Source organism: Pygocentrus nattereri, chromosome 5 (genome assembly GCF_015220715.1).
Source record: "Pygocentrus nattereri isolate fPygNat1 chromosome 5, fPygNat1.pri, whole genome shotgun sequence".
NCBI lineage: Eukaryota > Metazoa > Chordata > Actinopteri > Characiformes > Serrasalmidae > Pygocentrus > Pygocentrus nattereri.
This window is the reverse complement of record NC_051215.1, coordinates 22,934,727-23,065,354: the sequence shown is the minus strand read 5'-3', so window position 1 is coordinate 23,065,354 and position 130,628 is coordinate 22,934,727. Positions and strand designations below refer to the sequence as shown.

The 130,628-nt window shown below is 40.4% G+C and overlaps 3 protein-coding genes across 5 annotated transcripts; 1 reads left to right on the top strand and 2 right to left on the bottom strand.

The window, feature by feature from the left end:
• Positions 1–10,434: 10,434 nt before the first annotated feature.
• fbxo9 (F-box protein 9) lies at positions 10,435–25,065 on the bottom strand. The gene is made up of 13 exons (XM_017694151.2): positions 24,861–25,065; positions 23,373–23,450; positions 22,442–22,564; positions 18,778–18,835; positions 18,600–18,699; positions 18,197–18,321; positions 16,993–17,107; positions 15,659–15,777; positions 15,446–15,536; positions 15,122–15,217; positions 12,474–12,567; positions 12,030–12,184; positions 10,435–10,951 (listed from the first exon to the last, which is right to left on the bottom strand). The coding sequence occupies exons 1-13, from the start codon at positions 24,861–24,863 to the stop codon at positions 10,843–10,845; spliced, it is 1,266 nt and encodes a 421-aa protein (XP_017549640.1). The 5' UTR covers positions 24,864–25,065; the 3' UTR covers positions 10,435–10,842.
• Positions 25,066–30,622: 5,557 nt separating this feature from the next.
• On the top strand, positions 30,623–113,605 carry arfgef3 (ARFGEF family member 3). 3 transcript variants are annotated; one of them, XM_017694153.2, is made up of 36 exons: positions 30,623–31,027; positions 38,158–38,209; positions 40,038–40,119; positions 40,616–40,747; positions 42,933–43,001; positions 54,451–54,570; positions 56,032–56,077; positions 56,666–56,750; positions 57,007–57,111; positions 58,715–59,042; positions 62,234–62,346; positions 62,978–63,927; positions 67,862–68,028; positions 69,912–70,077; positions 71,323–71,430; positions 73,470–73,685; positions 77,182–77,292; positions 80,052–80,202; positions 81,554–81,859; positions 84,338–84,471; positions 84,684–84,829; positions 85,465–85,644; positions 87,341–87,482; positions 90,033–90,155; positions 90,292–90,392; positions 92,375–92,519; positions 94,260–94,388; positions 95,980–96,156; positions 96,282–96,396; positions 97,281–97,383; positions 98,404–98,535; positions 101,476–101,606; positions 103,891–103,899; positions 104,368–104,707; positions 105,804–106,697; positions 110,235–113,605. In XM_017694153.2, the coding sequence occupies exons 1-36, from the start codon at positions 30,943–30,945 to the stop codon at positions 110,424–110,426; spliced, it is 6,585 nt and encodes a 2,194-aa protein (XP_017549642.1). In that variant the 5' UTR covers positions 30,623–30,942; the 3' UTR covers positions 110,427–113,605. The 3 variants fall into 3 exon arrangements, with proteins under 3 accessions (XP_017549642.1, XP_017549641.1, XP_017549643.1); XM_017694152.2 differs by having other exon boundaries at positions 90,289–90,392; XM_017694154.2 differs by lacking the exon at positions 103,891–103,899 and having other exon boundaries at positions 90,289–90,392.
• Positions 113,606–122,427: 8,822 nt separating this feature from the next.
• LOC108425479 (cytochrome c oxidase assembly protein COX20, mitochondrial) lies at positions 122,428–127,424 on the bottom strand. The gene is made up of 4 exons (XM_017694157.2): positions 127,173–127,424; positions 124,481–124,595; positions 123,491–123,554; positions 122,428–122,728 (listed from the first exon to the last, which is right to left on the bottom strand). Exons 1-4 carry the CDS (start codon positions 127,203–127,205, stop codon positions 122,602–122,604), a joined length of 339 nt encoding a protein of 112 aa, XP_017549646.1. The 5' UTR covers positions 127,206–127,424; the 3' UTR covers positions 122,428–122,601.
• Positions 127,425–130,628: the final 3,204 nt, after the last annotated feature.

Genomic DNA, 130,628 nt, shown 5'->3' with positions numbered 1-130,628 from the left:
AACCTGCCTTGCAAACGGAAGGTCGCTGGTTCGATCCCCAGAACTGACTGTATGTGACTGATGTGCCCTTGAGGAAGACATCCAACCCCTATCTGCTCCCTGGGGCGTTATGGGGTTCATAAAGTTTTAAATATTTTTTCGTTTAATTTTTTTTTTCCAATTAATTTGAGTTTGTGGGTTTTTAGCATTTCCATTTCTGGATTCTGTATTTACCTTATTGGTTATTGACTATGATCATCATTTTCTCCCCCTGCAGATGCACTAAAAAAAGGTTTTTCAACAGTTCTTCACTAAAGGGCTCTACATAACACCAAATGTTCTTCTGTTGTTACAAGCTTGACATAGTAACAATAGAAGAACCATTTATAGTTCTATATAGAACTCTTTTCAAAAAGGTTCTATGTACAGCACATCCTCCTTCAATCTGAAGAACTATTTTGCCATGGAAAGAATGAGTGTTCGTAGTGTTCGTCGTTCTATATAGAACCATATAATAAAAAAACTTGAAGAACCATCTTTGGTGTATTGTTGCACAACAGTTGTGTATTGTTGAAGCTTGACAATATAACATTAGAAGAACCCTTTTTGGTGCTATAGCCCATTTCAAAAAGGTTCTATATATAAAGGTTAGGACCATCTATAGCACATTTTCCATCAATGTGAAAAATGCTTTCCTGATGCAAAGAAGCCTTTAATCATGCAAAGGGTTCGAGTGCCTGTACATAGAACCAGAACCACTGTCTTTTATAAAGAACCCTTTATATATATATATATATATATATATATATATAGACATACAAAGGTAGATAAATCATATATATATATATTCTGTGTCCATCTTTGTATGTTTAGATACACAGATCCTGTTAATTATTAGTTTGACGTTGTCATTCTATGCAATCACATGATACGTTATGATTCATGATGAATCATATGACTATGATTCGTTTCTCAAAGTTGAGACACTTGTAACTGTTGCGGCTGAGTTTCAGATTAGTTGCAGGTGCTTTTACATCATGCAACTCGAGTGAAATTTAATTTCATGTAAGTTTCAAGCAACCAAAATTCCATGTAAGTTTCACAGTGTAATGCCAGCCTAAGTTTTGGCTTAAGGCTAATGTGATAGAGATCTGAGGTGGCTTTGTTGTACATTACTCATGAGCTATGTGAGCTTCATAACTTCAAAACTAAAGATGCAACCTTTGCACACCTGATCTTGGCTGACGGACCACATTTGGGTTAATTTAAGGATTAAATCAAACTTAATATTAAACTGCACTGTGACAATTTGCAACGAATCTTTTCTAGTGTTTGAATCAGAACGTCCTGTGTCCAGACTGTATCGTCCATCTCTATCAATAGATGCGTCCCACTCACTATGGACTTCATTTTCTGCATGACTCGGACAGTTTATTCCACAACTGCAGCCCCAATGTCCTCTTAAGGAGCTTAGCCGACTGACAGTTTAGGAACCAGAAGGGGGAGCTTAGCAGAGCGAATACAAATTACATTCTAATCCAAAACATGTGCTGCCTGCAGACTTCTTAACAAAGACTGTTACAACGGCCAAAGAGCTGCAAACTCGAGGGCTCTCATGTCTCATAGGACATCAGCAGAGGTTTTAAGTGTGTATCATAGGGGTCACTTACATGCAATAGATTAACTACACATTAAGTTCACATAAACTGCCTTAGGGCACAAGTACAGTTGGCTATTATAGAGATTAATTCTTTCATCCCGTCCCTAAATCTGGAAAAGTGTCCCTGAACACACCACAGCACAAAGTACACAAGGTTAGCAAGTGAAGCAGCGTTATCACCGCAGATTCAAAGTAGATGTGGACGTGGATGTGGAATAAAGTCTAAAACCATGGGACATGATTTCACATCTTTCAGAGAGAGAGAGGCTTTAGATTGTATGTTGACCACTGGACTTTCACAATACGATATAAACAGAGTGAAGCCTGCCAGTGTCCAGTCCCTCTCTTCTGTAATCCTTATCAAATGTCATGTCATAGTCATGCCCTGGTCTCAATCCTTTAAACCCTGAAGTTAGTGAACACGTTATGGGTGGATTATTGTTGTCTGTGATGAAAGTAGTTGGCTATGAATAAAGGACCCTGATTTCTGAGGACAATTGTTCTGCTGTGCATTATTCACAATCAATCTAGTTGTTCTACCTGAGAGTAGCCCAACAATCAAGCTGTCCTGAAGTTAGTTCCACCCTATAGCAAACTAGTTGTTCTAAAGAAAGGGTGTCAAATTCAATTCAAAAGGGCCATGTTAAAAAATCTGGGCCAGGGAACATTTTAACATGTTGAGCTGTAACCCGAACTGACCGTGGTTTATTCCAAATACACAAAACATTCAGCAGTAAAATACAGGCACTTGTAGTAGACCTTGAAATATTACATGAATACTTAAAATTTTCAAAATGTAAATATCCCAGGAGCTCAGGAGTTATTTAAACCTGCCTATCTGCTTGATATTACCTATCTGGTATCCTTTCCTTTCTACAAGTTCATGAAGACTTGGGCTCAGTTATATTGGCTGAACAGCAGCTGTTTGGTGACATGACTGGTGTTTGAGTAGTGTAGTGGGTAACACCTCTGCCTTCTATGCTATAGAACAGGATTTAATCCCCTGCCTGGACAAGCACCAAGCACCCTACTCTATACCAATAAGAGTCCTTGGGCAAGACTCCTAACACTGCCTTCACCTACCTGTGTAAGATGATCAAACTGCAAGTTGCTCTGGACAAAAGCATCTGCCAGATGGTGTGGAATTTGCAGGATTGAGGTCTAACCGCTGTCCCATAGACTGTTGTTGGGACAGGAGAGTTGGAGCGCACATTACATTGCAGTGCATGCTGGGGATTGTAGTGAAAGTGGCTAATGTTAATAGAAAATTCAAATATTTTTGTGGGCCGGATAGGATTGTGTTTGACGCATGAGTTGTATAGTGTAGTGCTAGACATCCACATAGCTGTTCTGTATGTGATATTATTAGCAACCTAAGTTGCTTAGTTAACTAGGTCGTTTGGTTGCTAATTCCAAAGACAGCAGGCATATATCGATCCTCTGGCTGGTTAAGGTCAGCATACTGCTGTCTGTACATACTGCTGGTTCAACCTCAGACCCAGATCGTTGTCCTGCATACAGGGTCTAACTAGTTTTTAATCTTCTCAAATAGATTTTCAGCCTTCCATTTTGGAAAATGAATGAAGACAAATAAAACAAACAATTGAGAAAAAAGTTAGTGACTATGCCAACTATAAAATGATTTTGTCGAAAATGTTGTTGCTGACACTCAGCTGGATTGATTACTGTATAAAACTGTATAACCAGCTTTATTTATGAAATTGCTGGTGTAATTGTTTACTACACTAGTTTACAAAGCATACTGGAGGAAGGAAATTAAGGTGAAATGAGTAAAGTGGACAGTGAGTGAAATAATGAGCACTGAAAAGTGACATTTTGTCTAATACTCTGCTTAACTAGCTGTGGGCTGCCTGGAAACCACTGAGCAAAATGTCGGTGGGCTGCCAGCTTTGCCGTCAGCAGGCTAACAGTGGCATGCTACCATCTTACTATCTGGGCTACACTATAGAAAGGGGCCATATTAAAAAATCTCAACAAATCTGCAGACCAGAGAAAAAAAATTTATTTAATTTTTAATTCATAATTTTAATTGTGCTGTAACCCGAACTGCCCTGTGATGGACTGGCGACCTGTCCAGGGTGTATCCTGCCTTCCGCCCAATCAAATCAAAATCAAATCAAATGTATCTGTAGTGCTTTTTACAACTGATATTGTCCAAAGCTTCACAGAATTCCAGTAAAGACAAAGTTTTAATATGAAATGTAAAACCCCAAGGTGAGGAAACCAGAGGCAACAGTGGCAAGGAAAAACTCCCTCAGAGCTGAGGAAGAAACCTTGTGAGGAACCAAGGCTCACAAGGGGGGACCCATCCTCCTCTGGTCAAACTACCTACAAATTTTTGACCAAAAAGACGACCCTATGCATCACATAGGTCTGCTGTTATGCTCATGTGTACTGATATAGTCATAGTATATATACAGTGGTGCTTGAAAGTTTGTGAACCCTTTAGAATGTTCTATATTTCAGCATAAATATGACCTAAAACATCATCAGATTTTGCTCACACCTTGCTCTTGGAGTGATCTTTGTTGGTCGACCACTCCTGGGGAGAGAAACAATGGTCTTGAATTTCCTCCATTTGTACACAATCTGTCTGACTGTGGATTGGTGGAGTCCAAACTCTTTAGAGATGGTTTTGTAACCTTTTCCAGCCTGATGAGCATCAACACCTCTTTTTCTGAGGTCCTCAGAAATCTCCTTTGTTCGGGCCATGATACACAATCATAAACATGTGTTGTGAAGAGCAGACTTTGACAGATCCCTGTTGTTTAAATAAATCAGGGTGCCCACTCACACCTGAGTGTCATCCCATTGATTGAAAACACCTCACTCTAATTTTAAATTAACTGCTAATCCTACAGGTTCACATACTTTTGTCATTCACAAATATGTAATACTGGATCATTTTCCTCAATAAACAAATGACCAAGTATATTTTTTGTCATTTGTTTAACCGGGTTTTCTTTATCTACTTTTAGGACTTGTGTGAAAATCTAATGATGTTTTATGTCACATTTATACAGATATATAGAAAATTCTAAAGGGTTCACAAACTTCCAAGCACCACTGTAATGTAAGCAATGATGATATTATTATTATTATAATTATTATTTTTAATAGTAGTAGTAATAGTAGTAGTAGTATTCGTAGTAGCTAGGGCGTGGGCAGCTGGTCTGAAGCGGGTAGCAGGAGAGCTCGACAGTCAGTCATCCACCAATGTCCGGCCAGACAGGTGAAAGCCATTGAAAGCTGGGATAGACTCCAGCAACCCACCGTGACCCAGAAGGATAAGCAGTTTAGATGATGTGTGTGTGTGTAACTCGAACTGGCCACTGTTTATTCAAAATCTGCAAAAAAAAAAATACACGCACTTGTAGTAAACCTTAAATTTGCATTGAATATTGGTGTATTCTTAATGATTATATCATTTTAATAATATTTTTATAATATAATATTTGTTGGGGTAGGAGAGTTGGAGCACTCCGTCACTACTGAAACAATTGGTTTCATTAGTGTAAAGATTGTTTTGGTAGTGACAAAATGGAATGTTCAATCATTTATTCTAATAAAATAAACATAATGAAGGTAAAGGGTCACTCAATGCTAAACACTTTAGTCCCAAGTGTGTTTACACAGCAGTTTCTCTGCACATTTTAGTGCACGATTTCTATTTAATCGCTGAGGTTGACATATTGGAAAAAATGAAACATAGAATATAAAACGTGCCCTAACTACAACATGTTTTTCCCTCCTTTGTACTCAAGAAGGTTGAATTCAAGATAAGGCGGATAAGAGGCTGAATGTAACCTGGGATTGCTGATAGCACTGTGTGAATAACACCTTTGGAAAGAAGCCATTCTTGAAGCTATTGTTCGAAACCATTTGCACTGTTGTATATATTCCCTTATAAGGGTTGCCCACTTGACTGAGGTGACTGAGGTGGAGTGAGATGTTAAATTCTGCATGCACACACTAATGCAGGGGCTGCTCAATCCTGGTCCTGGAGGTCCACCACCCTGGAGAGTTCAGATCTCATGTACTCATTCAAATTCCCCTCAAAGCCTTCATCAGCTGGATCAGCTGTGTTATGAGGACCCGAAGCTAAACTCTGCAGAGCTAAAGAATTCCAGGGGCCGGATTCACAAAAGGGTTGAGATAGAAAATCGTCTGAAAAGTGTTTTTTAAGATTAAGAGACCCTTATTAGCCCCACAACGGGGAAATTTCACCTCCGCATTTAACCCATCTGTGAAGTGAACCACCACATACACACTAGTGAGCACACACGCACTAGGGGGCAGTGAGCACACTTGCCTGAAACGGTGGGCAGTCCAACCCGCAGCACCCGGGGAGCAGTTGTCTTGCTCAAGGACACCTCAGTCATGTGCTGTCGCCTCTGGGGATCAAACCGGCGACCTTCCGGTCACGAGGCTGGATCCCTAACCTCCAGCCCATGACTGCCCCCATAGTTTTTCTTCATTTCATTCTAAAGAAAAAAGTTCAAACATCTGAAGGGTTCTTTTATCTTCTTTTCTTAACTATTTTCTTCAGAATAATTCTAAGAATAAGTGCTATTCTCAAAAATGTTATGTTCTTAAAGGTTTTCTTAAGCTTACGACCGACTCACACATCTCAGACAGTAAGAGTCGACAAGGTGATTATCTTAAGAATAAACCTCGTTTTTTTTTCAAGAATTCAAACTTTTAAATACATTCTTAGGAACGTCTTAGTGTTTGTCTTAAGAACCTTTGCAAGTTTTTTCTTCAGAAGGCTTTCATGAACTCATCGATTTGGCAGGGCTGCTCTAAGCTGAACCCCAGCTCATAGTCCAGGGTTCAGCTGGTTAATATGGCAAAATGTAATATCACAATACTTCAAGACGTTTTTATGATACACGGTGTCACAATTTATGCTTCCTGATAAGTTGGAATAGACTAAGTAGTGCCAACAAAGTTACTATAGTATTGGCAGTATCTTTCTATAGGTGGCAGTATCTTGAAGCAAAAGCTTCCACAAGCTCCTCACAGTGCCTTGCTGTAATTTCTGTCCATCCCTCCTGACAGAAATGGTCTAACTTGGTCAGCTCTTCTTCCTCGAACTCGAACAAATTTTCAGTAGGATTCATGTCAGGGTTTTGTGATGGCCAATTCAGTCCTTACACTTTGTTGTCTTGAAGCCATTTTCTCACAATTTTGGAGGATCATTGTGATGCTGGAAGTCAAACTTTAACTTTCTGGTTGACGTCTTGAAGGCCTTGAGCTGTTGCTTCAGGATTTCTAGATATTCCTCCTTCCTAATGACACCCTTTGCTGCCACCAACATCCGTCACAGTTGGGATGATGTTCTTTGGATTAAAAATCCTAGCAAGACTGAGCTGCTATTCATCACTGCAACTACAGGTCCTCATCATGATCTTGCCATCTCAGTTGAGAACTCTCTGACTGTTTCGTCTGTAGGCAAGAAGTCATGGCTTGATTCTGGATGGCCAGTTATCGTTCTTAACTCACATTGCGAACCTAATTTGGTCATGCAGGTTCCTCCTGTACAACATCCGGAGGATCTGATCCTTTCTCCCTCTAGAGGCCGCCCAGGTGCTAGTGCAGTCTCTGGTCATCTCAAGGCTTGACTACTGCAACTCGCTCTTGGCTGGTCTTCTCATGCAGGCCATCAGGCCTCTGCAACTCATCCAGAATGCGGCAGCACGGCTCATCTTCAACCTCCCCAAGTTCAGCCAAGCCACCCCACTGCTGCGCTCCCTTCACTGGCTTCCTGTAGCTGCATCAGATTTAAAACCCTAATGCTTGCCTACAAAGCCAAAAATAGACCAGCCCCTCCCTACTTGATAGCAATGGTGAAATCTCAAACTGTAGCACGAGCCCATCGAGCTTCAAGTACAGTTCCTTTTTCTCTGGATATCAACAAGGACCTTTTGTTTCTAGCAGTATCTGAGCTCAGGACCGGCTTTCTCTCTAACCTATTGGTAACTAGCAAAGATTCTTTCTCTAGATAAAAGTCCTTTTTGTAAGTCGCTCTGGATAAGAGCATCTGCTACATGCAGTAAATGTAAATGTAAAATCCTTGCCCATTTTCTTGCTTACATGGTGCTGATCATTCTGGCCAAATTGTTCCATTTTTGTTTTATCTGACCAGAGAACACTCCTCCAGAAGGCCAGGTCTTTGTCCTTTGTTATTGTCTTGGGGTTCAGTTGAACCTCTCAGGCCAACATTAGTTCACTCCTGGGGGTTAAATTTGTGCCCCGTTCCTGAATGACATTGTGTCTGTGTGGCCACAAGGTTTTTGTTTGCACACATTTGACTGTATAGATACTTTACTGCAGACTCAACTGACTCGGAGTAAAACACAATCACTAAAACTAGCAGGCCAGTTACTGTTGTGCTGCAGCTACAGTAGATTCAGAAGCACCTGACTGGTTCTTTAATGTGACACAGGTGGACTTCAAGGGCAGTCAACTCCCTACTAGAATCCAAAAATGCAAATACAGCTGCATGTTACTTTAAATCTACTTTGCTTTAAGAACAATGTTGATTTGCATGGCTTTGCCTGAAATGATCAGTGAACTCTCTTGGCCCAACTGTGTGCCTTAACACAGAGAACAGAAATGCATGTAACCTTTAAAGTTCTAATAAACAAATAAAATATACACTCACTGGCCACTTTATTCAGTTGCTTGTTAACACAATTAGCTAATCAGCCAATCACACGGCCGCAACAAAATGCATTTAGGCACTTGCTGAAGTGCAGACCGAGCATCAGAATGGGGAAGAAAGGTGATTTAAGCGACTTTGAACATGGCTTGGTTGTTCGTGCCAGACGGGCTTGTCTGAGTATTTCAGAAACTGCTGATCTACTGGGATTTTCACGCACAACCATCTCTAGAGTCTGAAAAAGAGAAAACAGCCAGTGAGCGGTGAGAGTTGTGTGAACGAAAATAAGGTCAGAGATTGGGCAGACTGGTTTGAGATGATAGAAAGGCAACAGTAACTCAAATAACCAAACAAAATCTCTGAAGAATGTTTCCAACACCTTGTTGAAAGTATGCCACGAAGAATTAAGGCAGTTCTGAAGGCAAAAAGGGGTCCAACCTTTTACTAACAAAGTGTACCTAATAAAGTGGCCAGTGAGTATATGTATGAATAAAAAATAAAGACCTGTTGTGTAATATGTAAGACTGGATTTAAAAAAGCAGCGTATTCTCACCTCAAATATACACTACATAGCCAAAAGTTTGTGCACACCCAAACATATCTGTATGTGCTTGGTGAACTAATTTGAAAATCATTGATATAAAATTTAACGCCCCTTTTTTCCTACAAGGAGATTCACTCAAAAGAGTCCCCGAATATTCTGGAATAACTCTCTCTGGGATGAAGCAATCTGAACGAAACACAATGAGCTTCTCAGTATATGGAGTATCGAACAGCCCGGCATGCCAATGCGTCGGAGCGACAAGTTGGGTACCGGACAGCCGTCTCAACAGTTATCCTCCATTTTCAACTTGTGGGTGTAACCCCACCGTACCCCTTCATGTGTCTGGCAGAAAACAGAGATCACTTCCAGCAGTGCATGTAATCGATTACACACATGTGAAGATATGCAGCAGATTTTTCCAGTTCAGATCCTTCATCTTAACAGGAGTTACAACAGAATATTCAGGGCCTCTTTTGAATGAATCTCCCTGTAGAACTTCCATTCAGCCACCAGAGCATTTGTGAGGTAAGGCCCTGATATTGTGGAATAAGGCCTGGCTCACACTTTGTGTTCCAATTCATTCCAAAGGTGTTAGATGGAGTCGAGGTCAGTGATCTGTGCAGGACAACCAAGTTTTATCACAGCCAAACTCAACAAACCATGTCTTTATGGAGCTCACTTTGTGCACAGGGATTCAGTCATGCTGGAACAGGAGCTGCAACAAAGCTGGAAGCATATAACTGTGTAAAATGTCTGCGCTGTAGCACTAATATCACACTTCACTGGAACTAAGGGGCCCACCCCCTGAAAAACAGCCCAGCCCATCATCCCTCTTCCACCAAACTTTATTGCCGGTACTATGGATTCCAGTAGGTGGTGTTCTCCTGGCACCCACCCAGATTCATCCATCAGACAAATAGATTGTTAAGTTTCTAGAGAATGTTTCCACTGCTGCAGAGTCCAGTGGCGGTGCTTTACACCCCTCCAACCAACACTTGGTATTGCACATAGCGATCTTAGGCTCGTGTGCAGCTGCTTGGCCACAGAAACCCATTTCCGTGTGTGCACACGTTCCACTGCAAGTTCTGCTGGCGTAATATCTGCCGCTTTACATTGTTGCTGCTCAGAGGCTTTTTGGACTGTCTGACTGAGTGACACTACATCTCAGCTATGATACAGCCTGGACCGTCCACTTGAGTGATGCTGCATCGCGGCTGTGGGGCTCTCTGAACCGGGGACCTGATTGACATGACATCACAGCCTGGGCTGGCTGCTTGGTTAATGCTGCACTGCACCTGTGGGGCTGCCTGGACTGGTAGTGTTTGGCTGCATAAGCAGCACTATGCCTCAGCTATGACCTGAAAGAAGGTGTTCTGCGACACTGCTGCATCTGAGTCACTGAGCTTTTCTGTACGATCCACTCTCCTGCCAGGTCTCGTATACGGAGACTGAATGGCTTCACCTGTTTATGCACCTGTTAGCAGTGGGTGACTGAAATAACAGAACCCACTAATCAATAGGGGCATCCACACAATTTTAACCATGTGGTTTATATACAAGCCAACATTTAATAAATCTTTAACATGTTTATTTGGTTGTTCCAGTCATCAGTAGACAGTAGAGTTTCCTCACACTGAAATTCACACAGAAAAACAAATGTGAAAACATTCATTATTGATGTAAAGTGAGCAAAAAACAGCTGCTTTCTTTATGCTTTAGCTTAGACAAATTAACACACTATATCTCTGGGTTTATGATGGCAAATCCGTTACTACATCAGTTAAAACAGACACAAAAACTTGTAATGTTGCTATTAAGAATTCTAAAAACCTCAAACAAACATTATCTTTACATTCATCAGAAGCAGCCTCATGCTCAAAGCAAAGGTTGGGTGAGGGATACTGCGCATGGTGGAAAGAATTATTCATAAAACTTTGGATGGGCTGACGTTCCACATGCATTCATCAGCTCACCCTACAGGGGGCGATCTGAAAAGGCAGTATAGCTCTTCACGCGTGCAAAAAACAAGGGGGTGTACATTTTATCCAAGTCAAACGCAGTGATGACAGTTTCTCCAGTTGATCTGGAAGAGTGAAAAAGAAAAACAAGGGAACAGGAATTCAAACAGACCTTCATGACTTCATGTCTGCACATCTTCATTCTAATATTTTGTTGAGTGCATAATTTGTCATTCATTCAAATTAAATTATTCAAATTATTGTTTTGAGCCCAAGATTCTAGTCAGTTATTCAAATTCAATTATTCACATCTGTGAGCTGTAACTACTTGGTCTTTGCCATCTTTAGCCTATATATTATCTTATATTCTCAAAACAGCATAAAGAACTAAAAATCACATATTAAATCACACATAACCACCTCACCTTTAGGCAATAAACAAGTTAGCTTGTCAATTAGATATTTATTACTCCAATTATACATGTATTACTGTTGGTGTAGGTTTCTCTGTGCTCAAATACAAACATCATCCCCTTGTGAGGAATCTAAATTATTAGAAAACTTTCTGTACATTTCACAAAAAGACCATTACAATATACAAACCTTTCACATGCTGCTTTTTTACCCAGTTAAAATGACCATTTTTATATGTTTTTAAGCATTTTAAGTAACTTCTCAATGCTAAAATTTTTTTTTTGTGCTACAACACTTGCCACTTTAATAGCATCAGCAAGACATGCTCAGATTTTTTAATATACGGCCCTGAAACAGTATAAAGGCAGACATAAAGGTTGAGATGCAAGAAAATGTTGATTGCATTTTAGGTGCATAAACTCTACGATGAAGACTTTAACACCAGTTTTAATGTGAAGACAATTAGAACAATGATAATGGGGATAATCTAGGGAAATCGCCTATTTAACTATTTTAAATGCACATAAATACATCAGACAAAGTGCATTCAGTGGTATTAAAGTGTAACACAGGACTTTCGAGACATAAATATTAAAATTAAAGATTTTAAGACTTAATAAAAAAAATATCAGATTTCAAGACTTTAAGGATCTCTGGATAAAGACTACTACTCACAGAGATAAGCCTAATGTGCTTCAAACTGAGTAAACAACCGTTAAGTTGCTGCCCTCTTCTGCTGGTGATGAATCAAAAGGTTAATCCTTTTCAGGTTGTAGCTAAAGAATCTACCTGTAGGTGATGTGGCAGGAGTGGTGGATCCACACCAGCTTGTTGAAGCGCTGGCGACCCCCAGAGGACAGCTGCAGCCCCACATGGAAGGTGCGGTCAGAGTCGGGGGCTGGGTTCCGCCTGCAGAACCGGCTTCTCTGGTATTCGGACACCTTCTACACAGACAGGACAAATACATGCTGTTTATCACCATGTTAGCTTGAAATGCTAGAGAAAACTGTGATAAACAGGACAGTGATTGGCACTTTAGGTTCTGCTGCTTAAACTTTATTGAGATTTACTGACCGGCCCAGTTTTGTGATACCAGCTCTCAAAGATGTTTTGACAAATTAAATAACTTACAACTGCTACATCTTCAAAGCCTGTTGTCAGAACCTCAAAATTCTGTACTTTGTTGTATCTGAGAATAACAGTCAACCATTATATGAGGAGAACATGACCCACCTCTTCTTTTCTCTTGGAGACGACAACATAAACTTTGGTTTGATTGTCCGTGTCCTGGGACAGCCGGTAGTGGCCAAACAGGATGGACTCCATCCTGTGCAAAACAGACAATATGATTCAACCAAATCACATATCAAGGGTCCCCCCATTAGTAGACAGCTGAAATGAGAACCAGAATTACGGACATATCTTTTAGTTAAGGAGCTAAGCTCTATAGATCTTTAAGACCAAAGACGAACAGACATGCTGAGCTGCATGACATGGACGGAAGATTATCATTGAGATTACACCAATCTGGCATAACAATATAACCACCTCCTTGTTTCTACACTCATTGTCCATTTTATCAGCTCCACTTACTCTATAGCTGCACTTTGTAGTTCTACAGTTACAGACTGTAGTCCATCTGTTTCTCTGATACTTTGTTACCCTGTTCTTCAGTAGTCAGGACCCCCATGGACCCTCACAGAGCAGGTACTATTTGAGCAGTGGATCATTCTCAGCACTGCATTAACACTGATGTGGTGGTGGGTGTGTTAGTATGTGTTGCGCTGGTCTGAGTGGATCAGACACAGCAGTGCTGCTGGAGTTTTTAAACACTGTGTCCACTCACTGTCCACTCTAATAGACACTCCAACCTTGTCGGTCCACCTTGTAGATGTAAAGTCATAGACGATAGCTCATCTGCTGCTGCACAGCTTGTGTTGGTCATTCTCTAGTCCTTCATCAGTGGTCACAGGACGCCGCTCACAGGACGCCGCTCACAGGACGCCATTGGCTGGATCATTTTGGTTTGTGGACGATTCTCAGTCCAGCAGCGACACGGAGGTGTTTAAAAACTCCAGCAGCACTGCTGTGTCTGATCCACTCAGACCAGCACAACACACACTAACACACCACCATGTCAGTGTTACTGCAGTGCTGAGAATGACCCACCACCCAAATAGTACCCACTCTGTAAGGGTCCATGAGGGTCCTGACCACTGAAGAACAAGGTTAAAGGTGGCTAACAAAGTATCAGAGAAACAGATGGACTACAGTCTGTAACTGTAGAACTACAAAGTGCAGCTATAGAGTAAGTGGAACTGATAAAATGGACAATGAGTGTAGAAACAAGGAGGTGGTCAGAATGTCATGCTGACTGGTGTATTAAAAGACTTCAGTGAATGGTGAATCAATAATTTAACATGATCAACAATTAGTCTGCTTTATTTTGACCAAACTTATCTACTTGTGCTGCATTGCATGAAAACCTTGTTTCATCAAAGAACTTGGACTGGTCAAGATACCCAAAGCACACAATTAAGCAAAAAATATTAAAGTTACACTACACAGACCTAGTTACTGCTAGTAGTGGGTGTCATTGTCAAAAATGTATATCACAGCCTAATTAAAATGTGTGATTAGTATATAACAGTGTCTTATATAAATACACAAATAAAAATGAAAAGAAAAAAAAACATTTCTAAGCAAACCTATTTTTGGCTACTGACAGTGGCTTATTATTCTAGAATGTCCTTCAATTTTTAATAAAAATCATTTTCACCATTCAAAGTAAATTTGATATTTCTGTTGTGCAAAATACAACTGTAAACAATGTATATTGATAAACCTATGGCAATACTGAACTTTAACACTAGTCCCGTGAACCTGGCAAAACACTGCTAAATGTTTTCTATCTTCATTTTTATTAGGCTGAAGTTGGCTTCTTATTCAGCAGCTGTTTTTTCTCATTTTCTCTTTCACCTTAAATAGAGAAGCATTTACATTCTGGCACCTGTACAGGCAAAAAAATGTAATTATTGCATCACTTAAGATGGAACGCAAAATTCGAATAAGAAGCTAACTTAAGCATCATCAAATTTCTCAGGCATTTTGTCTCGAGTCTTATACACTCTACAGTCGTAATATTTAGAGAAAAAAGTAATATTTCGAGAATAAAGTCTTGTTCCACCTTAAATGTGCAGCAGTTGCATTCTGGCGCCTTAGGCACCATTTAAGTTGGAACAGGAAAATGCAAGAAGCTGGCAAATGAGAAGTGACTTCAACCTCGTAAATAGTTGAACGTTGAGACATTTTACAAGAAACTGTTCCATTTTTGTGGAAGAGTTTCCTGCTGGAGATGCGAGAAAAGTAATATTTAGAGAATCAACTCGTAATATAATACACTCTCAGATCATCAGACACAGCTACAATTTGGAAAATATCAGTCATTTACGCTTCAGTACCAGCTGGAACTTGCCATGTACCGCTAACCAAGTCAGACGGTATGAAAGGAAGTACTGCAATTGGTCTGGTGGCATGTTATTCTAAGGCTAACCCCAAAAGACCAGCCATGCCTTTACATCCACTGCCTCGAAAACAAAGTGAACTAGTTCAAATGGAACGGACAAAACAGTGAGAGGTGATCAAGGAGATGTGTTTTCATTGGCTGGATTGGTGTTTTCAAATGTGACTGAAGCCTCCTTTAGCTACTCAGCTAAGGCCAACAGTAGCATGTTTATCATCGGTGCTAAATGTAGGCATACCAATATAACGGTTATGGAAAAAACTCACACCTGCAAACAATTTTTTAACCTGATGAACTGGTTTAACACCCACTACTGCTCAGAACAAGTTTGCTAACAAGAGGATCCAAAGACAAACACCTTGTGTTCCTGCTACGCAAACGTGGAACAGTAGCCAGAGGCTCCTCAGGGGTGGTCAACATCATCACTTGACCATCAGGGAAGAAGCGGAGGTACCTGGACAACATACATAAAGTTCAGACAAGAAAATAGTGAGAGCCTCATATGTATCGGTTATTTGTCATGTGTTTTTCCACATCCAGGTCCTCGAGGGCCTACTGTGTTGGCCTACTGCAAACAAACTCATTAGCTACTTCAACTCTCTGAGTTGAAAATAGGCGCATTAGATCAGGGAAAGTATTAAAAATATAAGTGCAGGAAAATGGCTTAGAGCAGCAAGCTTACCTGTAGTACTCCACCTGGTGCCACTTTCTATAGAAGCCATCCAGAGACTCCTCGCCCTGTCGGATGTATGAAGTTTTACTGATGTAAACACCTGCAAGGATCGGAGTTGAAAATTAGTCCAAGTTAAGAAAGGGTAAAAAAAAAATGTAATACAAACATTTGTTCTACTGCCTTCAGGCAAGACAACAAGAAAACAAAGCACATGCAGTTTACCATCATAGCGCACACGTGGCCTCTCTAAAAACATCTCCCTCCAGGAGGTGAAGGGCAGAATTTTGGTGCAGTTCCGGCCCCAAACCCTCAAACAGGCAGCATGCCAAATCTCAGGGTCTCTGTGAGGACACAACAGAGTTCATACACATCAAACTTTACAGAGAACTGATCATGTTCATTAGTGCATAACAGGAGGAAAATAGTCTTGATATAAGTTTGTGAAACTAAAGAGCCACTTTGTCCTACAACAATCAAACCACCTTGGGAGCCACAACATTATGTCCATTCTATCATCACATTTTACCATCTTGTCTCCAAATATGTCTCTGTATGTGCTAATGTACTATAGGCTAACAAATATATATATTTATAAATAAATAAATAAAAAAACAGGCTCCCTTTGCTCTGCTTTAAGCTTTAGCTCAGCTATAGCTGCTTTTCTCACATCTCCAGCAGGAAACCTTTCCACAAAAGTGAAACAGTTTCTTGTAAAATGCAACATTCAACTTTTTACAAGGCTAAAGCAGCTTCTCATTTGAATTTCCCGTAATTCGGCATGAACATTGCAATAACATTACATTAATGTTAATGCTGCAAAAGCATCTGAATGAGTTCTTCAATTTTTCTCCCTCTAAAAATGCACATATGAGGGCTGTTCAGGGAAAGTTATCTGTTACTCAGCCTTACGCTGCTCATTAGTTTGTCGAATCATGTGGTTCACTATTGCGTAGTCACTAAGCGCAGGTTTATTCACTCTAAAGTCAGATACTAGTCTCATGCCCTCATGGACGTGAAACGAGAAGTCAGAAAGATCAAATCTGAGCAAAAAACATCTGAGCAGAGCAATACAGCTAAATCTTAATAAAATAATTATGCAGAAATTTGAAAAATTTGTGGTGTCTCTTTAATGAAAATTTTATCAGTACCATAAAGGTGTACACTTCACTGGTATACAATTACTGACTGAAGCCCAAACAAAATCTGGTCATTGGTGGTCCTAAGGTGTCCCTTTCTTTAGATGGGGGGTAAAAAAAACAAAAAAAAACAAACAAAAAAAACAACAAAACAGTGCAGCATATTGAGACCTACAGTCTGCACCTATATAACTTGCATCTGATAAAACTGTGTACAAGATAAACTGAATTAAGTGTATATAAACATCCACTTGTTTTCATTTCCTTTCATACCACCAAGTTCCCTACTCAAAAATCCAGGCCTATATGCTTATACTACTTCCTGTACAAACATCACCCTTTAATATAATGAACGTGTAAGTTCAACACTACACTGAGATGGTGCAGATTTCCAAACATGTAGTATACCCAAGAGCCCACCTTGCACAGATGTAGAAACCCCTGCAGACAAGGGAGAGCTGCTCTAGAGCGCGCATGTCCAAGTCACAGGACACCACCCAGCGGAAGATATACATCAGCACCTCCATTGGCAAAGCTGTGGAGACATAAAGCACAAGGACCATATTTCATGAAACCTCCAAAAAAAAAAGAAAACTTTTTTTTTTTTTTTAATGCACTGAATATTCGGCAACCGAAATTATTCAGCCGAAAATAGTTACAAGTCTGTGTTTGGCCGAATAAGTGAAAACACTGAATAATTTGTACCAAACAATGAGGTTTCCCATCCTAGGTACTTGTCTCCTTCTTGCACAAACACAGACAGCAAGAAACTGTTTAGCGCTGCATTTAATGGCATCGCTGAAAAGAGGAATAGACTTATTTGAGAAAGTAGAGAAGCTTCTTTTCATAAAGAAGAATCTGCCATTTTTCTTGAAGAAGTAGGCTAAGCAGGCTTATTTCTAGAATGACTGTTCATTTGTTGTGGGTTCACCCAATTTTTTCAATGCACTTTTTAATGCACCTTTTTGTCATATGGTATACAGAGAAGACGTATGTTATATTCTTTCAGCAGTCAGTTATAGGCCTAACAGGCTATACAAGGGGCAAATAATAAAACTTGGTTTTACTTATTATTTATGTTACATAATATGGTCACACTGTACTTTGGGGGGGCGACAAATAAAAATATTGTTTTACTAGTTTATGTAGAGTCACGTTGACATTTTATTTTTACTTTTAACGGGGGGGCAATTTTTTTTGTTGGTATGTGTGCTGGGTCAAAAATGTTCAAAGTTCAAAAAATATTTTTAAATTGCAGTTTAGTAACTTTTTCTTTGAAAACCAAGACAAAAACACATTTAGCCTTTTTAATTCATGAAAATGGTAAAAGTGAATGAAACACTTAGAAAAACTTTGGCCAAATGCTTAATTTTGTTCGGTTTCAACCAAAAATTCAAATTTTAGTGCATCCCTACGTTTAGGAATAGTATAACTCCTCACATGCACCCTGGATGAATAGGTGTAAGTCTGCGTCGCTTTTAATTTTGCAAATCAACAAGCCAGGATAAATTATAGGCCTCAGGGAACAGATTAAACGCTGGAGATGCACAAATCACAATTTTTTTTTCCACAATCCACATGGTCTGAAAACAAAGTGTGAAATGTGAAAGATGCATCCTGTTACCTGAAATATGCACCTGAGATGTTTCCACCTCAGGCTCACAGATCTTCTGAGAAGAGTGCTCTACAGCCAGCTGCTGTTGGAAGTACGCAAGGAGATCATCTATCTCGTTTTCATTCTCCTCCAGGCTGGAGAGACAAAGAAAAACACAAAAAAAAGGTTTCACAAGAGCGCAAGAGAGAGAGACAAAGAGAATTAAATATTCACAAATTGTGAGGAAATTCTTTTATTTGCCGTTCAAAAGGCACGCAGTCAAAGCTGCGGCCAATAAAACTCAATTTCTTTGTAATATTTCATACACGCGTCTACTCCACTGTCATTATGTGAAGCAACAATCGTCACCAAGTACGAACAATGTACTTGTTTATATGTACAAATGAGACAATGTTCTGTCCAGTGGACTTACTAGCTCCCGCCAACTCTATCTGGATCAGGAGATCTGTTGTAGTTGATCTTAAACTCAATGTCAGGCACAAGCTGCATTGCACTCTTATAGTACTTGATGGCTGTAACATCAAAAGATGCAGTTACATATTCAGGTCACATCCATTTTGTTTGTTGTTCACTCTAAAGGCACCATGTACCTTCATAAACAGCTCCATTTTGTTCCTCCTCTACAGCTTTCAGAAACAGCTCTCGAGCCTGAAGTAGAGAGAATTCACAGTAAGACCACCTTTTTATTCGCAATCATTTGTCTGAGTACTTTTCACAGTAAACAACATACCCAGAGAATAAACTTAGAATTACCTTCATTCATTATAACAGCATTATTTAACCCTCTACTGCATGCACTAGAAGAGATTTTTTAACTTTTTATTCTCTGGGGTATATTTTGCTTTGTCAATCTGAATTTTCATGACAGTAATCAGTAATCAAATAAATTATTTATTTATTTATTTTGTAAAAGCTCCTCTCAAATTACCAGGAAATGTGTTTTATGATCTACACATATTGCCATATGCTTACAATTTACTGATGAAAGCCAAAAATCTCGTTCTTTCTGTTATTTTATAAAAGTAATTTTTACAGAGCAGATCACTGAAGAGACGCCATCTGTTTATAGACTATAGACTAGATTTGGGGAAAAATTTGTCGACTTTCAGTAGAAAAACAGAGTTCAGCTTCTTTTATTATAAGGGTTTAAAATGGCATCACCATCTATTTGACTGGAAAGAAGAGTTACAGCCTCATACGACACCCAGCTTCTGAATTCTGAATGTAGCTTATGAAATATGAAAGTTATGAAGAATATGATGAAGTGCGTTTTGGTGGTCTCAAGGAGTTGAAAAGGTTAAATGTTCAACTTTCTTGCATAAATTGAATTGATTATTAAATTAAAACTTTAAGTCTAAATGAAAAAAATTTAAATAAATAAATAAATAAAGTGTGCAAGGGTTCTTCTGGGGTATGTTGCCTTGAGGCAACATTGGGCGAGAATTAGAAGAAATGATATGCCGTGTGCTTGTAACTGGCTAAATCCATTCCACTGTCACACAATGTTGCTTCTAGGCAACAAACATTTCTGCAAATCATCACAACAAAGGGGGAAAAAAAGACTGTTAAAAAGAAGTTTAAAAGTGCGCAAAGAGACAGTTTGACCAAATACATGCTTTTTATTCATTTAAAAATGAATAAATAAATTATTCCCTCTATTGTTAACCTTGTTGTCCTTCAATACATGTATTGAATGTATATGTTATTATACTGTGAGGAAAATGGGTTTGTTGCCCTGAGGCAACACTGTGCAGTAGAGAGCAGATCAGGTTATACATACAACACATATTATATGTAACACACATAAAACTGCATCATAATAAGCTTTTCTGACTCTGTATAGTCAGTATAGGCAGTACTTAAAAGAACAGACAAGAAAGTTTCATTAAAAAGAGATTCAGAAAAAATGTCCATAGGGTGAAGCATTTTCACTACTGTAAAAAGAGTTCAAATCACAATAATGCCAGGGGTCCATGATGTAGTGATGTACGCTACATGGCCATTTAGCTCAAGTGTTTCAGCCACACTGATTGCACAGGTCAGGACAGTTTGTACAGGTACAGGACAGGGCAGTCGTGGGCTGGAAGGTAGGGAACCAGGCTTGTCACTGGACGGTCACCAGTTCGATCCCCTGAGCCGACAGTGTACGACTGAAGCATCCTTGAGCAAGGCACCTAACCCCCAACTTCTCCCCGGGTGCCATGGATAGGGCTGCCCACCACTCCAGGCAACTGTCCCCTAGTGTGTGTGTGTGTGTGTTCAATAGTGTGCATGTATGTGGGTGTGTCATTGCATGGTTGGGTTAAATGCGGAGGTCTAATTCCTCTGTGTGAAAAACACAGCAGGCTAATGGTTCTGAATCAATGATTGCGGTGTATAAAATCACGCACACAACCATGCAATCCACATAGACAAATACAGGCAGCAGTACTAAAGAGCTCAGTGATACTACTGCCCTGGTCAAATATATAGTCTGTTATTGTGAAATGAAGGCATCTAGAAGCAACAACAGCTCAGCCACAAAGCAGCAGACAAACTCTTAAGGCCCAATCCCATTTCACCCCTCACCCCTACCACTGTGCAAAACAGAGGGCCAAGGGCTCATTCACATCTACGGGTAGGGTGTCCCAATTGTTGAGATAGAGGGGTGGGACTACAAGACCCTTCAAACAGAGGTTTTTCAGAGACTCCAAACAGAGAGCTATGAGGAAAAAAAAAAGAAAAACTGGCAAGATGGAGCAGAAGAGACCAAAGAAATCCACAAATGTGAGAATTTTCTGTTTAAAAAAAAAAATAAAAAATCACGATAATCACTGCATTATCTAAGTTTAATGTTGTTTGTGTATTATGCTCGTTTTCTTCATAAGAAGCATGAAAAAAAATCACTTATAGCATGCTAATGTCTCTGCAGTGTGGAGTTTTAAAATTACTAAAATAATTTATAGTTATATAAATGAAGTTGATGGATCCTCTCACCAAGGCCAGGCCCCTGGGGTTGTTTGTGTAAATGACGTCGATGAATCCTCTTACCCAGGAACAGGCCATGATTCTTTGTGTGAGGGAGTTTTGGACACAGGAATGCACCTGGACCTCGGAGAGGCCAGCAAAATTGCTTACATAGTAAAAGACAAAGGCAAGCTGACCCCTGAAGAGCAAAGTAAGATGATGAGAACCGGCAAAAAAAAAAAAAAGTGTCAAAATGATGGCCTTGAGAGGACGGAATGGCCTGGTACTGCCAGACTGGAAAGTCTAGAAAGAATAGATCCCAGGGATTCTTGGAAATAAACATTTCCAAGGAAAGCGCCAAATTAAGAAATAACAGGAACCAGAAGTGATTCAAAGTCATATAATAAGGGAGGGATGGGGTGATGAGCTCACCCCAACATAGGATATAAAGAAGGATGCTTTGTGATGATCTGTGCATGTGTGCCTAGCTAGCTAACTTTCCCGTTCTACCTTAAATAGTCCAGCAGTTCTGACACCTGAAGTGCCAGAATGTAACTGCTGCACCGTTTAAGGTGGAACGGGAAAATTCAAACAAGAAGCTGGTGAATATCTCCCTTCAGCTTCATATCAGTGAAGAATTAGTGGTGGGCAATAACAAATAATTGCCCCCCTCTCTGAAGGTGTATAATGCCCTAAATGTAACTAAAGCCCATCAGTGAGGAGCTGAATTTTACCCTCCTCTGCTGTCACTGCAGATGGGCAGGGTTGCCTACAGAGCAGTGCTAGTAGCTGCTAATGAAGTGATGCTCTTTTTATTTTGAGGGTTGTTGCATTTCATAGGGCAAGATTTCAACCACTATCCCTTGTAACTCAGTTCCAAGAGGTTAGGGCAACACTTGAAAACAAGGGGTAGGGGTAAACAGAAGAAATTGCATTGGGCCAAAGTGTGGGGCCGGCGTGGGTGTCTATGTGCAATGCTAAGTGGCAGCTGGAGGGGTGTAAAGTGCCGCCACTGGACTCTGGAGCAGTGGAAACATGTCTGGAGTGATGAATGCTTCACTACCTATAAGTCTAATGGACAAGTCTGGGTTTGGAGGATACCAGGAAAACCTGACTTATCAGAATGCATAACACCAACAATACAGTTTGGTAGAGGAGGGATAATGGGCTGGCCCTGTTTATCAGGGTTTGGGGTGCTTAATTCCAGTGAAGGGTGATGTTAATGTTGGCTGTATGGTCTCTTTAGTTATGGAAAGCGTTTTTTTTTAATGAGTCGCAATTGTTATGCGGTTTGTCAGTAATGCCCACCTTTTCCTCCCTGGCCAGCTCCTGTTTCTTTTTCAGATCAGAAGCCCTGGAGATGCGTTTCTTTGCACCAGAGCTGGGCAGTAGTTCAGACATCCACTGAGCTCTAAAAGCACTGAGCTCAAGCTGCAATAGAATTGGATGGATTATTATTGATGATGGGAATCCCAAAACATTCAGTCTCTAAATTAGGAAGAAGATTTCTGCATAATAAAATGCAGAGATTGTAAACAGTCATTCAGACACGTTCACGGTGCTGGTGAAGGGAACCAGGCATCTGAAAAATTTAGTCTCTAAAACCTCTTTCAAAGAAAATTAACATATTGTCTGATGCGTGGCAGTTTTTACATAATTGCAGAATAATGATTGGGCAGATTTAACCTGTATTTTACTTTCCTTAACACTACATGTAAAAGAAGGTGTGTAGGCTGGTTATTTTGGATGGTAAATAAGATGGCTATATTTGTGTGTTGTGATCAGAACCAGACGTCCACCTCTAAAAGCTCACAGAAAGTTATTACATGAAATGGTTAGATATACTAGGCCTGATGCCAGACACGTTGATTTATAACAGCTTTGAGATTTTTGAGGTTTTGGCTTTTTGTGTTTGGTGCTGTGGGGCAAAATAGTCCCCAAAGATTTTCCCCCCCCCCCCCAGATTTTCCACTATGTTCCATCATGAACATTCCATATAAAACTCAGAAGACTTGTGTAGGTTCACTGCTGGTTTAGATAGTAAATAAAACATATATATGTGTTGTAGTCATGGCGACCCCTGGTTCCTATTACCACCACTGTAAAGACTTCTGAACCATTTCACACCAAACTGCTCTGAATCACTGTTTACATTTCACACATTGAATTATGCAGAAATTTTAGAAAAACTGTGGAATTCCCCTTTAAGACAGAGCATGACTGATGTATAGTCACTGACCTGCAGACTAGAGTCTTCAGAATTTTCATCCTCTTCCTCCTCAACAGAACCATTACCAGCATTCTGGCTGCCTTCAGCCTGTTTGAGGAAGAAAAGGTCACTACTGCTGATAAGACCAAATGCACGGTTTAACAGCACACAATCTGCATAGTGTTGTAGGTCCCTTTAGAAGCAGGTGTACAAATATTGACACCACCTACTGTAAATATATAGTTTTAGTAGTTAAACATTCACCAAACACTGGGCGGGTGACTTTGCAAGCCTGACAACGGAGGGGGGGCGGGAGCACCTTCCTAAAGTAGAACCCCACCAATTTTTTCAAAAAAATTCTACATCATTAAATTTTTCAGATGTAAACAAAGTCATTTCATGGAAAAGCTGTGTTCTAGAAAAACTTATTTCTCCAATTTCCCTTTGGGGGTTAATAAAGTGTTATGGAGAACTATTCACGCCGTTGGTGATCGGAACCAGACGTCCACCTCACACGCCGAAACATGTTACATACACACGGCCCAGTGTCCGTCACAATGTCTTATGACCGTTTTGTGACAAAGTTTTGCTTTAAAACATACTTTAATACATTCAGTTTAATCAATTCCTGGCAGAGAGGTGCATAAAAGGTGTTGTAAGGTAAATAGTCCCCCAAGACAACCTTCTTTTTCTCATATTTTCCACTATTTTACAATGAACTTTACATTAAAAACTCAGAAAGCTTGTGCAGCTTCACCGCTGGTTTTGACAGTAAATAAAACCACCACCACTGTAAAGACATCTGAACCATTTCACACCAAACCCCTCTGAACCTCTCTGTTTACATCTCAATGACTGGGTAATTCAGAAATTTTGGAAATACTGGGTTTGGAACTCCCTTTTAACATTACAAACTGAATTGTCTAGTAATGTCACTACTTGCAGTTTGTTGTGCGACGTGAACAGAAATGTTTTGGATGCCTGGTCTGGTGACTGCTCTATTTTTGCTCTCAGCGATTCACTGCCAAACCTAAAATTAGCCAGTTAGCTATGCACGTCTATGGAGTTGTTAGCCAACTAGCTGCCTCTTCAACAAGTTACCAGTATAATTATATCTTCAGGTCAAAGCTGGAGGTTAAAGCTGGAGTGTCTGTGCCATGCCTGACTGACTGACTGCAGGCTGGATTTGTTTACACGCCAGTTCAGCACTTAAGCTAGCGTTAGCCACAGCAGGCTAACGGTACACGTCATGCTAAACAGCGGCGCGAATTTTTCAGTTCCACCTTAAATGGCGCAGTAGCTACATTCTGGCGCCTCAGGCAGCCATTCGCCAGTCCTGTTCGAATTTACCGTCCCACCCTAAATGGGGCAGGCGCCAGAGTGCAACAGCCGTAACGTCCATTTAAGGTGGACCGGGGAAATGTCAATAGGAAGCAGCTTCAGCCTCGTAATAACGACGACGGTTAGTTAGCTAAGCTATCTGGCTAACGCAGCTTACAGGCACTAATGCGTGTTTACCATGGTCGGCTTATATGCGAGCTCTCCTTCTGACGCCCGAAACGTTTATTCTCGACGTCGTTTACAGATCACGGTCGGAGAAACGGACCACACAGCGGGCGAATTTACGCGCTCGCCACACGGCAGCCATCCCGGAGAGAGCGGAGCGGGGTCGGAGTCTGAAGCAGGTCGTCCGCTTTAGATCCGAGCGGAGCGAAACCTTACACCTCTCCACCGCTCGCGTTTTAACTTCAAAATAAAAGTTCAGCGTCGAGGCCTTTTCTCGCCAGACTGTCTGGAAAATGGCCTACGATTTTCTCTCCTTCTCTGTTTCGGACAGGATTGCTTAAAAGAAATTGGCTTAGCTAGTAGCTCGATATGAATATTAATCCAATGATAGATAATCGATATAAATACTAATGCTAATGGATATAAATAGGGAATCTTGTTGCAGATGTTTGTATATATCTATCTACTGTACTGACATGGTATTTCAAAAATAATTACTTATTTTCCCGCAAGTTTGTGACTTTTTCCCCAAAGCGATAACATTTTCTAGAAGTACTGACTTAGATTTTTGAAACAGTTACTCATTTGAACAAAAAATTACTTAATATCTTGAAATAATTAACCTGTTTTCTCTACATACTGACTTAATATTTCAAAATAATGTTTTATTCTCTCAATATTTTACAATACTATGTTGAAATAATTGTTGCACTTCAAGAAAATAATTATTTTGAAATAATAATTATTGCTAGATACTAAGTCTTTTTTTTTGCCATTGTTATTGTTCTGATAATCTATGTTTTTACATAGTCAGTCTGTATGTTGATTAAAAATAAGTTATTATTTTGACATAAGTCATTTTAACCAGATGCCAACGCAAAATTTTGAGATACTCCTGCCAGAAACAGAAAACGAGAAAAAAAAAGATGACTGTTTTTTTTCTCTTCGTCCTGGAAAGAATGGGCTTCCGTAGTATTGAGTGTAGCCCATACACACACATCCTTCCAGCCAAAAAAGAAAAACAAAAACAAGACATAGGAACTATTCAAAGTCTCTGTTGGTTCCTAATGGTGTTCAGTAGTCTGTAATGGTATTGTGTGTTTTCCTGACAGGTTGACATCACAGTGTAAAGGACTCTAATCTTATCTAGTGTTCTGGGACTGATCCCAGATGCATATCATGGTTTTCTGAAGGGATAAAACATTGTCCTATAGGAAACTAGTGGTCTCAAATGGTAACCCTTAAGACAATTCCCACTAAAAAGCAAAACCTTCAGGTCTTAATCCTAATAGTTCTAATGGTCTTTTTTTCAGCAGGACTGCTGGAGTAAGTGAATAAAATGCAACAATAATCACAAAATAATACACAGAATTAACTGGTTGTTTTTTGCCTGCCTGTATTGTTTAATCCAGCCAAAGTAAATATGGTTTCTTCACAGTTTACAGCCAAATTGTCGTGCATGAATGGAAGAGCCAGGTCAGACTCTGTCGTTCTGAAAAAGGTTCAGAATCACTGCGTTATTATGAAGAAGAAATTCAAATGAATTTGTTCATGTATTTAGCTGTCTGGCATTATACATAACCGTATAGAAATCTAGGACATGGACATACATCAACCAGGCACAACATCATGACCACCTCCTTGTTTCTGCACTCATTGTCCATTTTATCAGCTCCACTTACTCTATAGCTGCACTTTGTAGTTCTACAGTTACAGACTGTAGTCCATCTGTTTCTCTGATACTTTGTTACCCCCTTTTACCCTGTTCTTCAGTGGTCAGGACCCCCATGGAGCCTCACAGAGCAGGTACTGTTTGGGTGGTGGGTCATTCTCAACACTGTAGTAACACTGACATGGTGGTAGTGTGTTAGTGTGTGTTGTGCTGGTCTGAGTGGATCAGACACAGCAGTGCTGCTGGAGTTTTTAAACATCTCAGTGTCACTGCTGGACTGAGAACAGTCCACCAACCAAAAATATCCAGCCAACAGCCTCCTGTGACCACTGATGAAGGACTAGAGGATGACCTACACAAACTGTGCAGCAGCAGATGAGCTATCATCTCTGACTTTACATCTACAAGGTGGACAGAGAAAGTAGGAGTGTCTAACAGGGTGGACAGTTGCCTTAAATGCAATGGCACAGCCAAGGGGTGGCCAGTGCCACCCATGTCTGACGCATGGCCACCATTTTGCAAAATGAGACAGTCACCTTTCATCAATAAAGCAGTCACCAGAGAAATGCTGTCCTACCTGCTCCCTGCAAAAATCTGCAGTGATGGATGAAGTACACAAACTATGTTCTAAAAGTTAAAGTAGAGACACCCAAGGTAAAATATTACTCCAGTAAAAGTAGAAGTTCCTCCCTTTAGACCTCCACTTGAATAAAAGTACTAAAATATTTGCCTTCAAAAGTACTTAAGTATCAAAAGTAAAAGTACTGAAAGATTAATTATGGCTCTGATGTCCTGTTATCATTTTTATAACAAGACTCGCTTCATGAACTCATTTTAGGTGAAAATCCTCCAGTGTCTCTCTTGGTAAACCAGTCTTTTAATAGAAGGTCATTAGTGATGCTGACGTCTATTAAAATGATCATAAGCACAAAACACTGAAGGTAAACAGTTTCCATCAGGGAGAACGAAGTGGCTCTGAAATCACTTTTTACAAACAAGCAAAGTTTCAGTTTAAGATTTATTTACAACTTAGTTCCAAGTTTAAGTTTAATAAAAACTGGCTTTAAACTCAGGATCACAAATGAGCTCCTTTACTATATTGATCTGTAGGTCTCTGTTCATAAACATAAACCAGCCCAAACTAATTTACTATAAAATGAAATGGTGTTTGTATAAATTCAGAAAAAAGCCGCGTCAGTCACGACTGCATATGTGGACATATTTCTATATTGTGCTCTATTTACACAAAGTTAGGTTAGTTCATCATTTATGTTGAATAGACTCCCAACATTGTACACTGCTGCGCTGACGTTGAACCGTGTGCTGCACTGGGTCGGTATGACCAACAGGACAAAACAAGCTCAAAACAAAGTGACCGCTGTGCCCTGATTGGTGTTCTTGCTTTGCACTTCTTTCGTTTTGACATGTTACGTTTTTATACACACAGAAACCAAAAAGAATGACAGATTTCATAAAATGTAGTGGAGGAAAAAGTAAGAGATTAGACTTTGAAATGTAGTGGAGTGAAAGTTAAAAGTCGCCAAAAATGGAAAAACTTCAGTACAGATACATGAAATAACTACTTAAGTACAGAAACTAATTACAGTTACTCAGTTACTGTCCAACGCTGAAAATCTGCCATCAGAACAACTGATAAGGTAATAAGTTATAAGGACAATGTCCGGTGATAATGCTCACAATAAGCGGCTGGTCGTTGTCCTCTTTGTTCCCACATTAATACCGTATTTTTATTTTGTTATATGTTGTAATGTGGATTACAGGCTTTTAACTGAGGACACAGTATTCAGCAGAAAAAATAAGGGAACCAAATAAACACTGTTTTTAACCTTGTCAAAACCAGGACTAAAATCAATTTCAGTTGATTTAGTAAAGCCAGTTTAATACAAGCGCAGAAGAACGTTATTAACTGCCTCTTCATTAAGTTTTATTTTACAAGTAGTTTGCCACCCAACTAAAAACACTGGGTCTAACCTTGGCCCCTCCCCTTTCTACAGAGCACGTAATGTGACAGGCTGATTATTTTAGGGTGTAGCTTCAAATTAATTTATTAAGGCCACAAGTTATGACAAACTTGATTTTGGGCTTACATATAATAATTTGTGGCCTCAGTATAATAGTTTGTGGCCTCAGTGTAGTAATTTGTGGCCTCAATATGCTAATGTGTGGCCTCAGTTTAGTAATTTGCAACATAGTAAATTTTGGCATCATAATAGTAATTTCTGGCCTCAATAATGTAATTTTTGTCTTCAATATAGTCATTTGTGGCCTCAATTTAGTAATATGTGTCCACAATGTAATACATTTTGGCATCATTATAGTAATTTATGGCCTCAATATAGTAAGTTGTGGCCTTAATGTAGTAAATTATGGCATCATTATAGTAATTTGTGTTCTCAATATAATAGCTAGTAGCCTCAATATAGTAATGTGTGGCCTCAGTATAGTAAGAATGTAGCTTCAATGTAGTAAATTTTGGCATCATTATAGTAATTTGTGGCCTCAATATAATAGTTTGTGGCCTCAATATAGTAATTTGTGGTCTCAAAATAATAGTTTGTGGCCTCAATATAGTACGTTGTGGCCTCAATGTAGTAAACTGTGGCTTAATTATAGTAATTTGTGGCCTCAATATAGTAAGTTGTGGCCTCAGTATAGTAATTTGTGGCCTCAAGGTAGTAAAGTGAGGCTTAAATATAGTAATTTGTGGCTTCAACATAGTAAATTTTGGCCTCATTAGAGTACTTTGTGGCCTCAATATAGTAAGTTGTGGCCTCAGTATAGTAATTTGTGGCCTCAATATAGTAAGATGTGGCCTCAAGGTAGTAAAGTGAAGCTTAAATATAGTAATTTGTGGCCTCAACATAGTAAATTTTGGCCTCATTAGAGTAATTTGTGGCCTCAATATAATAGTTTGTGGCCCCAATATAGTAATTTGTGGCCTCAATATAGTAAGATGTGGTCTCAATGTAGTAAAGTGAGGCTTAAATATAGTAATTTGTGGCCTCAACATAGTAAATTTTGGCCTCATTATAGTAATTTGTGGCCTCAATATAATAGTTTGTGGCCCCAATATAGTAATTTGTGACCTAGAGAGCAGGTGGAAAAGAATCTGGAGAGGTGGAGGTTTGCACTGGAGAGGAATGAAGGTCAGTAGAGACAAGACGGAATACATGTGTGTGAATGAGAGGGAGGCAGATGGAAAGGTGAAGATGCAAGGAGTAGAGGTCGTAAAGGTGGATGACTTCAAATATCTTGGGTCAACCATCCAGAGCAATGGACAGTGTAGAAAAGAGGTGAAGAAGAGGGTGCAGGCAGGATGGAGTGGGTGGAGACGGGTGTCAGGGCTGATGTGTGACAGAAGGATAGCAGCAAGAGTGAAAGGGAAGGTTTACAAGACAGTAGTGTGTCCTGCTATGATGTATGGTTTGGAGACTGTGGCTCTGTCTAAAAGACAGGAGGCTGAGCTGGAGCTGGGGGAGATGAAGATGCTGAGATTTTCGTTGGGAGTGACAAAGATGGACAAGATTAGAAATGAGCAGATCAGAGGGACAGTGAAGGTGGAGCAGTTTGGAGATAAAGCCAGAGAGGCCAGGTTGAGATGGTTTGGACATGTGTTGAGGAGGAATAGTGGATATATTGGTCAAAGAATGTTGGAGATGGAGCTGCCGGGTAGAAGGAGAAGAGGTAGACCTCAGAGAAGGTTTATGGATGTAGTGAAGGTGGACATGGAGGTGGTTGGTGTGAAAGTAGAGGAGGCAATGGATAGGGCAAGATGGAGGCAGATGATCCGCTGTGGCGACCCCTAAAGGGAGCAGCCGAAAGAAGAAGAAGAAGTATAGTAATTTGTGGCCTCAATATAGTAAGATGTGGTCTCAATGTAGTAAACTGAGGCTTAAATATAGTCATTTGTGGCCTCAACATAGTAAATGTTGGCCTCATTATAGTAATTTGTGGCCTCAATATAATAGTTTGTGGCGTAAATGTTCTGGCTACGCCCCTGTTTAAATATTCCCGTTCAAAACTCCCGCGCCACCGAATCTCAGGATCCAGAGCCGCAGTTTCCTCGCTCCGTGGAGTCCGGTTGGGAGGAGGCGACCGGAGCGGAGCGGAGCCCCTCGGATCTGAGGGCGGTAATTTATTTGCCCCAGCCTTTGCTCCAGATTACTTGCGATGTTAGGCTGAAATTACAACGTGGACGCCGGCTTCGTTCGTGGTGAACGCGAATAAACCGTTTCGTACTGATCTGCGGGACTGACGTCTGTCAGCGGCTGAGAGTGAATCATCTGTAGCCTGGCTAACGTTAACGCTACAGCGGGGATGCGTCGCCACTGAACCGGAGGCCTAAAACTACATTTTCTTATTAACCGTTTGAATCTCAACACATCAACTTTCTCTCGCACGATGGAGGAAATCCTACGGAAGCTCCAGAAAGAAGCCTCCGGGAACAAATACAAAGCTATTCGGGATGCCTGCACCTCTGCTTGTGGTAAGTCTCGGGCTGAGTCTCAAATTGCTCCCTACACCCTTATGTCCTTTGTAGTGCACGATGTATGCCATGGGAAAAACACAGCTTCTGCATCGAAATGTTTGTTAATAGGAAGCCATTTGCAATTCGACAAAGCTGCATGAATCCCTCGTTAACACTTGGTGTGATATTTCGGTGTAGAAGCTGTAATCCCTTAAGTGCGCTACGTAGGGTGTAGGGAGTAGGGAGCCTTTTGAGCTTGAGACTCGGGCTTATTTTCATTCCTACACCTGTCAACAGCTCCGTCTTCTTCAGGCTCCACAGGGCGCAGCTGTACAGCTTTATTTACGTGTTTTTTAAGTCGTTTATGTCGATTGTTTCACCGACGTTCACTCAGTGCGACTCTAAACTACATTTTAGGATGAAAACTTTTTTTGTTCAGTATTGGACACCAGTCGGTCGCGAATGTGCAAAACAAAACATGCACGAATCGGGTTTGTTCCCAAAATGAATCAAACCTCATCATTACACTCTTAAAAAGAGCCTTACTCAAGGGTTCAGTAGTAAAGGGAATGGTTCTAATTAGAACCATGATGGTTCTAATTAGAACCATGATGGTTCTTTGCATGGTGAAGTGTTTCTTCACTTAGCTGGAGAATGTATTGTATGTGGTTCTAGATAGAGCCTATATGGAACTATATACAAGTCATTTGCCATCAGTCTAAAGAACCTTTTCACCATTTCAAGAACCATTTAAGCATAAAATGTTCTAATTAGAACGATTCCCTTTACTAAAGAATTCTTGAAGAGAGAGAGAGAGAGAGAGAGAGAGAGAGTAGTGCAGTGGTACCGTACTTTAAAAATGGTTCTTTAAGGGTTCTTTGGTAAAGAAGATGGTTCTATAGAGAACCTTTGCATGCTTAAATTGTTCTTTGCATGGTGAAGAGGTTCTTCAGACTGATGGAGAATGTATGGTATATGGTTCAATGAAGATCATACGTAGAGCCATAGACAGCATATTTGCCATCACTCTGAAGAACCATGTCATCATGCAAGGAACCTTTTAAGCACGAGTGGTTCTAATTAGAACAATTACCTTTACCAAAGAATTCTTGAAGAACCATGTTTATTAAGAGAGTAGTGCAGTAGTACCGATCCATATACACTTTAAAAAGAAAATGGTTCTGTAGAGAATCATGAACACTCAAAGAACCCTTTGCATGTTTAAACAGTTCTTTGCACGGTGAAGAGGTTCTTCAGATGGATGGAGAATGTATTGTATATGGTTTTATATAGAGCCTGTATAGAACCATATACAACACTTTTGGTTCAAATGAGAACCATTCTCTTTACTTTTGAACCCTTGAAGAACCATCTTTGTAAGAGAGCAGTGCAGTAGTACACTGATCAACCATGCACACTTAAAGCAGATGATTCTTCAAAGGTTCTTTAGTAAAGAAAATGGTTCTGTACCCTGAACACTCCAAGAATCCTTTGCATGATTGAATGGTTCTTTGCATCATGAAAGGGTTCTTCAGGTTGATGGAAAATGTTACTTATGGTTCTGTATAGAACCTTTTTGAAAAGGATTCTGTGTAGCACCAAAAATAGGGTTCTTCTATTGTAACAATATCAAGCTTGTAACAATAGAAGATTGTATATAGAACCATCTGCAGCTGCAGCACAAACTCCATCAATGTGAAGAACCATTTAATCATGCAAAGAGTTCTTTTGTATCTCCATGGTTCTATATAGAACCATTTTCTTTGCTGAAGAACCCTTGAAGAACCATCTCAACACCTCCTTGTTTCTATGCAAACACTTTGTTAGCCTCCTTTTACCCTGTTCTTCAGTGGTTAGGACCCCCATGGACCCTCACAGAGCAGGTACTCTTTGGGTGGTGGATCATTCTCAGCACTGCAGTGACACTGACGTGGTGGTGGTGTTTTAGTGTGTGTTGTGCTGGCACGAGTGGATCAGACACAGCAGTGCTGCTGGAGTTTTTAAACACCTCAGTGTCGCTGCTGGACTGAGAACAGTGCACTAACTAAAATATCCAGCCAACAGCGTCCTGTGGGCAGCATCCTGTGACCACTGACGAAGGACTAGAGGATGACCAACACAAACTGCAGCAGCAGATGAGCTATCGTCTCTGACTTTACATCTACAAGGTGAACCAACAGGGTAGGAGTGTCTAATAGAGTGGACAGTGAGTGGACACAGTGTTTATAAACTCAAGCAGCATGATCTGAGAATGACCCACCACCCTAATAGTACCTGCTCTGTGAGGGTCCATGGGGGTCCTGACCACTGAAGAACAGGGTAAAAGGGGGCTAACAAAGTATCAGAGAAACAGATGGACTACAGTCTGTAACTGTAGAACTACAAAGTGCAGCTATAGAGTAAGTGGAGCTGATAAAATGGACAATAAGCGTAGAAACAAGGAGGTGGTTTTAGTGAAGTGGCCGGTTGGTGTATTGCCTGTTGTTGAACATGTCTAAATATGAAGATGTTCCTCAGATAAATGAGTTGCCATTTATATTTTTAATATAACATTTATATCTAAGAATTAAAGAAGAAATAACACATGGAAAAAACCCCACTGACTGATGATCCCCCTGTCAGTATGTGCACCCTAGTTCAGATTCCGCTGTTTATGACTGAATTATCAATGTTAGGCTGTGTGGAGATTCAGTAAAGAGGCTACGTGGCTGGACAGCCGTACAGATGCGGTAACCGAACATGCAGCACAACCAGAAGCTCTTCCTTTGCGCTGTTAAGTGTGTACAGTTATAAAATGTGTTTAGGAGATGTATGTATATTCACCCTGTTGAAGGGGACTCCCACCAGAATTTCATAATTCAGTGTTTGAGCTGTAAACTGAGAGATTCAGAGCAGTTTGGTGTAAAATGGTTCAGATCTCTCTACAGTGGTGGTGACAGGACCCAGGGGTCACCATGGCTACAACACAAATATAGCTGTTTTGTTTACTGTCCATATTTACGGAAGTCTGTAACCTTTGTCAAAATTACATACAATTGAAAAAAATATCATATAATTTCTAAAAAAGACAATTTTTTGGTCTTTTTCATACATTACAAAATATATATTTCATAAATACATTTGGAATATATATATTCTTTTCCATTTGGGTTGCCAGTCTTTGCATTTTTCCTAAAAGTGTGTTGTTAGTCAATGTAAAGCACAAGAAATATTGTATTTTAAATGATATTGCTGCCTAAATGTGGGTTTATGTCTGAATAATTCCACTTTATTTTGATACATTATAATAAACAACGTGCAACAATAAAATATGAACATTGAAAATGTCAATTTTATTTACTAATTAAATAGTTACTGTGACTGTGATGAATCTGAAAAAATACGTTTTCTTTGCGGATTGTTTTGCAAAATTAATTATGCAGAAATTAGTTTTTAAAAAGTGGTGAAATTCCCCTTCAGCTCCACAGGTTGTGTTTTCTCTGGCCACACAACTGTTGAGTGCAACTGGATTTGGAAATGGCTACAGAAGCTTCACCAGCCTACACGGGTTATATAAGAGCTTCTGTTCACAAGGAGATGAATTGGGAATAGATACACACACTGTAAACAGCAGGTGTTTATAGTGTTATAACCATAAAGGCGAATCTTGCTTCAATTATCATGTTTTACAGAATGTGTAATTTGTCAAATCTTTCCCATATAGGAAAAAATAAAAAAAGTGTGTATATATATATATATATATATATATATATATATATATATATATATATATATATATATATATATATATATATATATATATATATATTATTTTTATCTACAACCCAATTTCCAAAAAAGGATGCTGTGCAGAATGTAAATAAAAATAGGATGCAATGATGTGCAAAACATTTAAACCATAATTTTAGATAAAAGTGCTACAATGACAACATTTTAAATGTTGAAACTGGGAATTTTTTTTTAATATTTGCCCATTTTGAATTTGATGCCAACAGCACATTCCAAAACAATTGGGATCCTGTTTACCACTGTGTTTCACCACCTCTTCCTTTAACACTCTGTAAGTGTTTGGGAACTGAGGAGACACTGCTGTAGTTTTGAAAGTAAAGTATTTTCCTGTTTTTGTTTGATACAGGATTTTAGCTGCTCATCAGTTCAGGGTCTCATTTGTCATATTTTTAATTTCATAATGCACAAAATGTTATCAGTGGTGACCGGTCTGGATTGCAGGCAGGTCAGTTTAGCACCCGCACTCTTTTAATACGGAGCAATGCTGAAATAATCAAAGTCTTCCCTGAAAAAGACGTCGTCTGGATGGCAGCATTTTGCTGTTGTTGGAAGAAAACCTCATAACTCCAAAATGGTAACTTTACAGGAGAAGGAAAACACATACATTACTTTTAATATGAGTCAATGGAACCAGAATTTTTTCTAAGTGATGTTGGGTCATGAAATTTTGACACAATATAAAGGACAACAGCCGTTTTCAAATTATGTCAAAAACTGAAAAAAGACAAAAATGGATATGGATATACATGGGTTTGTTCAGATGGCAGCGATATGTTGACATGTAAACAGAGATTTCTCCAGATTCTCTGAATCTTTTAATCATATTAAATACTGTAGATGATGAAAAGCAAAAGTTCTTTGTATTTTACGTTGAGAAAAAAAACTTTTTTTTGGAACGGTTTTGTTGGCATGAAACTCAAAAAGGCATATATTTTTAAAAACATTGCACATCATTGCATGATGTTTTTATTTAGTTTTTACACGGCATCCTATTTTTTTTGGCTGTATTTGAAAAACATGTCAAATGTACATTGCAGTCCATGCTGAAATACATTCCAAGACTAAAATATATTTCAAAATATATATTGTCATATTAACCAAATAAATTTTAAAATACAGTTATTTGTTTATGAATGGGGAAGCAGTTCACCTTGAACTGTACCACACAAAAAAAGAAAGTCCTTTTGAAAATGTATGATAACAGTTGAAATTTTGTCTAATGCAATTTTATTTGATACCCTTTGAAATGAATTTGTTTTCCAGTATCTTCATTTTAAATATGACCAAATGAACCTTCAACATGATAAAAGCGAGTATTGTAGGTACTGCTACTCAGTACATCATCACAGCCGTGATGTTATTGGCGATAACACACTCCTCGAGTGTTCTACTGCTTTAATACAACAGTTAAATAAATACAGTAAGAACTTAATAAACTGGGCCCTGAACGCGGCGTTTAATATGTTTTAATGTTCAGTTCCTTCCTCCAAATTATAGTTCCTTAACAAGCAGTTTGTTGATACATCAGAGTAACAAGCTCCGCCCACTCGCTGCACAGCCAGCAGTTCATTCTCCAGGTCCTTACGCTAAATTCCCAAACTGTCATCACCACTGAGCAGCTTTTCAGTCGGCAGCTGTGACAGAACAACTAAACAACCTGGAATCAGCCAGAAATGAACCCAATGCCATTCACAAAATGTGTCGTCTGATCTTCACAGTCTGACCAAATCAGACTGAGCCATAAAACTGCCGCAATATCAGGTTCAGCTCAGTTTGGTCAGTTTTATTCCAGATCAGTATTAATGCTGTTTTGTTCCAGCCAGTCTGTAAAGCATCTTACAGCCCATTTAATTTGGCGAATGGTATTTGGTTCATTTCTGGCTGATTCCAGGTTGTTTAGCTGTTCTTCCTTCACAGCTGCCGTCTGAAAAGCTGCTCAGTGGTGACGACAGTTTGGGAATTTAGTGTCTTCTCATCTTCAGAGTTGGACCAAATCGGCTGTCGGTCAAATGTGATCTTAAAAGGGTCTGCTTTCTGTTTGTGGCAAAGTAAGAAGTAAAAACGTTCAAATGGCCTGAGCGTCTCCTACTGCTGTCAGAGTCGTTGCTTAGCAACAGCATCTCAGTGGAGTGACACAGTGTTTGAGAATTAAACGTGATGTTACGGTGAAATAACAGCACAGTTAGAATGCCTCTCAACCAATCAGCTCGCATGGCCGGAACCAACTGTTGTATAATACTAGTCAAGACACGACTTACAGATTTAGTATAAGTAAAATGAGAGTTGGAAACTAACTGGTATAACTAAGGACTCAGTAAAGACTTTATGCCCAAATTTAAATATAAACTTACACAAACCTGATGCAACCCAGTCCAGGGGCCATATTACAGAAAATTCTTAAGTCTGAGATCTAATTTGTTGTCATGGAAACTTCAGTTAAAACTGAATCTAGGACAGATGTCATTACAGAATAACAGCTCTTAAGCTTAAGTCTATAATGTTACTATTATTTCCAGATAAGAAAATGGTGTTGCAGAAACATCCCAAGTTGCCAAAATATCCCAAATATTTTTTTAACTTTAAGATAAACCACAGAGCATCTTAACTTCTGTTTAACCATCTGTTTCTATTGTTTTATGCTTCGAAAGGCAGCACAGTTCACTATAACCAGCATAATGACTCTACATTTATCTACACTGAAAACGGTGCTTTGACTTGTGAGTTTTTTTTTTTTTTGGTTTTTGCAGCATTTAAAACCCTAGAAGTTGCAAACACGGCCTCCACTGTCCCTCTTATTATCTTCATGTGTTAATGTTGCTAAAAACTGAGGTACAATATTATCCTGATGGTGGTGAACAACAAGGAGATGGAGCTGACTGTGTGTCTGTTTATTAGGAGGAATAACGTTAGTGCACTCGGCTAAAGCGTTTGGGAAATGGAGACTGAAACTGAAAGCGACACTCTGATAAACAGCACGAAACACTTTCATAACAATCTTTACTCTCAGTTTATTGCGCTTTAGTTTTATTTAACCTTTTATACATGAGTAACAGCAGCTAAGATTAGCTGTCTAACTAACTAGCTTGATTACGTGTTTACGTTTCAGCTGTGCTTGTATGCTCAGTTGCAACGTAACAGACACGACAGGTGATTGTTGTCTTTAATCGAGTGAGTTAAGATTTCCTAACGTGAGATAAGAAAAGATGAAGTAAAAATAAAATAGCACAGCTGGCCCACAGGTTTGTGTAGATTTTTTAACATGGCCCTTTCAGTGGTCTTCACCAACATCAATGATTCCCTCTTAATGCATTCAATCTTAGTTTTTTGGTTTATTTTTTTCTTCCTTTTTCTCCTCACAGAAACCCTAGAGGCTCAAAATGGACCGGTGAAGACCTCAGCGGCAAAGCTCAGGTGAGTAATGTGTTGTGCTTCCTCTGTGTTGCCTCACTGACTCTGCTTTTCAGCCTGAATAGCTGCTGCAGTGCTAAATGGATGTAGATGAGTGTGAGAGCTGCGTATATTTGCTCTAAACGTGTCCCGCCACACCTGACATGACTAATGAGGTTTCCATGCTTGAACCATTAACAACATCAGGTGGGGCTGTGCTGTGAGGTTGGAACAAATGGCTGTAAACACTGTGGCCTTTGGAAGGGGTCGAATTGAGTGCTGTTGTTTTGGTTTCCCCTGCCATTCAGCAGCTGCTGCAGCTGTTTGAAATGAAGAGGAGGCTTTCGGTCATCTGATTTGCTGTAAGAAGCATCAAGGGACATGATCTCAGACAAGAGCCAGCAACTGAAAAAATACAGGAGATGTTTCTGAGGAGATGATTGGAGGCCGCAGAGAAAACGGGTCTCCTAACAACCACCTGAAAGACCTGGTTGACCACCAAAATTGTCCACCTTCAGATAAACAGCACTTCATTACATACTCTAAGTGTCACTATTATAAATGTTATGCTCAGTTCCGCCCTCTAAAGTCATCATTACCAAACATCAAATAAACAAATGTCATTCCCCACGCCCTCTAAAGGCCTCATGAGCAAAGATCGAATAAACAAACATCGCTCACCGCTGCCCTCTAAAGGCATCATGAACAAACATCAACTAAACAAAGTCGCTCGCCCCCACCCTCTGAAGGCGTCATTAACAACCATACTATGAACAAATGTCGCTCACCGCCGCCCTCTAAAAGTGTCATTAACAAACACCGAGTAAACAAATGTCGCTCAGCGCTGCCCTCTACAGGCATCATTAACAAACATCGAGTAAACAAATGTCGCTCAGCGCTGCCCTCTACAGGCATCATTAACAAACATTGAGTAAACAAATGTCGCTCAGCGTGCCCTCTGAAGGCGTCATTAACAAACATTGAGTAAACAAATGTCGCTCAGCGCCGCCCTCTGAAGGTGTCATTAACAAACATTTAGTAAACAAACGTCGCTCAGCGCCGCCCTCTGAAGGTGTCATTAACAAACATTGAGTAAACTAATGTCGCTCAGTGCCGCCCTCTAAAGGTGTCATGAACAAACATCACATGGTTTACATAATAATCTTTCTCTCTTGCTGGTTTCCACCATGTGAAGGTCTCCGTGCTCATTTAAGGACGTTCTCTCTGAGGAAGTTCCTGACCCATGTTCACTGACTCAGTGGTAATTTGCTGGAGGATGTGAGATTCAAGGCTTGTCTCGTGAAATCATGTCTCAGAGTTTTTTGTTGTTCTCCTCCTCTGGGTTATCAGTGCTGTTTCAGTACACAGGGGGTGGGGGTGGCTGATTCTCAGCTATATTGTTAGAATAAACATACAAAAGTCAGATCTCCATTTCATTTGTTTTATTTACAGTCAAAACAGCCATAAAGTGTTGACAGGTTGTAAAATTTATTGTCATTTATTTTTCTACCATTTGCTCTCATTACTGCTTCCATTCTTTCAGCTCCTCAAAGAATCTGCAGACACACTTCCAAAGCTCAGTCTTAGAAGCTGGTTGATAATTTTCTGAAGTAATCAAACCCATTCAGTGGTGTTTATCTAATGGGGGCAGTTTTGTTGTCGACCAGCTCTTCCAGGTGGTTGTTAGGAGACATATTTTCTCTGTAGCTTTTAATCAGTTTTTGAACTCCAGTTTTGGAAATTCCTGTTTTTTTCACTTTGACTTTCTCCTTCCTTATTCAGGTGGATTATCTTATATCTAATCTCCTTTTCAGTGATGCTCCTCTGCTGACGGTTTGGTCTGTGTTTTTAGGGAGAGATGTCTCTTCCCACTTCGTCTGGCTCTGGAGTCCAAAAACCCCAAGTTGGCCCAAACAGCTCTCATGGGGATGCAGGTGAGGGCGTTCTGTTCTGTTTGTTCAGCTGACTCTTCTACCAGAATGCAAACAAGGAAATGAGGAGAAGTTCACAATGTTATCTTTTCCAGAAACTTAACCAAGATGTTCTGTACTTTTTCTTTATTATGTAATATTTTAATTAAGTTTTATTAAAAGGTGAAAGAAGTTAGTATAAATAATCCAATAGTGTGTAGTAATAATAATAATAATAATAATAATAATAATAATAATCATTATAGCAGTGGTCAACAAAAAACATAGCAACAGAATGTATTACCCAGTCCCCCTAACATTCCCCACCCACATGGCACCCGTAAACTCACCACTGATCAAGGAAAAAATAACAGTAAATTAATAAATGAATAAATAGCCCTGCGATGGCTATTTAACTTGTCCTAATGATCATTCATGTTAATGTCACTCATGGATCCTTTGCCTTTGTATCTTATCATGGACCCCCCCCCCCCTGAATCTCCACGTGGTCCTACGGCAGAAGATACTTTGCGAGGATCACTTTGTTGCTGCGGAAACAGAAGCGCCGGAGAAGCAGCTGCTGAGTCAGATGCTGAAGGCCATCAGTGTGACGCCAACCCTCCACGAAGACCTACAGGTTGAAGTGATGAAGGTCAGTCTGCATGTCGGTGGCTTATTTAGGCTGTTGCTGTGGAGCCGTAAAAGTTGCAAGAATTCCGATTCCGAATTCCGAGTCCGAGTGCCACATATCACATATGCGTTAGATGTCAGTACTACATATGAAAGGGTCTCAAACGTCGGACTCCGTGCGTGTATCTGGTCATACTGACACACATCTGTGTCATTTATGAAGAAAAACAGATTTGGGCCACTTTTACCTGCTGTAAAATGACACTGGTAGCTATTTGAGGACAGCACTGCTGTGTCTGATCCACTCATACCAGCACAACACACACTAACACACCACCACCATGTCAGTGTTACTGCAGTGCTGCAAATGATCCACCACCCAAATAGTACCTGCTCTGTCAGGATCCATGGGGGTCCTGACCACTGAAGAACAGGGTAAAAGGGGGCTAACAAAGTATCAGAGAAACAGATGGACTACAGTCTGTAACTGTAGAACTACAAAGTGCAGCTATGTCGTAAGTGGAGCTGATAAAATGAGGTGGTCATAATGTTATGCCTGATCCGTGTAAAGGAACAGCAGAACGTAACTGCTGCTGCATTTAAGCTGGAATGGAAAATTAAAGCAAAAAGCTGGGGAATATGAAGCCAACTAGAGGAGAAATGAAGGCATGAAAGCATCATTTTCACTGGACCTGGTCCTTTTTTCATGTTTTTCTCAGTAAAAATACTCTGGCTCTGGTTTTCAGATGTACTAAGATGTTTTTAACACTGCAAAATATGAGGTCTGAGGTCTGATTTCAGCCACATAAATTCACTCACAGTCTGCTGGAGATATTCAACACTGTTAAAGGTGCTGATGTCAAAATATGCTGTGTTGCTTTTAGCAGGTATAATCAATTCATTGTCGCTGCGCACGCTAACTCAGCTTTGTTCTATTACTGTGTCTCTTAATAGCATCAGCAGTGTTGTTCTAATAACAGATAGCCTTAATGTAGCTCAGCATACTGCATCACTGTGGAAAAGATGACCATCGTGAGGCTCAAGTGCAAGAATATTCTGACCGTGCTGGTTCTGGTCATTGAGACTCAGTATGTCTGGACATTTGACAATATTGTCAAACATGCTCAGAGAAATGAATACACAAAATATCACAGTTGCATTAGCTATTACACGATCATCTGATCACGATTATTTGAGACAATCGCAATTATTCAAGTTGCTGTATTTCACAGTCACATTAAGTAGAATGTGACTTGCTCATGTTTCATGCGCTGCTGTGACTCAAGTGCTTTACGAACATACACGAGTCATTTAGAAGGTAAAGTAAAGGAGAATAGAAGTTAAAAACATTATTTGGAAGGTGGAATTTCACCTTCTCGTTTAACCCATCCGTGTAGTGAAACACCACTTACACACTAGGGGGCAGTGAGCACAGTTGCCCAGAGTGGTGGGCAGCCCTGTCCAGTGCCTGGGGAGCAGTTGGGGGTTAGGTGTCTTGCTCAAGGCTGGTTCTCTAACTTCCAGCCCACAACTGCCCCCTAATGGCTGCAGAAAATGAGACATTCTTTCTAAGAGAAAGCTCATTTCAATCAGGACTGCTTTGGAGGTCATTTGTAGTAGCTAGTTAACATGATACAAATGCTGTATTGATTCAAATTACTTCTAATGTGCTAACCAATATTCTGACAACAGCCAAACTAATAGAGTAAATAAAGTCCAGCAGAGAGGACGAATATCTGACCTGTCTCCTTGTTTATTTGTTTTATTGTGTCTCTTCTGCCTCCCTGACCTGAACTACATTTATGTAGTAGCTGAGTTGGAGACAAAGCTCATTTTTTGATAATAAATAAATGCAACGCAATTAAAAATGAGCTGAAATGTACACGGATGGCCGACTGCATACCTGGGTACACAGATCTCTATGTGGGGAAACACTGAATGCGCTTACATGCACTTAATAATCTGATAACTGTAACAAATCTGATTTTGTCAGTAATGTAACGTGTTACATGCACGTGAGTAATCAGATAATGGGGGAAGCTCCGGGTCTAAATGAGTCATGACCAGATTACTGAGCGCATGTAAACACACTCAGATATTTTGATGGTTTAGTCAAAGGATTGTGCTTTTGCTTTGTCTTTTGTCATTGTAAAACATGATGGACATTCCTCAAAAGATCACTCACTGTTCTTCTGTTGCTGTCCCAGGTCTTGCTCTGCATCACCTATTCCTCCACCTTTGAGATCAATGGCAAGAACATCTTGAGGATTGCGGAGGTAAGGCCTTTGCATAACTCATAACTCAGAGGGCAAAACCTGACAAATAATGTACTTTTATTTAACTAGTGTTTAGGATGGCCAGATTTCAGATTTTGACTGAGGAGAAACTGGACTGGACAGGTAGGGTTGGTCTGGGGCAGGTGTTGGAGAGGAGTTCAGCAAGCATCCAATATGTCCTTATCGCTTCCTGCATTCTGTCTTTGGTGGATTGTATTTTTTTTTGTTGAATTTTTTTTTACTTTTTCCATTTTTTTTAAAATGAAAATGAACAGTTAAAGAGGAAATTCAACCAGTTTTTGCAAAGTTTCTCAGTAATTCAGTCACTGAGGTATAAGCAGAGTCATTCAGAGTGGTTTAATGTTGTCATCATCATAATCATCATCGTTAACCGCTTAGTCCAGATGGAGTCGGGGTAGCAGTTGAGAGAGCAGAGAATCCCAGATGACCCTGTCCCCCGCAACTTCCTCCAGCTCATTCCCGGGGACCCCAAGCTGCTCCCAGGCCAACTTGGAGATATAATCCCTCCAGCGAGTCCTAGGACGACCTCGGGGTCTTGTCCCAATAGGCCGTGCCTGGTACACCCCCAGCAGGAGGCGTCCAGGGGTATCCGGATCAGATGCACGAACCACCTCAACTGGCTCCTCTTAATGCGGAGGAGTAGTAGCTTTACTTTGAGCTCCTCCTGAATGACCGAGCTCCTCACCCTATCAAGTAGAGTGTAGCCCACCACCCTGAGGAGAAAGCTCATTTCCGCCGTTTGTATTCGTGATCTTGTTCTTTTGGTCACTATCCACAGCTCATGACCATAGGTGAGGGTCGGGATGTAGACTGACCGGTAAACGACACAGCCACAGACACAGTTTACTGGTGGTTTAACGTGAAATTCTGTTTCTTTATAGTGGTGGTGATAGGAACCAGCGCCCAACTATAAGCACAAATATAGCCATTTTATTTACTACCCCCCCTCAACTGTCTCCCCAATTTTCTCCCTAGTTTTCTCTCAAATTTACAGTTCCAGCCACTAGTTAGTACACCCCCAATCACATGATAATGGATAAGGCACTGGCCTCCTAAGCCACGGATTGTGGGTTTGAGTCCCATCTGGGTTGTAGTGCTAGTAGAGTGGCGCAGTGGAAGCGTGCTGGGCCCATAACCCATATGTCGATGAATCGAAACCATCCTCTGCTAAAACATATCTAGTTTGGGGCAGTCTAGGAACCAGCCTTGTGACCGGAAGGTCGCCGGCTTGATCCCCTAAGATCACAGTACATGACTGAGGTGCCCTTGACCAAGACACCTAACCCCCAACTGATCCCCAGGCACTGCAGATAGGGCCCCCTAGTAGGTGTGTTCACTAGTGTGTATGTGGTGTTTCACTGCACGGATGGGTTAAATGCGGAGGTGAAATTTCCCCATTGTGGGTCTAATAAGGGTCACTTAATCTCATCCTACCCAGAGAGAGTGAGGACAACTGTCTCCTGAATGTAGAGGGCTGTAGGATCACCAGGGAACAAACTCGCGATCTCCTGATTATAGGGCCAACACTTCTCCAACTGTCGTCTGAGTTTTTTATGTGGAGTGCTGATGATGATAAAATGGTGATAAAACTGAACAAATAAGATTTGGGGACTATTATGCCTCCCAGTCATTTGTGCATCTACCTATACAATGTACATTTATAGGTTTTCGACCAAAAGCCTCTCAAAACTATTGTAAAACAGTGTCTCAGGCATCAGGCAGTGAATTCACAACAGTTTCATGTAATAACTTTCTGTGGTTCCTATCACCACTGTGAACGATTCTGACTGCATGTTTTTCTATAACAGTCAGTTTCCAATGAAACCACTCTGACTGTCTTTGTTTACATTCTTAACTACTGAATTCTATAAACACCAAAAATTGGTGGAATGAACCTTTAAATCCTTCAAGTTCAGTACAGAATTTTGTACTGTTTCTCCTGACCTGCATAACACAAAACCATGATAAAACAAATTATTGTTGATTCACTGCATCTTCTGTAGGCCAGCCAACATAAAACATTTATTTTAAATATTTATTACTTTTTTGAAAGTAGCTGTAATTGAAAAAAAAGGGTTTATTTACTACTTTGCAGGTAATTTGTAGTAGCTAGGTAACGTGATACAAATGCTGTATTGACTCAAATTACTTCTAATGTGCTAATCAATATTCTGACAACAGACAAACTAATAGAGTAAATAAAATCCAGCAGTTAGCAGAGAGGAAGACTTTTTATCTGACTTTTTTCTGTCTCCTTGTTTATTTATGTTTTATTGTGTCTCTTCTCCCTCCCAGACCTTATTTACCTTTTTTGCTAACATAGCCAAACTTTGCCTATGTGTCACAATCTGCATACTGCATATACTAAATATCATCGCTGTTGGTGTACAAAGTTTATATAGTACAACCCTATTTTCAAAAAAGTTGGGACACTTTGCAAAATGTAAATAAAAACAAAATGCAATGATGTGCAAATAATTGAAAAGGTGTATTTAATGGAAAATAGTACAAAGATAACATCTCAAATGTTGAAACTGAGAAATGTTATTGTTTTTTGAAAAATGATTTGCATTTTGAATTTGATGCCAACAACCTGTTCCAAAAAGTTGTGAAGGCACCATTAATGCTAAAAGATATATTCATGTTTTGGCAACATATGCTGCCATCCAGATGACGTCTTTTTCGGGGAAGTCCTTTCAGCAAGACTATGTCAAACCACATTCTGCATGTATGACAGCAGCTTTGCTACGTATTAAAAGAGTCTGTGAGCTAAACTGACTTGCCTACAGTCCAGACCAGTTACCCACTGATAACATTTGCTGCATTTTGAAATGAAAAATATGACAAATGAGCCTCTGAACTGATGAGCCGCTGAAATCCTCTATCAAACAAAAAATGTAAAACATTTCACTTTCAAAAGTACAGCAGTGTCTCCTCAGTTCCCAAACGCTTACAGAGTGCTGTTAAAGGAAGAGAATGTACACAGCAGTAAATAGGCCCCCGTGCCAACTTATTTGGAACGTCTTGTTGGTATCTTCTTCTTCTTCTTCTTCTTCTTCTTCTTCTTCTTTCGGCTGCTCCCTTTAGGGGTCGCCACAGCGGATCATCTGCCTCCATCTTGCCCTATCCACTGCCTCCTCTACTTTTACACCAACCATCTCCATGTCCACGTTCACTACATCCATAAACCTTCTCTGAGGTCTACCTCTTCTCCTTCTACCCGGCAGCTCCATCTCCAAAATTCTTTGACCAATATATCCACTATTCCTCCTCAACACATGTCCAAACCATCTCAACCTGGCCTCTCTGGCTTTATCTCCAAACTGCTCCACCTTCACTGTCCCTCTGATCTGCTCATTTCTAATCTTGTCCATCCTTGTCACTCCCAACGAAAATCTCAGCATCTTCATCTCTGCCACCTCCAGCTCAGCCTCCTGTCTTTTAGACAGAGCCACAGTCTCCAAACCATACATCATAGCAGGACGCACTACTGTCTTGTAAACCTTCCCTTTCACTCTTGCTGCTATCCTTCTGTCACACATCAGCCCTGACATCCGTCTCCACCCACTCCATCCTGCCTGCACCCTCTTCTTCACCTCTTTTCTACACTGTCCATTGCTCTGGATGGTTGACCCAAGATATTTGATCCTTCCTCATACAGTACCACAGTTCCTGTCTTGGCACCCTATCATATGCCTTCTCTAGATCCACAAAGACACAGTGTAGCTCCTTCTGACCTTCTCTGCACTTCTCTACCAACACTCTCAATGCAAAAATTGCATCTGTGGTACTCTTTCTGGGCATGAAACCAAACTGCTGCTGACTGATCTGAACCTCTTGCCTTAGCCTTGCTTCAACAACTCTTTTACATACCTTCATGGTGTGGCTCATCAACTTTATACCTCTGTAGTTACTGCAGCTCTGCACATCACCCTTGTTCTTAAAAATGGGGACCAGTACACTTCTCCACTCATCAGGCATCCTCTCACTCTCCAGGATTTTGTTAAACAACCTGGTTAAAAAGTCCACTGCCTTCTCTCATAAACATCTCCATACCTCCACAGGTATGTCATCTGGACCTTCTGCCTTTCCATTCTTCATCCTTTTTAAAGCTGCCCTCACTTCCACCTTACTAATTCTCTGCACTTCCTGATCCACTATCTCTCCCCCTGTTGTCCTCCTCTCTCTTGTTTTCCTCATTCATTAGTTCTTCAAAGTACTCCTTCCATCTACTCAACACTCTCTGTTCACTCACTAGTACATTTCCCTCTATATCCTTTATCAGCCTAACCTGCTGTACATCCTTTTCAGCTCTATCTCTCTGTTTCGCCAAACGATACAAGTCCTTTACTCCTTCTTTACTGTCCAGCCTCTCATACAGCTCATCATAGGCCTGAGCCTTTGCCTTTGCCACCATTCTTTTCGCTATGCGACTAGCCTCACAGTACTCCTGCCTACTTCCTTCATCTCTCTGGTTATCCCACTTTTTCTTAGCTGCCTTCTTTTTCTGAATACTCTCCTGGACTTCCTCATTCCATCACCAACTTTCTTTGTCTTCTTTCCTCTGACCAGACGAAACACCCAACACATTTTTGCCAGTTTCTCTCACCACCTTAGCTGTAGTTTCCCAGTCCTCAGGTAGCTCCTCACTGCCCCCAAGGGCCTGTTGCAATTTTTCCCTGAACTGCCTGCAACCATCCTCCTCCTTCAGCTTCCACCATCTTATCTTTGGCTCTGTCTTCACTCTCTTCCTCTTCTTTGTTTCCAATCTCATTCTACAGACAACCACCCTATGCTGCCTTGCTACACTTTCCCCTGGCACCACTTTACAATCTCCAATCTCCTTTAGGTGGCATCTCCTGCTAAGGATATAATCCACCTGTGTGCACCTCCCTCCACTCTTGTATGTCACCCTGTGTTCTTCCCTCTTCTGAAAATATGTGTTCACCACAGCCATTTCCATTCTCTTTGCAAAATCTACAACCATCTGACCTTCCGCATTTCTGTCTTTCACACCATACATACCCAGCACGTCTTCATCCCCTCTGTTCCCTTCACCAACATTGAAATCTGCACCAATCATTAATCTCTTCTCTCTAGGGACACCATCTACCACTTCATCCATCTTACTCCAAAATTCCTCTTTCTCCTCTAACTGACAACCAACCTGTGGTGCATATGAACTGACCACATTCAAAACTACACCATCAACCTCCAACTTCAGGCTCATGATCCTGTCTGACACTCTCTTTACATCCAGAACACTTTTCACAAGCTGTTCCTTTAGGATTATCCCTACTCCATTTCTCTTCCTCTCTACACCATGATAGAACAGTTTGAATCCACCTCCAATGTTCCTGGCCTTGCTTCCTTTCCATCTGGTCTCCTGGACAGACAGAATATCTACCTTCCTTCTCTCCATCATGTCTGCAAGCTCTCTGCCTTTACCAGTCATTGTCCCTATGTTCAGAGTCCCTACTCTAACCTCCACACTCCTGCCTTTCTTTCTCTCTCGCCGCCTTCTAACCCGCCTTCCTCCTCTCCTCTTTGATGGTCTTCGACCTACAGTAGTCCAATTTCCACCGGCACCCTGCCGATCAACAGCACCGGAGGCGGTCGTTGTTAACCCGGGCCTCGACCGATCCGGTATGGCAATCATATTTGTGATCCGCATGATAGTTTTGGCACAAGTTTTACGCTGGATGCCCTTCCTGACGCAACCCTCACCATTTATCCGGGCTTGGGACCGGCACCAGAAGTACACAAAGTACACCCCTAATGGCTGGTTTGGAACATCTTGTTGGTATCAAATTCATAATTGGCAAATATTTTTCAAAAAGCAATAAAATTTCTCAGTTTTAACATTTGATTTGTTGTCTTTTGGAAATGGGGCTGTATTTAGTATGGTGTCGACAATATGAGGCAAATATTTTAACAGCCTCTTGACAGTCCCAACACAATGCACAGTGCAGCTCAAAACAAGAATATCAGGTTGAAAACTGTACACCTGGCAAAGAGTGTGCGATACAATGAAATTCTTTCTCAGGTGTGAGTTTAATGAGACCCGTTATACTGAGATGCCACAAATAAGCAGATACCGCGGTATGCAAACACAGCTAGACGCTTCAGCTGGAGGGGTGGTGTCATCAGGAGCTCACACAGAATGGCTGTCATATCTCTCTCTCTCTCTCTCTCTCTCTCTCTCTCTCTCTCTCTCTCTCTCTCTCTCTCTCTCTCTCTCTCTCTCTCTCTCTCTCCCCCCCTCCCTCCCTCCCTGTCCGCTTCCTTTTTCCTCTGACGCTTTCATGTGACTCAGTATCCAGTCAGATGAGAACCTGAGAACAAAGCCTTGACTAACACCACCCCCCTCATTTTTTATATATATATATATTTTTTTTAAATCTTCCTTGAAAGCAAATTACTGTCAATGTTTTTTCCAATCCATTTGTGCCACTTGGTAATGCAGTGACTGAGTATACTGACGTCAGATGCCACGTCCGAGCTCCTGTTTCCATGACGTAATCAAAGTGGTGGAGGGTGAGAGGGAACACAGGGAGCAGGTGCAGACAGTATTGATGATATGCCACGTCAGTGACTTAATTGGGGAGTGAGGAGTTTTCCATTTTAGACTTTTTCTGCTGATTAACTGCTGTAGGAGTGAGTGTGTTTATGTGCACTCAATAATCCGATCATAATCGGATTTCTGCAGTTATCTGATTATTCAAATGCTCATCTAAACGCCATAGTCTGATCTAGAAATCAGTAATCAGATTTCTCAGTGCATGTAAACTCTTACTCTGATTTCTTTCCAATTTCTCAGTCTGTGCATGTGCAGAATGTGATTATATGTCAACATATTGATCAGATTACTGACAAAATCTGATTTTCTGCAGTTATCATATTATTATGTGAATGCACTCATTGTGTTGGGGGCCACATTGTTTGTTTTTTAATCAAACAGCTGACAGACTGAGGTAGAAGTACTGGTTCATCTGGAATACATGTTAAAATCCTTAGGCAGGTATGGGTTTTGTCAGAACCGTTATACTGGTAAGCCACAATTGAGCACAGATATTGCGATGTACAAACGTGCTAAAGTTATCCTGTTTAGCTGAGTGTCATGGATGTTTCAGCCAAGTGCCAAATGAAAACACAGCAGACCCTCGATTGCCTCCCGCTGTTTAGTCTGCTTTATCTGAAGTAGTCCATTTTTTGCTATTCTCTAATCTGAACATAAAGGACCAGCTGGTCTTTTGGAGTTAGCACTTAAGCATGCAGCAGCTCAAGTCAAGTCATTTTTTGAGTGAATACTGGAAGAAGGCTGGTTCAGACATTCAGGTAAGGGCCTCCAGTTGATGTGTTTTGTAACTACAGTTTGTCAACTGGCTTATTTGTGGAATACCAAAGAAATGAATACCATAGGAAGAATTCCAACTAGTATATCAATTACTCCTATTACATTCTCACAGAATACTGGCATTACAAAATTTTGCTGCTTGTCAACCCACAACACCGATACGTTGTTCCATCTACTGGCGCATTTGAACACTTGTGATATTGGTCATAGTTATCGGAGTACCTGTCGTACTTCCTGGTATCTGTGGACGATTCTGGATGGTTCTTCAGGGTTTTTTTTTTTTTAATTAAAAAATGGTTCGATATAGAACCATGAACACTTCAAGTTTAAATGGGACCTATTATGTGCATTTTCAGTGTTCATAATTTTATGTTTGTAAGAGAAAAGGCTCTTTGAGAGGGGGGAGCTTAGACACAGGAGCTTCAGTGTTTCAGAAAGAATGAATAGAGATGAACAGTATGAGAAAAATTGGTGCTTCAAGAGTTCTTTAGTAAAGAAAATAGTTCTGCGTAGAACCTCTAAGAAGCATTTGCTTGATATAAAAGCTCTTTGCATAATGAAAGCGTTCTTCAGATTGATGGAAAATGTGCTGGAGATGGTTGTGTATGGCACCAAAAAGGTTCTTCTATTGTAACAAGCTTGTTATCATCAACAGCAGAACACTTTTTGGTGCTATATAGAACGCTCTTCAAAAAGGTTATATAGAGAAGTGTATACAGCACATACACCATCAATCTGAAGAACCATTTCATGATGCAAAGAACAATTTAATCATGCAAAAGATTCTTTGAGTGTTCCTGGTTCTATATAGAACCATTTTCTTGACTAAAGAAACCTTGAAGGGCCATCATTGTAAAGAGTGTAGTCATTGACTATATATTCTTTTCATTGGAAAATCGCCATTCCAAATCCTGTGTAGTTCAGGACTAGGCTAAATCCTTGTCTGGAAACCAGCCCTCTGTCACAACTCTGCTTTATGCATTGCTTAGTGCCTCATCGACAGAACCTTTCACTCCTTTAGAAGGAGCTTTAAGGAGTTTGACACTAACTATTCTTTATGGTATAAAGCACTGCTTGGCTTGAAGTCAGAGTGGAGGTCTGAGTACGATCAGCTCATGCCTGAATTGCTTAATCAATAAATAATTTCCCTGACTGTTTTCATTTTGCTTTAACTATGGTGATCGCCATAATAATCTTATGTTGAGCTTTCAGCAGGTATTCATTCCAGCAAGGAAATCCACCTGAATTAGTTTATTTTGAGAGACTGGTTGTGTTTACATGCAAAGATCTTTGCCAATCTGATTGAATAAATTCTGATTTTAGATTAAGACTATGGCGTTTATTCTCACTATACTCAACAATCTGATGGAAAATCTCTGTTCACATGCTCACTACAAGTAATCCAATCCAAATTTACGCACGTGAATAGAGAACCACTCAGTGTAGACATTACCATTACAACCAGCATCACGTGAGTCCAGTCAGAGTGAGGTGAGCAGCAGTGAGCAGTGCTTGTGTTTTTGATGACTTTAAAATGATGTCAGACTCAGGAAAATGTCCTTCACATGTCCTTATTAAAGAAGGCCAAGAGGAAGATGTGTTCTGAGACACATAAGCTGGACGTGTGTCCCATTGCCATCTTTTAAAGATCAGAGCATGAACTTCGTCTCCTCTTCAGACCAGTTTGTATTCCGCCATGTTGAATGGTATAAACTCTCACTATGACACGACGCACAAACAGAATGGACTTAAACTTTCTGATAGGGAATGTAATCAGATACAGGCGTTTACAAGAATATTATTCTTCTACTTAATGGATTATTTACAGGATTATCCCACCTTGATCAATCAGATAGAAACTGTATTCTGAGTGGCCTCAATCAGACTAGACTATTCCAATTAAGCTATTAGTTAGATTAATGGACTTCAAATCAGATTGCATATAAACGTGGCTAGTGAAATGTTCTTGTAACTAGTTATGTAGTGTGTTGTCTGCAACATGATTCCTGTATATCTTGACTGTTACATAAATTAAAAAGTCACATGCAACACATTTTAACTTCACTAGATAATAGGGGAAGACTTTTGTTCGGCCTCATGGAGGTTCTGGACAACTGTCCGGTGACTCAGGAGCAGTCGGAGTGGCTGTGCAAAAGCTGTATTCGGTAAGGGTGGAGAAACTCTGAGTGCTCCAAAGGAGCACTTTGAGGAACTCCTTAATCCGGGAGACATGCCTCCATCACAGTAGTCAGGGCCAGAGGCTTCTGGTGTGTCAGGTTCCATTTCCCTGGTGGAGGTCACTGAGGTAGTTGGCAAGCTCCTCAGTGGTAAGGCACCGGGGTTGGATGAGATCCAGAGATGCTTAAGGCTCTGGATATTGTGGGGCTGTTGTGGCTAACACACCTCTGCAATATTGCATGGACCTCGGGAACAGTACCCTTGGACTGACAGACCCCCTATTTTTGAAAAGGGTGGAGGGTGTGTGCCAACTCTCAGGGTATCACACTGCTCAGTCTCCCTGGGAAAGTCTATGCCAAGGTGCTGGAAAGGAGACTTTGACCGATAGTTGAACCTCAGACTGAGGAGGAACAATGCGGGTTCTGTCCCAGCCGTGGAACAATGGACCAGCTTTTCACCCTCTCATGGGAGGGTTTTCCCTGAGATATCTTGTGGGAAGTCCTCTGGGAGTATGGGGTGCTGGGGCTACTATTCCAGGCCATTCAATCTCTGTACTCCCGGAGTGAGAGCTGTGTTCATACACTCAGCATTAAGTCAGACTCCACCAGGGTTGTATCCTGTCTCCACTCTTGTTCGTGATATCCATGGACAGAGTGTCAGGGTGTAGCCGGGGTCAGGAGGGCATTACGTGTGGAGACCAGAGGGTGGTGTCTCTGCTATTTGCAGATGATGTTGTTCTTTTGGCTGAATCACATGGATGCCTCTAGTGCTCACTGGAGAGGTTTGCAGCTGAGTGTGAAGCGGTTGGTATGCGAATCAGCACCTCCAAATCTGAGTGCATGGTTTTAGCTCGGAAAAGGATGGCATGCCCACTCCAGGTAAGGGGAAAGGACTTGCCTCAGGTGGGAGGGGTTTAAGTGTCTTGTTCACAAGTGATGGGAAGAGGGATTGTGAGATTACTGCTGCCGCCTGTCCCAGCCTGCAGCCAATGTAGTCACTGTACCGGACTGTAGTGGTGAAGAGGGAGCTTTGAAGGGAGCTAAGGCGAAGCTCTCTGTTTACCGGTCGGTCTACATCCCGACCCTCACCTGTGGTCATGAGCTATGGATAATGACGGAAAGAACAAGATAAGATCGCGAATACAAGTGGAATTCAAAAGCAGTTTTTCTGTTGTTACACTATCAAGCTTGTCACAACAGACGAACCCTTTTTAGTGCAATATAGAATATTTTTCAAAAAGGTTCCGTATAGAATTATCTATAGCGCATTCTCCATCAATCTGAAGAACCCTTTCACAATACAAATAACCCTTTAATCATGGAAAGATAATGGTTCTATATAGAACTATGAGCACTCAAAGAACCCTTTGCATGATTAAAGCGTTCTTTTTATTGTGAAAGGGTTCTTCAGATTGATGAACATTGTGATGTAGATAGTTCTCTATGTAAACCTTTTGAAAAAGGTTCTATATAGCACCCGAAAGGGTTTTTTTAGTGCTATATAGAAAAATTTTCAAAAAGGTTCTGTATAGAACTATCTATAGCGCATTCTCCATCAATTTGAAGAACATTTTCATGATGCAAAAAATCATGCGAAGGGTTCTTTGAGTGTTGATGGTTCTATATAGGATGGTTTACTTTACTAAAGAACCCTTGAAGAACCATCATTTTTAAGTGTGCACCTATAAGCAATACGTGTGGCTTAAATACCTGAAATCGGTAATTAGGTGAGGTGTCCACATACTTTTGGCCATATATGATTCTGTTATAATGGTGATTCACTGTCTAAGACATACCCTGAGCTCCTTTGACTCTTCCTGTGCTTGATGTAGGTTTTGTTGAAGTGTGTGTGTGTGTGTGTGTGTGTGTGTGTGTGTGTGTGTGTGATCTGCAGGTGTGTGTCGAGACGTACATATCGAGTTGTCATCAGCGCAGCATCAACACCGCAGTGAGGGCCACACTCAGTCAGATACTTGGAGACCTCACTCTTCAGCTTCACAGGCAGGAGGGCTTGGTGAGTCACTCGTCAGCACGCCTGGATTCACAAACACACACTCATACAGTGGGGCCCAAAAGTCTGAGAGCGATAGTCCATCCATCCATCCATTTTCTAAGCCGCTTCTCCGTCAGGGTCGCGGGGGAGAGCGATAGTAAAAAAAAAAAATGTTGTGGTGAAAAATTTAACCTCTTTAACTCTTTAACAACCACTTGTGGTTCCAAAGCACACTTCATCATATTCTTCATAAATTTCATATTTCATAAGCTACATTCAGAAGGTGGGAGTTGTATGAGGCTGTAACTCTTCTTTCCAGTCAGATAGATGGTGATGTCATTTGAAACCCTTATAATAAATGAAGCTTTTCTATTGAAAGTTGAGCCATTTTTCCACAAATCTGGGCTATAAACTATAAACAGATGGCGTCTCTTCAGTGATCTGCTCTGTATAAATAATTTTTATAAAATAACACAAAGAACGTCTGAGATTTTTGGTTTTTAGCAGTAAATTGTAAATATAACATTTTATGTTAATATGAGGGGAAAAAAAAGAAAGTAATTTCACGCAGTTAAATTATATTACTGAATAATTTGCCTTAGGATTTGGTCGTGTAAATTCACATGGACAAACCAAAATATACCTCAGAGAATAAAAGGTTCAAGCAAAGTTTTTAGTCAGAAACGAGGAGAGAAAGTTTGCGAATGAACTTTAAGATGGTTTGACAAAGCCAGCTAATAACACATGAAAAGGTAAAGGAGTTTACTTATAGATTACTGTCGATTGTTTTTAATATCTTAGTTTGGGTTTAATAGTTAATGATCTTGTTATCTCAAGATAACAAAATTGTCATCTTAACGGGTAACTTGTTATTTTATCTCGAGGTAACAAAAGTTATTAAGATAATGAGTTAATTAACTTGTGATCTCAAGAAAACAGTTATTTTGAAATAACACACTTATCTTGTTATATCAAAATAACAAAATTGTTGTCTTGAAAAAGCAAGTTACTTGTCTTGTTAGACTTTTGTTCTTTGAAGTCTCTTCAAACACGAAGGCTTTTGGATGAGTCTCTAATAATTTTTGTTACAGAAACATCAGCGCAGATGTTTATGAGGCTTCAGCAATGTGAAATTATGAAGAATGTTGAGATGGATTGATGGATTGAAGTCGCACATATTTTGATCTGGCTGTTCAGACTGAGTCGCATTGCCATATATCGGATACGTATCGGATTTTTGTCGAAGCCTTTTTGTCTTCTCTTGAGTGTTTTATAACTTTACATGAATTCTCTTGGAAGTAAACTGTCAAACCAGTCTTACCTGGATTTTGACTCTGGCTTGCGTTCACACTTTATTGACCATTAAATTCACATATGAAATGTGGTATATGTGAAAGAGCCTTAAGGCCACTAAGAGCGCCAGGTGAGCTAATGCGGGATGCTGAAAGACGTTTCTTTAAGTGTTCTTTTATATGCTTGTAGGGGGCAGATGGAGTGGAGATTTCTGTGCCTACATCCCAGCGAAAAGGTACTTTAGAACTCTATACAGCTCATCGTTATCGTTATTTTGTGTATATGTCTCTCTCTCTCTCTCTCTCTCTATATATATATATAAAATGTGTGTGTGTGTATATGTATGTATATATGTATACGTATGTATGTGTATACGTGTGTATATATATATATATATATATATATATATATATATATATATATATATGTGTGTGTGTGTGTGTGTGTGTGTGTGTGTGTATATATATGTGTATTTTTATGCTGTTTCAGCCATATACCTTATATGCATGTGCCAAATTACATTACTTTTTGAAGCTCTGCAGTTTACTATATTTGCAAATGTTAATGCAGACTTACTCTATGCTTGATGATAGAAAATTATATCAAATAAAAAGGTACTTGTGGTATGTGCAAATGTTTGGAAACCTTACTAAGTTCTTACTTAGTAACACCTCCTTTGCCAGCTAGGAGATATTTTTTTTATTCACCCCCTTGATTCACTCACTCATCTTTACAGAATGCTTCTACTTATGTGACATTCTTGGGCCATCTTGGATGTTTTGGATTTCCAGAGTTTATGCATGTGTTTATTGTGTGTATACAGACATCTCTCCCACCACTGCTGCGCTGTATGAGGACGTGGTAACTGTCCTCACTGTGTTCTGCGAAAAACTAGAGTCAGTTTCAAGGTAAGTGAGAGCTGATTGGCCCTGTTATGTGAGCTGAAATTGTTTCAGTCCATGGCTCACCCACTGGAACAAAGTTGTTATCCTCAAATATTTTTTTAAATGTGTTCTTAATGAAATGTGATAAGTGCTAACTGCGAGTCTGGGGCAGGTTTTTGCCTCGAGGCATCATGTTTTCACTCTCTCTGTTTCTGTCTGTGATCTGGCTTTGAGAGCAGGAGGTAAACCACATTATAATGTGTATGTTTTTTTCAAACAGTGAGAATCAGCTGCTGCAGCTGCTGTATCTGGAGTGCATTCTGTCTATGCTCAGCAGCTGCCCTCCCACAATGCACCTGCACCGTAACTTCACCGACCTCGTCTGGTAAGCTGTCGCTTGAGATATTGTTTTAACCTCAATTTCATGCCAGTGATTATTTTGTGATGCAAACCACTCTGTAAAAATTCATTTTATAGGCACATCTGCAAGTCAGGAACATGCTGTGACAGTTTAAAAGGCCCATATCCTACAATTTTCTTGTGTTTTATCTTTTATCTTTTTTTTCCATTGTGTTGATAATATTTGTGTGCTTTTATGGAACCAAAGCAGCAATAATTTATCCTAACATAACCATCTTCAACCTCTCTTTATCTTTTAGAATTAAACAGGCAGCTTTTGTTACTGTGCCTTTAAGACTGATGTATGTAAATAAGCTCTGTTCTGAACGTTCTGATTGGCTGGCCTGTGTTGTGCCTCATACAGAAAGCAGGTTCAAACACTCCTTGTGACTTCAGTGTGAATGAGCAGGGCTAAATTACTGTAAGCTAAATGGGAAAATATATGCAAATGTGTTGGTTTTTGTGCTATAAGAAGTGTACTGTATTTTATATTTATATGTGTGTGTGTATATGTATGTATGTGTATATATATATATATATATATATATATATATATGTATATATATATATATATATATATATGTATATATATAATGAAGTAAAACTGGGCCCAAAATTGAACCTTGTGGTACTCGTTTGGATATAGTCAGAAAATCTGATTTGTAATTACTCAGGGCTGTGTGTTGTTGTCTGATAGGTAATTTTGAGTCCATTTTAGAACCACAAGAGAAAAAAAAATTAAATACAAGATAATGATCTTCTAAGTGTTTACATACTACATCTTACTCACATTTTTCAACAACATGAAGTCCTTTAAATCATATCACATGCAGTTGCAATATTTCTGAATAGATAATTTCCTGTCTGTTATTAATTTCTGATTTGTTCTCATGCTAAAGCTCATAACCTAACATAATTTTGTACGTTTAAATGGGCGAATATGTTTCAATTGGTTGCTTTTTGTGTTATAAGAAGTGTTTTGTCTCTTCCTGCTTTTAGAATGCTTTTAGGCACAGTAGAGACAGCCGTTCAGAACAGAGCTCGTTTTGCTCTTAAAGTACTGTTTAGTTTGAAGGGATAAAGTTGGAAAATGGGTGTAAAAAATAATTTGGGCTGTTGGCATGTAGATGAGTACAAATTTAATAAGAGAGCTGCAAGATAAAAGAATAACATGCAAAAAAGTGTACATGGGTCCTCTAACAATGTTTCCATACTACATCTAACTCCTATAAATTCAGTTGTAGTGTAGGAAGCCACTGCGCCTCATGGTACCATGTGAGGCTGACGTTGTGTGTTCCATTGCACGTGAACTTTCTGGCCTGTGAATGTTCATATTCTGGGTAGGGCACCAGAGGTCTCCCTGAAGGCCTCCTGATGTGCATGCATTATATTATATGTGGTATAAGGGATTAAATACACAAAATCACAGGCAGTTGCCGTCCTTTTAAATAGACAATGTATCATCGCTTATTAATCTCCGATTTTTGTTCTGACCCTAAACCTTTTAACCTAAACAGAATCTTAGATGTTATGTGTCTATATTTACTCCGCATTTTTGACATATGGAAATTCTGACTGCCACCCTACAGGAAACAGCTGTGTCCAACTCTGGTGGTGATCATGGGGAACCCTGTCAATGATAAAACAATCACCTCTGCTCATGGAGGGGCATCCCAAGAGTCAGACTCTGCTTGTGGTGCAGGGGTGACTGACCAGGGCCGGGGATCTGGCTGCTCCTCTAGTGCCCCTGCCATGATCGGACCGGTGGTCCGCACCATCTGCTACATCGCAGCGGAGCTGGTCCGGCTGGTAGGCTGTGTGGAGTCCATGAAGCCTGTGCTGCAGTCTCTATACCACCGCATCTTGCTCTACCCACCCCCACAGCACAGAGTGGAGGCTATCAAGATCATGAAGGAGGTGATACTTAGACCTTTCTGTCATTTAAGGCCTTGTTTCACAGACCTAGATTAAGCGTAAACTTAGACTTAAAGGATTTTTGAATAGTGATTCACCATTAGTACCTAGTGCAGGACTAGACTTAATCCTTGTCTGGGAAACTGGGTCCTAAATGAATGACTTGGCAAAAAATTTTAATTGAATTGAATAAACTCTGTTTTCCACTTGCTTCAGATGCCAGGACACATTCAAATGTCCAAATGTCCTTTCTTTTTTTTTTTCACAAAACATTTTTTAAAAACATTTTTTGTGCAGAAACAAACAATCCAACAAATGAACAGATGTACACAAAGACAAACTCTTATTTAACACTAATTTCTTTAGTATTTTTTGAGTCAATTACAATTGCAGTTATAAAGTGTTACTTGTGACAGTCACACATGCCATATGTTATTAATTTCAGGAGACCCTGGGCTGCTCAGATATGCAATTGTTTGACATGTAAATGCTACCAGAAATTTGATATCTTTATGAATTTGGGACATTATGATCAAAAATTCACCTAGCGCCTGCAAAATTTAGTATTTTTTAATTATAGAGAAAACAAGTGCAGTTTGTAGTTATCTTTTCAGAAATTGTTGTTCCGGAGTGTCTGTGTGCTGAAAGTGCAATAATTTTGATGGTGATTCATTCTGTTGGTTATTATAAGTAAAAATAACCAACTAGCATAAGGTAGCCATGTTTTTTTTTTTTTATTGATTTTCTGTCCTCTTGGCTTCACGCTGACTGCTAAAACTCTAATACACAGCAAGACAGGCTTTATTTTTAATTACAAATAGAGTTGCATATTTAATATCAGATATTTTTAAAACTCAAAATCAATGTAAACTGAAAGCCCATTGTTTGTAATAAGGCTCAAAGCAGAGAGTAGCGAGAGGATTTTGGGTGATTTTGGAGCTGGATCTCTGGCTGATTGATGATCACAGGTGGATGACATCACTCTGGATGGTGGGTCAGAGTTGATGAGTGATCTGTTTTCTGAATCCTGCTTTAACCCGTTGTTGGAATATGAAGGCCAAACAGTGGAGCAATATTATCAGGATTTTAGCTTATTTTCCGAGCTGAATTACTCACTGATTCTGACATCACAGCTTGATGAATTGCTTGCTAGTTAGTGGCTGCTGAATGTCCTGATATGGGGATCATGTTTGTATCTTAAAACGTTCTGAGGTTATGAAGGCTAGAAGTGACCTACCGCCAATTGCCGGGTCTTATGGGTTATAACAAATTTAGTTAAACAAGGCCATTTTTTGTCACAGACCAAGATACCACAGTCCTCAGCTTTTGCTTGATTCAGTCTGACAGTGGCCGCTTTAGTACCATGACATCCATAAAATAAAGCAAGAATGTAGATCTTTAGTGCATGAAATTTATAAATTGCCTTCTTCACAGCTGTCTGAGAAGCCTTTACTATGTCCTTTGACTGGGTTTCAAGTTAAGTATTAGAATGTGTCTGAGCAGAAACAAAGCTGGATATAATGGCAGGTCTGCTTCCAAAAGAGTAGCAAGCAAGTAAATTGTTGGGTCCTTCACTGGAGAGCAGAAAACATGAATAAAGGTTCCGAGAGCATCTGAAGAGCATTTAGGGCAAAGTTTATCAGTAGAAAGTTCATTTGGAGTCTAAAATCTGGGGGCAGTCATGGGCTGGAGGTCAGGATACCAGCCTTGGAAGGTCGCCATTTTGATCCCCTGAGCTGACAGTACGTGACTGAAGTGCCCTTGAGCAAGATGCCTAACCCCCAACTGCTCCCCTTTCCATAAAATACAGCCGCAAAACCCACACAGACCACGTCTATGTCTCCTTTAACCCTTTAGACTTCAGACAAAATTCAGAAACACTCCTATGGATTCCTGACATCACCCAGAGTTAGAGGCTTATTGATAATGTTTTAATTAAGACGTTATTAAAGGTGTTTTAAAGGTGAAAACCAGCTCTTAAATATGAAAACAAAGCCAGTGGATAGAAATAAAAAGAGTTATCAATTCAGGACTAAAGGAGAAATGGACCCTGAAGTTATACGTGTAATAGTGAAAATTGAAAAATTAGAATTGCTAGAAATAAAGAGGAAAAACAGGAACATTAAATTAACTACAACAACTAATGAAATTCTTCATCATTATTTCTTGCAATGAAAATGATCACACACCAAGTCATACCCTGTAACAGGGGTGCCCAGTTCTGGTCCTGGAGATCTGCCTGCCAGCAGAGTTTAGCTCCAACCATGATCTATCACAACTGATGTAGGTGATAAAGGCTTTCAGAGGGAACTGGATATTACAGCCAGGTAGATCTCCAGGCCCAGGAATGCGTCCCCCTTGCCCTGTAGTGGTCACTAATAGGTGGACTGCGATCCAAGTCCAGATCCAGACACTGTCCAATGTGGACCTGAACCTTAAACAGATAAACTATAGAGAATTATTTCATTTCGACAGGGTGGTCCTGTTTTAATCGGTGTATCATTTCTAGTCATTACGGTACCAGTGTAGCGGCCGGGAGACTCACACGTGATGCTATTCAGCCAATCAGATCTGTGCATTATGATGAGCACTGAGACTCGAGTAAGTGACGAACACACATGGGAGGGACGAGGCGAGAAATAGCAGTCAGAGAAGAAATTGAGTCAGGGGGAAGTTTTTTCACATGTCAGCTCTAAAAAGAGAAAACTGGCCATAAATATTATTGAAATATAATTGAATTGTTCTTTATTTGATTTGACATTCAGTTGTCAACTGTATAAGATGTTGATATACCTACTCGGCTACTTCAATAAACAGTAAAGGCACTGAATCATGATGCAAGTCAGACAGTGTGATGTTCTGGACCTTTGCTTGAGGAAACTTCTTTAAATGGACCTTATTGAATTTTAATGAAAGACCTCTGCCCTACAGCTAAATCTAGAGCTAAAGTCTGCATAATTATTCTAAAATCTATCCAGCTACATTTTCGCAAAGCCACCTCATTTCTCTGAATTGAAGGCTGAAGGAAGAGATATAAAGTAACCAGCATTTACACAAAGTGAAATAACCAAGAGAATGACTACTGAACATTAAACCACTCTGAATAAAATTTTGCAGAAATTTTGAAAAAATTATGGCGTTCCCCTTTAACAACCACAATTATGACCAGCTAATTTCCATTGTCTGCTGCCCAGATCCTTGGGAGCCCACAGCGTTTGTTTGACCTGGCTGGTCCGTGTGTCCTCGAGCATGAGACCAGGAAGAGATCGTTCTCCAAAAGAAAGTCTCATCTCGACCTCCTTAAACTGTAAGTAATTCTAGGTGGTAAGTAATATAGAAACATACACAGTGCATCCAAACCTCACCTTTAGCATGAGAATAACATGCCACAATACAGAGAACTAATAAGGAATATCACTCTTGTTTGAAGAAAACCTCGTATCTCCAAAATGGTAACTTTACAGGAGAAGGAAACCTACTTTACTGTTAATGTAAGTCAATGGAACCAGAACTTTTTTCCAAGTCATTTTGGGCTGTTTCTTTTGGTCCAATCATTATGAACATGAACAACAATGTAAAGAGCAATGGGTATTTTCAAAGTATGTCAACAACTGAAAAAGGAACAAAAATGGACATACAAGGTTTTCTTTCGAGAACAGCGATAAGAAAAATAACTAAAAATGCAAAGCATTCTCAGCAGCTCTGCCTCCAATTATTTAAGACTAAGTTTTTGTTGATGACCTCTGTTTATTTGAGTTTTAAGAAGTGTGATACTTAAGAGCTGACAGTTCTGTCAGTCAGCACCATTTAATGAATACCCTTATAAAATATAAAAGGACAGGCCAAGATTATTGGTTATTGTAAGTTTTAGCCACCTAAAAACAGTACTGGCCAAAAAATGTCCTTATCTCTTTGTGCCTAATGTTTTGTTTTCACAGAGTGATGGATGGCATGACGGAGGCTTGTGTGAAGGGCGGTATTGAGGCCTGCTACTCCTCTGTTTCCTGTGCCTGTGCCTTACTGGGTGCTCTGGATGAGCTCAGCCAGGGGCGCGGCCTGCAGCCCGACCAGGCGCAGCTTCTGCTGAGGCGACTGGATGATTTGAAGGAAGGGGTGGAGTCTGCGCGGGAGTCTGTGGAGTTGAACGAGGCTGACTTCCGCTGGCAGCGGCGCGTGCTGTCCTCTGAGAATGCACCATGGGAGCCGGGCATTCCAGAGCGCAGCCCTGATATTAGCATCAGTGTCACCACAGAGACAGGACAAACAACGATGGCGGGGGAGCTGAGCCAGACCACTCCAGAGGAATGTGGGGAGGAGCCACGGTTGACTTCGCCCTCTTCTGGCAGAGGAGCGGCCGCTCCAGACCTGCCATCGTGTGCGAGGGAAAGCGGTGGCCACGAGGCTCCACCCCCCAGTGCTGCCCCTCCTGACGTGGTGCAGCGCAGCCATGGCCTGGCCTACCCGGACATCACCAACTTCCTGTCGGTGGAGTCCCGGGCACGTTCGCATGGCTCGCGCTACAGTGAGAGCAACTTCAGCATGGATGAGCAAGAGCTGTCGCGCACAGAGTTTGACTCTTGCGATCAGTACTCCATGGCTGCCGAGAAGGACTCTGGACGCTCCGACGTCTCGGACATGGGCTCGGACAACTGCTCGCTGGCCGACGAGGAGCAGACACCGCGCGACTGCCCAGGCCACCGCTCTCTGCGGACGGCTGCGCTCTCACTCAAGCTGCTGAAGAACCAGGAGGCGGACCAGCAGAGCGCACGGCTTTTCGTCCAGTCCCTGGCCGCCCTGCTTCCGCGTCTGCTGGCCCTACATAACTCTGCCGATGTCGAAGTCTCCCTCCAGAACTTCTCTTCCACCTTCTGCACTGGCTTGCAAGCAGGTACGTCAAAAAAGCACAACTGATCCTTTTCTGAAGTTGGGCTAGTGCTGATCAGATCTTTTACCTAGGAAAGGCTTGTGTTGTTTTTTTTTTTTTTTTCTTTGTAAGCTTGTTCACAAGTAACATAATACACTATATGTCTGAAAGTTTGTAGACACCTGCTCCTCCAGTGTTTCTTTTAAAATAAATGGTATTTTTTTTTTTTTTTTTTGGATTTTGCCCCCAATTTTTCGTCCCAATTCAGTTGTTTCCAATCCCACCTACCAGTCAGGACTACCCCAATCGCACAATACTATCAATGCTAGGAGGACGGAGGCTAGAACAGGCTTCCTCCGAGACCTGTGAGGCGCCTATTTTCGAACTGCCACTAATACAACATCATTGGACAGCTGAACGCGCTCTGAAGAAAGTGCCAACTGCCAAATCTGTTATGTCAGCTAACAGACGCCTGCACTGACTTGCATCGTCCTGAGTGATGGGAGGAAATGGGGCCACCCTGCCCATCCGGACTGAACGAGGCCAACTGTACTGTCTTGGAATGAAGTGGCGCAGCCGACGAACAGAGTGGCCAAAGCGGAAGCGGGGCAAGAGAGGTGGACTACATGCTAGGCTAAAGGCTAGGGCTACACGGCCACTGCTACCTAGCCTGCTGCTAGCTAATGTTCACTCCCTCGAAAACAAGCTGGATGAGCTGAGGACCAGAATAACAACTCAGCGTGAGATCAGAGAGTGCTGTGCTCTTATCCTCACAGAAACTTGGCTCTCGGACAGCACGCCAGACTTGGCGATCCAGTTGGAAACATACTCCATCCACCGCAGGGACCGCACGGCAGCGTCGGGGAAGAACAAAGACGGCGGTGTCTGCATCTACATGAACAACAGGTGGTCTACGGACGTAAAGACTGTTGAAAAACATTGTTCAGCTGACTGCTGATGATGAAGTGCAGAGCCTTTTATCTGCCTAGAGAGTTCAGCTCTGTGTACATTCTGGCTACTTACATCCCGCCACGTGTGAACTCGGCCACGGCGCTAGGGCTGCTGCATGACGCCATCAGTAAACAAGAGACCGCGCACCCGGATGGCGTGTTCACTGTTGCCGGTGACTTCAATCACTGGAACCTGAGGACTGTCAACCCCAAGTACCATCAGCACGTGAGCTTTCCGACGAGGGAGAGTAACATACTCTACCAAGTTTACAGCAACGTGAGGGGGGCCTACAGGGCCGTGCCTCGGCCACACTTCGGATAGTCCGACCACATCTCCATGTTCCTCTACCCAGCATACAGACAACTTCTCAAGCAAGCACTTCCAGTGAGTAAAACTGTCAAAGTTTGGAATGAAAAAACTGACTTAGTGCTTCAGCACTGCTTTGACAGTACAGACTGGAATCTGTTCAGAACTGCTGCTATGAGAGAGGACTGTACTGTTGATCTAGAGAGACTATGCTTCTGGGGTAACGAGCTACATCAGCAGTTGCATTGAAAGCGTTGTCCCTACAAGGCGCTGCAGAAAATACCCCAACCAGAAACCCTGGATAAACGGTGAAGCTCGGTCTGTGCTACATGCCCGCCATGCTGCTTTTCTCTCAGGCAACACTGAAGATTACAAAAGGTCCAGATATGACCTGCGTAGATCTATCAGAGAGGCCAAGAGACAGTATAGGCTGAAGCTAGAGGGCTACTACACCACCACGGACTCCCGGCACATGTGGCAAGGACTACAACACATCACCCACTATCAACAGATGAGCAGGGCGGTCACAACCAGCCACACCACACTACCTGATGAGCTAAGTGAGTTTTATGCTTGCTTTGAGGCCCTCAACCCTGGCCGACCGAGAGACACTATGGGCACACGAAACACATCACTCACTCTGACATCAGTGGATGTGTGCAGGACCTTGAAGAGAATAAACCCACGGAGAGCAGCCAGCCCAGACAACATCACTGGGCATGCTCTCAGAGTTTGCTCATCAGACCTGGCTGATGTGTTTGAGGACATATTCAATCTGTCCCTCACGCAAGCTTTTGTGCCATCCTGCTTCAAGTCAACCACCATCGTACCCCTCCCAAAGAAAAGTATTGTGACCAGCCTAAATGACTATCTCCTGTTGCACTCACCCCAATTGTGATGAATTGCTTCGAGAGAATAGTCATGACTCACATCCAAGAGACCATTCCAAACACTATAGACCCTCTTCAGTTTGCATACTGAAATGGCCTCCCAGAACAACACCAGCATCATCAAGTTTGCTGATGATACTGCAGTCGTTGGACTGATCACTGGTGGGGACGAGACCGTGTACAGGAAGGAGGTGGCTGAGCTGGTGGCCTAGTGTCATGACAGCAATCTTTTCTTGAATGCAGACAAGACCAAGGAAATGATTGTTGATCCAAGGAGGAAGTTGGAGCTGCACACACCCCTAGGTGAGACAGAGGTGGAGAGGGTGAAATCCTTCAAATTCTTCGGCATCCACATCAGTGAGGATCTCACAACACACACCTCATCATCAGAAAGTCCCAGCAGCGACTGTACTTTCTTAGAATTAGAATGACTTAGCATGTCAGCCAAAATTCTCAACACCTTCTACAGGAGCACGATCGAGAGTGTTCTTACCAGCTCCATCATGGTCTGGTATGGAAACTGCACTGCTCAGGACAGGAAGGCTCTCCAGCGTGTGATCAAAACTGCCCAGTCCATCTCAGGAACAGCCTTCCCCTCACTACAGGACATTTATCACGCCAGGGTTATCAGGAGGGCACAAAACATCTTAGGGACAGTACACACCCCCAGCACAGACTCTTCACACTCCTACCTTCAGGCAGACGTTACAGGAGTGTGAAGTCCAGGACAACAAGACTGACCAACAGTTTCTATTCACAGGCCATTAGGCTGGTGAATACCTCACTTACTACTCTTCCTCCCAATCTGAACTGATTTAACCTTGCACTCAACAACAGCACCTTACCTACACTGTACTGCTGCTGTTAGAACAATACTGTATACATCTATTCCTTGCACAGAACACTATTGTTTACATCTGTTTACATCTGTTACTTGATGCACTTTATGAACAGCTGCTCTACATATTTGCACATATGCACGTGTAACTTTAAGTTTATTTCAACTTTGCACATACTGTACATTTTTACTTGTACTTTTACTTTTTTACTACTGATTTTAGAGTTATTCTTATTTTTTTTTTATTTCTTAAGATTATATTTGGTGAAAAGGAGGAACAGCAAAGTAAAAATTTCATTGTACAGTGCAACTGCCTGTTCTGCTGTGCACATGACAATAAAACTCTTGAATCTTGAATCCTTTAATTGGCAGCTGTGACAAATGAACAGCTAAACAACCTGGAATCAGCCAGAAATGAACCCAATACCAATCGCCAAACTAAATGGGCTGTAAGATGCTTTACAGACTGGTTGGAACAAAACAACATTAATACTGATCTGCAAAAAACTGAGCTGAACTTGATATTGTGGCAGTTTTATGGTTCAGTCCGATTTGGTCAGACTCTGAAGATCAGACGACATGTTTGGTGAATGGTATCGGGTTAATTTCTGGCTGATTCCAGGTTGTTTAGCTGTTCTTCTGTAACAGCTGCCAACTGAAAAGCTGCTCAGTGGTGATGACAGTTTGGGAATTTAGTGTAAGGAGCTGGAGAACGAACTGCCGGCTGTGCAGCAAGTGGGCGGAGCACGTTACTCTGTTGTATTTAACTGTTGTATTAAAGCAGTAGAACACTCGAGGTCATGTGTTGACCATGGCTGCTGTGATGATCTACGACAACCAAATCACGGCCGTGATGTTATTTCGCAATAACATACTCCCTCTTGGGTTCTACTGCTTAAATATTGCCTTGTCCACTCCTTCTAGCTTGTGTTTTTATTTTTTAAATAATTTTTGTGGGTCTCTTATTCTGCAGGGGGTATCTGCTCTCCTGGCTTTCAGGGCAGTGACAATCTGAGTTGTCAGGCTTTGATGAATGCTGATGGACTTTACTTGGTGTCTTACTACGCCTTGCTTCTCAACCTCAAACTTTGCACTTGTGATTACTACCACCGGAAACCCACGCCAGCCCTTGTCACTCTGGTGAGAGCAGAAAGTAACGTTTTTATGATAATATCTACAGTTGTATATGACCGTTGGACACACCTGGCCACATTACATTGAAAACAAGTAAACGCAACCTTTGCAGCTAACTATTTATAAAAATAAAAATTTTCAGCTTATGGTTGTTGTCGGAACAAAATCTCATGTCTCTATTTTAGTTGTTTCTAACTTTTTTACAGAATTCGAAAATGCTAGTTGACTTTTACAATGTGCCAAAATTGTTTGACATGTAAATGCTACCAGAAATGTGGTATCTTAATGAATTTGGGTCATTTCTGGTCAAAAATTTACCTAGTACCTGCTAAATTTTGTAATTTTTTAATCTTGAAAACAAGTTGCACCTCAGATACCTTTTCAGAAATTGTTAGCCTGGAGTGTTCGTGAGCTGAAAGTGCAAGTATTTTGATGTTGATTCCTTCTATTAGTTATTATGAGTAAAACTGACAATTGGAGTAAAGCAAACTTTATTTTATTGATTTTCTCTCCTCTTGGATCCTTGCTGAGGGCAAAAACTCTGATACACAGCCAGACAGGCTTTATTTTTAAATACAAATTGAGTTACATATTTAATATGAGATACTTTTAATACTCAAAATCAATGTAAACCAAAAGACAAAGCTAAAAATTCTTAATTTTATAATAATATTTGTCATAGTTATTGTTGTTTATTTGTTAAAATGTGTGTTAGGGACTGCTTTTGTCACCTTTTTTGGATTTTTTCCCACCCCTCCCAAATCTCTCATCACAGACACAGGCACTGACAGCATGGCTAGTGTTTAGCCTCAGTTGTATGTGTGTGACTGCATTTTGAGCCATTTTTTATGTGTAGTTAGCTGTAAACCTCTGATTATCAGCACTAAACTCTGAGCCTGAGTCAATCACAGAGCTCTTTGAGACACTAGTCATACATGTGGAGTTAAGACATCGGTCTTCCACATAAAGTAAAGCATGTTTTTTCCCTTCTCATGTAAAATGATCATTTTGAAGATACAAGGTTTTGTTCCAACAGCAATGATATGTTAATGCACAGTTGCTGTGTATATGGTTATCTTAAAAAGTAGGAAAATATAGTAATTGTAGCATGTGTAGAAGTTTGGACAACAAGTCAGGACTTAGTAACACCTCTTTGGCAAATATCACAGCTTACAAATGCTTTTTTCCAGATCGGAGTCTTTCTGTCCTTGTTTTAGTAATGTTAACACACTCTTCCTTGCCGAATTCATTTCGTTGTGCGATGTTCTTGGGCTGTCACCGATTTTCAGTGATGTTAAAGTCAGGGACTGTGAGAGCCATTCCAAAGCTTCAGCTAGCCTTACTTGGACTAGTTTATGGTGGATTTTGCAGCCTTTAACCTAAGGAATCCGTATTTCCATCCACCATTTCGTCTGCTACTGGCCACTCCTTTCATCAAATGCTGCTCCAAATATTTTTTTTCCAAATATACTTCTGATGAGTATTAACACAAGAGTGACGGTGGACTACACTAATTGAGCTAATTACCAAATGACAGTTCTTGACCTGCCTAAACAGACCTAGCTAAAGAGTCAATGAACAAGTTTATTAGGGTCAGACAAGTTCATTAGGTTCTGAGACTTAACAGCAGGGTGTCCAAAGCTTTGCACGTTAGTTAATCACATATGAAGTAACTGTGCATTAACATTTGCAAAACAAATGTTATTTTTAAAATAGGTTGTGTAGAGTTTGTTCTTTTATTTTCAACAAAATATGTAATTTGGCTAGTGTTGTGCAGACTTTTACATAGAATTAATGAATTAATGAATGCAGAATTTTGCCCCTGTAACAAGTGACACTTGTTCTGAGTGTAATGTGCCTCTGTGTTTTCCTCTGGTCTCTCTCTGCAGAAAGACTTTGTGCGTCAGATCCAGAGCAGTGGGGTGTTGGTGGTGCTCTCTCAGGCCTGGATAGAGGAGCTGTACCACCAAGTCTTGGAGAGGAATCTGCTGGGGGAGGCTGGCTACTGGAGCTCTCCTGAGGACCACTCTCTACCCCTCATCACCATGCTCACAGGTAACACCCACTGTCTGAGAGGGCTGTTGCTGCTCTGGGCAGTATGATTGCATATCACTGTTGTCAGAAGAAAACCTCATATCTCAATTTTTGATGTTTTTTACATCATTTGAACATACATACATATTGCCATTTATATTGTGTGCAAATTTCATGATGAATGGACTTTCCCATTGTATTATCTTGTTGGCGGCATGGTGGCGTGGTGGGTAGCGCTGTCGCCTCACAAAGAGGGCATGGGTTCGATTCCCCGGCCGGGCGACCGGGGTCCTCTCTGTGTGGAGTTTGCATGTTCTCCCCGTGTCTGCGTGGGTTTCCTCCGGATTCTCCGGTTTCCTCCCACAGTACAAAGACATGCAGTCAGGCCAATTGGACATGCTAAATTGCCCCTAGGTGTGAGTGTGTGAGTGACTGTCTGTGTCTGTCTGTCTGCCCTGGGATGGACTGGCGACCTGTCCAGGGTGTATCCTGCCTTCCGCCCGAAGACTGCTGGGATAGGCTCCAGCACCCCCCCGTGACCCTGACGGAGAAGCGGCTTAGAAAATGGATGGATGGATGGATGGATTATCTTGTTATGAATATATTATGTACTTAGGCCTTTGCCGTGACGTCTTTTTCATGCAGTATTGTTTCCCTCATGCTCACAGAAAACACAAGGTTTCACTTCTTTTGTGAAAATAAATGTAAATTTATTGATACTTGTCACATTTCCTTCCTCATAAGTACTGTTAGAAATAAAGGTACCATGCAGGTGATTGATTCGTTCATCAAGGTACAAACAATGTAAGTGTACCCTCACAGGTGCAGCAGTGGTTTTAAGGTCTGATTGTGAACCTTAAATAAGGTTTTCCTAGTGGAAAAGTAGATATTTGTATCTTTTCATAACCGATTGTTTTAAAACAGAACAGTAGAATAAAAACCTGAAGGTGAGACGGGGTGTGTGGAGTCAGTACAGCTTAGAACACATCATTTCAGTGGATTATGGTTCAGTTATCTTCCCTGACTAAATGTACTGAGATGAAGCCTTGAGGGTCCCACCACAGTGACAAGAGAGGCAGTGACCCCAGTGTAGGTAATGGGGGTGGTGCATTTTGGAAGGTAAAAATGTACAGTATATTTGACGCAATTTGAAATGTGTATTTAACAATATACATTGTAATGTGCATGTTCTCTCTCTCTCTCTCTCTCTCTCTCTCTCTCTCTCTCTCTCTCTCTCTCTCTCTCTCTCTCTCTCTCTCCTCTTAGACATTGATGGTCTTGGCAGCAGTGCTATCGGAGGTCAGCTGATCAGAAGAGCCTCCACACAGTCGCCCTTCAACAGCGATAAGAGCGGGAGTAACACCATGATAGCAGGTAGCAGCTTTCCCCTGTGTGTGGATGTGTGTACACGCACAGGTGGGTGGGGGAGGCTTTCTTCTTTCATCAGCTCGAGGAACAGAGGCGGTTAGGCCTCCCTGTTCCCATGACAACAGCTGCCAACCAGGAAAAAGCTTAACCGTTGAACAAACAAAGACTTTTCCATGGTTGTTGCATGTGCAGTACAGCTAATGGATCACACGGTGCGGGACTTTTCATTTCCATGCCTGCTTTAAATCTGATCAAACTGTAGGTTTTTCTGCACCGTATTTCTTTCCTCTGATCTTCTCATCCTTGTTAGTGATATGATCAATCTTGTGATGCTTCACCCCCTGAAATACATAGCTCCAGAGAATGAAAGATATATTTGCCTTAAATGCAATCAGGAATCACCCAGTTTATTAATATGTTTGTAGCCGATCTGCTGCTTTGGCGGCACCAAAATCTTGTAGCATAATTGAAGAGCTTCATTTAAAATCAGTGTGTATACCAGGGGTGCACAACTCCAGTCCTGGAGGGCCAGAATCCAGCACAATTAAATGATTTCTCTGTTCAGACATGCCTGATTCAACTCCTTTGTTAATTGCCAGGTTTATTGAGTGTATTTGAGTAGAGAAAATACCAAATTGTGCTGGACACAGGCCCTTCAGGACCGGAGTTTACACACCCCTGGTTTACACATTGGTAAGAATTTTAGATATAAGGAGTTTTTTATTTCTCTAAGAAAAAGCTGGCAATATTGATAATAGAAGTTTGATATTTCTAATGTACAGTGGCTGAGAAGACCCAACAACCTGTGAATAAAAAAACGAGCTGCAAACTCAGTAAACATTTTCATTAAAATGACAACACCGACACTACATTTCATAAATGCGGTGCAAACACACACATGCAACTTTAGAAACGCTGGTAAGCCAGTCACAACACAGCAGAGGTGTTTCTGATGGACACTCAGAGGACTGAGCTGTTCAGGCTTTTAAATTCTATGCAGCACAAATGTTCACCAGTAAAAGTAAGTTAACTTTTATTTGAACAAATTACCAACCATCACTGTACCATAAAGGGAATTATCTGTAGAGAGTAACTAAAAATTTAACTAGTAACACCAGATAAACCACCACAGCACAGCTACAACAGTCAGATAGCAAACTAGCCAGCCAGGTTAATTGTGACCTCGGGCTGTGAGTGTCTGAGTGTCTGTGGTCTGATCTACGTCTGTCAGTGATTTTCCATATTTCCATATTCCATATTCCGCCCACTTTGAGCCCTTTGAGTCTTTCAGAAACATTTCCGTTGTGTTGTGACTGGCTTTGCAGCGTTTCTGAAGTTGCCTGTGTTTTTCTTTATTTGCAGTGCTTTTATAAAATAATAATGTGTTTTTCATTGTTCTGTGAATAGGGTCTTGTTGGCCACTGTGCTGTTGTCTGTAAAGCACACACCCAACAACTTACATCATGAAAAACATAAAACTAAAAGTGATCTACTGTATGTTTTGCCATGAAACGAAACATAAATTATCAGTTAACATTATACAAGACTTATTGTGCTAAATAGTTTGTGGTAGTTTAGTGGGTAACACCTCTGCCTTCTACGCCATAGATTGGGGTTCAATCCCTGACTGGGTTAACACCCTACTTCATACCAATAAGAGTCCTTGGGCAAGACTCCTAACACCACTTTCGCCTACCTGTGTAAAATGATCCAATTGTAAGTCGCTCTGGATAAGAGCATCAGCCAAATGCAGTAAATGTAGTCTCTTCTTACTTTCAGTGGAACACTTTATCTGATTCATGTTATTTAATTAGGCAACATTAAAGAGTAAATTTATTTATTCATATTGTGAATTTGGCTTATAGAAAGTACTGGAAACGTGCTGGTGAATTTCTTAATCCCATTTTACCTGCACGGTGTGACCCTCAGGTTTTAAAGAAAAATTGTCCAACAGAACAAAAGTTTGGAATCTGTCATTAAATCTTACATCAATTCATGATCCATTGTTAATACAAACCCACATACATTGTTGCACTTTCCCGCAGGTGTGGTCTTTGCCCGATACATCCTGACTGGCTGCTGGAAGAACCTGATCGATACGCTGTCCACGCCACTGACTGGCCGCATGGCAGGTAGTTCACGGGGGCTGGCCTTTATCCTAGGTGCAGAAGGGGTGAAGGTCCAGAACCAGAGAGAGAGAGACACCATCTGCCTCAGCCTGGACGGGCTGCGCAAGGCAGCCGCGCTCAGCTGCGCTCTGGGTAACTACTGCACTTTGTGATACGGAGATGGCAGACTCAGCCGTACTTCAGTGGCTTCTATCGAAATGTATTGGCTAACATTATCTTAAACCAGTGGTCTGCAACCCAAATGTTAAGAAGAGCCATTTTATCCTCTTAGCAAAACTCAAACCACCTTGGGAGCCACAACATTTTGTCTGTTTTACCATCTTGGCTGTAAATATGTCTCAGTATGTGCTGATGTACTTACTTTGCTCTGCTTTTAGCTTTAGCTCATCTATAGCTGCATTTCTCGCATCTCTGGCAGGAAATTTTTCCACAAAAGTAGAGCAGTTTCTTGTGAAATGTCTCTCAATGTTTGACTTTTTGCGAGGCTGAAGTCGCTTCTCATTCACCAGCTACTTGATCTAATTTTCCAGTTCCACCTTAAATGGTGCCTGAGGTGCCCAAATGTAACTGCTGCACCACTTAAGGTGGGATGGGAAAATTCTAACTAAAGGTTGGTGAATGAGAAACTGACTTCAGCTTTGTGACTTTTTAGTGTTTGTCGGTTTCTTGTTGCAGATTAAACGTGTCAGGAAAGCAGCTGATGTGATTATAAATGCAAATAAGTCCATTTGTCTCCAAATGATCAATGTTTGTCTTAAATCTCTCGCTTTGCCGTTTCTTTAGCTTCTAGCTTGGCAAGATTCTTGTCTGTGTTGCTATGGTGACCAGCTGTCTGCACTTCAGGGTTAAAGGGTGAATTAGCAGTTCTACATTAACTCAGTAATGGTTTAAGACCATTTATTGTTAAACTGTGTTGAATGATCAGCAGAGCTTTATTTTACTGTAAAGGTGGATTATTTTCTTTTTACCTACAAATCTGTTGCTGCTGTGGAGCCACAACAGGGCAGTAAAAGAGCTGCATGCAGCTCTGGAGCCATATGTTGCCAACCTCTGTTCTATGATATACCCTCAGTAAGAAGGTAAACAGAAGGGGGTAGAGTAGTCCTCATCTCTGTGTTTGAAAAACTTAGAGTGAAAGCTAACCAAGCAGAAGCTAAGTCAGCAAGCATAACTAAGCTGTCAGACTAGCTCATCTGTCCATTGTCTGTCTGTTCATTTGTCTGTCCATTCACCCACTCATTTGTTTGTTCATTATTCTAAGCTACTATTCCTTGGATGCAGTTCTACCTGCAAAGTGCATAAGAACCTTCTTTAAGGTTTTGCCAAATAAAAGCTGAATAATTGACACAGCAAGATCTACAACACCACCTGTACATGTAGATCCCATGTCACTCTTTTCCCTTTCATTCTGTTTATATCAGCTTCAGTAGTGTACCAAGAATGTGTATTAGAATACTAGAGCATGACCAGAGATTCTCAGAAAGGTCTGATTGGCTGTTTTTGTGTTTTTTTTTTTTCCATTTACACTTGAACTCGATGTTTTATTATAGCAATAAATTGTAGTATGTTCCCATAACTCAGCTTTAAGAGAAATTCAACTAAAAAACACACAATAAGACCTTAAAATGTCCCCATAACTCAGCTTTAATTGAGATTCAACTACAAAACACACACTGAGACCTTAAAATGTCCCCATTTCTCAGCTTTAATGAAAATTCAACTACAAAACACACAGAGACCTTAAAATGTCCCCGTAACTCCGCTTTAATGGAAATTGCACTACAAAACACACACTGAGACCTTAAAATGTCCCCATAACTCAGTTTTAATGGAAATTCAACTATACAACACACACAGAGACCTTAAAATGTCCCCATAACTCAGCTTTAATGGAAATTCAACTATACAACACACACTGAGACCTTAAAATGTCCCCATAACTCAGCTTGAATGGAAATTCGACTATACAACACACACAGAGACGTTAAAATCTCCCCATAACTCAGCTTGAATGGAAATTCAACCACAATACACACTGAGACCTTAAAATGTCCCCATAACTCAGCTTGAATGGAAATTCGACTATACAACACACACAGAGACCTTAAAATGTCCCCATAACTTAGTTTTAATGGAAATTCAACCATAAAACACCCAATAACTCAACTTTAGTGGAGATTCAACTACAAAACACACACTGGGTGTCACAATAACACAGCTTTAATGGAGATTTAACTATAATAGTGGAGATTCAACTACAAAACACACACTGAGGGCTTACAATGTCACAATAACACAGCTTTAATGGAGATTTAACTATAAAACACACACTGAGACCTTAAAATGTCCCCATAACTGAGCTTTAATGGAAAATTAACTATAAAACAAATTGTGAGACCTTAAAATAGAGATTCAACTCAAAACAGATGCAGCAAAGGGGAAACACGCAGCACACAAGCTACTCCGGTTCAGTGTATTTTAAAATAAGAGTCCCAGACCTACCACAATGCCTAACTACATTCAACCAAAAGCAAGAGCAATGTTATTTTTTAACTAAATACAACCCAGTGTGTCTGATATTTCAGCATTTAGTAATGGAAAAAAAAAATGAAACATGAATTGTTTTTGTTCTTGTGTGCCTTTGTGAAAACATAGATATACATTTTAAAGTTTTGTAGCCTTTAAATAACACCATCATTTACATTTATGGTATTTGGCTGTCGCTCTTATCCAGAGCAGCTTACAATTTGATCATTTTTACACAGGTAGGTGAAGGTAGTGTTAGGAGTCTTGCCTAAGGACTCTTATTGGTATAGTGTAAGGTGTTTACCCAGCTGGGGGATTGAGCCCAAGTCTACAGCATAGAAGGCCAACCAACCATAAAAAGCATAAAATGCTGTTGGGGTAATTCTGTTTCAGTGCACACAATATGTACATGTAGTTCTCATGTATGTAGTTGTTCGTATTTAATTTCTTTTTATTTTGCAGGACAGTAAATTATGGTTTTGCAATTTTGTATGTTGCTAGTTGTTTAAAGAGGGGATTTAAAGGGAGATTAGATTTCTGTTTTCACATCCCAAAAAATGTCTGCACTTACTTTACATCCTGCCAGAGACACATTATTTTAATAGTAATTTTTCGCTTCTCAAGTTGTCATCGTGACATCCGACAGCTTTATTGAACATCGCATTTTATGTCAATATCGTGCAGCCCTGGTGTCATACAAGCATTTTACAAAACATTTAACAAAATGAGTGACCAACGGGCAAAAACAAACAATATAATGTACGAATTAACACACCTAAACACCAGCACAAGAGTAAATGTAGCACATAATGAAGAAAATACTGCTTATGTTTGATAAATTCTGCTAACAGGACAAAACTAAACTATTAAAACAATTTGTATAAATAAATTTGATATAATTGGTACAGTGTGTAAGATTTTTTCAAAACAGAATTTGATTTGTTGTTCATTTGACAAAGACATGAATTTATTTCATTTAAATTATTACTGTTTGGCTTCCTGACACCAATAACAAGACAACAGGCCTGCCTGCTGTTTCAGTTCTCTGAGTACTGTTTAAGTGTGTGTTTGTGTGTGTGTGTGTGTGTGTGAATGTGTTTAGGTGTGGCTGCCAACTGTGCTTCAGCTGTAGCCCAGATGGCAGCGGCTTCCTGTGTGCAGGAGGAGAAGGAGGAGAGGGATCTAGCTGAGATTGGAGATGCCATTACTCAAGGTACATACACCCAGTATGGAGCCTGTACTGTCCTTACACCAGCAGTGCAAGTCTGTCACAGTTATTACATAATCACCTGATCACAAGTATTTGAGATGATTGCAGTTATTTTCTACAGTGATTAAAGGGGAACTCCCTAACTTTGCAAAATTACTTAATCATTCAACCGTTTAGATGTAAATAAAAACATTCAGAGTGATTCGGTGATGAATGCGCCTTTCTGTTGAAATGGTGTAGTACTAGGAACCAGGCATCTGTGTGTTTACACTACAAACATCACCATTTTTTCTGCCATCCAAAATGACCAGTGAACTTACATGTGTCTTATAAGGTTTTATGTGTCACACTTAATCGTGTAAAAATGCTAAATTCGGGAAAAAATATGGTTTTGGGTACAATTTGTTCCTTATAACGCCCTGCATGCCTTTTGTGTTGTGTGGGTTGCCAGCATTGTGTTGCACAGTGTCAGAAAAGCTTAGTTTATGTGAGTTACGTTGCTCATCAGAGGAGCTGAGATAGATCACAGTTGCAACTCACTGTCCTGCCCCATAATCTGGTGAGCAGAGCAGATGGACGCAATTTCCATTTGCCCTGGGTTCTTCTGCTTTGGGTACTGTATCTGATTCAATCTCCCCTTAAAATGAACGTTCCCTTTGACAAATCAGGGCCTCAGATGTGTGCATTCACTGAACTATGCCAAGCAACATTGGAACAAAGGGCAGTCGTGGGCTGGAGGTTAGGGAAAACCAGCCTTGTGACCGGAAGGTCGCAGGCTCGATCCCAGATAGAGCTGCCCACCACTCCGGGCAGGTGTGCTCGCTGCCCCCTAGTGTGTGTGTGTGTGTGAGTGTGTGTGTGTTCACTACTGTGTATATGGTGTTTCACTGCACGGATAAGTTAACTACGGAGGTGAATTTCCCTGTTGTGGGACTAATAAAGGATAACATAACTACAGAAAGCGAGAAAGTTCAAAAAAAGAATGAATGAAAAGATTGAACTGCGCATTTTCACCCAATCCCCAATATAAATTTTCCCACAAGTACTTTAAGTGTAAGATAAGTGCTTTCTGAGTACCGTTCATCGCCGAGTGGGTGAACACAGCTGCAGTACAGACCTTTTTGATCCTTTTAATTTTCTGTAGTTCCAGCGCTGCTTGGAGTTGTTGTCTGTTCAGTGAAAAGGAATGTGAATTTGAGGGGGAACTGAATTGGATACAACACTGGCGTTAGCCGTACTGAACGGCTGTAGGTACAGCCTAGTAACTACAAAAACACGTTAGGCTCTGCACATTGGTCTCAGTTTGGAATGGAGTTTTAAAAGGAAAAACAGAAGTAATCCTGGAGTAATATATTTTTTTACTAAAATACGTTTCAAGCCAACATTTTATATCAAAGCTATCACGAAACAATATCTCAGGTATCAAGCAAGACATTTATAACAATTGTGTTTAAGAATTTAACAGGATGTAGCCTTTGGAGCCATTAAATACTTTGGATGTCTGGTTCCTAGTGCTATAAAGGTGAACAGGTCTGACTCTGTAAATTTGTCTAGCAAGGCGCATTTCACAACGAACGACTCTGAATGATTTTGTTTACATCTGAACCTCTGAATGATTAGGTAATTTTGCCAAATCGGTGGAGTTCCACTTTAATCATTTCATACGATTGAGGGTCTGCTGTGTTTTCATTGTCATTTGAAACGTGACTGAATCATTCCTGAGTCAGAACATTAAGCTAAACAGACTAACTGCACCGTAATTCAGACTTTATCATCACATTTATCTCTGGCATACCGCTGTCGTTGTTGGGGTTCTAATGAAACTTTTACCTAACTTGTAAAGATGAGCTGGTATAACACCCTCTGCTAAGAGCCCAGTGATAACTATATAGCGTCGCTGTCCAGAGAGAAACATGAATCTCCGTTTTTACAATTTTTTTTTCTGATTATTAAAATTTTTACTACATCATTTAAGCACAACAGCTGTCCTTTACATTGTGTGAAAGGACCAAGAGAAATGCTCCAAAATGACTTAGAATAAAATCTCCTTACATTAACTTACATCAGATATTAAGAATGTTTTTACTCTCTCCTGTAAAGTTACTATTTGGGAGATATTTGTTTTTCTTTGGATAGCGACAATATTAAAAATATCCAGGAAGCTACAGATGTTCTCTGTTCAATATCAGCCCCTTAACATTAACATTGTTATTACTGCTGAAGTAGTTTACTGGTTCAGTGGGGTTGAAAAGAGACTGGTAAAGAAAATGCTTTGCTTTCTAATTTATAACAAAATGTTCCATTACAAAAAACATTATCAGTAAAGGAATTTCAGTGAAGAGCAGAATAATTCAAATTGTAACTTTGGAATTTGAATGAAAGAATTTCCTAGTATTTGGTGGTTTTTACAGTGTGTACTCGAGCTGGACTCCTCAAGTTTATGCAAAAGCCTCTGAAAAGCAGATCAGATCCACCCGAGAGTCATCTGAACATGAGCTTGAGTCAAAAAAAAAAAGAAAACTGACCTTCCTGTACAAAGACCTTGACATAGTTCATGTCACAGAGCTACTTAAATTTCAGTCTTTTTATGTCATAACTTTGCTTTGTGCATTTTTATTTTTTTTAAATATATATACTATTTTATTTAATTTCCAGGTCCAAATGGAAAAAAAAATCACAAATATTTGTTTTTAACATGTTTAAAATGTTGATGTAATGCTCCGACAGTGAGGATGCTTGCCTGTTGTATGTGTTGGTGATAGTTAAGCAGCGAATGGAGCAGAAGCTGGAGCAGATGGGCCGTTGTCAGGGAGTGAGGCTGCACACGGCTCACGTGCTCTGCATGGACGCCATCCTCAACGTGGGTTTGGAGATGGGCAGCCATAATCATGACTGCTGGCCGCACGTCTTCAGGTATGAGTTCATAAGCATTCATCTGACAACATTCTTCTCAGTGAAGACAGCCCTACACAGATTTATTACTGCTCATGACACACCTGGGCCAGGTAATCAGCCCTTCTGTAGCTGGCATGGCTTTTGTTTTCAGTGAGGAGGTTTGTAATAAAACAAGAAATATTTGAAGAGGCAGAAATTCAACTTACTTTAAATAATAATAGTAATAATAATAATGTTACATTTATATAGCGCCTTTCACAAACCCAAGGTTGCTTCACATAAATGTCGCCTAGTTACTTCCTGATTAAGAACAACATAGAAATTGGGGTCCCACTTTATATTAAGTGTCTCTAATAGCTGTGTAGTTACATGTGAACAACATATGAAACAACAAAGTAACTACTAATGATTTGGTCACTGTTACAGATGGATTAAAGAAGAAATAATCTTATGTAATTACACATGTATCAAATTCATTATTGCCTCATGTAATTACACAAAGATAGTAACATAGATGTAATTACGTTGTAATCAGACTGCAGCATTTTTCCCCCCAGCAGGAAAAGGATGTATGTAATAACTATATAATTACTATGTAATTTATGATATTATTTGAATGTGTTGCATTTCCCCCAAAGCAATGTCTATATTACCACTCCATTATTACACATTACTACACATGAACTGCCCACTTACTTTAAAGTGCAACTAACACTACATTACAGGACAGTTCCTGTGTAGTGGTTATGTAGGTACAGTGTAATTACAGAATGGTATTAATCAATGTGATGTGATTAGGTTACCTTGTTACAACACAGTTATTCCAGAGTAATAATGTAAAACAAATGTAATGTTATATAAAATATTCTTTAACTGCTGAAAAAGACTTCTGATCTGTAGTGTATCAAAAAGATAAACTTATGTAATTACATGAGGTAAAAAATAAGTTAATACACTGTAATTATGTAGGCTGTACTTCTGTCATCTCTCTGTAACATTGAATAAATCATAAGTAATTACAGTGTTGTTGGAAATGTTAGTCATGTGTAACTACACAGTTGTTAGCTTAATAGAAATTGGAACGGAAATCTGAGAATGCTATTAAATAAATTTAGGCTTATTACATACTAAGAATTATTGTTCAGGGACTTCAGTGCAAACGAATGGAAATTTTCTTAGGTTATAGAAGCATCAATCCTTGAAGAGACCGATGGCTGGTGCAGTGATACTGAAACTGCTCTAATATAATCTTGTTTTCTAGTCTGTGTTAATATTCTTGCTGGTATTGTTTTAGAACCAGAAAACACCAAAATAGGGAAACAGTGTAAAAATCAGTCACATAAGCTTTAACAGTTCCTGAATGTTTCAGGGTGATTGAGTACGTGAGCTCGCTGGAGCACACTCACTTCAGAGATGGGAGCTCGCAGCCTCCACTGGCCATCACTCAGGCGCAGCAGGCTGTGGCGGCGCTGGTGGATCCGGGGCTGGAGCTGAGCGCTGAACCCATCCCGGAGCTAGAGCTGAGCATGGGGAACCCGGTAATCCAGCCCGTGTCCATCCAGGAGCTGCTGCGTGAGAGCAGCCACGCTAAAGGATTTGACCTGCGGGGAGGCAGTCTGCTCACAAGCACCAACGCCGCCAAGGCCGTGTGCACACTGTCCACTCAGGCTGACCGGTACAGGACACTGAGAGCTTTCAAAGAGTCTCCTCTTATTTTCACTGCTCATTCTTTTATCTCTCCTTTTTTGTTCATGTTGCTTTATGTCCTGCTTTATCACAGCTCTACAGTAGAGAGGCTGAATGCTGAAATATGTATAGGACTGTTGTTCATCTCATTTAGAGTTTCCTTCATGTTATCGTTATGAGCATTTGTTTGTAATGCATGTGTTGATTTTGTAATATACACCGATCAGACATAACATTCTGACCACCTCCTTGTTTCTACGCTCATTGTCCATTTTATCAGCTCCACTAACTCTATAGGTGCACTTTGTAGTTCTAGTTACAGACTGTAGTTCATCTGCTTCTCTGATACATTGTTACCCGCTTTTACCCTGTTCTTCAGTGGTTAGGACCCCCATGGACCCTCACAGTGCAGGTACTATTTGGGTGGTGGATCATTCTCAGCACTGCAGTAACACTGACGTGGTGGTGGTGTGTTAATGTGTGTCACGCTGGTCTGAGTGGATCAGACACAGCAGCACTGCTGGAGTTTTTAAACACCTCAGTGTCAGATTCTCAGTGCTGTACTGAGAATCGTCCACCAACCAAAAATATCCAGCCAACACTGTCCTGTGACCACTGATGAAGGACTAGAGGATGACCAACACAAACTGTGCAGCAGCAATGAGCTATCGTCTCTGACTTTACATCTACAAGGTGGACTGACAAGGTAGGAGTGTCTAACAGAGCAGACAGGGAGTGGACACAGTGTTTAAAACTCCAGCAGCACTGCTGTGTCTGATCCACTCAGACCAGCGCGACACACACTAACACACCACCACCATGTCAGTGTTACTACAGTGCTGAGAATGATCCACCACGCAAATAGTACCTGCTCTGTGAGGGTTCATGGAGGTCCTGACCACTGAAGAACAAGGTAAAAGGGTCTAACAAAGTATCAAAAAGGCCCTGTTTAAAATACAGCACATTCTCCATCAATCAAAAGAACCGTTTTCTCATACAAAGAACCTTTAATCATGCAAAGGGTTATTTGAATGTTCATGGTTCTACAAAGAACCACTATCATTACTAAAGAACGCTTGAAGAACTTTAATAGGAGTGGTTTCAATTACATCTTTATGCTTTATTTCACTAAATTTTTATTATTACAGATTTGTATTTCCACTGTAGTGACTGCATTCAAATTCAGCACTTATTCTTGTCTGTGTATCAGGACTGAATGATTCATCGTTTTTATATCTTGAAGAGTTTTAAGTGTGATATTGAAGACAAAATAACTTTTAGGGAACAAAAATAATTATGAAAATGAGCAAATAAGATCAAATAAAATGACTGAATAAATCATTTGAATGCAGACACTACAGTGGAAAAGCCTGAAATGCAGTGCATGCATGAGAGTATCGTTCCAAAACGAAAAGCAGAACCTTTTTACTAAAACCAGCGCATGAGGACTTGCATTTAGTCGCAGTCAAAACAAAATATCATATCTCCAGAGTGGTAACTTCTCAGGAGAAGAAAAAACCTCCTTAACTTAGTTGAAAGTTATTGTTTGATCTTTCTTCTTATTGTTTAATGATTTATCACTGCTACACTTCTCATTGTCCCTATAGTGCTTATCTGTAGTGTTTCATACTCATAAAATGCTTTGTGCTTGAACTATAAGCTTAACCCTCTGCTCAACTGCTGTTTCGTTTACAGCAGACCAACTATTGTTTACAAAAGTTTTGACGCCCCAGCCAAATTCCATGTTTTATTGTTTTCCTGAATGAAAGCAAGTGAACACATCCTCTACAGAGGACACACTTGGGCACATTTTAATGCACAATTACTGTTATTTTTTTATCTATTGAATTTTATATATTGGAATTAACGTGACCGAACCTCGCAAAGTCTAAAGGCTTATAAACTTTACTAACGAGATCATGTGAGACAGCGCAGGCAAACAGAATCAGTAATCCTGTGAGGTTGATCTCTGATTGGTAGTGTGGGGTGATGTCACTGTCATGTGTTCATTTGGAGGATTCTGGGAGATGGAGTGTTCCAGAGAGTCAGAGGGATGCATGACAATTAGAAAAAAACAAAAAATATAATATGGTCTGTGCAAAATTCATGTTACATGTGCACGATAATACAAATTTCTGTTTTACTGTTGTTGGAGCTTAACACTGTATCTCCAAAATGGTAATTTTACAGGAGACGGAAAAAACATACGGTGCTTTACTTTTAATGTAAGTCAATAGAACCAGAATTTTGTCGATGTCATTTTGGGCCGTTTCCTTTAGTCCATTCTTCATGAAATTTGCACACAGTATAAAGGGCAACAGGCATTTTCACATGGAAAACAACAAAAATGGAGAGACAAGGTTTTGTTCCGACAGCAGCGAGTTTCTTCACACATTTTTACACTATGATTCTGCTGTTTCTCCATCATTAAACAATGTCATTTTTGGTTCTTGCCTGCTTCTTAAAGACTGTTTGAAGATGCTGTGAGCAAACTTAACCTGGTGGGTCTAGTGGGTTTCCTACACCAGCTGAGGAAAGCCTCCCAATCACAGCTTTTTGACTCGGTCACAGAGACGGGAGACTACTCTTTAGCCATGCCAGGTAGAAAAGTATCTTTCTTCCTACAGTGTTTACCTTATTAAAAAATATGTGGGATTTTGCTGGCCTTCATTTTCATTCACCCAGACTTTAATAACCTTTTAAACAACCTAACAACCGTGAACCGATTGTAATTTACAGCATTTTCTCTGATTTTGGTGAGGTAAACCCAGTTTGTAGTATTTGATGATGTTCTTTTTGTTCTTTTGTTGAAGGAGAGGCGAAGTCCACTCAGGAGAAGCGTAGTGCTCTGCACCTCTTCAGGCTGGGTGAGGCCATGCTTCGCATCGTGAGGAACAAGAGTAGACCCCTGCTACACATGATGAGAGCTTGGAGTGTAGTGGCTCCTCATCTGGTGGAGGTATGAAAGACGGAATGTCCTGTTGCTATTATTTTTTCTTCAGTGAGTCTCTCTTTCCCTTTATTCCAGCTACCAGTCTTTTCAGGAGACTCACAAAGTTCAGTCTTAGAAGCTGGTTGATGATTTTCTGAAGTAATCAAACCCATTCAGTGGTGTTGAGGTCTGGACTCTGGGGCAGTCAGTCCATCGTTCAGCTTCTTTGTTTGATGTGTCCATCTCCTTTTCTCAGTGAGGTTCTTCTTGGTCAGCTACTCATCCTTTCAGACCCACAACACTGAGTGGTCTTCTCACAGTGGAAGGATGGACAGAAACACCTGTGGATGTTTTCAGATCTGAAGCAGCTTGATTTTCTCCTGTCAAAGATGAAAGCTTTAGGTGCTGTTTATCTGATGGGGGCAGTTTTGGTGTCTACCAGGTCTTCCAGGTGGTTGTTAGGAGACTCATTTTCTCTGTAGCTTTTATTCATTTTTGAACTCCAGTTTTGGAAACTCCTGTTTTTTCACTCATTATCCTCTGACTTTCTCCTTTCTTATGCAAGTAGATTGTCTTATGTCTAATCTCTTCAGAAATATCTCCTGAAATTAAATAACTTGTAGCTGTTTAATAAGCCACTGTTTTTCTTTCCGTCTTGTCAGGCCGCCTGTCATAAAGAACGACATGTTTCTCAGAAAGCTGTTTCTTTTATCCACGATGTGTTGCTGGAGGTTTTGAGCACCTGGGCAGAGCTGCCACACTTCCATTTTAACGAGGCACTGTTCCGGCCATTCGAGCACATCATGCAGCTGGAGTTGTGCGATGAGGATGTTCAGGATCAGGTGAGTCCGCCCACTGCTGCATTTGCAATTAGCAGCACCTTGTACGTCCGCTGTTATGAGACATGACTGTTATCAAATTATATTTTTGTTTAATTGTCAGACATAGTAAGTGTAAAGCAAGGCAAGTTTATTTGTACAGCACCTTTCATACAGAGTGACAGTTCAATCTGCTTTACACAAAGAGAAAAATAGAAGCATTAGATGTTAATATAGCTTATAATATTTCTGAGATGTAGCACATCAGAAAAGCTTTTGCAGGGAGTGCTACTAAGAGGTGATAAGTGCACAAGAAATAAGAAATGCAATTGCAGTTATACATAAGTCATTTCCAGCACCCTGAATGAGGAGGAGCACCAAATGTTACCACTTTTGCCTGTTGAATAGCAGCTGTAACTGAACAAAAATCTTAATTCAAAGTAGTAATAACCTCTAAGCTGTTAAACAAGTGTAGATATATAATGAAAAGATTTTTTGGGCAGTTTCTGTTAATATTGTAATTTAGGCCATGACTGGACTTAATATATCAAGAAAAAAAGATGTGATTTTCAATAATTAATGACTATTATTTTTAATTAATGGCATTTTTGTGGATTTTTTTATAAAGAACCACAGTCAGCGTGATACCATGTTCTTTTCATTATTTTTAAATTACAACTACTAAGCTTTAAAAACAGTAGTTTTAAATCAAAGCACTTAATTTCTTGTCACTTTTCGGTAAAATATGCGGTTTCAATGATAAATACATCATAAATATGTCATTCACATGAATCGTTTAGATTTTATTTAAATACTTTTTTAATTTAGAGAGGGCTCTGTTGCCAGCAGAGCATTCTAAAGCTGGCAATACAACACTTTTAAGTTCACAGGATGTCTTTAGCGAAATGTAAAAAATAGCCACGTTTCATAAGAATCTAAGTGTCATTTTTGCATGTTCAAATTTCTTTCTTCAGTAGCTTTCAAACTGTGCACAAAAAGGTCAATGTCTAGTAATCATCATTGTTAGCTAACAAGACATTCAGCATTTTTGTCTGAATTGGTTATAAAGCACATTGATTTTTGTGGTCTACTATAAGCACTGAATAGCCATCCACAGCCTACAATGTAAGTGTCAATGATCAGGGTCCAAGCACCACAAGCCTTGTGGAGCTGGTAGAACACAAATGATGGGCAAGGTTTTAATATTGGCCTCTACTTATAGCATATGTGGGGTCTCAAAGATTTGTATATGTACATTTGTTGAACTCGATGAACTAAGAAATTATGCCGCAACAATAACTGCTGTATTTTAGTATCAGAGTTCACCAAAATGCAAAGTAGTTTTCATATTAAAATAATTTTTCTTTAAATCAGCTGCTAGATCTCACTTAAAAGGATTGTTTTTTTGTCACATATTTCAAAGGCTCATGAGTTTTTATGTCTGTAGATCTTGACCTAATTGTAAGCTGTGATGCAGAAACTATTGTTACACTGTTTCAAGATTTGCTACAGGATTGGATCACATTTCACTCTTTTTATCCCTCTAATATCCAACCAGATCAGTGCCATCTCTATAAAGAGACTTCTATTTATTTATTTATTTATTTATTTGTTTATTAATTTTATCCTTTATTCTGTATGAGATCACTTCTTTATTTGTAACTATTTGTGTGGTTCCTTGTCATGCATACCATACTCCTCTCTTCTTTGTGATTGCCAGGTTATTACCTCCATTGGGGAGCTGGTGGAGCTGTGCTCTCCTCAGATTCAGTCTGGCTGGAGGCCGCTCTTCAGCGCGCTCCGCACCGTGCATGGAAGCAAGACTGACGTGAAGGACTATCTGATTGGAGAATACTCTATGGGTCAGTACAGTGTACAGAACTGGAATGCCATTACTGTAACCTCACTCAGCGTTTCCTCCATCATGATGGTAGACTGAGGATGAGATGGGATGAGATACAGACATGAGAATCTAACTAGCAGGGTAAATAAATTTCTCAGTCTACAGGGTGATTCAAAAAGATTCATCTGATTTCAAAATGATTTATTTCCCTTGTAAATCATTACAGAACAGTGCAGTGAACTATAAATGGTTTAAATGAGCTTAAAGTTTATTATGTAATTGTACAAGTGCTCAATATGAACCTCCTCCAGCTGTACAGACAACATCAAAGCCATAGTCAAATTCATCCCGTACTCAATTGAGCATGTCAGGTGTTGCTGCACTCCTGGCTCTTTCAATGCGATTTCGGAGATCATCCAGTCCTGTGGAACCAACGACGAACGCTCTGAGCTGTTGGAGGTTCACTGCCCATGAAAATCACGCTGCACAGTTATGATGGATTCACTGTTATTGAAGTGGAGAACGCAGAACATTTCCTGCTCAGGGGTCTCCCTCTTTCAGTTGGTATTTGATTGGGTCCTAGGTGCCTCGTGGTTGTAAAAATATGGCACTTTGCAATCTGATTAATCTTTTTGAATCATCCTGTATTTCTGGCACAGACCTGATCATTTGATATAGCAGTATGTGGCCGAGGTGAGCTGGCTTGTGCTGGAGGAGCAGCATCTACCTCTGGTCTTCAAAGAATTTCTTGGTACTTACAGAAACAAAGTTTCCTTGCAAACTGTGATATTAGTTTGAGGTTGTTTTGTTGAAATAAGCACCAATACACCTATAAAGAGAATAATAAAAGACATGAAACACAAACATCCTTGTTGCTTTTTCCAATGAGGAAATCACTGAGAGCTCCCACTCTGGATGTTTTCAGATGTAAGCAGCTTCCTAGAGCAGAGGCCTTCAGATCCGACATGGAATCCACTTTTCGGCCCTGTGTTTTGTAATTACTGCTAGTTAACTGGACTGTTAATGTATCTGATTGGCCACTTAGTATCATACCCACCTGTGATTCCAATATCTACGACTGCAATCTGGATTCAAGGTCCAGGTTTGAACATTTCAGTCCCATGGAATTCTTCAGGCTCTAATAACCAAAAGCAGATCTGTTTATTTATCTGATATTTATTTTTTAAGGAACTATTAATTTGCTTTATATATTTATAGAAATATATTGTTGCTGTCAATCTACTGTATGTATTATATATATGTATTCACATGTATAGTAGGGCTGAAAAACTAGTTGATATGCAATTTTCAAATAAAAAAGCTGCAATTTTATGTATAGCTTACATTAACAAAGCTGTTCATAAGTATTAAGTGGGCACATCTAATAACTTGGAGCTTGTGTACTGTTGTGAACGTATCTGCTAGTATTTTTGGGCAAAAAGTTTGCCTGGACAGTAAATTAGAAAATGAATGCAATTTAAATCTCAAGACAAGGCTAATTTATTTATGTAGCACCTTTCAAACACTGCAGTCACTCAAAGTTCTTTAGAAATTACAAAATTCAGAATTGTTTAAAAAAAAAAAGTAAACACAAATTGAAAAACTTGATTAAAAACAACATTAAAATATAGGATAATTAAATAATAGGATAATTAAATTATCAAATTAGAAACTAAAAGTTAGATTAGGATTAACAAAGTGCCATTACAGAGGAAAAGGGATTAGAAAGCTGCTCAAACAAGAAAGTTTTGAGCCTGGATTTAAAGGTGTCCAGTGTTGGGGCACTTCTATTGCTCTCTGACAGCTGGGTCCATTTAAGAGCAGCAGAGTAGCCAAACTCTGCTTCTCTATGTTTAGTCTTCACCTACTGCAGGACTGACTGACCAGTTCCTAATGATCCGAGAGTTCTGTTCGGCTCATATCGCTGCAACAGATCAGATAAATGCTGCTCCTGCACGTTTAAGGCGTTTATAGACCAGTAACAGTTCTTTAAAGTCTATTCTGGACCAGTGGTAACTAGTGTAAGGATTTAAGAATGTGCTCCCTTCTTTTACTCCTAGTGAAACTCTGGCAGCAGCATTCTGATTCAGCTGAAGCAGTTTTAATTTGCTTTTTTTAGAGCCCAGTTAGGTGACCATTACAGTGATCAATTCTACTAGAAATAAATGTGTGGATGAGTTTCTCCAGGTCTGCTTTAATCAGATCATCTCTGACCTTGTTGATGTTCTTAAGGTGATAAAAAGCTGATTTAGTAACTGCTTTGACTACTAAAACTGAGATCTGAGTCCATTAGTACACCCAAAGTTGCTTACTAACACTTTAGATTTTAGGGCTTTTGAATTCAGATTTTGCCTCTCATTGCTATTTCCAAGTAAAACAATCTCTGTTTCTTCTTAATTCAACAGATTTGTTCCATCCAGTTAGAAAAGTCGCAGTTAGATATTCTCTCCAAATCATTCAGCCCTAATGTTTCAGCTTCAAAAGTTCTACAAGCTAGCATGTAAAACACCTAGAGGAAACACTAGAACCAGACGCCACATCTTCACTGATGAAACTTGTTTTATTTCAGGCAAATCCCAAGCACCTGTGTTTGATGTCTTTGAAGCCTTCATTAATACAGACAACATTCAGGTGTTTGCCAACGCAGCAACTGACTACATCATGTGCCTTATGAAGTTTGTGAAGGGGTTAGGTAAGCTTCCTTTGCTACGGATATGCTGGAGTGAATAATGCAAAACAATAATATAGACAAAAATGCATGTATTTTCTTAATATTCTTTGTTTCTATCTGGATTTATGTAGTTTTGTGACCGACTTGTTTGCAGGAGAAGCGGATTACAAGGAGATTGGGGATTGTGTTCACATGAATGGATACAGCTCTACAGACCTGTGCCTTCCTGCACTGGACTACCTGAGGAAGTGCTCACAGGTAAGCAGAGCTCAAGTGTAATTGCTGTCCATAATCACCCAAAAATGGCTGATGTTAGTAGTAACTGTAAGCTAACTGGAGCTAAGCAGTGTTACACATACATTGCCACACTAACAGGCTCCCACTGGCTTGGGTGTTAGCATATTGGCCTGAAGTATTGCTTTTAGAGCAACACCGAGCCCAGCTCAAGCTGTGTTTCTACTATTAAAACAACTTAGTACTAATTAAAAAGTACAGTAATTAGCTCCTTAAAATGCATTCATATAATATGGATCTCTATTAGAAGCTTGCTTAAGGCATTTAGATGAACAGCCACGATTTTAGGCAGTTAACTGCCTTAAATTAGTGTTGTGCAGGGGTGAAAATGGGTGTCAGTTCCTTGTTCTTGGAGTAAATGCTAGGACAGAACTATGTTCTGGTTCATATCTTGAAAATTTAAGAAACTAGTTTTTAGCAAAACTGCATATATTTGTTTTTGTATATGTTAAGTGTGTGCATGAAATTATTTGTTGAATGCACCTCAAGTGGCAACCAAAAGACACCACAGTCAGTGATAAAAGTGGAAGTTAACATCTAAATATCTACTCATAGTCTACTCAGAGTAATTAATATCATTTGACGATTTGTGTGTTTATGCACTAAAGCCTTGGGTTCACTACACGACTTTTAAAGTCTTAACAGATTATAAAAGACTGGGCATGATTTTTGGGGCAGCTGAAATATTGGGGTTCCACACTTAACTATAAGGGATCACACACTACTCAACTTTTTAAGCTGTTGCTGAACCACCCTGAGCTCACTGAACTCTCGCATTCTCCCATTAGTAGGAGACCCAAATAAACAAATGTGCAACTGCCTTTTGTGCTGACGCAGTAAAGAAGCAGCAGGTAAATGTTTAAGGATTTAAAAGTGTGATCAGTTTGGTATTTTTATCATTTTAAAACCATAAACTCGATTGTGCCTCGAACTCAGCTCATTAAAAAGCTTCGCTCCACACGTGAGTGACTTTGGCCATTTTTCTTTGTTTACTTGCTGTATTTTCTTCTTTCACACTCTGTTTTCATTTGCTGTTGCAGGAGTCAGTTCAGAATGAGTCGTTGTCCAGTTTACGCTAGGTTACACTCAGAGTCTGGTCGAAAAATCAAACATGCTTAATAAACTCAGACTGGACAGAAACGCAATCGGGAGGCCAAAAATCTGAGTCTGTGTCTCTCACACACGACTGCATTATCTCTCCAACTGTCGACTCAGTCTGAACCACAATCTGCAGACCAGAGCCAACCAGCACAGACCCACCCAGACCGAGAATTAGGGATAAAATCAGGGTAAAAGTCGTGTAGTGCAAGTTTAAAATGTCCGCAATAACTCAACATTAGTTGATGAGACTCAAATTTGGCTTGAGCCGACTGCAGATGGTAGGTTATCGCCAATTGCCGATCGTCAATCAACATGGGTGTTTTAAACATCCAGAAAGACGCTATCTGCCACTTGTCTTGCAATCTGTTTTCTTTTAATGTGTAACATCAGTCCATGCCCTGAATCAGCTCTGAAATCTGACTTTAGGACATTCTGTAGCAGCGCGAGGAAGATCTTTTCTCCCATCTGTTGTCATGCTTGTTAAACTGATATAGACATTCAGCAGCCTTCGCTCACATTGCATCAAAGGGGGCTTATAAGAGTTTTCTATCGTTATCAGTCATTCAAAACAAAAAATGCTACACACATCGACAGCAATCGTAGACTATAGGCTACTTTTTAGCTTTTTTTATTTTAAGAAGATGCAACTTTTAGGCTGTAAGCATATGATGTAAACCTACAGTAAAAACTATCAAACCATACCAAACACTATCAAACCATACCAAACACTATCAAACCATACCAAGAATACCCCTGTTCTTATGTGGCCTGGCCACATGCATCTACATAAGTCTAGATCTGAAAAGCTGTGCCTTGAGTGTAACAGTGATGCTTGTGAATTCCAGCTATTAGCCAAAATTTACAAGATGCCTTCCAAGCCAGTATTTCTCGGGGCGCGGCTGGCTAGTCTGCCCATGAGAGCACAGGAACGGTCTGTGAACAGCGAAGATGGCGTGGACTGTGTTCTAGCAGAATTTGATGATGACACAGGTAACTCCCAAACTTCATCTCACTCTGATTTCATTTAAGAAGCACAGGCAATGGACATTAACAGTGCATGTTGCATTCAGAACATTTCTGGAAGAAATACAACCCCAATTTCAATGCAGTTGGGACATTGTGTAAAATGTAAATAAAAACAAAATACGATGATTTGCAAATCCTTTTCAACCTATATTCAATTGAATACACTACAAAGACAAGATATTTAATGTTCAAACGGATAAACTTTATTGTTTTTTGCAAGTATTCACTCATTTTGAATTTGATGCCTGCGACACGTTCCAAAGAAGTTGGAACAGGGGCAACAAAAGAGTGGGAAAGTTGAGGAATGCTCAAAAAACACCTGTTTGGAACATTCATGATTGGGTATAAAGGGAGCATCCCTGAAAGGCTCCACTTTGTGAACAACTGCGTGAGCATATAGTCCAACAGTTTAAGAACAACGCTTCTCAACGTGCAATTGTAAGGAATTTAGGGATTTCATCATCTACAGTCCATAATATCAACAAAAGATTCAGAGAATCTGGAGAAATCTCTGCAAGTAAGCAGCAAGGCAGAAAACCAACATTAAATGCCTGTGACTTTCGATCCCTCAGGTGGCACTGCATTAAAAACCGACATCATTCTGTAAGGGATATTACCACATGGGCTCAGGAACACTTCAGAAAACCACTGTCAGTGAACACAGTTCGTCGCTCCATCTACAAGTGCAAGTTAAAACTCTGCCATGCAAAGCGAAAGCCAGATATCAACAACACCCAGAAACGCCGCCGGCTTCTCTGGGCCCGAGCTCATCTGAGATGGACTGACGCAAAGTGGAAAAGTGTCCTGTGGTCTGACGAGTCCACATTTCAAATTGTTTTTGGAAATCATGGACGTCGTGTCCTCTGGGCAAAAGAGGAAAAGGACTGTCCAGATTGTTATCAGCGCAAAGTTCAAAAGCCAGCATCTCTGATGGTGTGGGGGTGTGTTAGAGCCCATGTCATGGGTAACTTGCACATCTGTGAAGGCACCATTAATGCTGAAAGGTACATACAGGTTTTGGAGCCACATCTGCTGCCATCCAAGCAACGTCTTTTTCAGGGACGTCCCTGCTTATTTCAGCAAGACAATGCCAAGCCACATTCTGCACGTATTACAAAAGTGTGGCTTTGTAGCAAAAGAGTGCAGGTACTAGACTGGCCTGCCTGCAGTCCAGACCTGTCTCCCATTGAAAATGTGTGGCGCATTATGAAGCGCAAAATACGACAATGGAGACTATTAAGCAACTGAAGTTGCACATCAAGCAAGAATGGGAAAGAATTCCACCTACAAAGCTTCAACAATTAGTGTCCTCAGTTCCCAAACGTTTATTGAGTGTTGTTAAAAGGAAAGGTGATGTAACACAGTGGTAAACATGCCCCTGTCCCAACTTCTTTGGAACATGTTGCAGGCATCAAATTCAAAATGAGTGAATATTTGCAAAAAACAATAAAGTTTATCCATTTGAACATTAAATATCTTGTGTTTGTAGTGTATTCAACTGAATATTGGATGGTTGAAAAGGTTGAAAAGGATTTGCAATTTGCAAATCATCATATTCTCTTTTGTGTTTTACACAACGTCCCAACTGCATTGGAATTGGGATTGTATAAAGTGGCAAGTTACAGACATCCAGTATAAAAACTGTATGGAATCCAACACAAGACACTCAAATCTTTAAGACTAAGTGAATTTGTGTGTCTGCAGGTCTGATCCAGGTGTGGATCCTCCTGTTGGAGCAGCTGACTGCAGCTGTGTCTAACTGCCCCCGCCAGCATCAACCGCCCACCCTGGAACTGCTGTTTGAGCTTCTCCGAGAGGTCACCAAGACACCAGGTACTCAGCAGCTCTTCCCCAGTTTGGACATTCCTGGCCAAATAACATATTTTGTTGATTTGTGAATTGAAAAGAAGTAAACACAACATCTGCAGCAAACTACACTGTATAGCCAAAAGTATGTGGACACTTATACATTGCACCCATATGAGCTTGTTGGACGTCCCAAATTCATGGACATCAGTATGGAGTTTTTGCTGCTATAAAAGCTCCCGTTTTTCTTGAAAGCTTTCCCCAAGATTTTAGAATGTGTCTGTGGAAAGTTGTGCCCATTCAATCAAAAGAGCATTTCTGAGGTCAGCCATGTCTTTATGGAGCTTGCTTTGTGCACAGCGGCTCAGTCCTGGGACATGAAAGGCTCTTCCCCAAACTGCTGACACAAAGCTGGAAGTATATAATTGTGTAAAGTGTCTTTGTAAGCTGTAACATTAACATCACCCTTCACTGGAGCTAAGGGGCCCAAACCCTGAAAAACAGCCCCAGCCCTTCATCCCTCCTCCACAAAACTTTACTGTTGTTTCTGGTAGGTAATGTTCCCCTGGCATCCACTAAACCCAGATTCGTCCATCAGACTGACAGACAGATAAGCGTGATTCATCACTCCAGATAACTTTTTCCACTGCTCCAGAGTCCAGTGGCGGCACGCTTTACATCATTCGAGACAAAAGATTCTATATCAGTCTTTAGTAACGCCCCCCTTTGGCACATATGACAGCTTGCAGATGCTTTTTGTAGCCAGTTCATCTTTTCAGAGTTCAGTTTTTCTGTTCATCATTCAATCACAGTTTTTAAGGTCATAAAATATAAAGTAACTGCATAAACATTTACAGAAAAATGCTCACTTTTAATAGTTTGCTGCAGTGTTTTTGGACTATATCTACTAGGGGTGTAATAACACACTCAACCCATGATTTGATTTGATTCACAGTACTGGGTTCATTATGCAGTGTTCTCATTATACTTTGAACAATACATCCGTGTATAGACCTCAGTTGGAATAGACTATACAATTTTTATCCGATTGATTTGAGGTGGGTAATCCTGTAAATACTATCCATATTAAATACTATACTAAAATAATATCCATGTAAACACCTGTATCTGATTACATTCTCTGTCGGAAAGTTTAAGTCTGTTCTGCATGTGCATTTCGCCATGGTGAAAGTTTATACCGTTCAACATGGTGGAGCAGAAAAGTTTATGCTCTGATCTTTAAAAGACGGCGGTGGGACGGACGTCCAGCTTATGTGTTTCAGAACATGCCTTCCTCTCGGCCTTCTGCAATAAGGACATGTGAAGGTTGTTTTCCTGAGTCTGACATCATTTTAAAGTAATTAAAAACACAAGCACTGCTCACTGCTGCTCATCTCATTCTGACTGGACTCACATGATACTGGTTGTCATTGTAATGTCTACACTGAGCAGTTCTCTATGCTTGTGCGTAATTTTGGATCTGATTACTTGTAGTGGGAATGTAAACGTAGATTTCCATCAGAGTGTTGAGTAGAGTAAGCATAAACACTCAGTCTTAATCTATAATTGGAACGATACATTGTTGCACCCCTAATATGTGCTGTTCTTTCCTCCAAAGGCCCAGGCTTTGCCATTTTCTCAGTCATCCAGCTCCTTCTTCCAGTCATGTCACTATGGCTGCAGCGTAGCCACGGAGATTACTCGTACTGGGATGTCGCTGCTGCTAACTTTAAGCATGCCATCGGGCTCTCCTGTGAGCTGGTAGTAGAGCACGTCCAAACTTTCATACATTCAGGTGGGCCTATATTTGTGAGTTATGAATGTGAAACTAGTTTAAAACGTGAAACCCTTCAGTTAATGGATTCTAATTGCTACTTAAAGTAGATGAAGAATATGTCTTGAGTGTGTGTTCTCCTATAGACATGGGCTATGAAAATCTCATTAACCTGATGCTGAAGGACCTGTTCAAGCTGCTGGTGTCCTGTGTGGCGGAGCCTGCAGAGACCATCTCCAGAGTGGGATGTTCCTGTATCAGGTGAGAGTGTTTGCATGGAGGGAAAGATAATCCTAGTAAACAGCGTAGACCTTAACGGGGAATTTTTCAAATTGAGTTTTCATTTGGAATGTTGATGATGGGAAAATAGTGATAAATGCCATGCATGTACCCCTCTGCCATGAATAGATTTAAAATACAGGGTGATTCATAAAGATTCATCCGATTTTAAAGCGCCATATTTTTACAACTGTGAGGCACCTAGGAACCAATCACAATGCAATTGAGAGAGGGAGTCATGGAGTTTCTGACTGTCAGTGGAAGATGGCCCTTCAGTCTGTGAGATGAGACCCCTGCGCAGAAAGCGTTCTGCATTCTCCACGTCAATTAGAGTGAATCCATCATAACTGTGCAGTGTGATTTTTGTGGGCAGTGAACCTCCAACAGCTCAGAGCATTTGCCGTTGGTTCCACAGCACTGGATGACCTCCGAAATCGCACCAGAAGAGCTTTGAGTGCAACGATACCCGACATGCTCAATCCAGTATGGGATGAGTTTGACTATGTCGTTGATGATGTCTGTACAGTTGGAGGAGCACTTGTAAAATTACATAATAAACTTTATGCTCATTTAAACCATTTACAGCTCACCGCACTGTTCTGTAATGTTTTACAAGTGAAATAAATCATTTTGAAATCAGATCAATCTTTTTTAATCACCCTGTATATTTCGAGAAACTTCTTGAAACCATTATAAAACACTGTCTCAGGTATCAAGCAACATTATGACTTCTCAGGATGTGCATCACATTGCTTTGACTATTTACATCTTAACCGTTCAATTACACAAAAAGTTTTGTAAAATTGCTGAATTCCCCTTTATTTGAAAACCCTTTTAAGAGCATATGCTACGTGTGGCTTTTTCAGGTATGTGTTGGTGACAACAGGGCCTGTCTTTACTGAAGAGATGTGGAGGCTAGCCTGCTGTGCCCTACAAGATGCCTTTTCAGCAACCCTTGAACCTGTAAAGGTAGGTGAGGTTTTGCCCAAGGGTAATAGCTTACTAGTTTAGTAGTAATAATAATTAGTAATAATTTAAAGCCAAATAAAACATGTAGTTTAAACGATTAAGGGAAACCCACACACCTTAATCAATAACATTTTAAAACAGTCACATGTTCAGTTTCACAGTGACGTTCAGTTGTACTTCCACTATGAAAGCATATACAAAACAGAGGGTTTAGTGAGGCATGTAGCTCGAGATCAGTTGAAACTAGAAGTTTTAATCTTGGTTTAAAACACCTAATAACAAGGTCAACTTTATTTAATATATTTCTTGTTTTGGGTGTAAGTAATCATTTGCTTCTGCTTTTATGTTCATGATCTGTTTATTACTTGGCTGTATTAGACTACTAACCAGTATGATTAGATAGCTGAAGTTTATTTTGTTACATTGTTTATTAACCTGTTTGTGGAATATCATCAATTGTACAACAATTGTACACTGTATTTTATAACTTATTTCTTTAATAGTCATTGCTACTGTGGCACGTGTCCACCATCCTAATTGCAACTGCCTGCTTTATATCGCTGCTGTCGGAAGAAAACCTTGTATCTCCATTTTTGTCGTTTTTCAGTTTTTGACATAAATGCCTGTTGCTCTTCACCTTGTGTGTAAATGTTAATGACGAATGGACCAAAAGAAACGGCTCAGAACGACTTGGAAAAATGTCTGGTTCTATTGACATACATTAAAACTAAAGTATGTTTTTTCCTTCTCCTGTAATGGAAATACGAGGTTTTGTTCTGACAACAGTGAAATACAGCTTCCATTATATTTTCTTTATTTCATTAGAAACACATATTATGCCGTAATCCAATTCAGTACGCCAACTGCCTTCACTGTTATAGGGATTAGGCCAGACTGTTTACATCTGCATTTCACAAATACAAATCCTGAGCAAAACGGATCAGTTGACTGTCTGATCGTGTATGCACTGAAATATCAGCAAGTGCCAACTGTGTCACTGTGTTCTGTTCAACCCTGTAGAACCTGCTAGCATGTTTCCGGAGCGGTTCTGACACGTTCACGGGAGACGCGTGTGAAGTGAAAGTAGCGGCCCCCACCCACTCAGCTTCTGCAGAGGCTGAGTACTGGAGGATCCGCGCCATGGCCCAACAGGTGCTCTTTAACTAGCACGGCCTCGTAATCTGATACTTCGACAGTTCACAAAATAATAGAAAGGAGTGTGTGATATGGCAAAAATGTCATATTATGATACTTAGACATTCTCACAATACACATATCACAATATTCTGACAGACTCACACATTGCAATAGTAGTGCAACGTAGTGTTGTTGTCAATACATTCATTATCATTCATCATGCATGATATACACTATATGGACAGAAGTACTGGGACACACCTCTTAATCATTGAATTCAGGTGTTTCATTCAGTCCCATTGCCAGAGGTGTATAAAATCAAGCACCAAGCCATGCAGTTTGCCTTTACACACATTTATGAAAGAATGGGTCGTTCTAAAAAGCTCACTGGATTTGAGTGTAGTGCTGCAATAGGACGCCACCATTGCAGCAAGTTAGTTCATGAAATTTCTTCCCTCCTAGATTTTCCACAATCAATTGTGAAAGGTATTACTGAAAAGTGGAAGCATTTAGAAACCACAGAAACTCAGCCACAAAGGCCCAATCCCATTTCTTCTTTTTATCCCTATCCCTTGTTTTTGAGTGTCACCCTAACCCCTTGGAACTGAGTTACTAGGGGTAATGGTTGAAATCTTGCCCTATGAAAAACATCACTTCATTAACGGCTACTAGCGCTGCTCTGTAGGCGACCCTGTCTGTCTGCAGTGGCAGCAGAGGAGGGTAAAGTTCAGCTCCTCACTGCTGGGCTTTAGTTACATTTAGGGCATCACATGCCTTCAAAGAGGGGGGCAATTATTTATTATCACCCACCGCTAATTCTTCAGTGACATGAAGCTGAAGTCAGATATTCATCAGGTTCTTGTTCAGATTTTCATTCTAGCGCTTCAGGTGTCAGAACTGCTTAACTATTTAAGGTGGGACGGGAAAGTTATCTAGCTACTGAGACATTAGCATGCTATTAGTGATTTTTTAATGCTTGTTACGAAGAAAACGACCATAATACACTGAAATGACATTAAACTAAGATAAAACAGTGTTTTTTGTCATTTTTGTGAGGAAATTTTCACATTTGTGGTTTTCTTTGGTCTCTATTCAGCATCTTGTCCATTTTTCTTTTTTCTCATGTGTCTCTGGAGTCTCTGAAAAACGTCATGTAGCCTCAACACTTCGCCTGACCCCTCTATCTCAACAAGAATCAGGACACCCTACCCCTAGATATAAACATGCAAAACAGAGGGCTAAGGTAGGGGCGAGGGGTGGAATGGGATTGGGCCACATAAAGTTACAGAGCGGGTCACCGAGTGCTGAGGAGCATAGTGCAAAAAAAGACACCAGTGCTCTGCTGTTCAATAACTGCAGAGTTCAAACCTCTTCTGGCTTTAACATCAACACAGAAACGTTGTGTTGGGAGCTTCATATAAGCCTTACATTACCAAGCACAATGGCAGGCACCGGATAGAGTGGTGTAAAGTTCTGCCACTGGACTCTGGAGCAGTGGAAACGCATTCTGTGGAGTGACCAATCAGCTTCTCTATCTGTCAGTCTGATGGACGAGTCTGGGTTTGGCGAACGGCAGGAGAACATTACCTGCTTAACTGCACTGTGCCAGCTGTAAAGTTTGGTGGAGGAGGGATGATGATATGGGGCTGTTTTTCCCTTAGTTCCAGTGAAGGGAAATCTTAATGCTTCAGCACCAAGACATTTTGGAAAATTATACTCTTCTAACTTTGTGGGAACAGTTTTGGGGAAGAACCTTTCCTGTTCCAGCATGACTGAGCCACAGTTCACAAAGCAGCTCCGTAAAGTCATGGCTGGGTGAATTTGCTGTAGAAGAACCTGACTGGCCCTTACAGACTCCTGTATGCCTAATGCCTAAGGATTTAGAATGGGATGTCAAAAAAGCTCCTGTAGGTGTAGTGTGTAGGTGTCCCAATACTTTAGTCCATATAGTATATATTAATGCATCATATTTTGTAATATATGTTGTAAAATACAACATTAAATAAAACATAGCCTATAAATAATATGAATTATTATTATTATAATATAGTCCTATAGAGCAAAGAGCATACCTTCATTTTTATTACTAAATTAAATCATAGTCATAAAAAGATTAGGCATAAAAAGTCTGCCCTTGGGGGATGTTTGAAATTTGGATACAATGAACATCAACAATCAGATAATACCCAGTTAAGCCATCATGGAGAGATCAATTAGATCCTCAACCAGCAGCAAACAGATGGTGTTTAAATGGGACCTATAATGCTTTTCCAGTTTTCCATTTTCCTTCAGTGTATTATGTAAATCATGCAAAAGGTTCTCTGAGTGTTCATGGCTCTATATAGAACAATTTTCGTCACTAAAGAACCATTTAAGCACCATCTTTATTTTAAGAGTGTAGAACAGATTTACAGCTTCAATGTTCCAAAAACATATTTTTCTCTCTATCTCTCTTCACTCTCTGTCTGAACTGCTCTGTTAGAGCTCCTATGTCTTTAAGCCCTGCCTCCTGATGAACCATTTTTTTTAAACATATTATGAATTTATGTATATTGAAAATAAACTTAATTAGTCCTATTTAAATGTAATAAAAATAAAAAAATAATAGAGAACTGTTTTATTCTGTTTGAAGTTTTTGTTGATATTCAGTAATGAGAGAATTAACGTTCAGTGTCCAGTTACTGCAGACGGAAGCATCACACTTGGCAGGTCTGCTTTAAACTGAGACGGAATCAAAATAATGTCAAGACTGAATAATCTGCCTTATGATTTGAGCATGTAAAGAGGTTAAACATAAGACCCTAAAGGTTAATGAAATATGCAGTAGGCCAGTGTTCTTTAAGTACTAAATATATTCATGATGTACTCAGAAATATTGAATTACAGATACAAAAGTTCACAGGATGATCTCCAGGAACTTCCTCAACGTGGCTTGTTTTTCCCTTTGTGTTTCAGGTCTTTATGCTGGACACTCAGTGCTCTCCCAAAACTCCCAGCAGCAAAGAAGGGTTTGAGCATGCTCAGTCCTGTGTGCTGATCATTGAGCTTCCTGCAGACCAGCAGTCCAACGGCCACACTCAGAAGAGGTGGGAATCTTATGGTTAGATGATAGTGCCTATCCCTGTTACTTCCTATTTTTAATAACGTTGAAAGTTTTTATTTCTTGATAGGGTTGTCATTAAATCATTGTGTTATCAATGCCAGGTACCACACTGTCTGATAGCAAATGATACTGTGGCAAAAAAGTCAAACATCTTCATTGTCTATCGCCAGCTTTTAATACAGTATTCCAAAAGAGATGAAAATGAAGAAAGGTATTAATAAAGCTAATATTTCGAGAATAAAGTCGTAATATTTCGAGAATAAAGTGGGCTAATGGTAGAGGGGGTCTACTTCATGCCTTCTTTGAATGGTAGCCCCCGATAGTCGTGTAGACGACCCTGCCTGAAATTCTCCTTCAACAACACAGACAGACAGATAAACACAGTTTCCTGCTCAGCCATTTCAGCCGGTTCTTCAACTAATAACAGGCTGGTGCTGATGTGCAGGAGAGACGGGGAGTATTTCTTTATGGGTGAATCGATATGATAAGTATAAACTCTTTTTTGCTCTAAATATTATGATTTTATTCTTGAAGGTTACTACTTTTATTTTTATTAACAGTGGCCCTAACAGGCCTTTGTATCTTCGTGACACAGTACTTCACATATTTGTTCTTTCTGAACATAAAAATGCCCCAATGGTGCTAGATTTTAAAAATTCAAAGAAAGAATTTTATTTAGCATTTTACACACTGCACTGTACAAAATCCAGTGCAGCAGGATTAAATATGCTCACTTATCATGGAGACATGCAGTTATTCTGTGTCCTTTAAGTACTGAGGATACCCATGATATGCCATTAAAAGCATGTTGTGGTAGATCACGATAATGATAAAATGTCATCATATTGCCCACCACTAATCGCAGTATTGAAAGTGTTGAGATTTTGTTACACTGTGCAGCTCTATTTCTCCATTTACAGATAATGAGTGTGCTTACATGCCTTCAATAGCCTGATCATAATTGGAATTCTGCAATTATCTGATTACTCAAATGGTCATGTAAACAGCACACTCTGATTTCTTAACCTCTTAAACTCCGTGGAATCACTGGTGGTTCCAAAATGCATTTCACCATATTCTTTACTATATAACTTTAATATTTCATAAGCTACATTCAGAAGGTGAGCATCGTATGAGTCTTCTTTCCAGTCAAACAGATGGTGATGTCATTTTAAACCCTTATAATAAAAGAAGCTGAATTCACAGTTTGTTTCTCTACTGAACGTCGATCCATTTTTCCACAAACCTGGGCTATAAACTATAAACAGATGCCATCTCTTCAGTGATCTGCTCTGTAAACATTACTTTTATAAAATAATACAAAGAGTGTCTGAGATTTTTGGCTTTCAGCAGTAAAGTGTAAGCATATAGCGATACGTGTAGCTCATAAAACACATGTTCTGTTAATTTGAGGGGAATGTTTACAAAAAGTAAAGTTACTGAATAATCTGCCTTAAGATTTGGTCATGAAAATTCAGATGGACAAACCAAATATAACCTGGAGAATAAGAGACATCGGAATTTTGTGTAGAAATCTGTTTAAAAAATCTGATAAAGATCTGGTTTTCGCTCAGTAATCAGATTTCTCGGTGCATGTAAACTCTTACTCTGATTTCTTTGGGATTTCTCAGTCTGAGCATGTGTGAAATGAAACATTGAAATATTCTTCATCTTCTAGATGATGTATGTTCATATTTTCAGGCCAAGTGGTATGATGTTTAAAAAAAAAATGCTGCGGCATGAAGTTTGAGTTTTACGTTATGTTTACGTCACGTCTTCTTCTGTGAGTCTACTGGCTGGTTGTAAAGCAGAAATCTGATTACTGTCTGGCTCATGTAGACCTGGAGTTTCCCCATTATCTGATTACTCAACTGCATGTAAACACATTGATTGGGTTACTAACACAGGGTTACTAACTCTGATTTTCTGCAGTTATTGGATTATTAAGTGCATGTAAACAGACTCAGTTTCTCCAATTATTTAGTTTAGTTGAGTTTAATTAAATTGATATTTCTTATGCTGCTTTTTCTTTTTTTCCAGTGTCTTTTTTTGCCTTGATCTTTCATTGTCTTGTCTGTTACTGTAAAATATTTCTACTTGTCTGTTAAAAGTGCTCCATAAATAAAGATGTTGTTGTTGTTGTTATTATTGTTGTTCTTGTTAATTGAAAGCTCTGTTGCAGTTACCTGATTTTTATGAACTCATTCACTTCTTAAACTTCATGTTATGTTTCTTTATTTCTCTTTTACTTGCTGAACTTGCTGCAGGAAAATTGGGTAAGACTTGAAATGGACTTGCATGCTTTACTTTTTTTTGAATTGCTTGTTTAGCTCCTCTGGACTCCCTGCAGGTTAAAGTATAAAGCTGGATTTGCAGATTAGTGAGAACTTTTGCAGATCTAGCTGTAAATAAAAAAAGTAGTTGAAAATCTCTGGACTGTCTTCAGGGAAATTACATGTGGATAAATTCTGAAAAATGTCTAAATCTTTCAAGTTCAGCAACTCTAGAATACAGTTTTCTATTGGTGAAGATAATGGACATGACCAAGAAAGTGTCAGAAAAACAGTCATAAGATTCTGAATTGTTATTACTAAGTTGTTATGGTTACCCCCTATGATCCTCCCTATGATCATATGTTCATTAGTACTTGTTGAGGAAAGCATGTATCTCAGAATGCAGATGTTCATTTCTAATGATTTTGAAAGGTTTTGAAAGAAAATGCTTGGCTCCTCTGTTCACTGCAGGATTCCATTCAGGACAATCGTGGTGAGTCTGCTGTCCCACCAAGTGCTGCTGCAGAACCTCTATGATATCCTGCTGGAGGAGTTTGTGAAGGGCTCCGGGGGCAATGAAGCCCAGGATCGGGTCACACCTGTGTCAGAGCCCAAATCCGCTGGTTTCCTGCGTTACATATCCATGCAGAACCTGGCCATCATCTTTGACCTGCTGCTGGACTCGTACCGCACAGCGCGAGACTTTGATACGCGACCCGGCCTCAAGTATCTCCTTATGAAGGTGTCGGGGGTGTGCGGGGCTGCTAACCTCTATCGGCAGTCCACCATGAGCTTCAACATTTACTTCCAGGTGACTTTTCAGGTTTGATGTATATCGCTGCTGTTGGAAGAGAACCTTGCATCTCCTTTTTTGACATAATTTGAAAATGACTGTTGCTCTTTACATTGTGTGTAAATTTCATGATGAATAGACCAAAAGAAACGGCACAAAATAACTTGGAAAAAAGTCTGGTTCCATTTGTCAATTCATCAATCATTTTTAAGAAGACATTTCTTCTTAAAACCCACTTAAGCAGTTTTTATGAAGCTTCTGGCCAGTTCACCAGTTTTCTTGTTTGGGATTTGTTTTTAGTTAAGAACAGAATCTACACAAATTCAAGAGCACAAAGATGAGAACAGTTCTGTGCTTTAAGAACACGTCAAGAATCTGATGTAGACTTTTTATTTGGATCTTTCTCGAGAGCATATTTATGAAAAGAAACTCATTGGTGAATGAGTACCAGTACTAATGAAAATTATTAATCGCTTTTACATTGAGATTGCAGTTTGAAAGAGTTTTGCAATTTGAAAGAGTTGATACAATTTTAACCCCCAAAACTTCTCTCAAACCATTCAAATCACATGCAGGTCTTCAATAAGGTGGCACAGGCGTCTTGATGTGATTTAAAGCACTGTATGACTTATTGCGAGCTAGAAAACGTAACAAAAACCTCACCAAATAGCTGACCACTGCATAAAGCCACATTAGACAAACAAGAGGTGTGCTCTATTCTGCCTAAATAAATAAATAAATAAATAAATAGAAACAACAGAAATTAGAAAACATCATCTGTAGCATCTGTTTACCTATTTGACAAGGTTGGCTTGGAAAAGGTAGGAAAAGATTTAAGGTAGCAGTGGATTTAAGGTTTAAGTGGATTTAGGATACCATTGGTATTAAAGTAGCTGTAGATTTAAGGTACCAGTGGATTTAAGGTAGCAAACCTTACTAACCACCTTGGATACCATAACAACTGCCTAGCAACATCTAAGCAAAGCTTCAGCAACCATCAACAGGTATCTACAATGTTAGTGTTTTAGCTTTATTAGCTGGCTTTTTTTGAGCGTACTCCAGTAATCCATTTCCTCAGTGCTCCTTTTTCTCTGTTGATCCTTTTTCTCTCCAGGCTCTGCTCTGTGCCATGCTGACCAACCAGGAGAACATCACTGTGGACCAGGTTAAGAAGATCCTCAGCGAGGAAGAAGAGGGCAGCTCAGACTCTTCGCAGCAATGCTCATCTGAAGACGAGGACATCTTTGAGGAGACTGCGCAGGTGAGCCCCCCGCGCGGAAGGGAGAAGCGGCAGTGGCGCACACGAGTCCCGTCTCTGAGCACCCAGCCTGTCAGCAGCGTGGACTGGGCCTGGTTGGTCAAGCGCCTGCACAAGCTTTGTATGGACCTCTGCAACAACTATATCCAAATGCATCTGGACCTGGAGAGCATCGTTGAGGAGCAGCCTCCTCTCCGGCCCCCAGATGCCCTCTTCTTCCTGCCCCTCTTCCCCTCCGAGACCTCCACGCCTTCCACGGGGGGGCACTCAGGACGTGGGACGCCGTCGGAGGACGGCTTCCGCCTCCACCTGGCTGACACGCCCTCGGAGGAGGTGCAAAGCCCGGGTGTCGCCGGCACCAGCCTGCCCCAGCTGAGAGGCGAAAGGAGGGGGGCTGAGGCTGGGCGTAAGAAAGAGTGGTGGGAGAGTGCCAGCAACAAGCTGTACACCATCGCCACCGACAAAACCATCACCAAACTGATGATCGAGTACAAGAAGCGCAAGCAGCAGCACAACCATGCCGCGTTCATTAAAGAGGTAAAGGTGGGTGAAAAGAGGGCTGAAGCGGTGACTATCAGAGGGCCAGACTCTCCGGGGCCCCAGAGGCCCCAGCAGCTGGTGGAACAGGGGCCCATGCGACACTCGTTCAGTGCAGGACCAGAGCTGCTGCGGCAAGACAAGAGACCCCGCTCAGGCTCCACAGCAAGCTCCCATAACATCTCCCTGAGAGACTCAGAGGCGCAGATACAAGTAAGAGGGATCCGTTTATTTTTACTCTTCATATTTTTATAGATTACTGAGGCTGTTAAGTATAAATACAAACACTTTTATATTGTGGGCTATACAAGAATTACACCATCAAGTAAAATGAATTGTTTAACTAACATGTTTTTGTATACAGCCAGTATAAATAAACATACAGTACTGTGCAAAAGTAAAACCAATTACTAAGACTGAACTTTAGAGGCGTGTCTGCAGATTTGTTTGAGAAACTGAAAGTGAGTCTCCTGAAAAGAATGGAAGCTGGAATACATGTAGAGTGACTCATTAAATACTGAAAACTGATATTTATATATTTAGCTCTTTTGGCTTCGGTGTAATTTCCTGTTAAAATACAGTATTTGCTGCTTTCATTACTGACACTAAAAATGAATAACTTGTGCTTAATGGCCATTTTGACAGGAAATTAAAAAAACTAAGGGTGGTCTTTGACTTTTGCATAGTAATGTAAATAAACAAACATTCAATTAGTGTGCTTTATTAGTGAAGAAAAATTAGTCTTTGCTACACCTAAACATTTATATTTAAACATTATTCCTTCAGCATAGTCCTAAATTCACAAAACAAGTAATGTATTTAAAAATTTCTATACATAAATGTATTTATATGTATGTTTGGTGATTTTTTTTTTTTTTTTTTTTTTTTTTTAAATGTTGGGCTTTGCTGGGCTTGCAGATATTTTTCTGGTCAAAAACCTATTTTTACCAGCTAACCCGATAAATCCTGATAATCCCTGTCTGTGCTTCTACTAAGGACTCACATTTAAATGTACTTAAATATTAAATATTATCAGTTGCATCATTTTATTTTAATGGAAAGTTTCTAAGGAGATCTGTAACTGCAGACATAAGAAAACAGATTAGGGCTGACAGATTACAGATTAGGTGATAACAGAACAGAACCTGATACACACGGCACCAGTGAGAAGTTATTACAAGCCTACTTCTCTGCGCTGTGACAGAGCCTGCTCTTCCATGTAGGAGACGAATAGCTTAACCATTCAGCCAAATAGCAACGGAAATTCATCTACAAAACATCCTGCAAAGATTTTTGCCAATCCGATTGAATACATTCCGATTACAGATTCAGACTGAGGTATTTACTCTCACTCTACTCAACAATCTGATGGAAACAATCTTCGTTTACATGCTCACTACAAGTAATCCAATCCAAAGTGATGTGCATGAGTAGCGCTTAGAGTAAACGTTACCGCGACATCACATGAGGTCCAGTCTGACTGAGATGAGTTTCCAGTTGGCACGCTTGTGTTTTTAATTGCTTTAAAATGATGTCTGACTCGGAAAAACGGACGTCGGTGCCACCGCCGTCTTATAAAAATCAGAACATAAACTTTCTGCTCCGCAGTGTTGAACATTATGAACTTTTGCCAGAGCTGTTTATGAGTTCTCTGCTTTTGGTGTGGCACGAACGCACATGCGCAGAACGTACGTACACATTCCGATTGGAATGTAATTGGATTCAGGCATTTACGTGGCTATTATTCTTTTGTTTAATGGATTATTTACAGGATTACCCACCTCATTCAGTCAGATAGAAATTGTATTCCGAATGGCCTCAATCGGACAAGACTATTCCGATTGAGGTGTTTACATGGACATATTCTGTTCCAATGGCGCTATTAGTTGGATTATTAATGGATTATTAGGTCACATGTAAATGTGGCTACTGGGACCTTACAATGTCCCTGTATCTCGGCTTTAATGGAAATTCAACTACAAAGCACACACTGAGACCTTAAATTGTCCCCAGAAATTAAGTGATACTTTTTTAATCCCACAACCGGGGAAATTCCACCTCCACATTTAACCCATCCGTGAAGTGAAACACCACATACACACTAGTGAATACACACACACTAGGGGGCAGTGAGCACACTTGCCCAGAGCAGTGGGCAGCCCTACCCACGGCGCCCGGGGAGCAATTGGGGGTTAGGTGTCTTGCTCAGTCATGGACTGTCGGTGCTGGGGATCGAACCGGCACAGGGCCAGTTCCCTAACCTCCAGCCCACGACTGCTCAACCGAGCTTTACTGGAAATTCCACTACAAAACTCACACTGAGACCTTAAAATGTCCCTTAACTTGAATGAAAATTCAACTACAAAACTCACACTGAGACCTTAAAATGTCCCCATAACTCAACTTTAATGAAAATTCAACTACAAAACACACACTGAGACCTTAAAATGTCCTCATAACTCAGCTTTAATGGACATTCCACTAGAAATCTCACACTGAGACCTTAAAATGTCCCCATCACTCAGCTTTAATGGAAATTCCACTACAGAACACACACCGAGACCTTAAAATGTCCCTGTAACTCAGCTTTAATGAAAATTCAACTACAAAACACACACTGAGACCTTAAAATGTCCTCATAACTCAGCTTTAATGCACATTCCACTAGAAAACTCACACTGAGACCTTAAAATATCCCCATCACTCAGCTTTAATGGAAATTCCACTACAGAACACACACTGAGATCTTAAAATGTCCTCATAACTCAGCTTTAATGGAGATTCAACTGCAAAACACACACTCTATGCTCAGGCTGTTTTTCTGCTGGCCAGCTGGGCTTACATTTACCTTATGCCCCCCTTCAAAATAAGCATCCCGGGCCAACTAAGGACACCGTACCTGCCTACAGTCAACCAAAAGCAACAACAGCACTTTTTAAAACAGAAGTATTGTTGTTGCTTTTGGTTGTATTTGGTTGAGTAAATACAACCTGACGTGTCTGATGCCACAGTATTTAATAACTAAATAAATAAAATGAGACAACAATGTGTACTCTGTTGTTCTTGTGTACTCTTATTAAAAAATAAACATTTCATTATTTGGCTTTGAAGCCTTTGTTAGCAAATCTGTTGAGGTAATGCTGACTGTTTCTCAGCCCTTTAGTGCACAAACATGTGCGTGTAGTTCTGATGTCAATAGCTATTACTATTTCTTTTATTTTCCAGAACAGTACAGTGCTTTTGAAATTTTGTATTTTGCTTTTTGTTTAAAGAGGGGTTTAGAAAGAGGTTAGTTAGTTTCTCTTTTTACATGTCCCAAAAAATGTCTGCTCTTGCTTTACATCCAGCCATGTATTATTTTTATAACAATTTATTACTTCTCATATTATCATCATGACTTTCGACAGCTTTAGCAAACATCACATTTTAGGTAAATATCATGCAGCTCTAAAACAGATATAGCAGTTGATTCCTGGGTGTTATAAACGAAACAAGTGCCTGTCTCTTTAGGTTAAGGTCCCTTATGTAAATACAGTCATTCACTTTATAAAACATCTCATTTTGTCTTGGGATTAAAGGCATAAGCTGTTTGTAAATGCTCAAGCATTGCTTTATAAGTACGTTATGCAATGCTAATGCATGCGTTATGAAGTTGTAAGTGACGCTTTTATGTTCGTTGATGATTTGGGTGAAATATTACTTTAATAATTTTCTCACAACTTAATCAGTCTGCTTTTCTCTTTCGTTCAGGCGTGGACCAACATGGTCCTCACCATCTTGAACCAAATTCAGCTGTTGCCGGACCCCACATTCATCGCCCTCCAGCCGGCCGTGTTCCCATGCATCAGCCAGCTGACCTGTCATGTGACTGACCTCAGAGTGCGGCAGGCGGTGCGCGAGTGGCTGGGACGTGTAGGTCGAGTTTACGACATTATCCTGTGAGGAGCTTGCGTCGTTTTTTTTTTTTTTGTTTGTTTTATTTTGTTGTTGTCGCTGTTGTGAATCAGCTTCGTTCACAGACCCGTTTGATTGTAATTTATTTCCTGCCTTGGGATGTAGCGCTGACTGGGCTATGAAGGATTTCCTCTGTTTCATTTATGAACTTATTTATTGTTGTACTCTGTTGTCTCCGTAGAACATATTTATGTGAATGCTTTGCAAATCCTATGCTATTATACTGAGAATCTATATTTTGTTTATTTAAACAATACCCCTCATATGGTATTGAGTACAACGACTTATGAAATTTACTTTATCAATATTACATTAATATTTATTCCCAGTGAATTAGTGTAGGGAAGTAGGTTGACTTTATGCACTTTTGTTGACTTCGTAAACCTTATCACTGCTATTTCAATGCTGTGGTTCATTTGCAACTTTCACATTGCATCAATTAACCTGCCTCTGCCGGGTCTTAAAATATGTACAATATTTTAATTCTCAAAAAATGTACATATTGTTTCTGGCGCAGGAAAATCTCTCAGACTTTCCAGGTGAGTTTGCATGGTTTGTACCTAAATTTTAATGTTTGTGTCCCAGAGCTATGCCCATCCTGATCATGAAATTGTACCTGGCATATGAATAATTTCAATTAACAGTTTAACTGTCTTTTTCAAAAGACATATTAAGTTGTTTTAAAGTACAAGTCTAAGGTCAGATTGTTTCTAAGTAGCTGCCAACTAATGACAAAAATAGCTCAAGCTCATGCAAAAATATATTACTCACCACCGCCCTCTAAAGTTGTTAACAAACATCAAGTAAACAAACAAAACTAAATTGCTATAGCTCCAGTCGGAAGTTAGAACTTTATAGTTTTTGTGAGACCAATGACTTGTTTTCTACTTTCTTCATTTGCATGTATTTGCCCCGAATCCTCTGATGAAAACATTCCCACTTGAATTGTTTGTTCTGACGTAAATGTATGAGAAAGCAAACAACTGTTTAACAACTAACACCTAACTGCAATCAGTTAATTTTTATGTAATAATTGTGCCTAAGAGGGGTTTGATGTGCTCTTCTTGTGATAGGAACAAAACAGCTCATTAATAGTATCTTTAAAAAAATACCCATGTAAACAATCACTTTTCTGTTTTCGGTAGCATGTATTAAATTGGTTGACAAAGCCAACCACAGTAATGCCCTTGTAACACCTTAGCAACCAGCTCGTATATGATAGCTATAGCTTAGGAATGCCTTGGCCACCAGCTGGAATACCATAGTAACAAAGTAGCGAAACGTTTGCAACTACATGGAATAACATAGCCACAGCATATCAACACCTTGCCAACAACCGACATACCATAGCAAAGGCCTAGCAACACCTCAGCAACTATCTGGAATAACATAGCAATGACCCAGCAACCCCTTAGCAACCATCTGGGATAATATAGCAACACATAAGCAACCACTTGGGATAACATAGCAAAACTTTAGCAACCACCTGGGATAACATAATAAGACCTTAGCAACCACGTGAGATATCAGCAACACCTTAGCAACCTCATGGCGTTATATAGCAATACCTCAGCAACTACCTGGGATAATATCGCAACACCATAGCAGCCACATGGGATTATATAGTAACACCTTAGCAACCACCTGGGATAACATAGCAACATCTTAGCAGTCACCTGGGACAACATAGTAACACTTTAGCAACCACCTGGGACAGCATAGCAGCACCTTAGCAACCACATGGGATTATATAGCAAAATCTTAACAACCATCTGGAATAACATAGTAATGACAGCAAAACTTAGCAATCACCTGGGATAACATAACACCATATCAACCATCTGGGATAACATAGCAACACCTTAGCAACCATCTGGGATAACATAGCAACACCTTAACAACCACATGGGATTATATAGCAAAATCTTAACCACATAACATCTTAACATAGCAATGACTTAGGAAAAACTTAACTGTCACCTGGGATAACATAGCATCACCATAGCAACCATCTGTGATAAATTAGCAACACCTTAGCAACCACCTGGGATAACATAGCAGCACCTTAACAACCACCTGGGATAATATAGCAACTTCAGTTCACGAATCTTTCCCTACTAGTTCATATGTGAACTAAATTCACAAGTGAACTAAATTAATTTGGTTTAATTAATAATAATTTTTGGTCGGAGGATAATCGATTGAGCAAAATCTTAATGACGTTGAGTTTTGGTGACCATCATGTCTGAAAGCTGACGTCTGTTGTCTGATCCTAAATGCTGCGATCACTGATGCAGCTTTCAAATCCCGTGTCGCTCAGTGTTGGCTCCAGACTCGTTGCCCTGCCTGGGTGACCCTGATTACTCCCTCTTAGTCCACCGACAGTGGGAAGCCATTTAATGAGGGAAATAACACACGAACATCAAAGACGTTCCACTCAGGATTGGAATAAGGCCAAATCAGCCACACTCATCAAGAATTATCAAGATTTTTTCTCACAGGTCTTTAATATTCTTATTAAATGGCTTTTTGGCTTCACAAGCCGTTTACCAATACATGTTCGTTGCTGTTCTCATATCCATGAATGGATCATTATGGGCTCTGTGCACAGCACCACATGACGCATACACTGTTCAGTTACTGACTGAAGCATATTTAACCCTTTAAATGTTTTTCTTGGTTTAATGACAAACTTAGAGCTGGGTTTAACAGTTACTGTGCATTTTATGAGCTTAATTGAGATTTCCTGAAACCTGAAGGTTCAAAGCTGCTTATTTTATTATAAGCTGTGTGTAATTTGTCATGTCATCTGTATCAGAAGGATTCATGGTCTTTCCATTGTCTGAGGTTCTGCTTTTTAATCCAGTTTTCAGAATGAAAAAGTTACCAGTGTAGAAAAACCTTTTCAAGTATCATGGGGTTTATGATTGTAGCATACGGTGCTGTGATAAAGTCAGAGACCATGTTTCACCCCTCAGAACAGCCATTAAGTGCAAGGTTATATATGTAGCCTCCTACACTCTATAGAACCACCGGTGATTCTAAAACGCACTTCGTCATATTCTTCATAACTTTCATATTTCATAAGCTACAGTACATTCAGAAGCTGGGCGTCATATGAGGCTGTAACTCTTCTTTCCAGTCAAATAGATGGTGATGTCATTTTAAACCCTTATAATAAAAGAAGCTGAACTCAGTTTTTACTGAAAGTCGACCCATTTTTCCACAAATCTGGGCTATAAACTGTAAACAGACAGCATCTCTTCAGTGATCTGCTCTGTAAAAGTGATTTTTATAAAATAGTACAAAGAACATCTGAGATTCTTGGCTTTCAGCAGTAAATTTTAAGAATATAGTAATGGGTGTAGATCGTAAAAAACATGTTCTGTTAATTTGAGGGGAGCTTTTACAAAAATACATAAAATAAAAATGTACATTTCATGCACACACACACACATTTAAGCCGCTTCTCCCTCAGGGTCACTGGAGCCTATTCCAGCTGTCATTGGGCAGCTTTGGGCATTGGACACATTGCCAGCCCATCACAGGGCAGACAGACACACACACAATCACACCTAGGGGCAATGTAGCGTGTCCACTTGGCCTGACTGCATGTCTTTGGATTGTGGGAGGAAACCGGAGAACCCGGTGGAAACCAACGCATTCACGGGGAGAACATGCAAACTCCACACAGAGAGGACCCCAGTCACCTGGCCGGGGAATCGAACCCAGGACCTCCTCGCTGTGAGGTGACAGCGCTACCCACCACGCCACCCTGCACTAAATATCAGATTTTCAGTTTCCTTTATTCCAGCTTCCATTCTTTTCAGGAGACTCACTTTCAGCTCCTCAAAGAATCTGCAGACACGTCTCCAGAGTTCAGTCTTAGAAGCTGGTTGATGATTTTCTGAAGTAATCAAACCCATTCCATGGTGTTGAGGTCTGGACTCTGGGGTGGTCAGTCCATCATTCAGCTTCTTTGTTTGATGTGTCCGTCTCCTTTTCTCAGTGAGTTTCTTCTTGATCAGCTACACATCCTTTCAGACCCACAGCGCTGAGTGGTCTTGTCACAGTAGAAGGATGGACAGAAACACCTGTGGATGTTTTCAGACCTGAAGCAGCTTGATTTTCTCCTTTCTCTCAAAGTTGGAAGCTTTAAGTGCTGTTTATCTGCTGAGGGCAGTTTTGGTGTCGACCAGGTCTTCTAGGTGGTTGTTAGGAGCCACATTTTCTCTGTAGTGTTTAATCCGTTTTTGAGCTCCAGTTTTGGAAACTCCGCATTGACTTTCTGCTTTCTTATGTAAGTGGATTATCTCATATCTAATCTCCTCGGAAAGATCTGCTGAAAATTGAATCACTTGTACTTAAAAGTCGTTCAGACTGGGAATTAAAGGTGACGGATGGTCTCTATCGCACTTCATCATAGTGCTGTATGTGTTAGCATTCTTTCCATATACCTTATACGTTATTGCCTCATGATTCAAGCAGATTCAAGAATCGTCCAACACAGAATCCCTGGATTCAGAGTGAAAAAAGCGATAAATTTAAACGTAAAAACTTCTGGGCTTTTATTTGACTAACAGTTAAATGTGATTGTGCTGGTGGATGAAAAGGACCAAAGACTTGGTATGAAGTGGTGAACAGTGTTAGTATTCATAGTGACTGTTTTTAAGGCACATTTTGCCTGAAGAGGAGATTCTTTGGACAAGAATCGAAAAGATGTTTCCTATCAGAAGAATTTTAAATTCAGCTGCAACAGTGGACTTACATTTTATACTCTATTAGCCACATTGAACATTGGAGATGAACGTCAAGCGTTGTTTGTGTAAATTTTGCCCTCATACATTTCATACAGGTCATTTTTGTTTGTCAATGTTTTTCTTTCCTTTTTTGCCAAAATAGTGTCGTTTACAGAAACAACACAAGATGTATGATTTTTTTTTTTTATTCAGCTTCATTTAACCAGACATACCAACATGTGAGTTTGTGTGTTTATTGTTGTTTTTTATTTACTTTTTCATAATATGATATTGAGATTTCCAAAAATGTCATTTAGAAATGTTAAAGGACCCCCGTCTCAGGATATTTGCTAATCTCACTTCTTAATTACTGAGTCCCGAACTAGCCTTTTTCTCTGTTTGCTCTGCTCTGTTCCAAATATGATCTCCTGTAAGTGATTATCTATACAGTTATTTGCAAGTTTGAACACCCCTGGTCAGAGTACACATGTTGTTAAGTGAATATAAGTAACATATCATCTACAATGTTGGAAATAAAGGTTCTATGCTGGTATATTTTTCGTTCATCAAGGTACAAACAATGCAACTGTTCCCTCAGAGGTACAGCAGCGGTTTTAAGGTCTGACTGTGAAGGTTAAATACGTTTTTCCAGGTGAAAAGTTGGTATTTGTACCTTTTCATAACCGAATGTTTTAAAACAGAACAGTAGAGTTAAAGCCTGGAGGTGAGACGGGGTGTGTGGAGTCAGTACAGCTTAGAACATATCATTTCAGTGGATTATGGTTCAGTTATGTTCCCTGACTAAAGGTACTGAGATGGACCCTTGGGGGTCCAACCCCAGTGACAGTTTAGTAGCTTTTTCTGAGAGTGTACAGGGAACATATAATAATATGCCATTTTCTGCCAATTTTAGTGCACATTTTCTATTAATTTACTCCATTTAACAGATACTCTAATGCCTGAGCATTAGATTGTGACCACCTCATTGTTTCTACGCTCATTGACCATTTTATCAGCTCCACTTACTCTATAGGTGCACTTTGTAGTTCTACAGTTACAGACTGTAAAAACTCTAGCCACACTGCTGTGTCTGATCCACTCATACCAGCACAACACACACTAACATACCGCCACCACATCAGTGTTACTGCAGTGCTGAGAATGATCCAGCTCCCAAATAGTACCTGCTGTGTGAGGGTTCATGGGGGTCCTGACCACTGAAGAACAGGGTAAAAGGGGGTAACAGAGTATCAGAGAAACAGATGGACTACAGTCTGTAACTGTAGAACTACAAAGTGCAGCTATAGAGTAAGTGGAGGTGATAAAATGGACAATGAGTGTAGAAACAAGGTGGTGGTCAGAATGTTATGCTGATCGATGTACAATGTGCTGTAACCTTTGCACAGGCCACGTTTTTTTCCCCAGTGTGTTAAATCAACCAGTAAACACTAATTGTGCATTAAGACATGCAGAAGTGTGGAGGAGCTCTCTGTGGAGGATGTGTTAACTTATTCACACTTAGAAAATCAACATCATTTGACCAGGGGTGCCCAAACTTTTGCACACAACCGTAAACCTTATGTCAGATTTATGTCGCTGCACCTTTTTGCATAGTTGTTCTCCAAAACAGCTTAACGCTGCATGTGAAGTAAAGAAGTCCATTCCAGTCTGTAATGCTGCTGTTATTCTCAGTAGGGCCGGTCAGCGGCACTCTGTTTGTGCTTATTCTCTTCTTTATGAGGCTTTATGATGATCTGCTGATGGCACAAACCTCCTCATCTGGGTTTTACAGAGGGCTTTCGGTAAACCAGAGCAAAAGCTTTATTTATTGTTCCTTTATTGCCATAATTCTTTTTTGGCGCCACCACAATCAGACTACTGCAGTGAGCTATATGTGCACATGGCCAGTTTGTGTTTGCAGATGACCATTTATGTTGTACGTGTTGTAGAATAAATGAAAGCAAAGAAACTTGTTGACGCTGGGTTTTTATTTCAGTGAGACGAGGAAGAATAGATCAGCCAGTGTGGCTGAAACGAACGGCTTCATTAACCTCATTCATCCTTAGGCAAGAGGTCAAAAGGGGTCAACTGATTTAATTCTGGTTTTGACTTTGCTGGTGGCTGCAGCTGATTAAGACAATCCTTCTTCTTCTTCTTCTTTCGGCTGCTCCCTTTAGGGGTTGCCACAGCGGATCATCTGCCTCCATCTTGCCCTATCCACTGCCTCCTCTACTTTCACACCAACCATCTCCATGTCCACCTTCACTACATCCATAAACCTTCTCTGAGGTCTACCTCTTCTCCTTCTACCCGGCAGCTCCATCTCCTACATTCTTTGCCCAATATATCCACTATTCCTCCTCAACACATGTCCAAACCATCTCAACCTGGCCTCTCTGGCTTTATCTCCAAACTGCTCCACCTTCACTGTCCCTCTGATCTGCTCATTTCTAATCTTGTCCAGCCTTGTCACTCCCAACGAAAATCTCAGCATCTTCATCTCTGCCACCTCCAGCTCAGCCTCCTGTCTTTTAGACAGAGCCACAGTCTCCAAACCATACATCAAAGCAGGACGCACTACTGTCTTGTAAACCTTCCCTTTCACTCTTGCTGCTATCCTTCTGTCACACATCAGCCCTGACATCCATCTCCACCCACTCCATCCTGCCTGCACCCTCTTCTTCACCTCTTTTCTACACTGTCCATTGCTCTGGATGGTTGACCCAAGATATTTGAAGTCATCCACCTTTATGACCTCTACTCCTTGCATCTTCACCTTTCCACCTGCCTCCCTCTCATTCACACACATGTATTCTGTCTTCTCTATACTGACCTTCATTCCTCTCCTCTCCAGTGCAAACCTCCACCTCTCCAGCTTCTCTTCCACGTGCTCTCCACTCTCACCACATATTACAATGTCATCTGCAAACATCATGATCCATGGAGCCTCCTGCCTGACCTCATCTGTCAACTGATCCCTGATGTAACCCTACCTTCACCTTGAAACCATTTGTCACTCCAACTGCACACCTCACCACTGTCTCACAATCCTCATACATGTCCTGCACCACCCTAACATACTTTGCAGCTACACCTGACTTCCTCATACAGTACCACAGTTCCTCTCTTGGCACCCTATCATATGCCTTCTCTAGATCCACAAAGACACAATGTAGCTCCTTCTGACCTTCTCTGCACTTCTCTACCAACACTCTCAACGCAAAAATTGCATCTGTGGTACTCTTTCTGGGCATGAAACCAAACTGCTGCTGACTGATCTGAACCTCTCACCTTAGCCTTGCTTCAACAACTCTTTCCCATACCTTCATGGTGTGGTTCATCAACTTTATACCTCTGTAGTTACTGCAGCTCTGCACATCACCCTTGGGTAATGGGGACCAGTACACTGCTTCTCCACTCATCAGGCATCCTCTCACTCTCCAGGATTTTGTTAAACAACCTGGTTAAAAAGTCCACTGCCTTCTCTCCTAAACATCTCCATACCTCCACAGGTATGTCATCTGGACCAACTGCCTTTCCATTCTTCATCCTTTTTAAAGCTGCCCTCACTTCCACCTTACTAAATCTCTGCACTTCCTGATCCAATATCTCTCCCCCCGTTGTCCTCCTCTCTCTCTCGTTTTCCTCATTCATTAGTTCTTCAAAGTACTCCTTCCATCTACTCAACACTCTCTGTTCACTCACTAGTACATTTCCCTTTCTATCCTTGATCAGCCTAACCTGCTGTACATCCTTTTCAGCTCTATCTCTCTGTTTAGCCAAGCGATACATACTTTTGGCCATATAGTGTATGGACCAATTCACCCTTCGTTACATATTTTGGCGATTCATTCAGTAAATCTATATGTACTGAAATGTGACTCTTTATGTCTTAAAGCATTATCATTACAAATTAGAATGCTAAGTCAAACTGGTAACATTTCGCTGTAAGGTACCTGTCATGACAACACTAACCCTACATAAATGTTTATAAATGCTTGTTCAAAGGGACGTGGTTCTCTATAAAGGTTACATTTGCCAGTTTTGATAAAAGGTAGCTAAAGTAGTACTTATGACACCTATTGAAATAAGCTTTTATAAACATTTATGCATATACAGTCAGTGTAGCTCTACTGCTATTTCCCATCTAATGGACATGAATTCCGTAATAAAGACACTGCTACAGTTATGTTTCAGGAGGGGTGTCCACATACTTTTGGCCATACAGTGCATAGACCAATTCACCCTTCGTTATACACTGCTCAAACAAATAAAGGGAACACTCAAATAACACATCCTAGATCTGAATGAATGAAATATTCTCATTGAATACTTTGTTCTGTACAAAGTTGAAGGTGCTGACAACAAAATCACACAAAAATCATCAATGGAAATCAAATTTATTAACCAATGGAGGCCTGGATTTGGAGTCACACACAAAATTAAAGTGGAAAAACACACTACAGGCTGATCCAACTTTGATGTGATGTCCTTAAAACAAGTCAAAATGAGGGTCATTATTGTGTGTGGCCTCCACGTTCCTGTATGACCTCCCTACAACGCCTGGGCATGCTCCTGATGAGGTGGCCGATGGTCTCCTGAGGGATCTCCTCCCAGACCTGGACTAAAGCATCCGCCAACTCCTGGCCAGTCTGTGGTGCAACGTGGCGTTGGTGGATGGAACGAGTCATGATGTCCCAGATGTGCTCAATCAGATTCAGGTCTGGGGAACAGGCGGGCCAGTCCATAGCTTCAATGCCTTCATCTTGCAGGACCTGCTGACACTCCAGCCACATAAGGTCTAGCATTGTCCTGCATTAGGACGAACCCAGGGCCAACCCCACCAGCATATGGTCTCACAAGGGGTCTGAGGATCTCATCTCGGTACCTAATGGCAGTCAGGCTACCTCTGGTGAGCACATGGACGGCTGTGCGGCCCTCCAAAGAAATGCCACCCCACACCATTACTGACCCACTGCCAAACCGGTCATGCTGAAGGATGTTGCAGGCAGCAGATCGCTCTCCATGGCATCTCCAGATTCTGTCACGTCTGTCACATGTGCTCAGTGTGAACCTGCTTTCATCTGTGAAGAGCACAGGGCGCCAGTGGAGAATTTGCCAAGCCAGGTGTTCTCTGGCAAATGCCAAGCGTCCTGCACGGTGTTGGGCTGTGAGCACAACCCCCATCTGTGGATGTCGGGCCCTCATACCATCCTCACGGAGTCGGTTTCTAACCGTTTGTGCAGACACATGCACATTTGTGGCCTGCTGGAGGTCATTTTGCAGGGCTCTGGCAGTGCTCCTCCTGTTCCTCCTTGCACAAAGCGGAGGTAGCGGTCCTGCTGCTGGGTTGTTACCCTCCTACGGCCTCCTCCACGTCTCCTGGTGTACCGGCCTGTCTCCTGGTAGCGCCTCCAGCCTCTGGACACTACGCTGACAGACACAGCAAACCTTCTTGCCACAGCTCGCATTGATGTGCCATCCTGGATGAGCTGCACTACCTGAGCCACTTGTGGGTTGTAGAGTCCGTCTCATGCTACCACGAGTGTGAAAGCACCACCAACATTCAAAAGTGACCAAAACATCAGCCAGAAAGAGAATGAGAATGAGGTAATGAGAAGTGGTCTGTGGTCCCCACCTGCAGAACCACTCCTTTACTGTGTCTTGTTAATTGCCAATAATTTCCACCTGTTGTCTATTCCATTTGCACAACAGCTGTGAAATTGATTGTCAATCAGTGTTGCTTCCTAAGTGGACAGTTTGATTTCACAGAAGTTTGATTTACTTGGAGTTATATTGTGTTGTTTAAGTGTTCCCTTTATTTGTTTGAGCAGTGTGTGTGTATATATATATATATATATATATATATATATATATATATAATTTTTATATATATATAAAAATTCTGTACGACTGATTTAAAAAGCAATATTGCTAAATTGAGGCTCAAGAAGGTGTAATTGTTAAGATGTCTTGTTTTATCCATTCATTTTCTAAGCCGCTTCTCTGTCAGGGTCGCGGGGGGTGCTGTTTTTATGTATCGCGCCACACCTGTGTTAAAGTGATTTGATTTGAATAACAAGTTGCCCGTTTATAAACTTTCATTTTGATGTTATATATACATTATATGTGTAAAAATGCTGGTTCCTATACATGCTAAAATCATGTGCTCATGCAGTTTAGCTTTACAGTACATGGTCAGAGCTGGTTTATGAGGAGACTGGCCACTTCCTATTTCCCCTGCAGTATCAAAAACAGGACTGCTAAACAGCAGAGCGCGTCAGCGAGTCCTCGATGAATGGGAGTGAGTAGAGCTCAATGGCTAAAAATGAAAAGTTAAAACAGTTTATAATCACTCGCCCACAACGTTTCTTTAATTTTAGAAAGTAGAATAATGTCCATCCATCCATCCATCCATCCATCCATCCATCCATCCATCCATCCATCCATCCATCCATCCATCCATCCATCCATCCATCCATCCATCCATCCATCCATCCATCCATCCATCCATCCAGGTTGCCAGTCCATCGCAGGTCAGACAGACAGACACAGACAGTCACTCACACCTAGAGGCAATTTAGCACGTCCAATTGGCCTGACTGCATGTCTTTGGACTGTGGGAGGAAACCGGAGAACCCGGAGGAAACCCACGCAGACACGGGGAGAACATGCAAACTCCACACAGAGAGGACCCTGGCCGCCCAGCCGGGGAATCGAACCCAGGCCCTCCTCGCTGTGAGGCAACAGCGCTACCCACCACGTCACCGTGCCGCCCCAGTAGAATAATGTATTTCACTAAAAATTACTGTACTACTGTTACTGAGAGCTGATTGGTTGGTGAGCAGAGCAGCTCATTGGCTATTTGCACTCACAGAAGTCATGAATTTACATGAGGCGCTGTTTTAAACTCCTATAACTCGAGTTTAAAAGCTCTTAAACATATAACAGCAGTGTTAAAATGTTTTATGCTGCTCTGTCAGGAAATTGTTTCAGCATTTATAAACTATGATTTTGCGCAAACCCTCCTTATTGACCCATTCATTTTGGACTTGCTCGGGAGCGCCCTCTAGAGTATGAGAAACCCAGAAGACATTGCAGAGCAGCAATTCTCCTCTCTACAAGTTCTCTGGTACATGGTCATGTTCTTCCTGTAAACCTTTTAGCTACATTTTACATGTTGCAGCGACATCTACTGGCCAGCTGCTGAAACTCACCTGTAAACTACAAACAGAATCAAAACAGTTACATTTGTTCTCATATGATTATTATTATATTTTATTAAATCACATCAATCACAGAATTGCTTCAGATTAAAAACAAACACATCAAATCAATTTGATATTTAAACAGATGGCACAAACTCACAATGGTCTCAGGATGAGAGAGAGCCACAGCAGTGGGCAGTTCGTGCAAAGCCCACTTTACTGCTCTCTAGTTTGCCGTGTGGGATCACGACTCGTCCCCTCATACATCACTTTATTCTTAATTCCATCCTGAATCACCTTCTGCTGCACTCGCAGTTTGGCATTGTTGTATCGGCAGTAGAACCTGAAGTGAAGAACGCCGTCGTTACTGCTGTCATGTCGCATATGTCATACTTATGTTTATTTATTTATTTATCAATTGATTGATTGATTGTTACAGTTGTTATGTAAAGATTTCATGCCAAACAGCCAATAAAATCAAGTTAATATTAATTAATGCTCATTAAAATAAGGAACGTTTTGCTTTTTCACATAAATTAGAGATAAACACACACAGATGCAAATTTTGAACTTCCCTGGTGAAATGAATTGTTGACTTTCTAAGTGAAAAGCGAACACATTCTTTACAGAGACACACACTGCAGATTTTAATGCACAATTACTGTTAATTTGTTTATATGCTATTATTTGCTGAATTTATGAGATTAGAAACAAAAACAATCATTTCTAATGTTAAATTCACGAAAAACAGTAACTGTGCATTAGTCAACATCAAGAAAATGTGAAATGCGCAAACTTTTGCTTATAACTGTATATCCAAAATAACATACATGGAAAAATATAAGATATTTGATAACCAATAAGAATGACTGAGGGTGCTAATAATGGTAGCACATATGTTTTGGTGTCAAACCACATCAACCCACAGTGAATGACTTACATCTCGATGATTTAATAATGCAGAGATATTGGAAAACAGGTTCAGTTCCCTCTTAAAATCCCTAAATGCAACACCATGGACTGTCTCTTCACACAATAATATACAGTATAATAACACAATTATACAAATAACAAATGGTTCTACTTCAGCAGACTGATCACATACCACGAGCCCAGTGTTGTCAGCATGAAACCAGCCATTCCCACATCAAATGAGCGCTTCACTCTGCCTGAAGAGGAAAGGACAAGGCGGGTAGATCCATGAAATTCTAGGTTTACAACCATTACGGACAGCACACGGACAGAGAGGAGCTACAGGCCTGCTGACAGAATACCATATGCTACACAACACAAAGTACACTCAAACATGGATCTTCAAGGGTTCTTTAGTAAAATAAATGGTTCTATTTAGAACCATGAGTTCTATATAAAACCGTTTCATGCTGAAATGTTTCCTCAGATAGATGGAGAATGTAGCAACAAAAAGGGTTCTGCTATTGTTATGATGTCAAGCTTTCACCATGAAAAGAACCATTTAATCATGTAAATGCTTCTCTGAGTGTTCATGGTTCTATGCAGAACCACTGTCTTTACTTGAGAACCCTCGGATTAATGGAGATTATGATGTATATGGTTCAATATAGCAATGAAAAGGGTTCTGCTATTGTTACAATGTCAAGCTTGTTACAACACAAGAACCCTTCTTAGTGCTATATAGAACCATTTTCAAAAAGGTTCTGTAGAGAACCATACAACACATTCTCCATCAATCTGAAGAACCATTTAAGCATGCAAAGAACCATTTAAGTATGCAAATGGTTCTCTGAGTGTCTATGGTTCCATACAGAACCACTGTCTTTAATAAACAACCCTCAGACTGATGGAGAATGTGTTGTATATGGTTCTATATAGCACCAAAGAGTTGTGCTATTTTTATGATATTGAGCTTGTTACATATTCAAAACGGTTCTATATATAACCATACAACACATTCTTTATCAATCTAAAGAACCATTTCTCCATGCAAAGAACTGCTTAAGCATACAAATGGTTCTTTGAGTGTTCATAGTAGTAAATAGAATCCCTGTCTTTACTAAAGAACCCTTAAAGAACCATCTTTTTTAAGAATCTGACTGCTACCAAATCTTAGACTTACTTGTTGCCAAAAAGTGCACAAGTCCTGTAATGACTGATCCGCCTGCCCCATGGAGAAGAGCATCTCGAGCACAGGGAGTATTCTCCACGTCCAGGATCCCTAAAAGTTTGACCCCCTGTGCAGTAAAATACACTGAAATAAATACAGCAGCCAGTCTGGACATCCTGACAAAGCCAGACTACTATCAGGAATAAGCATCCTTGAATTTGTGAAAGGTGTTATACACCAGTCAGGAATAACATTATGACCACCTCCTTGTTTCTGCGCTCAGTGTCCATTTTATCAGCTCCACTTACTGTATAGCTGCACTTTGTAGTTCTACAGTTACAGACTGTAGTCCATCTGTTTCTCTGATACTTTGTTACCCCCTTTTACCCTGTTCTTCAGTGGTCAGGACCCCCATGGACCCTCACAGAGCAGGTACTATTTGGGTGGTGGATCATTCTCAGCACTGCAGTAACACTGATGTGGTGGTGGTGTGTTGGTGTGTGTTGTGCTGGTACAAGTGGATCAGACACAGCAGTGCTGCCTGAGTTTTTAAACACTGTGTCCACTCACTGTCCACTCTATTAGACACTCCTACCTTGTTGGTCCACCTTGTAGATGTAAAGTCAGACACGACAGCTCATCTGCTGCTGCACAGTTTGTGTTGGTCATCCTCTAGTCCTTCATCCGCAGTCACAGGACGCTGCCCACAGGACGTTGTCAGCTGGATATTTTTGGTTGGTGGACTTTTCTCAGTCCAGCAGCGACACTGAGGTGTGATCCTCTCGTACCAGCACAACACACACTAACACACCACCACCACATCAGTGTTACTGCAGCTTTCTCAGGCATTTCAGAAGCTTCGACAGATCTGCTCATCATTCTAGTATCTAACAGGTTGCTTGGGTTTCTTTGGAGCTTCCTAGTGCCCTACTAATAATTTCATGTGTGTGAAGTTGTGCAAGATACATAAAATTGCATAATAAAGTGCACAAGAGTAAATAAACAATAAATCTCTATTTATTTGAAGGTTAAATTAAGGTGAGAGGCTCACACAATGTACATTAAAAGGGAACTCCACCGATTTTTCAGAAACTCTACATAATTGAACAGCTGTCAGAGTCAGAACTGTTCACAGTGGTGGTGATGGGAACCAGACGTCCACCTCTGAAAGCTCCCTCACAGAAAGTTATTAAGTTCCATGAAATGGTTATGAATTCACTGCCTATGATAGCTTTGTGATAAGGTTTTAGTGTAGTAAGTATTTTAGATAGACAGATCTGTAGATAGATACTTTATTGATCCCAAAGGAAAGTTAGCAACCAGTGTCAGTCACACAACACAAGACAGTGATAATAATGAGAGTAAAACAATATAAAAAGAAGAATAAACATAAACATCCTATTTACAGGCATCTATATAAGTAGAAATATACAAAAATCTGCAACAGGATCTATAACCTGGACGAAAAGGCCGTGCAATAACAGCATATATCGATAATACTAAATAAATATGTGCATATACTGATACTGAAACAATAATTAATAATAATTTTAATCAAATTATGCTAATTTATTCATGGAGGAGAGGTTCAGGACATTGGGGGCAAAATAGTCCCCAAAGAAAAAACATTTTAAGCCAAAACCTCATCACAAAAATATCATAAAACTATGTGTCAGAAAACAGGCAGTGAATTCATAACCATTTCATAATACATTATATTTCCAAAAGTATTCACTTGTCTGCCTTCACACGCATATGAACTTGAGTGACACCCCATTTTTAATCCATATGATGTTGGCCCACCCTTTGCAGCTATAACAGCTTCAACTCTTCTGGGAAGGCTTTCCACAAGGGTTAGGAGTGTGTTTACGGGAATTTTTGACCGTTCTTCCAGAAACGCATTCGTGAGGAGTGTGATTGGTCACTCAGAGAATACATGTCCACTGCTCTAGAGTCCAGTGGCGGTGCTTTACACCACTGCATTCGCTGCTTTGCATTGCGTTTGGTGATGTAAGGCTTGGATGCAGCTGCTCAGCCATTGAAACCCATTCCATGAAGCTATGCTGTTCTTGAGCTGATCTGAAGGCCACATGAAGTTTGGAGGTCTGTAGAGATTGACTCTGCAGAAAGTTGCCGACCTCTGCGCACTGTGTTCCTCTACATCCACTGACCCCGCTCTGTCTTTTTACGTGGCTGACCACTTCGTGGCCGAGATGCTGCCGTTCCCAATCGCATCCACTTTGTTATAATACCACTGACAGTTGACTGTGGAATATTTAGTAGTGAGGAAATTTTACAACTGCACAGGTACCACACTGGAATTCACTGAGCTCCTGAGAGCGACCCAATCTTCCACTAATGTTTGTAGAAACAGTCTGCAGGCCTAGGTGCTTGGTTTTATACACCTGTGGCCATGGAAGTGATTGGAACACCTGAATTCAATGATTTGGATGGGTCAGTGAATACGTTTGGAAATATAGTGTATCTTTCTGTGAGGGAGCTTTTAGAGATGGTCATCTGGTTCTTATCACTCCCACTGTAAACAATTCTGACTAAGTAATCTTCTCTAGAATGGACCACCCGTCTCAACCCTTTAATTATGCAGACTTTTTGAAAAATCGGTGGAGTGCCCCTTCGAAGATGTTAAAGAAGGGTACTCAGTTACGTGTTCAGCTCAGCCACGAGCCTATAATACATGACTGACCTGCTTCTCGTCGCCGGGCTGCTGTTCTGCCATCCCTGAGATGATGTTATAGTTTTATCAGCATGTTATTATGAATTTTAGCTTTCTCCTTTCTGTTTTCATAACATCACTGACTTTCACACTAATGCTGTACTCCGCTAAACGGTCCCGGCTGCAACATTCCCCGAAGATCGTTAGTTCCGCTAGACGTAGATCGGTGTTGAGGGCTGATTCCGGAGAACTTGTTGACACTCAAACCTGAAAAGGGTCACTTTTCACCTGGAACGGGATAGAAGGGTTAAAAAAGCAGGACAGCTCTGAAAATGACGAGTAGCCCACCTCTCACTGGCTGTGTTTACATGCAAAGATTATCAATCTGATTAAATACATTCTGATTACAGATCAAGACTGAGGTGTTTATTTTCACTCTACTCAACAATCTGATGAAAATCTTTGTTTACATGCTCACTAATAGTAATCCCAGAGGCGGTTTATGAGGAGCTATTTCCCCCATCATATCAAAACCAGGGCTGCTAAACATCAGAGGGCGCCTGCGAGCGAGTCCTCAATGACTGAGAGTGAATGGAGCCCAACGGCTAAAAACGAAGTTAAAATAGTCTCTAATCACTCGCTCAGAAAGTTTCTTTCATTTTAGACAGCAGAAGAATGTACTTCAGTAAAAAGCAAAGAAATCGTACCTGCATGTTTCCTTTTTTCTACAGCAAATGGGTTTTGGGCAGCAGGAGGCGGGCTTTACTGCTAGAGCGGGATGATTGATGGGCGAGCGGAGTAGCTCATTGGCTGTTTGAGGTCACTGACGTCATAGACCTACATGAGGCGCCGTTTTAAACTCTTATAACTCGAGTTTAAAAGCTCTTAAAAATATAACAGCAGTGTTAAAATGTTTAGTGCTGTTCAGGAAACGAAGAAATTCTTTTACATTAAAAATGTTTAAGCATTTATAAACGATGATTTTGTTCAAACGCTCCACATCAAACTATTTATTTTGGACTCGTTCGGGAGCGCCCTCTAGCGTTACTACATGAAATGGTTATGAATTCACTGCCTGATGATTGAGACGCTGTTTTATGATAGTTTTGTGATTTGTTTTGGCTTTAAACGTCTTGTTTATCCCTTAATTTGAATCCATTTATCGTAAAGGGATACAGGCATTGTGAGGCAAAATAGCCCCCTAATTAAACTATGTTCTCTGGTGTTTTTATATATTTATATGTTTTCCATCATCAACATACCATATAAAGCTCAGAAGACTTGTGTAGGTTCTCTGGTGGTTCTGGATGGTAAATAAAATGTTAGTTGAAATCTTGTGAGCCAGTAAGAGCAAAGAATTGGTTCTGGGTTTCTCCTCCTTTATTAAATTCTATCAGCAGCGCCTGATTTAACACAGTCAAAGTCAAAGTTTATTTATGTGGTGCTTTTTACAACAGGTGATGTAAAATTATATTATATCTTTCCAGTAGCTCTGTGTTTGCAAAAGTTCCTTCGGGATCAATAAAGTGTCTGTCTGTCTGTCTGTCTGTCCGTCCGTCCGTCCGTCCGTCCGTCCGTCTTTCTATACATCTATCTGTTGTCACAAAGAGGCTTTACAGAAAAATTCAGGTCTGGGCCCCCATGAGCGTCACCAATGGCGATGGCAGCACGGAAAAACTCCCTAAGAGCAGGAGGAAGAAACCTTGGGAGGAACCAAGACTCAGAAGGGGAACTCATCCTCCTCTGGACCACACCAGACAGCAAACAGGGTTAGTATAAAATATTAAAATACAAGACGGGGAAAACAGATGGTTAATAAGATTAAGTCTGAGTCTTAATGAGTCTGAGTCTGTGCAGCAGCAGCAGGAGGGCCAGTTCATGCAGGTGAGGTTTGCACAGTGTTTTACAGTGAGGGGCTCAATGGTGGTCAAACTGGTCCAGAAGGCTGGCGAGCAGTGGCACCCAATCAAGGAAGAAGAAACAACAGCATCAGATGCACAGGATGGGCAGCTGTTCAACTCGGCAAAGAAAAAGAAAACACACATAATGAAGTATTGATTTGAAAAAGCAGGTACTGGATGGTAACTATGATTATACAACAGTTAGTTCCGTCCATGCGAGCTGATTGGTTGAGAGTCATTCTAACTGTGCTGTTATTTCACCACAATATCACGTTTTTTGGCAAATACTGCATCACTCCGCTGAAATGCCGTTGCTAAGCAACGACTTTGGCAGCAGTAGGAGACACTCAAGCCATTTGAATGTTTTTACTTCTTACTTTGCCACAAACAGAAAACAGAGACTTTTAAGATCACATCTGACCGACAGCCGATTTGGTCAAACTCTAAAGATGAGACGACACTAAATTCCCAAACGGTCATCACCACTGGGCAGCTTTTCAATCGGCAGCTGTGACAGAAGAACAGCTAAACAACCTGGAATCAGCCAGAAATGAACCCAATACCATTCACCAAACTAAATGGGCTGTAAGAAGCTTTACAGACTGGCTGGAACAAAACAGCATTAATACTGACCTGGAAAAAACTGACCAAACTGAGCTGAACTTGATATTGTGCTTCATAGAACCCTGGTCTCTATGTTCTTCCTCATCTTCATCACCCTCGCCCAAACTCCAGTGCAGCAGGGTTCTTTAGTAAAGAAAATATATGGTTATATACAGAACCATATATAGATATATATATAGAACCATGAACACATTTTTTTTGCATGATTAAAGGGTTCTTTGCAGGGTGACAGGGTTCTTCAGATCCTTCGGACTAAATGTGCTGTAGATGATTCTCTATAGAAATGGTTCTATATAGCGTGTTGTTATAAGCTCATATAGTAACAATAGCAGAACCCTTTCTGGTGTTATATAGAACCCTTTTCAAAAAGGTTCTACAAAGAGCCACATTCTCCATCAATCTGAAGACCATGTTTTCAAGGCAAAGAACCCTTCGGTCATGCAAAAGGTTCTTTCAGTGTTCATGGTTCTACACAGAACCATTGTCTTCACTAAATAACCCTTGAAGAACCATTTTTTAAAGGAAGTAGTTCTTCAAGGGTTTTTTAGTAAAGACAATGGCTCTGTCTGGCACAAAAAGGTCCCGCTACTATTACTATGTCAAGCTTGTCACAGTAGCCAAACCCTGCCATATAAAACACCTTTCCATCAATCTGAAGAACCATTTGACCATGCAAAGAACCCGTTTATCATGCAAAGGGTTCTCAGAGTGTTCATGTTTCTTTATAGAACCATTTCCTTTCCTTAGAAACCCTCAAAGAATCATCTTTTTATAGTCTGTGTTTTAAGCAGATGTTTCTTAAGAATGGATGGACTGTCTTTACTAGAGAACCCTTGAAGAACCATCTTTTTTACCAGGTCATATGATCTGTACAGAATTAAGACTGCTGGCTTTACTGACATCGCAAACGGGCCGAAGATGACCGGGTCACTGACTGAACACATCCGAATTTTAAATGAAA

Bases quoted from the DNA above. Each gene is read 5' to 3' on its own strand.
- fbxo9 (XM_017694151.2), bottom strand. The intron at 17,108-18,196 runs GTAACAGGATGC...ATGTCTCCACAG, and splicing joins ATCTCAGGTGCATATTTCAG to CTTTGCCAATGGAGGTGCTG. The intron at 15,218-15,445 runs GTAAGCTTGCTG...TATGTTGTCCAG, and splicing joins CACCAGGTGGAGTACTACAG to GTACCTCCGCTTCTTCCCTG.
- arfgef3 (XM_017694152.2), top strand. From the start codon at position 30,943: ATGGAGGAAATCCTACGGAAGCTCCAGAAAGAAGCCTCCGGGAACAAA. The intron at 94,389-95,979 runs GTACTCAGCAGC...TTTCCTCCAAAG, and splicing joins AGAGGTCACCAAGACACCAG to GCCCAGGCTTTGCCATTTTC. The intron at 96,397-97,280 runs GTGAGAGTGTTT...TGGCTTTTTCAG, and splicing joins GTGGGATGTTCCTGTATCAG to GTATGTGTTGGTGACAACAG.
- LOC108425479 (XM_017694157.2), bottom strand. From the start codon at position 127,205: ATGGCAGAACAGCAGCCCGGCGACGAGAAGCAG. The intron at 124,596-127,172 runs GTCAGTCATGTA...TTTACTGCACAG, and splicing joins AGCCCGGCGACGAGAAGCAG to GGGGTCAAACTTTTAGGGAT. The intron at 122,729-123,490 runs GTATGTGATCAG...TCTTCACTTCAG, and splicing joins CTGACAACACTGGGCTCGTG to GTTCTACTGCCGATACAACA.